Below are 144,179 nucleotides of genomic sequence, written 5' to 3'. Positions count from 1 at the left end.
TCGTGGCTTTGGGAGTCACATACTATTTCAGTGTTTGCAGATCTCTCCCTGGTTACCATCAGGAAAAGAATGGACTTCAGGGAAATAACTGCAGCATTGCATAAGGAGGGGATTCGTTATTGCTGGTTATTGCCCTTTGGTTTAGCGATGACTATCCGGGACACAACTTCTAAAGTGAAGGCCATTGACAAAGTGGAGGCCATTTTGCACGATGCAGGCATAGTGGTCAAGAATGCAGCTGCCCAGAAAAATACAACAGCCATGCCGAGAGAGAACACCCCGTAATGGGAAAGAGTGGGGAAAGGAGGTCAGAGCCTGAAAAGGCATTTGAGAGACTCCTTTTCCTCCAAAGACAGTAGCAAATGATGAACTGGGTTACTCATAATTCCTTACAGTCCTATTTTATGGTTTCTTGGATGTTAATGGAGCCTGGAAAGACCCCCATGGAGCTGCTCTTTGGCATACAAAACTTGATTGTGTGGTCGATTTTTACTAATTATGTGTGGGGGGGGGGTGTTTTAATTTGTTCATCTCGGAGGAGATCAGATTGCATTCTGAGATCCAGGATGTGGGGGTTTCCATTGTGCTTCTGCAAGAAACTCGTCTTAAACAATACTGTGAACACCTTTTAGCATGGCCTACTTTCCCTAATCGTTTCTTTGCAGCAACCTCTAAATCTGAGAAATATGTGGGAGTGGGAATCCTATTTCATCTATATAAATAAAAATGTTAAATAGTTTGGACAAAATCACTAATCTCAGAAACCACTGAACCGATTGCTTTCAAATTTGGACACAATTTGGACACAACCTTCATTACAGATATGTCACACCTGTGACAGGTAAAATAGGTTTAAAAATTTTTTTGAGAAAACAGCGACAGCTGCTGGACGTAAGCACCATCTGTTACACCTTGCACTAACACACGCTACACTAATCATTTCGCCAGTCCAGGTCCACGTTTCACTTCCATTTTAACACATTCGCGCACTTTTTTCCCTGGAAGATAACTATTTCCTTTACAGATAAAATACACCCACCACCCTCCTCACACCCCCCACACACATGCCAAATTGATTTACTTCCCACAGCCTCCCAACACACACAAAACCACCCTCCTCACACCCCCCACACACATGCCAAATTTATTTACTTCCCAGGCCCTCACAACACACACAAAACCACCCTCCTCACACCCCCCACACACATGCCAAATTTATTTACTTCCCACAGCCTCCCAACACACACAAAACCACCCTCCTCACCCCCCCCCCCACACACATGCCAAATTTATTTACTTCCCAGGCCCTCACAACACACACAAAACCTGACAGAAGTCCGGGAGGCTCCAATGGGAGCCCAGGACTGGTCCGGGACACATCTCCTGCACTACGGCCGTCGGCTGCCAGCAATCAACATGGCGCCGACGGCCCTTTCCCTTACTATGCCACTCGGGGACATCAATGGCGGCAGTAGCCCATGTGACATAGTAAGGGCGAGGGCCCCTTGGCGCCATTTTCAGGACTGGCAGCCGGCAGACCTTTGCCCTTACTATGTCAGAGGACCTGCGCTGCCATTGCTCCACCCCACTGACATAGTAAGGGCAAAGGGCTGTCGGAACCCGTTTCAGTGCTTGCAGCCGACGGACCAACACCAATACATCGCTCCCGGACCGCTCCTGAACGCCCGCTCCACCGACTGACATTTTTATCAGGTCTCGGGGGGGTCTGGAGGGTAGGGGGTAGTAACGAATTTATTGCGAACATCTTGGGGAGGGGTCACGAGGGGGGGGACAGGTTTCATTCATTCAGCAACTCTGGGGGGGGCGGGGGGGCTACTGTTTTTCGCAGGGCTGGGGAAGGGGGGACAGGAGAGTGTGGGGTGGTTAGTTTAAGAGAACGTTTCTCATAGGGTTGTTTTTTGGGGGAAGGGGGAGGTTCACACACAAATACATATACTAAACTTGCACGATCTCGGGAACGCACCAAAATAGCCCTCCCCAGACCACAAAACAAATTTGGAAGTGCAAATTTGATAGGGCACTCCCCTATTTGGCTACAAAACGCGCACAGACGCCCAGGGACAGACCACATGTAGCACCAACAATTTTAATTTCCCAGGTCTTGGGAGGGGGCAGGAGGGTGGGGGGTTCCCACAGAAATAGAAAGACAAAGGTTTTCTGATCTGAAGGGTAGGCAATAGGCGGGGGGAGGTGACAGTGAGGGGAGGGAGAATGAGGGGGGAGGTGAGTGTCAGGGGAGGGAGAATGAGGGGAGAAGTGAGTGTGAGGGGAGAGAGTTGGAGTGGGGACAGGGGAGGGAAGGGGGGGTGAGTGACTAAGGGGGAGGAGGATGAGTGACTGAGGTAAATGAGCAAGGGGGAGGGAGGGTAAAGAACCTGACTCTGCCACTGCAACGCGTGGCCGGGTACCGCTAGTAAGATTTATGAATGTTGAATTAAGATAAGTCATGCAGACCCACATGGTAGATTTCTTTTGGTAAAATTTGAAGCTGGGGGTGAAGTGTATTCTTTGCTACATGTGTACGACCCTAATACATGCAGAGCACCTTTTTTTGATGCTATTGGTGCGCTTTTGAATTCGGAAAGGGAGGGTCATCTGATTGTTGTTGGGGATTTCAATGTAACTCTGATACTACAGTTAGACAACTTGGGAGGGAGGGTGCGGCTTAGATACCAATAAGCAAAGGGCCCATCTTAAACGCTTAATGAAGCGATGGGTTATTATTTATGGTTGGAGACATCGTTCCCCTCATGCACAGAATAATTCATTTTATTCAAGCCCTACTCCTGGATTGATTTTTTTTTATAGTGGACAAGGTAATGCTTAATCAGATTTCTAATGCTGAGATCGGATTAATCACATCATCAGACCATGCCCCTATTTGATTAGATTTGCAGTGTCGGATACCGGAAAAAGGTATTGGAAACTCAATGATACTTTAGTGGCAGATGAGGCCTTTTGCTCACAACTTGCCAATGACGTTAGAGAATATGTGAACAATAATGATCTGGGGGACACTAATCCTTCTCTTATTTATTTATTTAAGTGTTTTATATACAGTCATTCCATATGAAAATCACTAGTTCATAACGGTGTACATGATTGACACATAAATAAATGATGATATACAGTGGAAGCCATACATCCATATAGGAAGTAAACTAGGTAAGCATTTAGAGGCAAAGACAGATCAAATAAAGGACAACATAATTGGGTTATAGGGGGGTTACGATAAGGGGGGGTATTGTTCAGATCAAATAAAACTAGGTAAGCATTTAGAGGCAAAGACAGATCAAATAAAGGACAACATAATTGGGTTATAGGGGGGTTACGATAAGGGGGGGTATTGTTCAGAGCATATTTGAATATCTGGCTCATGGTGAACTGGAGGATTCTGATATTCCATAGGCGTTTTTTGAAAAGCCAAGTTTTCAACTTGCTCTTAAATTTTTTATTGTCCATTATAGTTCGCATGTAAGGGCAAATCTTTTCCCAACTTCATCCCCCACTAATGCTTCCATTCAGTCCAGGTAAACTTACAAGTGATATGCTTTCCCACATATTAGTCAGGCAATTTCGTTAAAAAAAAAAAAAAAGCCATTTCGTCACATAAAACACTGTTTTACTTGTGGAAATGCTTTTGAAATGTACCCTTCCTAAAAACTATCATGCTAATTTTAAAATGAGTGTGTGTGCCCATACATGCACGTATCAGCACGCGAGCAGAAATATGCTGGAATTTTAAATCATCTGTGCACGTGTGCATATGATTTAAAATATACCTCCTGCACATAAGTATCCTCCTAATTTTTAGAGGTTATTTGAGCAAACCGGCTTTGTGTATCTTCCATGGGACTTTTCCGGCTTTAACGCGCGTACATAAGTGGATTTTAAAACATGCTTGCATGAGGGACATTCCCAGTTTTTCCAATCAGCCCACCAGTTTGCCCAGTCAATCTTGAGGTCATCCAGATCCCTCTGGTTCTTCATCCTGCACGCCCCCCAGACTTTCTCCTCATCAAGAGCAGCAGTAAAGTTACATGGCTAACAATCTGCCTCACACTGCAGCCTCCAGTTTTAAAATACAGAGTTACAAACGTAAGTGTTGGTCCCATCCCAGTACGCCCATGCCCTGTCCCTTTCTGACACCCCCTCTCCCTTTTTTGCTCGTGCATGTGCTTATATGCACATAAATTGCAGCTTTTAAAATCTACATTGCTCGCATGCAACCCACATACATTCTTATATTGGCATTTTAGTGCCAGCATTGCTTTTAGAATCGACCTCCTATATGTATTCTAACATTAAACACAAACAATTCTCATCATTCTACATAAACATGCTCACCTAACTATCACTGCTTACATAATAATTACACATTCGCTTCAAAATACTGTGTACATTTTTTAATAAAATGACGGCACCCAATCTCAAGTTTCAAAAAAGTGCAGTCTATCGCATACCATTGTTATTACATGAACGATGTCACAAAAAAAAGTGACAACAGCTTATTCCATGATGACGACCATCATCATCATCATCATTGTTTATTTATTACTCTTCCAGCATATAAGCGTTCATAGCATGTTACAGAAAGTGACGGTAAAGCTTTAAGGTTTGACCTGATATGTGACACCGGCTCAGTAACCAGTGCCAGTTACCCGCCTCGTATTATATCCCACTTAATTCTTGGCAGTCGGCACCGATCACGTCTCCTCCTCTTTTTAGCTAAGATCAAAAGTAGGATCTGAATCTCAAGCTGACAGCAGTCCAACTTTGGGGGAGGAGGGGGATTAATGCCCCGTTGGGGCACAAAAAAATGTTACAGCCATAGTCAAAGCAAGGAAGATTAAACCTCCTGCTTCAAAAATAAGACCTGTCCCCCGTCTCATCCTGAACTTTGTTCCAATAAAGCCATATGCTACAGTTCTAATTGTTAGGCTTATTTTCAGAAATGCTATGAATAGAAAAAGCCTGGTTCCTGGGGGGGAGATTTCTCAGTATTACACTGTACTGTACTTCATCGCATGGGCCAAATTCAAGCAGTTGTGGTCAATATTTACATCTCCTTGATATGCACTGGGAAAAGCCAAAGAGGTTAATCGGATTAACTGCTTCAGCTTTCTCCAGAGCATAGGTCTCATATGGCTATCACAGGTTGAAACAGAGCCAGGAAGTCATTCTGTGATGCAACAAATTCCAAATAAAGAAATGTAGTTGTTGAAATAGCCCGAGGTCTTCTTTTTTTTGTTTATTTGTTCTGATCCAGCAGTTTCCTCCTGCTCCAGCTCAGTTAGAGCCAAGGCTGGGATCCTGGTACAATGAGCCTTCATTTGCAACTACCTAGGGATTTTTTTTTTTTCCTATTTTAGATCCCCTCCCAATTTATTGTAGTCCAGACATTGCAGCGCCAATACTCAGCCAGGGGCCGTGCACGAGGCCTCCTTCCAGAACCCTGAGATCATGGGCCCTGAATCCCACCAGCAGGTGCCGCCTGATGACTGACTTCCTCTCCCTGGGGGCTTCCAATGTTGCCTCTGCTGTGTCTTCAGCCCAGAGGCAGCTCATGGCAATCTGCTGCCTGAGGCGAGTGATGAGATGGTGACACCCCCCTCCCTTTTCCACACACATCCATACATGCATAAACACATATGCACTCATTCACTTCTCTCCCTCCTTCATACACACATGCACTCATTGTCTCTTCTCACCTCAATTCTCATTAGCCACAGGAGCTTCCTCTTTCCCCAGGCTCGTGGGACATGCGCGCCACTTCCTTCTCCTCCAGTAGTGTCGGCCCGCTCTGCTCTTGTTTTATTTTTGGCACGCAGCCCGACACTGTTGCTCCTCCTCCGCCTGTGTCTTCGGTTTTCTTGTTTCCAGCGGAGTAGGGCGACGCTCCCGCTCGTCTTTCTTGCTGCGCAGCACTGGGCTTCACGTTTTCTTCCAGGGGCTCGGGTGCTGATGCTCCTCCTCCTTTGAGCGTGCACTGCTCCAGGCCCTTTCTCTTCCGGCTTTCTGCAACAGGGCACCCGAAGATTTTGGGTGTTGGCCCAGAAACCCGGCAATTCATTCAGAATTCCGGAGTCTCCGAGCCAGATCCAGAGAGCTCCCAGGTATGAGTGTGAGGCAACCGCGGCAGGGGCAGGTAGTGTGAGGCAGACGCCACAGCAGCGTTCTGAGAGGGGCATTTTTGCTGCCTCAAAATTCTGCCACCTGAAGTGGCCACCTCACCCTACCGCATTATAGAACAGCCCCTGCTTCAGCCCAGGTAGCAGAGGACAAAACGGTCAAACCCAGAAGAATTTCTAATCCAATTGTGCTAATATAGGGGGTCATTTTCAAAGGAGTTACGCATGTAAATGTGACATACTATCGTAACAATTTTCAAAAGCTATTTACTCGAGTAAAGTGCACTTACTTGAGTAAATCCTATGGACAATTCAATGGCATATATTGTAGCAATTTTGAAAAGCCCACTTACTTGAGTAAAGTGTATTTACTCGAGCAAAAACCAGTTTTGCTCGAGTAAATGCTTTTTAAAATCTACCCCAAACTGAATAGTGCCAAGGCATCTACTTAGAGTTTCTGAGACACATCATGAATATCACATGCAGCTTTTCTTATATTGCACAGGAAATATCTGGCCTATTCTCAGCTCTGTCCCACAGCGATTTACTCCCACACAGTGTTTTGCACATCTCTGAATTTTGAACAACAGGGTTTAGGAGTACAAAAGTTTTATTATTAAGACTGATCAGAGGGTTGAACAATGCATGGTGGGTGCTGAACTCAAACTCAAAGTGAGAACATTGAAAATGCATGTTCAGTGGTATGAAGACAGTTAAATACTGTTTTGATTTTCTATTCATCTATTTTGCAATTTCAGTGTGATACTTCATGGACTATGCCTCTTTAATTATGAGTTTAATGTCTGTACTGTAAGTGTTCATAATTATACCACAACCCTTATCGTTCAATATAAGAATACTTGGAAACAGAGCACCATCATGCAGTTAAAGTGTGGTTTGGCACATGTTCACCTCAGATCTTGCAGCACTCTCTGGGTGGGGTGTGGCAACAATACTACCACTTAGCATTTCTGTAGCTCTATTTGAGGTATGCAGCATTTTACAAATACACACAAGGGACAGTCCCTGCTAAGTGGAATCAAAACACACAAGGCACCACAAATAAGAGGCTTTGGGAAATGTATTTATTGTAATAAAAATAATTCAAAGCAACAGGGCTATGATCAGAGGAGAGCCAGTATTTCATAGAAACATAGAAATGATGGCAAAAAAAGACCACTGGTCCGTTCAGTCTACCCACCAAACTTCCCATGGTAGTATCTGCCATGCCATGCAGGTTACCCCCATGTATCAGTCAGTTTTTCTTGATGTGCTTTGCTTATGGCCTTGGCTGTAGAAGCAGTTCTGAGTTTTTTTTCTTAATGTCTGCATCAGTACCCCGGCTGTAAAAAAAAAGTCATGACTGGTATTAGTTGTGTCCGAATACAAATTCTTCTTTCCTTCCATCCCCATCCTTCAAAGCACAGAGCGATATTGCAGTTGTATCAAAAGCATGAAGGCTTATTGGTTAAGGGTTGTAATCTCATGCCTTCTGTTAAGGGTAGTAACTGCTGCTCTGTTCAGGTTACCCTCATGCTTATCAGTTGGAGCCTTCTTTGGTTGCTTTCTGAATCCAATTCCCCTTTTTCCCTGCCATTGAAGCAGAGAGCAATGTTGGAATTGCGTCAAAAGTATCAAGGCTTATTGGTTAAGGGTAATAACCGCTGCACCAGCAAGTTACCCCCATGCACGCTTTCTTCGTTTCCTTTAGGACTTGGCTGTAGAAGCAGTCCTGTGCTTTTTCCCTTATGTCTGCATAACAGTATCCCAGACCATGAAAGTCAGAGCCCTCTGTATTCATTTGAATCCATTTCCTCTTTTCTCCCTGCCATTTAAGCATGGAACAATGTTGCAGATGCATTAAAAGCATCAAAGCATATTAGTCAAGGATAGTAATCTCCATGCCTTCTGCTAAGTGTAGTAACTGCCGTACTAGCAAGTTACTCCCTGCATGCTTATCTCATTTTTTATTAGAGATGAGCTTCATTTTTCTGGGTAGGGTCGGGTTTCAGTTCAGGCGCTTCGTGGGAAAACTTGTTTTCTGGCAAAAATGAAGCTGGAACCCGAAACCGGAAAAATGAATTAAAAAAAAAAAAAAAAAATCTGAATCGGAAAAAAACCCACCCCAATCCTTCAAATTTACTGTATTACAACCCCCCACCATCCCGATCCCTCCCCAAGACTTACTAAAAGCCCTGGTATTCCAGCGGGGTCCCGCGAGCGATCTCTCCCTCTGGGCTGTCGGGCCTGCTATGAATAAAAATGGCGCCGATGGTCCTTTGCCCTTACGATGTCACAGGGGCTACCGGTGCCATTGGTCAGCCCCTGTCACATGGTAGGAGCACAAGATGGCCCCCCCCCCCCCAAGACTTGCCAAAAGTCCCTGGTGGTTCAGCGGGGGTCCTGGAGCGATCTCCTTCACTCAGGCTATCGGCTGCCAGTATTCAAAATGGCGCTGATAGCCTTTGCCCTTACTATGTCACAGGGGCTACCGGTGCCATTGGTCAGCCCCTGTCACATGGTAGGAGCACAAGATGGCGCCGGCCATCCATTGCTCCTACCATGTGACAGGGGCCGACCAATGGCACTGGTAGCCCCTGTGACATCGTAAGGGCAAAGGGCCATCAGCGCCATTTTGATTCGTAGCAGACCCAACAGCCTGCCGGCCCAGAGGGAGAGATCACTCGCAGGACCCCGCTGGACCACCAGGGCTTTTAGTAAGTCTTGGGGAGGGATCGGGATGGTGGGGGGGGGGGTGTTGTAATACAGTAAATTTGAAGGGTTGGGGTGGTTGGTTTTTTTTTAAATAAATGTGCCCCTCCCCCCACGTTAACCCGAAAAACAAATTTTCTCTGAAGTTCGGGGAAAATCCGTTTTGTGGTTCGTGTCCCCCAAACCACGACAAATTAGGCAATTTCGTTGAAATTGCCTAATTCGTGATAAACGAATGCACATCTCTGGTATTTATCCCATGCCCCTTTGAATTTTTTGACTGTTTTCTTCTTCACGATCTCCTCCAGAAGGGCATTCCAGGCATCCACCACCCTCTCCGTGAAGAAATATTTTCTGATATTGGTTCTGAGTCATCCCCCCTGGAGTTTCATTTCATGACTCCTAGTTCTATTGTTTTCTTTCCAACAGAAAATGTTCGAAGTCAATACATCATTGAAACCTTTCAGGTATCTGAAGGTCTGTATCATTTCTCCCTTGCACCTCCTTTCTTCCAGGGTGTACATATTCAGATCCTTCAGCTTCTCCTCATAGGTCTTCTGATACAGACCCCACACCATTTTTGCCACCCTTCTCTGGACCACCTCCATTCTGCCTCTATCCTTTTTGAGATATGGGCTCCAGCCATGAACACAATACTCCAGGTGAGGCTTCACCAAGGACCTGTACAAGGTCATCATCACCTCCTTTTTCTTACTGGTTATTCCTCTCTCTATGTAGTCCCGCATTCTTCTGGCTTTAGCTATTGAATTGTCACATTGCTTCACCATGTTCAAATCCCCAGACACTATCACCCCAAGCTCCCTCGCTTAGTCCATGCACATTAGTCTTTCACCCCCCCCCCCCCCCCAATCACATTCAGATTTTAAAGCATGTGTGCAAGTCTCATCACACACCAAAATTTAAGCACTCACTTTAAAATTACATTTTTTTTTTTAAAATCCAGCAGCTTCCTCCAGCTGAAGTGGAACCAGGGCTGGAATTTGGTACCATGTGCCTTAATTTACAACTACCTGGGGAGTTTTTTCCCCAGTGTATAATTTTCTTCCTCCATTACATACGTAGTCTGGGCAGTGCAGTGATCATCAGTCAGCTGGGGGCCATGCACCATGATGCCTTCCGCAACTTGGCAATCATGGATCCTGAATTTAGCCACTAGGTGCCACCCTTGAGCAATAACCACAACTTTTTCTAAACCTGAGGGTTGTGAATGTTGCCTCCACAGCCTTCCCAGTCCTGGCCAACCTGGGGCAACCCTGTCAATGAAGTCAACCATTGGGGAAGGGAAAGGAGGGATATGAGGGAAGGGAGTAGAACCTCTGGAGGAAGATGCAGGGGAAGGGGAAAGCAGAAGACAGAGTTGTCAACTTCCAAGAAATCTAGAAATAGTATTACTGGCATTCTATCTGTCACACATCTGGTTACCCTGCCCCTGCCTTTCCCAGCATTTGAAATCATCCAAAGGGGCCAGACATACTGATGTGACCCTTACCACCAACTCAGTAAACTCTGAGGCCCACCTCCTGGCCCTCTTTGTGATTTAACATTCCTTATGTGGTTCTTTCCATGAAAAGTTTTGGATCTCCTGACTTAGCTGCTCTGCTAATGCATTCTGCTCCTCCTAGGGGTACATCTACAAACACCCATACATCATGTACACCTTTCATATGCTCTCAGAGTCAACTGAATTTACTCCTGCTTGAGGCTTATATAAATCTAGGTTGTAGTTGGACTGGAGCTGGGAGGACTTCATCCTGGTTCAAGTTTGCTTAGAAAATCAGTAGAAGTTTTCCCAGTGGATCTGAAAAAAATTTGTATTTGTTTATTTTAAAAAGTATTTCTAATTTGCACCATCTAAAAAAACCTAGGTGGCTTACAATAATGTTGCATCCATCAGTCGCAGATCGCTGCGACCGCTCTGCCTTACCTCTTTTCTTCCCTTTTCCTCCTCCTTGGTCAAGATGGCTGCTTCCGGGGCTAAGGTCCAAGGACCTCGGCGTCTCCAGCTCAGCATGGACGAAACCAGTCTGCCATGCTCATTCCCGTGGCCTCCTAGGGCGTGCGCATATCTCCTACGCTCAAATACACGTCATGGCGGGAACCTCAGGGGCGTCCCCACCGCATGACATAAATTCCTCCGCATATTTAAAGCCTCCACTACGCTTCCACCTTTGAATTAGCAAAGACTCCAGTTTAACTACTCTGACCGCTCTAAGCTGCGCGCTTAGACCCTGCTCTAAATTCCAGGGCCTCGCTCCATTAAGAAGCTCTAGGCACCCGCTCCTCGAGGGTCTCTCACTTCCATCCACCCTTCGGGGGCCTCTACTAATTAAACAACCGCTCCTCGAGGGTCTCTCTCTCTTTATTCATTTCAGGATCTCCTCGAGGGCCTACCGAGTGAGATAATCAAATTTGCAAATGACACAAAATTGTTCAGAATAGTTAAATCACAAGCAGATTGTGATAAATTGCAGGAAGACCTTGTGAGACTGGAAAATTGGGCATCCAAATGGCAGATGAAATTTAATGTGGATAAGTGCAAGGTGATGCATATAGGGAAAAATAACCCATGCTATAATTACACAATGTTGGGTTCCATATTAGGTGCTACAACCCAAGAAAGAGATCTAGGTGTCATAGTGGATAACACATTGAAATCGTCGGTACAGTGTGCTGCGGCAGTCAAAAAAGCAAACAGAATGTTGGGAATTATTAGAAAGGGAATGGTGAATAAAACGGAAAATGTCATAATGCCTCTGTATCGCTCCATGGTGAGACCGCACCTTGAATATTGTGTACAATTCTGGTCGCCGCATCTCAAAAAAGATATAATTGTGATGGAGAAGGTACAGAGAAGGGTTACCAAAATGATAAGGGGAATGGAACAACTCCCCTATGAGGAAAGACTAAAGAGGTTAGGACGTTTCAGCTTGGAGAAGAGATGACTGAGGGGGGATATGATAGAGGTGTTTAAAATCATGAGAGGTCTAGAACGGGTAGATGTGAATCGGTTATTTACTCTTTCGGATAGTAGAAAGACTAGGGGGCACTCCATGAAGTTAGCATGGGGCACATTTAAAACTAATCGGAGAAAGTTCTTTTTTACTCAACGCACAATTAAACTCTGGAATTTGTTGCCAGAGGATGTGGTTAGTGCAGTTAGTATAGCTGTGTTTAAAAAAGGATTGGATAGGTTCTTGGAGGAGAAGTCCATTACCTGCTATTAAGTTCACTTAGAGAATAGCCACTGCCATTAGCAATGGTTACATGGAATAGACTTAGTTTTTGGGTACTTGCCAGGTTCTTATGGCCTGGATTGGCCACTGTTGGAAACAGGATGCTGGGCTTGATGGACCCTTGGTCTGACCCAGTATGGCATTTTCTTATGTTCTTATCCTGCACCACGGACCTTTGGTCTCACCATCTTCATTGCCAGGAAGACGCTTGTACTACGCTCCAGTGAGTACCTCTATGATCCGGTTCTCCAACTCCACCCACCAGGCTCGGCTTATCCTGCACCGCAGGTTCCTATCTACCTTGAACATCTGGGTGAGACGTCTACATCTGAGACTGTCAGAACGTATCAGAACCTTCCCGGACTCCAGTGCCTTTCCTTCCTGCCTCATACCATCTATCTACAGCAGTACAAAAAAGCTTTCCACCTACAAGTGTCCGCTCTCTGCGTTTAGCCTATCGCTGTGGTTCCCCACGGGGCCCCTCCCTGTGGGAGGAGTCATCTCCAGTGTGACTAAGGGTCCACACAATGCCACAAACACAACAAATAACATACACAATGGCGAAAACATAGCAAGAAAAACAATCCTTTGGTTCATAAAACATAAGAATTGAAATTCCCCAGTTATCTACCAGGATCACAGATTACAAAACAATTAGGCTTTGAAATATCAGTCACCAAAAGCTTGAGCAAACAATTTCCTGAACATTTTTACACCTGTCTGCCCTCAAGTTCTCAAGCAGCTGGTTGTTCCACATTACAGGGCCTGCAACTGTGAAAGCTTCTCTCTAGACTCAATACAGATACATTAGATACAAAGTCCCAGGAATCCACTCAAATACACTAGCTAATTTTAAAATCTGAAAATTTGTAGATATTTCTTACTTTGTGGGAAATTCACAGATATTCTGCAGAATTTATTTTGGAAGGAAGTGGCTCTTCAAACTAGCCTACCCCTAAGGACCCCCTATCCCCCCTCGGCACCCGCCCCCCCCCCCCCCCATACATGCTCTCCCTCTCCCCCACACTCTTCCTCCTTTACACTGATCTCATCCCCTGCCATCCATCGCTTCCTCTCTCCTTAACTCTTCTTGATCTATTTGTACTCTGCCCTCAATCCCCCTCATGTTAACTGCTAATTGTTCTGCACTGGAAACTTCGATGTCTTACACGCTAATTTAGCACTATGTCCAGAGTTATTAGTTAAGAGTTATTAGTTAATACTATGTTTATAGTTTCTACTATACCAATTCTGATGTACCTTTTTTTCTTATTATGTTATGCAACCAAATTGTTCTATGTAACTGTTACTCGTTATTATTTAACTAAATTGTTCCATGTAAACCGATACAATGTGTTATCGGTATAGAAAAACCTTTAAATAAAATAAATAAATCTGCAACAAGGTGTTGTTCATTTTGAAGACTTCTTGTACAAGCTAGCACTACTACATAGTTATTTACTACTGCTACTATTTATCTCTTCTATAGCACTATTTGATGTATGCAGCACTGTATACAAACACCATGACAGTGGAGTTTACAATCTAACCAAGAGAAACACATGAGGCAAAAGATATTTTGGAAATTTTGTTTATTAAGAAAATGATTAAAACCAAAAAGGCTATTTATGAGATAATCAGGCGTTAAGATTTAAAAGCAGCTTCAAAACGTGGTTTTTTACATAGGCTGGATTTGAATAAGGCCAGAGAAGTAGCATGATGCAACAACTCAAGAAGTCTATTCCAGTGCAACTAGATGGAAAGCACAGAGTTGTAAGTTGGCAGTGGAGGAGAAGGACATAGATAAGAGTGACTTGGCAGGTGAGCAGGGTTCATAAGAAAGGGTACAGGGAGAGGAGAGGTAGTGATGAGCTACAGAGTGAAGATTCTTGTAGATGAGCAAGTAGAGCTTGAATTGTATGTGGAAACAAATGGAGATTCAATGAAGTGACTTGAGAAGAAGGGTTATGTGAGTGTAGCAACTTTGGTGAAAGATAAATCAGGCTGCTGAAGTATGGATTGTAGTAGGGAGAGAGGGTTCACTGGGAGACCTGTAAGTAGTTTGGTTGCAGTAATCTAAGCAGGAGGTGAAGAGACAATGGATAAGAGTTCTGGTGGTATATTCAGAAAGGAAGGGCTGGATTTTAGTTTACAGAGAAAGAAATAACACATTTTAATGGTATTTTGGATCTGTGTGTGGAGGAGAGAGAGCAGTCAACGATGACCCCAAGGTTAAAGACTGAGGGGACTGGGAATATGACAGTTTTATCCACAGAATGAGAAAAAGGAAAAGAAGGGAAATGTTTTTTTTGGGGGAAAGATAAGGAGTTCTATTTTGGCCATGTTGAGTTTAACGTAGCAGTAGGACATTCAGGCAGCAATGTTAGACAAGCAGGCTAAGATTTGGGACTGGCGTCATGATGAAGTTTCTGGTGCAGAGAGGTAGATCTGGGAGTCATCAGTATAAAGATGGTACTAAAAGCCATGGAAGGGGATTAGAACACCAAGGGAATTAGTATAGAGAAGAGAAGAGAGCCCAGGACAGAGACATGAGGCTCACCAATTGATAGGGAATGGCAGTAGAAGAGGATCCACCAGAAGACATACTAAAGTGCAGTGGAGAAGTAAGACCAGAAGAGGAGAGAATCCCAAAATCCAAGTGAGGACAGAGAATCAAGTAGTAGACAGTGATGAACAGTATCAGAAGTCACAGATAGATCAAGGAGGCTAAGGATCAAGTAAAGGCCTTTGATTTTATCATTGGAGACTTTGGCAAGGGCTGTTTCTCTGGAATATAGGGGGCAAAAACCAGACTAGATTGGAGTGGATTGAGATTGACTTGAGGTGAAAGAAAGCAGACAGAGCTCGCAGAACACAGAAACAGTCTAAATTCTATAGAATTGTATTTTGTCATGTGTGGATTTGTATCGTTTTAAATTTGACGTTTTTATGAATGTTTTAACTATAAATCAGAATGATCAATGAAGAATGCACTTGAGTAGTTTGGATGCGAAAGGGAGGAAGAGGATGAGACGATAGTTAGGGCAGATGGAGCCAAGTGAGGGTTTTTTGGGGTGGTTTTTTTTGAGGAGTAATGGGATCACATCGTGTTTGAAGGCAGCATGAACAGTAACAGCGGAGAGTGATAGACTGAGGATGTGACAGCTGGAAGGGATGACTGCAGGAGAAACAGAGCTGAGGAACTGGGTGGGGATGGGGGTCAGAGGAGCAAGTAATGAATTTGGAGAAGGAGAGGTGATGGGCAGTTTCCTTCATTGTGATTTCAGAAAAGGAGAAGAGGGTGGGCAGGAGCCAGAGGAGGGAGAGAGGAATGAAGCGAGGGAGAGGCAGGTAGAGATGCTGTTCGGCACGTTGTGTATATATATATATATATATATATATATATATATAACATTTATCATCATTTTTTGGTAATGAATTAAAGTTTTGAGCTTTTCTTTCATGTATCCCAGTGATTTCCTCATTGCTCTCTGTGGAAGTTGGCCACATGGTTCCAAACATATTTAAGTGAGAAAATGTGGTGAAATAGGGATAAGCGTTTCTGGCTTTATGCCTTAGTTGGAGATGATGTCATGCCAAGAATACATTTTAGGCTGCCTCCATCGTTTCAGATGTGGGGAGTCATTAGGAGTTGACACTGTATATCAAAAAAGGGATAATGAGGGTGTAATGAAGCTGATAATTTATTATGGAGTGGGGGCCAGTCTAAAAAGGCAATTCAAGGGGATTAATTTGATTTTCCTTACGTATCCAAGGATTTCAGGATACTTTTTTTTTTCATTATAGAAGACAATTGTTTTATTTGACCTGGTCAACAGATATCTCAGTTGTTGAAGTGGGGTTATTCGCCTGCTGTGATCGCCACCTTTCTTCGGGCCAGTACATTTTCTACTTCTCTAGCCTGTGTTCGAGTTTGGAGAGTTTTCAAGGCCTGGTGTTCTGAGTGAGGTGGATACTCCTTTGATTTTGGAATTCTTGCAGGATGGCTTGCCCCTTAACACCTTGAACGTTCAAGTTGTAGCTCTTGCTCGTTATAGGGGGAGAGTCAAAGGGAGAGCCTTTCTCTTCCCATCCTGCTGTGTCCCTTTTCTTGAAGGGAGTTAAGCATCTTCACCTCCATTTATGGCTTCCAGTGCCTCTGTGGGACCTTAATTTGGTTCTGGAGTTCTTGGCAGATCCGACCTTTCGGCCGCTGTGTGCTCTTTCCTTGAAGACAGTTTTTCTGGTAGCAATCTGTTCGGCACGTTGTATCTGTACCACTCCCAGGCTCATATGCAGAAAGAGTCAGACTTTTCCTTTATTGGACCTGATAGGAGGGAGTAATTGGGAGAAGTGAGGGATGATGGGGGCATGCAGGGAGAGTGATGGAGTGCAAGAGCCATAATATGTCAGTTTGGGGAATGTATATTTTTTCTATCTTTGTTTTTTGCTTAATGTAGGGGGAAATGCATTTCTGTTTCTAGTTCTCCAAATTTGCACTGCATTCGGTGTGGCTTATTGGAGATTGCATTCCAGTTTGTCTCGCAACATTTGTAACCTGTAGTCTTTTATTCTTTATTTGGTGATGGTATTTTACTAGCATGTAGATATTTGTATCAGCCTTATTTGTTGTATCTCACTAGGATATGCATTGGTGGTGCACTGCTGCCTTTTCATAGGTAGGGCTATTGCTTTTTGAATCCTTGGAGTTAGTGCTGCTGTAGTATGGCAGGTTTGCTACAGGTGCTGACTGTGGGTTGGTTTTTTTTTTTCAGATTTTGTATTTTACAATGTACCTGGTAATAGAGGAGTTTGTGTTGCTACTACTGAGATGATATCAGAATAGGAATTTCTCTTTTGTATGGCGACTTCTATAAGGAAATATACTAGCTTGCTCTGAACACATTGTTGGGGATCAGGGGGTTCATATGGATGCTATGTGTTTACATTTAGGCCAGTGATGGTCATGTTTTCAGTGTGTCACATATGTATTTGTCAGGTGTGTCCTGACAGAAAAAAGGTTGAGAATCGCTGCACTAATACATCAAAGCTTGTTTCCCTTCACACTACCATTATAATGTATTTTATGATTATAAAATATGTATATATATATATAGTATGATCTATATATTATATGATATATATAATAAGTATATTGAAAAGCACCGGTCCAAATACAGATCCCTCAGGCACTCCACTGTTTAAAATTTACCATTTAATCCTACGCAGTGAAATGCCTCAGATCTGTACTTGGACCGGTGCTTTTCAATATATTTATAAATGATCTGGAAAGGAATATGAATGAGGTTATCAAATTTGCAGATGATACAAAATTATTCAGAGTAGTTAAATCACAAGTGGATTATGATAAATTGCAGGAGGACCTTGTGAGACTAGAAGACTGGGCATCAAATGACAGATGTAATTTAATATGGACAAGTGCAAGATGATACATTTAGGGAAAAATAACCCATGCTGTAGTTACATGATGTTAGGTTCCAGATTAAGAGCCAACCCTCAGGAAAAAGATCTAGGCGTCATAGTGGATAATACATTGAAATCATCAGCTTGGTGTGCTGCGGCAGCCAAAAAAGCAAACAATGTTAGGAATTAATAGGAAGGGAATGGTGAATAAAACAGAAAATGTCATAATGCCTCTATATCGCTCCATGGTGAGACCACACCTTGAGAACTGTGTACAGTTCTAGCCGCTGCATCTCAAAAAAGATAGAGTTGCAATGGAGAAGGGACAGAGAAGGGCGACCAAAATGATAAAGGGGATGGAACAGCTCCCCTATGAGGAAAGGCTAAAGAGGTTAGGGGTGTTCAGCTTGAAGAAGAGACGGCTGAGAGGGGATATGATACAGGTCCATAAAATCATGAGAGGTCTAGAATGGGTAAATGTGAATCGGTTATTTACTCTTTCGGATAAATATTAGAAGGACTAGGGGGCACTCCATGAAGTTAGCAAGTAGCACATTTAAAACTAATTGGAAAAAATTATTTTTCACTCAACGCACAATTAAGCTCTGGAATTTGTAGCCAGAGGATGCGGTTAGGGCAGTTAGTGTAGCTGGATTTAAAAAAGGTTTGAATAAGTTCTTGGAGGAGAAGACTATTAACTGCTATTAATCAAGTTGACTTGGGGAATAGCCACTGCTATTACTGGCATCAGTAACATGGAATAGACTTAGTTTTGGGTACTTGCCAGGTTCTTATGGCCTGGATTGGCCTCTGTTGGAAACAAGATGCTGGGCTTGATGGACGCTTGGTCTGACTCAGTATGGCATATTCTTATGTTCTAACCCACTGCCAACATGTGTTACAAGAGGTCTAATACCATATGGCAACTTCCTATGTTCTTATCTTTCAACTGGAAATTGTTAGAAGTGCTGACTTTGGGCCAATCGAGTCCCGTGTGATTAACTTCACCAGACTATCTTCAAGGCATGGACCATCAGAGTACCAGATGTCACAGTTTCCATCTGCAGATTCCTCAACTTCCACTGTGAGGTCCCAGTAGTAACAGATAATGGCTGTGCCTTTAATTAGCTCTTATTTTTCATGCACTTACTCCTACACAAACTACTTAAAACAATAATTTTGGGGGTTGTCTTTTTCAAAGGTGTCCAGCACAGACATTTCTTCCTGGCTACTCCTTCCTTTAATTTTTTGCATTACATACCCCAGAAATGAGCCTTGCAAAGCAGATTAGACCCAGTCCAGCTCCTACCGTGAAAGGAAAAAAATGTTTTGAAGAACAGTTTTTCCTAAATAAGTTCCGCAGTCCTTGGGTGAACATCAGGAAGAACCTGATATCAGTCCAAACACTATTCTGGTAAATGCAGGATCTGTCACACACATGCATGCACAGGTTTTGTGTAAGACAAGTTTTTACAAAATGTTTTCAGATGCCACAGAAAGATATTGATTAGAACAAAAAAAAATATTAAGAGCCAGAAAATATTCAGCATCTTAAGAATGTAAGCAATGCTAGAGCCAAGTTAAAATTTCAAAAGCCATAGAAGTAAACATTTAGCTTTGTCAGATCCTTTTCCTCTTCACTAGTGGATGTTAATTAACTTAATGTTTTAGATGGTTACCATTTTTAACCATGGAAATTTGTGAAACATTCCAAAACCAAAACAAATCTTTTCAAGCTATTCTGTTGCAGCTTCAGGGTGCGCAGCAACCAAGAGACAGAGTTCTTGCTGTGACAGCAAAGTGCCTGACTCTGGCTCAGAATGACCCTGAAGGCAGAGTTGTGCTAGCTGCGTCGGTTCTGGAGCCAGATGAATGCTTGCCAGGCTGTAATATCGTGTTGGACCACCATAAGAATAATACAAAGTGTTTACGGTGCATGACTTTTTTTTTCAGATCCCATAAAGCCACTTCACATCTGAAGCAGGGACCCGAAGCTCATGCACAACTTCAGCTTTAAATTCTTATTTGTTCAGAATTAAAACTAGACTTCCATGGAATTCAGGGAGCTTGCTTTCCACAATAAAATACCCACATCTCCTCTTGGTCCCTCTGACATCTGGAAATTTGGTGTGGTTTGAATGCAAACCCAAAAAACTTATTAGGTGGCATAATTACACATGCATATTGATGGATACATGAAGTCCCCCCCCAAAATAGCTCTCTTGGGGGGATCCAGCATGACATTCAGCTGGTAACAATGAATGAAAGGAGCTCTGGGATTTTAAACTTCACTTCTCTTTTTCCTTATTTGGGTGTGGGCAAACGCAAGGCTAGAATCTGGGTATACCCCCTGCCTGTTCATTCTCTAGCATTGAGCCACACATCCATTGATGGCTTCTTGGCCCATTCTGCAGAGGCAGTTTCAGAACCTGTGTGCGTTAGCAGAGCTTCAGCTGACAGCGGGTCTCTGGTCTCACTAAGGCCCGAGTTATACATAAGCCTGGATGAGATATGCGTACAGTGCAGATGTATGCTGGGGAGAACTATGAAAGCACAGCAGTGCAGCCTTCAGTGTATGATGGGGGATCAAGTGGAGCATCTTCCCCTGAGGCCCCATCACTGGTAAATACTGAGAGGCAGCCGCTGGCCTCTGTGTCCATTGGAGAGAGAAGAGTGGAATCGCTGTCTGCAGACCAGAGAGAGGAAGCATCTAAATCATTGGAGTTGTACATGGAAGTATTTTATCTTGAGCTAGAAAACTTGAAAAGGAGGCAAGAACAGAGGTTGCTTCTTAAACCACAGGAGGCCATATCCTTGACTCTATCTGGATTTGCCATAGTACCCATGAGGCAGTCTTTGTCCGGGAGAACTGACAAGGTCCTTGAAGTTACTATGGAAGTGCAAGCTCAGGTTCAACACTATGAGCAGGCCTTGATAGCTCAGGGGGGATAATAAGGTGGTTGAGTTACAACACAAACTTGTTGGAATTCAGACCTGCAGTATCACCCTGAATAAAGACAAGATCTTAGTATATCAGAAATTGGAGACCTTGGAAGGTCCCTGAAGTTGAGATTATTATTATTATTATTATTATTTTTTTAACGTCCCAAAAGCCTCATTGGTACCCAAGGAACTGCTCAGAAGGTATTGCATAGAGGTTTTTTTAAGGTCCTGGCAGAAACTTGCCCCTTCCCATCCAATTAACTAAGGCTTATGATTAACCCATCTGGAAGAAAAAGCAATGGGGAATAGAAGAGATGGGCCAGCCTTTAGCAGACAGTTTAAATCACACAGATATCCTGGGCGGATCTAGAAAGATGGAGGAGATGCAAGCTACGCCTAGTCACCTTCATTCTGCAGTTTGATTGAAATGGGACCCTAAAGCTGTTTTGTTTTTTTTAATATATAAAGACATTTCCTTTCTCAGCCACAGAACACGGTTCTTGCCAGATTTAAGATAACACAGAGACATAAGGAAGTTTTGTCTCTGCAGAATGAAGGGACTTCTGTCAGGGCTCACTTATTACACTTCCCTTGTCAATGTAGATTAAAATTTGAAGGTAATATTTACATTTTCGAAGAGTCAGAACAGTTAAAATATTTCTTAGCTGCTAAAGTAAAGCCTAGGTAGATGATAGTAAAGATGGATTGGGTGCAATCACTCAGGAAAATTGTCCCAACACATTGAACAGTCTCTGCCCTCTCCAAATAATGAAATATGTGAAGGAACAAACCTCCATACAGGTTTATTTTTAATTATTCCTCATGTATGATTACATCAACACTATTTTACCCATCTGGACCTCCGAATAATGATTGGTCTAATGTCTGTGACAATTATATTTTCGTGTTTGGTAAATAAGTTATAAGTTTGCTTTATTGTCACACACTATTTTCTCTCTCACATTCTTCTTGAATGCATATTTTGGAAATTTCAATAAATACATTTTTTTAAAGCCTTCTCATGATCTTCATAGACCTCCTGATCTATCCAGAAGATTCAGTGTGTATTGGATGCAAAACCAAAAAGTTATTAGGAGGGGGAAAAAAAAAAAAAAAAAAAAGCTGCCATTATGATCCTTGTCCATCACCAGAAATCTCCTGAAAATTTGTTACAGAGCAGTTGCAAAACCAAAAACTTCGGTGGCACAATTCCATGCAAGTATTCATGAAATATGCAGATTCCCCACAAAAATAATACCCTCTTATGAGCCTCAGACTCCCCCCGATATTTCCTGAAAATGTAAAGATAAATTTTAAAGACTGGGTGTGCACCAGAATCAGGAGATGTACCCACATGTAGGACCTGCATGCGTCTACCTGATTTTAAAAGCCACCCACACGTCCCAATGTGCAAATATCTCACATCAGACAGAAAAGGGGTGGAATGTGGGCATAGTGTGGGCGTTCTGTGGCGGGGCCAAGAGACGTGCAACGCAAGTACCTCTGCGCCTGGGCGCATGCCCAGGTATATTTGAGTGCAAATTTACTTCTGCTATGGAGGAGGTGGAAGTCTTACTAAAACTATTTCCACGACTCTATGAAGTGTTTGAGAGGTCTGGGTTAACTGGAAGAAGGGGGTGCAGGCTAAAGAACCAGGGTGCTTTGGAGGACCAATTTTATACTGGGCATACTGGGGGACAAACTGGTGAAACTGAGTGTGACGTAGACACGCTCCTGTTATAAAATTCCCTCGCTTCTGAGGCTCAAACCCAACTCTATGCGGCTGCACATACACACTTGTAAAATTAGGAGCTCGCATAACACGCACCAGGGCTATTTTATGGCATTCGTGGGTTATGTGCTCGTAGGATATAAAACTGATGCATCTCTGGCTGCACGCCCACAGTTATGCACATAAGCGTGCCCACACGCCTGTTTGAAAGTTACCATCCCTATCTTCATTAGAGACAAAACCAAAATGTTTTTAGGTGGCAAAATCGTGCACACATATTTGTGGAATAAATCTAAAAAGAAAAAAGTTTACCTCCATCAGAGTCCTCATTTCCCTTCTGACAAGCCCTGTGATTTTGGTGTGGACCAGATGGCAAGCCACAATATTATTTGGGGATGTAATTGCACACCTGTATTCATGGAATACCTGGAGGCCCCCTCCAAAATAATACCTCTGTCATGATTCTTGTGCATCCCCTGATGGTGGTAAACATTTGGTGTGGATCAGATACCAAACACTACTACTCTCCCTCTCAGACACAATCCTCAAAGGACTCGACTGTAACACCTCCTACTTATTCATCCTCCTCGACATATCAGCCGCATTTGATACTGTCAACCACAAAACGTTAATACACAGACTACAGGAAATCGGACTACAAGACAACGCTCAACTTGTTTAAATCCTATCTATCCAACAGGTCATAACAAGGTCAAAGTCAATGACACCGAATCCAACCAAATCCCCCTCCTCCACAGAGTTCCACAAGGCTCTTCTCTATCCTCCACTTTATTCAACATCTATATGACCCCACTATGCAAACTCCTCAATGAAGCAGGTCTGTTGCATTACGTATACGCCGATGATGTACATATCTTACTCCCAATCAAAGACTCCAAACACACCTTAGAGTGATGGAACACACCTTTCATCAATAAAGCACCTACTATCACAACTATTCCTTACTCTCAATCACACAAAAACTGAAATCTTATACATATCCAGCAAAACCCCCCCCCCCCTATCATCTTCCACCGACCCCTCCACACAACATCTCACAAACCAAACACTCTACAGTCAAAAACCTTGGCATCATGCTTGACAATCAACTGAACTTCAAGAAACACATCAACAACCTACTAAAAGACTGATTTTACAAACTCCAAATCCCAAGAACGCTCAAGCCACTGCTATACCCTCAAGACTTCCGAACAGTTCTACAGGCTCTTCTCTAAACTTGACTACTGCAATGTCCTAACTACTACGTCTCCCAGCCTCCTCCCTCAAACTCATTCAACTACTCCAAAACGCTGCAGCCAGAACCCTCACCAACAGCAAGAGATCAGACCACATCACACCCACCCTCAAAGACCTTCACTGACTTCCAATCCCTCAGAGAATCCAGTACAAGACTCTAACCATCATATACAAAATCCTCTACAACAACAAAACTAACTGGTTGCCCACCCCCCTTCTCCTCCATACCCCCCACATGGAATCTTTGCTCCTCAAACTCTGGCCTCCTACAAACACCGCCCCCTAAAGCCACTCAATAGATATCTACAAGGGAACGAACATTTTCTTTTGCCGGCCCCATCCTATGGAACAAACTCCCCACAGAACTAAGAACAGATCCATCCACCCAATCATTCAAGAAAAATCTTAAAACATGCTTATTCCGCAAAGCTTTCCCAACATCACACACGAAACAACCCTAAACCAGACCCTAACCCTGCACTAAGAGCAATCACCGCCCCCCATCACCACACCAATAAATTCATCCCTCCACTCAATAAGACACCTACCCCCCTTAATACATTTATCCTCCCCATCAAGCTCCATTCAAGATAAGTGCCTATTACTGTCATTGATACAACATATACCTAATGCTAATTATTGCTCCTGTTACTCTAATGCTAATTATTATATTATTATTTATGCTATCTGTTCCTCCATTGATGCTGATGGTTTCCATGATTGACACTGTTTTACCCATGCTACTGCGATAACATCTTATTACATTTCCCTAATCATTTTCTGTACCTGTCAAAAGGAAAGGACCTCCTTCCTGCACCTTCAAATTATTTGTAAACTGAAATCGAACACCGGTATATAAAATACAAACAAACAAATAAATGTAAAAGTTCTTACGGAACACACATTCATGGAATACATGAATCTGGAAAAAAAAAATACCCATATCCAATCCTCTTGGGCCTCAACATGCCCTGAATATTTGGGGGCAATAGCACACTGAATAGAAAAGTTATTTGTGAGAAACAGACACACACATAGATAGGGTGAGTGCATAAGCCTGTCTCCTTTTGGGGAAAAAAAGACAAAGCACCTGTTGTGACAGAAATAGTGAGGAACAGATGCAGTAACGCTCCTGCTTTCTAGACAAAACATGATTTTGTAGAACTGATCATTTAGGACGCATGAGGTGGCAGAAAAACAAGGGCTTTGTTATCAAAGCCCAAGGCACTGATCCAGTCATATGAATACTATAAACTTGGGCGTTTGGAGTATAGCAGTTCTCATACTAAAGGAATGTTACAGCCTTTAATTCTTCCAACATTCATTTCAACCGCTGGAGCAAACAGACTGTTGATGGTTTCTTTTCAAAACAGTCCAAAAACTGTTGTGTGTTAGGTTAATTTCAGTCTCTCTCCCAGAGACGGATGGAGCGGAGCTGAGGACAGGCCTGAATGCTTCAGGAGGGTGTGGAATCTCTTTGCACAAAGTTCAATCGATGCCGGTTCTCATCCCACTATCTATTTTGTATGGACTGTGGTACAAAAAGGCCAGAATGAATGTAGAGACGATGAATGCCTGCAAAAGATCCTTGCTCTAACCCTGCTTTTTCAATGTGATGAGAAACCTTATGTAATATGCAGAGGTAACAGCAGTGGTTGAGGGAAATGGGCAGGTTGTGTGGCCCTTGTTTCTAGATATAAACCCCTCCCCCCCCCCCAGTGATCTGACAATGTGTCTGTGCTTCCAATCAAAACTGGGGCAGTAATGTTAGGTTTTGGAGTTAAAAAGTACTGGAGCTTATCCTTTTTTTTTTTATTTTAAGGCTAAATGTTGGACTCAGGTCCCACTTGCCTGTAGTTCCTGGGCAAGGTCAGGAAGCTGCCTTGCAGTCTACTCCTTGGCTGTGTGGTAGCTCTTTGTTGTTTTTTTTCTTGGTAAAAAGTCTGCAAGACCCCTGGGTCTTGCAGACCCAGGGGTCTTGCAGACCATGAGCTCCTCCAGGGTTTGCCTGGAGGAGCTCATGAAGAAACTTCTCCGTGGGGAGGGGGGGGGGGGGGAGGCAGATTAGGAAGACCTGCCCCCTCTGCAGCCTCCTGGAGGGCAGAGGGATGGTGGTGACCTGCTGCATGAACCTTCTGGCGATCTGGCTAAGTGCTTTGGGAAAGAGACAGTGTGGTTAAAAGATCTGGGAGAAAGGATTTCTGCCCTGCCTGAGGAGCAGCAAGAGCTGCAGGTTCCAAGTGGATCCCTTTCATCGTGGGATTCGCTACATTGAGAGAGATCTTGGAGAACTGTGAGTAAGACCAATATTGAATAACATTTGAGTACCCCCACTTGGAGCCTTCAGCCCTGGGAGAGAGAAATTTGGGAGTCTGTGTTTAGATGGTGTGGTTACCAGTTTTTCAGTCCAGATGGAAGGGGGGTTTTCCACCCATACAGGTATACCTCTACCCATTTGGGATCCTCATTTATCCAAGCCCTGGATGGTGAGGGTGTCCCTTCCCCTGGAAGGAGACAGAGAGAGATCCTCGCACAGATACAGAGAGTGGATCAGCTGCCTGTAGGATAAGAACTGATGTGAACTATGCCAATTACCATTCAGAGAACACCTTCAGTAAATGTTATTTTTGGACACTCTCCCAGAGTCTCCTGTGTCATTTGTTTGGCACTCTCGCTCATCAGAGGGAGAGAAAAGGCATACCTCTCCCAGGGAAAAGAAACAGTGTCACTCCTGCCACCTAGAGCCCTAGAAGAGCAGCCTTCCCTCCCATCAGTTGAAGAATCCAACCCTGAGGCGAGAGAGTCTGTGTGAGGGAAATAAAAATCCAAGCCAGCCCCAGGAGAAAGGAAAATTAGTTCTTACCTGATAATTTTCGTTCCTGTAGTACCAAGGATCAGTCCAGACTGCTGGGTTATGCCTCCCTTCCATCTGCTGGAAGGGAGGCATAACCCAGCAGTCTGGACTGATCCTGGTACGTACAGGGAACTATAAATACCTTTATGGGCCCATCGGTATTGAGTAATTGCCAGAAGATGGAGCCAGGGTAACATCCCTGAATTTTGTGTTAAATAGTCTGGCATCTTCTTCAGAGGGAGGGATCTGGTAAAACAGTAAAATAGTAGTTTATGGCAGATAAAGATAATTAGCATAGAGGACCAGAAAATCTGGGCAGACTGGATGGGCCAAGGATATATATACCAGCCAGGGCTGGTTTTGGGGTAGGGTGAACCGCGTGGTCACCAGAGCGCTACGAGTTAAGAGCCACCCTGGGCGTCACTGGCATCACCTGTTGGCCTGGGTCAGGTCTGCCTCCACCCCACCCTCAACCACATACAGGAAGAGTGGCAGCTGCCTCTGCTGCTCAAGGCCAGATTTATGAGTTGCAGCTTACACTGCAAGACTGCTTCCATATGCTAGAGGAAACTGACTATTAAGTGCTACTCCTATCGGCCATGGGGGGTAGAGGAGGAAAGGGAGACCTAGATGAAGTGTGGGAAAGTGTGGAGGATAGAGGACTTGGAATGGGGGCGAGAAGCAGGAAAGGTGGATCCAGGATGGAGAGAGTGGAAGGGAAGTAGAAGGAAAGCCAGGACCCTAGAGGTAGAGACAGTGGAGCTGATGGTATGGATAAAGGAATTTTTAAAAATACACATTTGTTTTAATTATTGCTTAGTGTTTCATGTGGCTGCTGTTTTGAAATATTTTATTGGTGTTTGGGAAATTTTGGATATTCTAATCATTAACTGGTTTGAAATATTTATTCTTTTTATGAATATAGTTTTACTATTATGCTTGTTTTATATTTCTTGATTTTTTTTTTTTTTTTTTATTATGAAGAATGGTACTGTTTCCCATGACGCAGAGGAGAATATAAGTTTTCCAGTGCCTCTGAATTAAAAAGATGGCTAGTGCACAAGCTCTCCAAGGTCCCTGAAGCAGATTAATGTTGTCGATACACGGCCGACATCGGGCAGGCAGCTTCCAATAAAAGCTGGGCAGGCTTTGACCCACATCACAGAGATAGATAAGTACTGATGTGAAGAAGCACATGCGCCATATGGGAGTCGAGGTGACTGCCAGGGGGAGTGGAAATGAAGGATCAGATAAAATTTAATAATTAAAAATAAAAAATTGTTAAAGTATATTGAAAATAAAGACAGCAGCCATACAAAGGGATAAGCGCATGGTGGCTATCCCATGTATATGGCTTCCACACATCAAGAAGTTCCCTACATACAGTCATTTACTGCACTGACAGGTCAACTGTAGAAGTAAGTAGAGTTTTAGAACCAACTTGAAATATCATTACCAGGGAATCTCCATGCTTCTCTTCACACAAGAACTCTTTGCCTTGTGGCAGCAGCATGATTGCTGATGTGCTGGAATCCATGCTGTAAAGGCCAGTTCTACAGAAGCCTAAGTTTTGAGGAAATCTATATATGGCCTTACAACCCCCTATAGCAGGTGGGGGGGGGGGGGGGGGGGGAGGTCATACAACTAGGATCACATCTCACTGCCTCCCCCCCTCCCCATAAGTGGAATGCACACCTGTGGTTTGTATGTTGCAGCATATCCAAACCCTAGAGCATACCAGCTGCCACACGTTTTTATCTGTTCAGACACTCCTAGCTATGAGAAGGAGGAGCAACAAGAGAAAGTTCTGGACTTGGCCCCTCTTGCTGGAGCAGCAGCTGTCACCATCGCCATAGTCTGCAGTGACACAGCCCCAGACTGCAGCCACCCCCCCATCAATGCAGAGTTGTGCATCTGGGATGCAGTTATCCAAAAGAACTGTATCTGATGAGGAGGAAGGCTGATATACATGGACCAAGAGTGGGATCTTATCCACCAATCTGAAGATGGCAAAGCAATATGACAAGGTGATAGCTAAAGCCAGAAGAACGCTGGGCTGCATAGAGAGAGGAATAAACAGTAAGAAAAAGGAAGTGATAGTCCCCTTGTGCAGGTCCTTGGTGAGGCCTCACCTGGAGTAATGTTTTGAGTTCTGGAGCCCATATCTCAAAAGGGATAGAGTCAGGCTGGAAGCGGTCCAGAGAAGGGCTACCAAAATGGTGTGGGGTTAGTATCAGAAAACCTATGAAGAGAGAATGAAGGATCTGAATATGTATACCCTGGCTGAGAGGAGGCACAGAGCTGATATGATGCAGACCTTCAGATACCTGACAGGTTTTAATGATGTACAAACATCAAACCTTTTCCATCGGAAAGAAATCAGTAGAACTAGGGGTCATGAAAGGAAACGCTAGGGAGGACATCTCTGAACCAACGTCAGAAAATATTTCTTCATGGAGAGGGTAGTGGATGCCTGGAAAGTCTTTCTGGAGGAGGTGGTGAAAACCAAAACTGAAAAAATTCAAAGGGGCATGGGATAAACACTGTGGATCCTTAAAGGATGGAAATGAAGAAGAGAGTGCATGGAGATAACTTGCTGGTATAGCGGTTACTACCCTTAAACAATAAGCCTCAATACTGTTGATGCAACTCCATCATGGCTCCCTGCTTCAACGGCAGGGGGAAAAGGGGAAATAGATTTGTACAGCAACAAATGAGGGTCCTGACTTTTACAGTCTGGGAAACTGATAAGCATAGGGGTAGCCTGGCACAGCATGGCAGATACTATCATGAGCTTAGGATTCAGGTCCTGATATTGGCCAGCCATTGCTGGAAGAGGGAAATGAGCCTGTTGGGCAGTCTTCCCTTGAATCTGGTCATCACCCCATGGCTGCAGAGGCAGGTGCTGCAGCTACAAGCCCAGAGGCCCAAGATCTTGCAGCTGTGGTGGCAGCTATCCCCATGATAGGGGAATATGCCCACAAGATGTATGATGACTGCAGCAGGGTGGTGGATGTGGTGGAGCATCTCCATCAAGACAAGTTCTCTTAAGATTTATGTATATAGTGATTTCACTAGTTTTCCCACCCTTACCTCTGTTTAAAAATAAATGAAACTTTTTTTTATTTTTAGATGAAGTTATTTAATTTTCTTTGGTGCGAGTCATCTTATGCACACTATGTACCATATAATCCCTATGTGTAGACCCTTTAAGGATATCTTACTGTACTTGCACTCACACCCACATACTGGCTTGCATTTAGCTAGGCCTACAGACCTTTTCTCTAACCTCTATCCTCCACTTATCTACTCTTACAGCTAAGTTAAGCGCCAGTTGATTAAGGTCTGCATCCTAGACCTAGCCCACTTGAATGTCCTTCCTGTAATGGGCACAGTACTATAGAGATAGCAGTCACCAGTTAAATCTTCTCAAAGTGCCAGAGATAGGAGAGTAACCAAGCCTCAACTAGTGGTATAGCCTAAAGAGGGATACTTCCAATCTGCTAACCACCAAAACCATCACACAATGGGGAGACAAGGTGATGACATTTAGTGGCCCTTTCACCAACAGGAAACCTTCCAGCAGAGAACAGGTGTGTTATAGATATGCAAATAGAAGCTCTTTTCTACAGAAGCATCTGTAGCAAGATCTAATTTACTTCTCTCCCAGAAGCTGGTTGTCAATCAGGCCAATTCTGTAAGGTCTGCGGGGAAAAAGGTCTCCCAACGTGCTCAGCCACCTCTCCGGGGCGCGCAAACCTGTATTTAAATGAGGGGGTTGCACTAAAAAAAAAAGTGCTAGGGCCAATATCTACCCTACACACTCCAAATGGAGTGTGTAGGGTAGATACAGCAAAGGAGACCCTCTAGAAAAATCCAGATGTCTCTTAATGCACAATAACAGAAGTTTTGTTATAGCTGAAGGGCCTCACCATCTATGATTTAAATACCAGCTAGAGAGGTGAAGAGCTAAGGGCAATAAATGATAAGAAAAAGATACAGGTAATTAGTAAAATCAACCACACGGGCCTTGGATGCTTTACACCCAATATTTAGCTTATTGGCCAACTCTACCAGCATATATTAGAAAATACATATATACCACTTCTAAAAAGGCACTGTATGTATATATTTAATATAAATGTGTGTTCAGCATCCCTGCTAAAAAAAAAAATTATAAAAGCATGCACATTTTCAGGCTGATGCAATACCGCACGCTGCAGCCTGCGTAAGGCTTAACACACAGTTGGATGCGCGTCCATAACCCCCACTGCAAAACGGGGATTAGCATGTTCAAAACACATGTCCAGTCGAGCGCATAGCTAATAGCACTCATCACATGTAAATTCCAAGTAGATGAGGCTATTAAACTAATCCCTGCGATTCCAAATATTTCCCCTGATGGTGTATAACTGACAAGTGAGTTACCTAGAGTTCTTTTTTTTTTTTTTTAACCTGCTAGTACAGTTGCTTTAAATTGAAAAGTAACAGTCCAGTTGCAGATTCCTTACATGTGTACGTATTGTTTTGGCAGATGCTGGGATTTTAACCCCCCTACAACTATAAGTGAATAAAGCAGATTATCATATTGCCAGTGAAAGGAAAAACACATTCTACCAAAGTTACTGCTACATTGCCAATTTAAAAGCAGAAAAGTTAAAATGTTACCTTTTGAAAACCAAAATCAATTTCTATATCTTTAAAAAAAAACAAAAGAAAAACCCAACATACACAGATGTTGTGAGGCTATGAGAGGAGTCATTCGTTCACATTTTCCTTTACCAGCCTGGAAGTTTCAAATTGATTCCTGCCATTGTTACGGGATTGTGTTCACTTCTGAGGATTTATTCTTGAGCAGCAAAACAAAACGTAAGATGCTTGAGAGGGCGATTTTCAGAACAAATGTATTCTGAGGGTTTTGTTCTGCTTTCAAGCACCTCCCTGCCTGCCTACATATGGACAGAAGATTGCAGTGCAAACGCTCCGCTAAGAGCATGTCTAGCATGCAATAAATTGTGGCCATCAGCTATGACAGCCGCCAGGGATGGTTTTCTCATAAAGCTACTCAGTCATGGACCATTCCCAGCAGTGATTCCAGGACCACAGATCAATCTACTTGGTAGCGAGCGCAATAAAAAAAATAAAATAAAATAAAGGGGGAGAGGGGCTGGATTCATCTGTTTGGAAAAATATTCACAACGTATCTGAAAAAGTGCACATTTGTTCACTATAAGAAAGTCTTTTAGAATGAAATTATTTCTTTGAATTTTTGGGGGGAGGGGTGGAGATCTACAATTAGTTTCTCCTTCACATTTAAAAAAAAAAAAAAAAAAAGGGACTTCATTGCAGCACCCCTTATTTGCATTCACAGTACTTCTGCTGGTGCACTAAAGTTTACAATACAAGACAGACAATTTGATTATCCAAAGAGGCAGTGCAGTTTATTTTGTTCATTTATATTGATTTTTTTTTTTTTTTTAACTTTACTTACTCAAATCCCATTTACATTTGCCTTTTTTTTTGCAACATGAATGTTTGTGTTGACAGGGCACCGGGATAATGCACATCATACAGACTGAATTCTAATCTGTCCCCTTTCCTCAGGACCACTCCAGGAATGTTTCAACACTCTGGTTTCCATTAACAAAGCTCTCTCGTTACGAAAGCCAAATTACAGTAACAAGTGCACTCTTCTTGCAGTCTTACAGCAGGCTTCATATGACCACCAGGCTACACCGTCATGCATGCAGCCTCCCAGGCACACCCACGTGTGTGCTTACAGACACATCGTACAGCGACTAGTTGTCACAAGAGACAAAAACATTTGCTTAAGGAAAAAAAAAAAAAAAAAGTGGTCAACATGAAAAACTGATCTTTGATCAAAAAATAAAAACTATTGCTCCTCTTCTCTTTGCATTTTGATGGGGATATCTGTACCACCATCACTGAAAGCAGGAAGGCCCAGAGCCTTCCCTGCCATCTTGTGCTACTGCACTGAAGATAGAAAACCGGACTCCGCTTCTGAAGACCAATGTTTTCTAGACAGGCCAGCTGCCCCCTTCTTTAGCTACTTGCTTAAGGACTGTCTCACAGGGAAAAAAGGTGTTTTAACAACAGCAGGTTTTCTGTTTCCACATATCCTTCCTGCTAGAAACTAGCTCAACACATTCACTGTAACATTTTTCTTCCCTCACACCACCCTTTATAAAAATCGATAAAATCAGAGACCAGCTCCCTTATTTGTCGTTAAGAGGCGAGTAATTAGAGCTGGTCTCGGGGAAGTCTTCATCCGCTTCCAGAACCTGCACCTCTTTCAGTGGGACACGTGGTACATGCCATCATCGTTCTCGTTTCCTTCTCAGCGTGTTAACATTTTGCCATACAAAGCAGGTTTCATAAGAAAAACAAAAAACAAACCCCAGTCCATCACCAAAATAATCATTACAAAAGCTTCATTTTAAAGTGACAATTTAGCCAAAAGCACTATTAGCAAAATAGGAGGAATACAATTCAGTCTCCTTCCCTGCACTTTGGGACAGCATTCCCAATGTTAAACCTGAAAAATAAAACCTACTGAAATATAAGTGATTAAGGCTAAAACAGCCATTTTCATAAAGTCACAGCTGAATCTTCTCTCCCCCTGATCTGAACCCGGTTTATCTGGGGGTTACCCATTACTGTGCGGATTTGGAGAGTCTTGTTCATTTATTGTGTTCAACAGCAGACAACCTTGCTGCTGCAGGGGCAAATGGTGGTGGCTGTGCTCATGCTGCTCTTCTGACGGATTAAAATGCCCTTCCTCCTCATCTCCGTGGCCACGAGCATCAAACGAGGTGCAGCTCTCACAGAACTCCATGGGGTCGTCGATGAGTCCGTCAAACTCCTTGAAGTCCTCGTCGTCGTCATGGTGGCCCCTGCTGCACACGCACACTTCGATGCCAGAGTCACCAGTGAAACGGCGGTGCCTGCCGATACTTTTATCCTTCATATCGGTGAAGGCACTGTGCTCTAAGCTCTCCGAGCTGTAATCCTTAAGCAGTTCTTTTTTACACTCTGAATCTTGACCCAGGGCAGGCCCTTGGTCGGCAGTCTCTTCCAATCCAGCCCCAGCAATGGAGCCTCCTGGCTCAACATTTGGCGCTTTGATGACGGCTCTCTCGATAAACACCAGGGAGGCCTCAGTATCCACAAGACTTGGAGGCCGGGTGTCACTGCTGCCCACTGCTGCTGCTGGAGGAGAGCAAGTCTGTGCTGGCTGCATGTTCCTTGCAGGATCAGAGACCACTGTAATACTGCCGGTTGCAACACATTGCTGATGTAAGGCACTGTATGGTGGAGGAGGGTTTGCAGGCCGGTTCACTACTTCCTCATAGGGAGGTAGTAAATAATTTGGCAAAAATCCTAAAAATGAGAACACAGAGAAAATTACTTGCTTATATATATAAAAAAAAAAAACCAAAAACATCTCATGCATGGTTATTTAGATTTCACCTGTCTTAACTAGTGTTTACCTTTAAGTATTCATGTCATTTTTGATATTTCAATTACAAAAAAGCATTCAAGCTTTCAATTAACCTGGATAACTGTAGCCTCCAACAGACACTGGGCACTATTTCAAAAGCACACATGTCTTGCAGTAAGACTAATGCCATGATAAATTCATTTTCAATTACTTTTAAGCTGGTCCTTCTGATTTCCTTGCTCCTCTGGAAGTTGACAGGTTCGTGTGAAAATTCTCTCATCCACTCTGGATCTGATTAGGGCACATTGGTCATGATCTCGTAAATGACAACTACAGGCGGGTGGACTATTCCAAGCAGCTAGACAGGGAGGGAGGGTCCAGGCAGCATGGCTCTCTCACCGGAATCAATCATCTTGGGGTTTGAATGGTTATCTACTATTTCTCCCACAACTGATGGAGGAAAGGCTTTTGGGAAGGAGAGAAAGTACAAAAGGGACTTTCTCCTTTTAACACCTGTGGTACGAGAAGAGTCTCTCTGCATGCCATCTTGTAGCTTTGTATGGCATTATTGCTTCTGCTATTTCGTACATTGTTACTCGTCAACCTTTTTAATAAAAAGCGAGTTTGCAAGAAAGCAGGGAGGGAGGAAAAAAAAATGAAAATATGGAAAAGCAAACTGAACAAAGAGGAAAGATAACACCAAGAAAATGCTTCTGGAAAGGGTCACAAAAATTGGAAAAGAAAAATGGAGACTGAGAAAAAGATGGAGTGGGAGAGTTCAGAGGAGGTTACATAGAGCAGGAAGAGAAGAGGACTGGGAAACTTCACACATGGAAGAAAAGGGTCACGTGAACACACACACAAAAAAAAAACAGAATAGGAACTGGTGCAAAGACAGGGAACAATTAGAAACAGAGGAGGATTACCAATGAAGCAAAACAGAACAAGCTAAAAGGTTTAATGCTGGTTTTCATTTAGATTAATATTAAACCGTCCTGAAATGCAATGCTCAATGCTGCTGACTTCCTACTCCATTTGTACAGCACTCTACCATGAAGCTGTAAGCTCATGCAGTCAGTAGTACATGCACCTTAAAAAACAAAAAAGTACCTCACTATCAGGCCACGGGACGCGCGTTCTCTCTTACCCCTTATTCAGTAAGGGGCGGAAAACGAGCGTCCAACCCGCCGAACCTAATAGCGCCCTCTGCAAATGCATGTCGATGGCCCTATTAGGTATTCACGCACGATTCAGAAAGTAAAATGTGCAGCCAAGCCGCACATTTTACTTTCAGAAATTAGCGCCTACCCAAAGGTAGGCGCTAATTTCTTCCGGCACAGATATTAAGTCGGAGAAAAAATAAATAAATTTAAAAAAATTTGAAAGTCGGCCGGCAGCTGTCTGGTCGAAAACCGGACGCTCAATTTTGCTGGTGTCCGGTTTCCGAGTCCGTGGCTATCAGCGGGCTCGAGAACAGACGCCGGCAAAATTGAGCGTCGGCTGTCAAACCCGCTGACAGCCACCGCTCCTGTCAAAAAGGAGGCGCTAGGGACGCGCTAGTGTCCCTAGCATCTCCTTTTGCCCCTTTCTACCGCCAGGCCTCATTTGAATACTGCATCGCGCGCGCAGGCGAGTGGCCTGGGTGTTCGCCCACTCTCCCGCGGACTTTACTGAATTGGCCTGTATGGGAATATTTTTATTTATTAAACACTGCACAAAGAAATACTTTTTTTTTTTATCCCAGTGTATTTATTTATTCCAACTATGTTAAAAGGCTCAAACAATATGAACTTAATTTTTTGGGGAAGTTACCATATATTAAAGTAGTTATCAGAATTGTTTTTGGGAGGTGCTCTCGGATTTAGTCAGACACAGTGCAGACATGTGAGGTGTTTAGGGATTGTCTTCTATGCAGGGATGCATCTGGAGGAATGGCAAGGACGCTGCTTAAAAAGGAGACACTCAAAATGTAACAGCTTAAAAGCAAATTTCTTTGACTTGAGAAAGGCCAAATATTCTTACTAGTCCTCTGCACTTCTGAACGTTTATCCAGCACTTGCTTGGCTGTTTATTAACATCTTCTAGTTTAGTGGTTTGCTAAACTTCTCTGCACATACAACCGTAGTTCTTACATGTAACACCATTCTTCCACAGCAAAGAATCACCCCGTCTCGTCGGGCCTAAAATGCCTTAGTTCTCCCTCATTTCCATTCACGTACCCTTTTAGGCCAGGGGTTGGCAAACCTTTTTTTTTCCATTTATTTTAAGAGACAGCCACATTACTCTTATCGGAGCCAAAGTCCCCTGTGGGGGGGGGGGGGGGGGAATGGGTGAAAGGGGAGGTACACTGGCAATTATACCCCACAGAGGCACCCAATCATTCACACGTGCACAGACCCCCCCCCCCCCAGGCAGGCAGGCACCCAATCATTCACACATGCACAGACACCTCCCCTCCCCCCCCAGGCAGGCACCCAATCATTCTTACACACAGAACCCCAAGCAGCAGCCTTTTATTCTCACTCTCTCTCACACACACACACACACACACACACACATCCACAAACACACACGGCAGCTTCAGAGCCTCTCTTGCTTCTCCGTTGCTGCTGTCACTGCCGCTGGGTGCCGGGGAGGAGCAGATCCATTGTCCAAGCCTGCTGGCTCCTCTCTGCGGTATTGAAAATTTGCGGGTGTAGTACTTCCTCCATGCTGACTTCGTGTATCGCGAGATCAGCATACAGAAAGTGCCGCCCTCATGAGCTTTTAATACCGCGAGGCCTGCACAGACTATGAGATAGGCTCGGTTTGCTTGGCGATGCAAATGCACAGCTTCTGTGTTGCTGGGCGAACTTGTAGCGATGAGCCTCTCTCTGTCACCAGTGGGGATGGGGTCCACCAACGTCGTCTTCCTTTCTTCGCCACCGGTAAGATGAGGGTCCACCGGCAGCTGCATGAGCCTCTCTACGGCTGGGCCAGGCTCCTCTTCCTGCCGCCTCCCCCCCCCTCCGATGAGGGACGTTACCGCCGGCTGCGAACATCCAGGTCAAAGTCATCAAGAAAGGCCTGCAATGTCAGGCCATTATTGATGGCACCCAATAGATTTTGAGGGATTTATACACAAATTCAATAAACAAATCTCAAACCCCTCTTGAGAAAACTTTTTAATTTATATAATATTAATTACCCCAATACCAGGTGAAACATTAAAGCTGGCATCAAAACTTTTTATAATCACAGAAATAATTTTTTTGATGAGAAGAGGAACGTTTCATATATTGGTATCATAAACCCCCACCGGGTGATACAGTTATATTATAATCATAAATGGACTTCCTCCATCCTTTTTTTAACGTATCATGTGTAAACACCAAGTGATCCAATCCTTCGATTTTTTAAAAAAAAATTTTTTTGCTTGTCTGTAAATTCCATATCATTAAGAACTGAAGCAATTAATGTTACAGTCCTGGTAATGTGTAAAGTCAACCAAACGTTTATGGTACTTAGGCAAGCTATATCGACCTCTCAGGCATTACAAATGTGAAAAAAGGCTTGAACACAAGCTCAATCAACATCCCGACTTATCTGATGTCATAAACCAATGACCGACGCAGCCACGTTTCAAGTTCATCCAGGGACCTTTCATCAGGGAATTCGTCCTCGTTGAATCCTCTGTCGGTGAGTGTTGAAATCTTGCCTGATAAATTTTATATGCTGTCTTCAATGTGAGTCGAAACGACTCTACCAAATTGGTAGAGTCGTTTTCGACTCACATTGAAGACAGCATATAAAATTTGGAAGTACCAATGTGAGTCGAAAACGACTCTACCAATTTGGTAGAGTCGTTTCGACTCACATTGAAGACAGCATATAAAATTAATTGGTAGAGTCGTTTTCGACTCACATTGAAGACAGCATATAAAATTTATCAGGCAAGATTTCAACACTCACCGACTCTACCAAATTGGTAGAGTCGTTTTCGACTCACATTGAAGACAGCATATAAAATTTATCAGGCAAGATTTCAACACTCACCGACTCTACCAAATTGGTAGAGTCGTTTTCGACTCACATTGAAGACAGCATATAAAATTTATCAGGCAAGATTTCAACACTCACCGACAGAGGATTCAACGAGGACGAATTCCCTGATGAAAGGTCCCTGGATGAACTTGAAACGTGGCTGCGTCGGTCATTGGTTTATGACATCAGATAAGTCGGGATGTTGATTGAGCTTGTGTTCAAGCCTTTTTTCACATTTGTAATGCCTGAGAGGTCGATATAGCTTGCCTAAGTACCATAAACGTTTGGTTGACTTTACACATTACCTGGACTGTAACATTAATTGCTTTAGTTCTTAATGATATGGAATTTACAGACAAGCAAAAAATTAAAAAAAAAAAAAAATCGAAGGATTGGATCACTTGGTGTTTACACATGATACGTTAAAAAAAGGATGGAGGAAGTCCGTTTATGATTATAATATAACTATCACCCGGTGGGGGTTTACGATACCAATATATGAAGCGTTCCTCTTCTCATCAAAAAAAATTTTTCTGTGATTATAAAACTTTTTGATGCCAGCTTTAATGTTTCACCCAGTATTAGGCCATTATTGACGACACTGAAATTGCCAGTGGGCTGGATCTAATGGGGCAAAATTGGGGAGGAGGAGAGCTGGAAAAAAATCTGTCCATCAGGCTGGATTTGGCCTGTGGGCCATAGTTTGCCTACCCGCCTTAGGCCCTACTGGTAGATTCATGCTGTGGATCTTCCTATATTTTTTGCTCTTCCCCAACAGCTTCCTAAACTCTTCACCTTTCTGACTTTTTCCCCGGGAGATGTGTTAAGCTACCATTTGTAGAAGATATTTATGGAATACATACTAAAATAAAATGGTAGAGCTGAATAATTATGGGCCTCTCGGTACGCGATCAAGTTAATCTCATGCTGACGCTGCTGTGCCTTGAGACGATGCTTCGCACGTCGATGGTGACAAACACAACAGCAGCTAAGTATGATGATAATGGTCCAAACGAGCCAGAACCCTGAAAAACAAAAAAGGGAGGAGAGATGTTGGTAAATTCACTTTTAAAAACAAGACACAAGACAAGTTGCTTGCTTTAAAGAAGATCTGCTGTAGCATTTGACTGCTCTACAGGAGTTTCTTTGGAGACTGAGACCATAAATCCATCTATTATAGTTCAGATTTGTTACAAAGGGTTTACAAAGAATTGTATTTATTATGTTTTACACCCACACACCCAGATATGGCATTCAGCCAGCCCTGGACACTGAAAGGGTAATTATCTGCTACTCTTCTCTGAAGATAGAATCTCAATAGTCATTCTGATAGATCCCATGACCTGTCACATGCCAAGCCAGAAAGGATTTATTTTATTTTTAAAGTTTATGAGCCATGACATTAGATAAACACCATCCCCAATTCCTTTGTGATGACTGCTCCCAAAAGGGGAGGTGGATGAGTTGTGAGACTATTTGTATGTTATCCTTCAGGGAACAGTTACAGGTAAGAAATTGCCCTCTCTCTAAAAGATAAGGATCCACCCTAACAGTGTGACATCAGCTAGCTAAGGCATTTCTGTTACAACAAAACTCCACCTAGAAACCTGCACTCTCACTTACAGCAGTAGTACAACTGCATCACACTTCCAAATTAGCTGGGGTAACTTGCACAGAGCAACCACCATGGTTAAAACCCAAATCAGTAAGCAGGGGGAGGGTTGGATTTTTTTTGGACAAGAGCCTCACATTTTGGTGGCTGTGGGGTTTATTACAAAAACAAAAACTTGGTGGTAAGATACGGAAGGGGGATTGGGTTTTGTACTAAATTTGTCTTCTAGGAATCAAAAAGGAAGACAAAGCCTAAAAAAGCCTATTAACAGAAGCAGTTGAAGCCAGCACTGTTAAAGAATTTGGAAATGCTTGGGAGAACAGGGGAACAGGGTAGAGAACAGGGGAACAGGGTAGAGAAGCTGAATAAAAGATGTGGGCAGAGCAGCAAGTGCAAGTTTAGAAATGTATATTCTCATCTACCCAGATAAGAAGAATCAACTGGGCAGACTGGATGGCCAGATGGTCTCTCTCTGCCATCATTTACTATGTTAGACACATACAGCACTGGGGTGCAAGAGAACTCTAAACATTAAATGAAAACTTGTGGACCAAACTCCTTAGATCATAAAATATTTATTTTTAAAACAAGAAAACAGTACTGCAGAGAAAATCAATGAAATGGGCCCCAGATGAGTGAGTCTGGAACACACTAGAGAGAAGCTGGGGGATGCAGGTGACATGCATTAGCACTAATGAACCAGGAGAATGCTATAAAAATTGTGTAAAAAAAAAAAAAAAAAAAAAGTATTTTTACTATATAATAAAAACCAAAATCAGACACAAAAGCATGAAAACCATCCAACACAAAATTAGGAACCACAAGGAACGTTGGCAGTCCCAGAAGAGAGCTCCTCCTAGTTAGGTGATCCAAACGATTACAGTGGCTCCACCACTCTCTGGTATTGTGTAAATGAATGACTGGTTTTCAAGAGCCACAAAAGTCTGGTTTTGAGTGTAGCTAAGCTAAGTGAATTAATCTGTTTCTCAAACCCAATATATGCAAAATTTATCTCATGAACATTCAACTGGGATTACCCCTGCAAACCAGACTTGTTTGCAGTCCTTGAGAACTGGAGTTGTTGTTATGGTTCTAGAGCAGTTTGTGTCAGCAGGTTAGATCACACAACCCAGAAAGGATGCTCATCTTTGGAGAATGGAAGAATTTCACTTATACTACATTTGAAATTGCATAATAAATAGATTAGTGGAGTAATAATAATGAGAAAAGCATCTCATTCATTTTGTTGAAATACTTAAAAGTCTCCATGACAGTTTCCTATTCAAACCTATGTTTTTGACACTAATCTTGAAGGGCATTTTATCTTCTCTACTAGTAATCAGTAGAAGCACAGCATATAAAATAAATTAATGGCACATAAGGCCCATCTGGTCTGGTAAATTTCCTCTGTTGCAATACCACAGACCCCACGTCATCTCAGGCTTTACCTTCACTTCCTCACACCTAAAGGATAATCTGTGCCTATCTGATTCTTTCCTTCCTTCCTCCCTCATGGCTACTGTACACTTCAAACCATCTAAATGGAAACCAATACATCATTAACATTTCATCTAATAAACATGATCTACTTCCCACTGTTCAATACAGCTCTTGAGTATACTGGCCATTTCTCCTCCAGCTCTTCTTTCTAGATGAATTCACTTAGTGCTCCGATTTCACAGAGCAGGATGCCACTGTGAAAGCTTATGATTCACCTAGTCACCCTTTTATAAAAACAGGCATTCTCAGAGAACAAGCAGTATGCAAAGTCCTTACACACGGGGGTGATGTCATCCCACAGAGCCCAGAGTGGAAGATTTACTCAAAAGCTGCTAGAAGCTTGTGTCATGCTCCATTGGGCATGTGCCATAAGACCCACATCACTACCTCAGTTTGCTTTGCCATGAAGCCCTATGGTCACAGATTTCTTCTCTCTGGGAGGAAAAGTTCATCTCTCTCATGCAGGACCTTGCAGTTCTTTTCATTCCATTCCTCTTGGCATCACTAGTGTAGCTTTTATTGTGCATTTTTCAAGTTTACTTTATTTTTTTTTTGTCTGCCAGTTGCATAATCATCAGAGCACTGGGAGACGTCAAGCGGTTTGATTTGACCTTTTTTGTTTTTTTTTGGCTGATGTTCCAGAAGGTGAAGAAAGCCAGTGGCTTTGATAAGTGCCCCTGGGGTTACCACATCATTTCTATCGCTTTCCTGGGGGAAGACCATGCCGCCTCCGGATGTTGTGTGTGTAAAGATGACCCCCGTTTGGGAGAGTAAAGTCTGGCCCACCGACAGGAAGGCATCAATCCCCCTCGATGCTGAGCATTGACAGGGGAGGGGGCTTCTTCAGTTCCGGCACTGAGGAAAGGCCAAGAATCCTCTGCTGGAGACAAGAGTACCCGGTGTCAGTTCTCAGAGGGGCTTTTAGCATCGTATGTTACCCCATCAACGTTAACTTCAAGTGCATCAGGTAAGGAAGTCCATCGGGGATCTTGACCAGGCAAAGACACTTTTACAAATCCTCAAAGCATAAGGTGGCGTAACATTCAGCATATATATTATTCAGAGAAGACAAGATAACCATAACCTGGAAGTGACTGAGGAGAAGGTCACTGACACTTTTTGTAGGAAGAATGAGGTTGCTCTGGGAATAGTGTACCCGATTTAGTAAGACATTTTCAAAGTTTTTACAAAACAGGCTACATTTTATTTATTAAATTTATAAACCAAATATGCAACAAAAGCTTAATGCAATGTACAAAAAAAAAAAAAAAAATCAAACATGTATTCTGAATCCTGGAAGGTTTTATAACAGCTACACCATAATAAATTAAACACAGAATATAAAAAAGCACATCAGCAAAAAAAAAAAATAAAAAAATTTACAAAGAAATTCTAAGATGCTTATGAAAGGTACAAAGATCCGTTATAGCTCTAAACTGGACAGAGAACAAACTCCAGAGTTCAGGAGCAGCAGCAGAGAAAATTCTACTCCGCTCTCTCTAACTTCGACATCCTGGGACAGGGAAATATTGGGCAATTTTAGGAGCCATACCATGGCGGATATTAAACAATCAAACCGTCATTTTAAACTGCAGGTGGCAGTGAACAGGGAGCCAATGAAACTTCTGTAATATTGGTGAAACAGAATCTCACATTTAAAATGCTCTATTAGTCTTGCCACAGTGTTCAGGTAACCCTCGAGTCATATCACAAGCCTGCAATGCTGTTCTCAAACCCTCTGAGGAGGAAAAAAAACCCAAAAGGCGCACAAATGATGAATAACCCGTAACTGAACATTTCTTTTAACTTGCAGACACTGAAAGGTCGGATTCAAGCAGCACACCAAGATTACACATCTTACTAAAAGCAACCAACCTTTGTCCATCAAGATGGAGAAAAATTGAGGTGCAGTTCAGAACAGCCTATCCACATCACCTGACTTCGTAGGGTTAAGTTTAATGCAATTTCACTGACACCATACAGAAATTTCAGAATGACAATGATCAATTCTTAATTGCTTTAAACCACAAGACTCAATAGGAAACAAAAGTTGATCATGAGCACAGACATAATAATGAACTTCAAGCATTTTAGTTTAATTGTCTGATCGCAAATCTTATGGTAAACCAAAACAATGTACAATAAAAATATATGAACTAAATAATAAATAGCTAAAATTATATATTAAAACAAATATAAAATAAAAATGATATGCAGAGTGACGATAAAGACTTTGAACAGAAAAGGATAAATAAACCCTCGAGATAGCCCAAAGGGAAATGCCCAAGGGTCAGAAAATTTCCCAAAGCTGCTACCCGAGATCATCTGGCCAGATATGCTAAAAGCCACTATAAACCTTATCACCTATTCCTATATTCACAGCTGCAAAGAATAGGATTAGGTACAGAAACATATGAGCAGCAGAGTAAGTTTCTAAAGTTGTCAGAAAACCAAAAATAAGCCAGTTCGACATTTTGTCCAAAGACCCTGGACTCAAAATAGCAGTGAAACATTCATTCGGGGTATTCCTATTCTGCTCTAACATTCACAAGAGACCACATTCGCTCTTTAAAACAAGAACGCCAAGATGATGAAATATGAGCTAGAAATAGTTTCCAAAATTTGGAAGGAGCAGGTGGTGAGAATCACGAGACCTTTCCAAAGTTAAAATTAACAAAACGAATCTTGCACCGAAGCTTTCAGCCCTTGATTCTTGACAGCGTGCCCAAAGGTTATCAAGAGACCTAAAGGTTTGTTGACCTACAGGAACATACTTATCGAGATTTCTCTAAGATTTCCTGCAAGATAATCTGCCAAGCAACACATTTTGCTGACTGACTTGGAGCTAGCCTCTCATTATATCCCGGAGGATACATTAACAGCACCTCTGGGGAAGGATACGTCCAGCCTTTGAGCTAGACAAGCTGAATTGCTTGATTAAGAAGTTATGTTTACTTCCCACAGTTGTTGTACAACATTACATGATAGTGTTGTATGCATGCCTAGCCATCCATTGGGATCAAGCCAGGGTGCAGCTTAAATTGTTCCTTCTTTTAAGGTGATTAAGTACGTGTTTTTGTGGTCTAGAACTTTTTCCAGTGGTGAACCCCTGTTCTGGAACCAGTTACCTTCAGAGTTCAGATTGGAATGAAACTTTTGTAGATTTCAAAAACTAGTGAAAACCTGGTTCTTTTCTCAGTTAGGCTAGTGCAATTGCACTACTTCAAGCAGTTTGGCAGGAACTTCATTTTGCAGTTAGGTAGGCAGGTTTTTTGACTTTTGTTTAGAAGGCGGGGACTGCTGGTTAGGGGAACCATTTTTAGAAGCACAGAGAGAGGCACAGCTCCTAGGGCTATTTTGTTTTTTTATTTTTGGTCTATTTTTTTTGTTTAAATTCTGTACATTGCTTCGGGCACTCTTGAGTGGGGAGATGATTAATACATATTTTAATTAACTAAATCTCAGAAGTGAATTACTCTAAATTGCATTCCAACAGAAATAAAAAAAAACACAACTTTGGAGAATGCTTTCAACAGTCCTGAAGTTCTGCATCTGAATTTCAAGAATTTTTCATCACTATTTGAAGTCTGTACTATGCTCAGACCTCCCTTCTCTGTTCACCAAGAACCTATAATCCAATCAGGAAACAAAAGGGAGTCAAAGAAAGAAAAGACTACTCTAGAAATGCACAGCCTGCTCTGCTTCTCATTATTCTTGAGCCTTTGGTCACATTTGGAAAGCTTTCCGCAACTCTTAATACAGCCTCCGGAATGATCCGTTTTTTTCCCCCAAGGGCCATTATGGTTTACATTCGGAATACTAAAACAGCAGATTTCTTGACAACATGTTTCCATGAGATGAAAAGTAGTTCCAAACTGAGTCCCTGCTATACATAGCCTGCCCACCTGTTTAGTGTATCATATTCTCTAATCCTTCACACTAGCTCTTGTAAATGTAATTTTGCTTCCACTTTCAGCTTCCTGCTGACAATATTAGATTATATCAGACAGCATGAAATGGTTTATAATTAGCTCAGTCCAGGATCTTTAACCTGAGTCTATTCTAGAACTTTCACTGCTCTACGTTACCAAAACAAAGCCTCCTATTACACGCCTGAATAAATCCTTCTTACAGGAACTACTCCCGAATTTTAAGATGGGAACTCAACTTTCAGTCAAGTTCCTAATTTTTGTTTTGTTTTAAAATCCTTCCCTCTACCTTCACCCTTTGATAAATAAATCCTAGATCACACTCAGCAGACTTGTTTCTAACCAAAGGCCAAACAAGATGCTTTAAAAGGTCAAAATGAGTCCTGTTCTTCTTACATCTATGTAAAACATGTACAATGCATTCAGTATGGTGCCCAATACCTATTTTTATCATAGTGTAAGTCATGTATCCAGAAATCCATGGTCACTGAAATACTTATAACAGTGTACCAATAACTTTGGGACCCTTCCATCAAGCTTGCCAATTCTAAGACCAGCAAAGATGGCGTGTAAAAGTTGTTCCATCTTTAGTCTATTCTTAAGCGGAATCTTAAGTCTCCAAAATCCATAACAGAAGTATGTCTGGGAGCTCACACAATGCAGCTCATGACTAGCAAAGTCAGTAAATATGCCAACTTTTAATGCAAAACGCAAGATTAATGCAGAATACAGCTTGTACCATGGACTTGGAGTCTGCAAAGAGCTCAGAAGCTAGACAGGATTGGGCCTTGAATGAAGGAAGATCACGAGAAAGAGTGCTTCAGAAAGTGACTTGGGTCCATATTAAACATTCTTCAGCATGATGTGAATGAGCATTACGTTACTGAGGGTATCTCTCCAATGACAAATTAACCCAAGATCCTGTATATTCTGAGGATGTTAAAAAAAATAAATCCCCAGGTCACTTTTTACAATAGCAGGAATGTTACTTCAGGTGGTATGGCTAAAGTCCAACAAATTTAACTAGCCATAATTCCCCTTTGTAAAAAACCACATCTACAATACGAATTTAATCGTACTGCACTTCAAAAGGTACACCACCAATGAAACAAAAAATGAATACCTTCCATTTATCCTTCAATCCTCTACTTCTGTCACAGTCACAAATAAGCCCTTTTTCCTCCCGCTTAATAAAAATAAAATATTAGCAAGTTTAACTGACTGCATCCAAGCAAAAACACTTGTTTAGAACATGTAGAGAGAACAGATTAAAAAAAAAAAGTTACAGGAAAATAAACGCTGATCTCAAATTTTACGTCAGTCCACAAATAGAGAGGGAAGCCAATGTAATAAGGCAGGGAAATTAATTTAAAGAATTACCACTGCCAAAAACTGAAAGAAACCCTCAAACTATTTAATACTTCAAGTGACAAGAAAGGATAGGGGACCAGGATCCTCAACATGAGGAAGCTATCTGTGGGTGCTTCGCACTAAGAAAAGTAGTCAGTTGAGAAGAGTCAAAAAAAGACATTTCACCCCCTTGAGTTTTACGACACATTTAGAAGGAAAATAAAGCCAGAATAATGCACCCAAACTAATCTCAGCTGGTCTTAATATTAGAAATTGATTCCTTTTTTTTTTTTGAATTGCTTTATCAATATCAGGAAAAACACGAATTAAGCCAAAAAAAGAGTAACTTCTCTACTACGAAAAACCAATTTCATAATAAAATCTCTATCACAGTCAACAGCAAGAGTAACAATAAGGGTAGATGGCATAACCCCATTCTCTGAAGACTTTTCCAGAAATGACAAGAATCATCTGTTGAGGTTTGAGAGTCACTATTTTCTTGCGTAGACTTGAGAAAACAAATAATAAACCTTTGAAACAGGTGGTAAAAGTTTCTTGAATGTTCAAGACTTCAAGAAGGTATTTATGAAACATTTCCATTGGAGACACGAGTCTCTTCTTAGGACAGTTTATAATACAAATGTTATGCCAATATTTTCTAAATTCTCAAGTTTGCTTAGAGAAACTAAGTGACTTTTAGAAACATCAGCTAACGTTCCTTGGGTGACAGTTTCACGAGAGTCCAACACTTCCATCTTCTGAGATGAAACAGAAACTTGCTCTTGTGTAGGCTGCAGGGCCTTGGATAGACCCTGTTGGAATACAAACTGACCCAACTGTGAAGATAAATTGGTAATAGCATCCCAAATGGCATTCAAAGTAATATTAGGGGGCGCGGGAAGGCAAAACGACTGTACCTCAAACTACTGAACTCCCTCCTTCCTGCTAATATTTAATTCCTACACCTCATTTACAGAAAGGCAGGCTGGATTCTCCATTTTCATCCTGGAACCAACATCCTTAGATTGAAAGACTAAAGCAATGAGTTTAACAAAGAATTATTCAAAATTAGCCTTCTTTTCTGCACCATTTAAAATGATCTCTTCCTGAAACATCGAAAGGACTCTGTTCCAATAAAGTGTTCAGAAGAAGGGTACTTTTTCATAAGGCACAGCCCCAGTTAATCTCTTCCTAATCAGAGCAACCTTATTCCTTTTTATTTAGCTGCAATGTTCAAGCAAAGTCCAGAAAGCTGGACCATCACATGTATCTGCACGTCCACTAAAACAAGTGATTGTGTGTACAGAAAATATGATTTAAAATATGAAAGGATTTTTTCAGAATGTTCTAGTATCATGTTTAGGGAAAAGGATTCCAAAAGCCCAGTGCAGGAGAATAACTACTGCATTTGAAAAAATGATCAAATACACCCTTTTTAAATTATGCAAACCCTAATATAGATCTTATAAACACTTTCATGCAGACGCTCATTAAACATCGCAACCTAAGGCAAAGAGATGGCAGAGTTGAAATGCTTCATGAGCTTTCTTAAACAAGTTTTCTGTTCTATTTTTTTAGGCCACCTTTGGGATGCTACAAACCCAGTTGTCTTCCAGCTTCTTGCCATATCTTTAGCTAACTGATAGAATATGCATGAGGGAAAAAAATCACTAGTAAACAGGTTTTCTTGGCAACTGGAAAGTACAAACTACAAGGCAAGCATCATCCAGTAGAAAGTATGATATCCTAGATAGCCTCAGTTCTACCGCTCAAGCATTCCTTTTCAAAAGGTGCCAACTTTGCCCCATTCCTATGCCCACTTACCATCAAATCACTCAACTTTGAGTAGTAGAGAAGTTGATGTCCGCTCCCCTCCCTCCTCAGGGACCTAACTCCACACAAAGTTTGGAGGAGCTAAGTTTAGCTGTTTCAAAGCTATAAGCATGGGACATACATAAAAATGCACAAACTTTGCTCCGCCCCCTGTATCCCACCCCTTCCCAAATCATTCAAATTTGAAAATTACAAAGTCTGATGCGTTCCCCAACCCCAGCACAGCAGGCTAAATTAGCCACATGTGAGTGATGTCATCTGACAAAGCCAATATCAACCTAGTCCTCAGAATTCAGTAAAGACTCAATGACCATGCGTGGGATTTCTTGCACATGTACATTGCCTCAAAAACCCTTCAGTCTTTTCTGGAGCTTAAGCTTTAGTGAGGTAGCTGGCTCTCCAGGGAGGCGGGCAGATATCAAGAATGGCTAATTCATCCTTTTGTCTATGGAAAACCCTGATTACAGGCAGCAAACTTGCTTCCTCTGTCAACAAGCAGGCATGAATTAACTATTGTGTACAGCGTTCCAAGCGGAGGGTTGCACTGTAGAACCAATTAAAGACAACCCAGCTCCACCAGGTGGAATGTGGACTATTGAGTGAAGAGGATGCACAGAACTGCTTGTTCAAAAGTTGTTGCCGCCTTGGGACATGTTGGCCAGCAATTGGGATGTGAAGGTGTACAAAGATGACCAAGTAGCAGCTTTGCATATGTTTTCCATAGACATAATCCTGAGATGGGTCAATGAAGTCACCATGGTTCACACTTAAGCCTCGACAGTCTAATCTGTACACCAAGAGGCGCATAACAGTGTGCGATACAGTCAACTAGCTGATTGGACAGAGTTCACGTGGCAATTGCCTTTCCCAATCTGTGGAGAATCAAAGGACACAACAACTGAGAAGCTGGATAGCAAGGCTGAATCCTCTTTAGGTAATATGCCAGGTCTCTCTTACAGTTCAAGGAGTGAAGAGCCTGTTCTCCTTTGTGCGCATGAGGTATTGGAAAGAATATAGGAAGCACAATAGTTTAACATGGAATGCAGATACCATTTTCAGAAGGAACTTGTGAAAAAGTTGTAGGTATGGTGAATATGAAACCAGAGCCTGTAGTTCACTTACTCTTTGTGCCAAAGTGAGACAAGAGAAACACATTCCAGATTAGAAACTTCAAGTCCACTGACTCGAGAGGTTTCAAAGTAGTTTCATGAGCTGAGCTAGAACTATAGTGAGATCCCAAGGCACTAGAAGTTTACTGATCAAAAGGTCTAGAATGCCATAGTCCTTTCATGAACTTGGATACCAAAGGATGGAGAGAGATCAGAACTCCTACTTATTGGTGGCATGCTGCGGAGAACTTTACTGGAGATATGCTAAGTCCTGAGGACAAGGGGAAGAATAAAATTTAAAAAATACTGCAGCAGGTCCCTTGGGCCTCGGGAGAAGGTATCGAGACGGCTGACACCACACCAAGTCAAGAATCTCTTCCACTTGAAACTATAGATCTTCTGGTCGCAGGCTTTATAACTGAAATCAATACAGGCTCTACATCTCTCAGAAGGCATTGACAGACTATTGTGCATTCAACTATTTTTTATTTTATTTAAATTTTTTTCTATACCGACATTCGTTGGCACATTATATCTGTTTACATGGAACAAGAAAAACAACATGTAAGATTTACAATGAACTACATCATGAGGGCCAATGATAGAAGGGTCAGATGCCAGTGTGGGGCCTTTCACCTGAGTGATAAACATCAAAGATATTACCAATAGGACCACATAATGAATTCACAGACAGATGAGATATGAATATCACACTTGGCAAGGTCAGGCTGGTGCTATAAGGATTATCCTTACCTTGTACCAAAGGACCTTCTGGTATTGGCGATTAGAGGAATTGGTGAGTATGCATAGAGTAGACAGTCATTCCAACAGCAGAAAAGCATTGGGGACTGATCTGTAACTGCTCGGATGCATGGAGCAGACCTTTGACCTTCCTGTTGACTCTTGTGGTAAACAGGTCAATCACTGGCTTTCCCCAATAACTGAACAAGTCTATTTTTTGGCTCAAGGACCACTCATGCAGTAGCAAAAAACTCTGCTAAGTTGGTCTGTCAATAGTCTGGATTCCCAAAGGTAGATTGCCTAGAGAAGGTGTTATGGTGCCCTGCTCATGACCAGATTTGGATGGCCTCCTGGCAGAGGATGTAAAAGCCCATACCTCCATGTTTATGTAGAACATAGCCACTTTACTGTCCATCTGAATTAAGATTCTCTTTCCTGAGAGGTGATAGAAAGCCTTCAGAGCACAGCAAATGTCTCCCAGTAGAGTCATCCGCAAATCAACCACTTCCAGTTCCAGCTGCAACTGAGTCAGACTAGAGGGAAAGACTGAAATCCATTGGTAAGGAGGAGAAGCACAAGTGGTAGCCTTATTCCACAATTGTCAGGACCTACTGTCCTTTGTGATCTGTAACCATTCCAGGAAAAAAAAAAAGACCCCCCCCCCCCCCCCCTGGAAGTAGTAGGAAGACAGGTCTCAAGTCATCAAAAACAGTCTCTGTTGAGCCTTAGCTGATTCCTTTTCCTCTGCTTACCTCAAATGGGTAGCTGCTGTTGCTAACATGTAGGACACTAAAGAGCGGAAAGGGACATTTTTGGAAGAATGGGCTTTTGTAAGAGAAGTACTGGCATCAAGAAATGGCCGGTTAGTCCCTTGTCATAGCTGATAATTGTAATGTTGACCGATGCTCCTTAGAGCTATTCTCTCTTCAGCCCTGTTGTGCCCTGTACAGGGGACCACCTTTTTGACATTAGCTAGACAATCATGTACGTCCTCTCGGATGCCACTTGCCGACAACAATGCAAGCCTTCAGGTATCTCTAGAAGCAGCTGAAGTCCTGGCTGCAGTATCAAAAGCTTTGTTATAGGGAACGGATAAAATGTTTCTCTTGATCCTCCATTGCTCAATGGCAGGCCGCCTGCCCAGGGTCCTAAAATGCTATTAGAGGTTTCAGCTTCTGGAAACCATTTGTGCAAATACTGCACCATGTACAGTGGGTGAGCTGCAATCCTGGCATGCACCATGAAACCTTGGAAGACCTCCCCACATACATCTTATGCTTTCAGGTTCTTCCCTGCAGGTATGTTGGGAGTGATTACGAGTGTGCTTAACATACCTCAGCACTGATTCTACCATCATGGAGTGGTGTGACAACTGGACTACCCCAAAACCCAAGGTGGCCTGCAATCAATATTTCAAGTGCAGTTTCCAAGCTACCGAAAAGAACAGTGTAGGAGTCTACCACATCTTCATCTGCAGATCCTGGAGAAGTTTGTGAATCAGGATAGCCACAGAATCCATCAGGTCTTTTTCTTTCCCAACACTAATAGAAAGAGTCTTTGCCTGATTATCCCAAAAACCTGAAGTAGCAGAGATCCTCTGGAGGGGAGGTACTCTATGGTAAGTCCAGAAAGAATAGAATCCTCCTCATCTCCTGATCAGGGACGAACACTAAGCCATGACCCCAATGATGGTGGCAGCAACTGAGGTAGAAACCTCTGCTGATTTGGCAGGGAAAAGTCCAGTTTGAGCTCTTTCTGGAGCCTCTGTCATCCTCTGATTCTTGAAGGGACTCTCCTGGAGGAGGCTTTGCTTAGCCCCTAACACTGGAAGTTCTTGTGGTGTAGGTCTTGAAACAGCCCCATAATGTGAGAAAACGTCCTTCATCTTAGAAAGGAGAGGTTCTAATTTCCTTGGTCAGTCTTCAGGACTTAAGAAGCAAGCATGTTCTTCACTAGCTCTGATAACTGGTCTCTCACTGGTTGAGGGACCCACTGTGCCAGAACTGGAGGAGATACAAATGAAGATCGGCTCAGGGCTGCAAGTAAACCTGAAGAGGAACCCAGTTGCATGCAGTCAACTAGCACCCTGCTCCATAAATGGCACTAGTAGCTCCTTACACTCCATGACAGTCATTGCAGGACTCTTGGACATACAAGCTGAAGTGTTTCACTCAGACAGATTTGCCACGCTGAGTGTGTTGACTGCCTTAAAATGTGAGCTCCACACCAAGGATATGGATAGTGCCCTGGTCAACGCTGGTCCAGATAAAGCAAATGGCTCGGTGCCATGGGAATCCCAACACCATGAACAAAGATAGTACCTGTGCCCATGAGACTAAATACTCCCAAGGTATCAAGGAGAGCCTTGCTCTGGAAGTGCCCTGTACCCATCTCTTCTTTGGCTCTCGGGAAAGGGGGGGGGGGGGGGGGGAGAAGAGGAGGGATTTTGGAACAACTCTAAAGGGAGTCCTCTGTGCTGCTTCAATGCTCTACCCTGCCTCCTCTGATACCACAGACGTCTGTACCTCAATTCAACACCCAACTTGAGATGGATCCGGAGGCTGGCAGGAGGGGAAGCCTTCCTCTGCTTGCTGGATTAAGCTTAAAGGGAGAAATTCATGCCTTAACTTGTTGTACCAGGAGCCTAAACTATGCTCCACTTCATGTCAAGGCTTGGGGCTCTTACTTGTACCCGCCTTAGTGCCTCCATCTTCCATGAGTGGTACTGGTGAACCCTAGGGGACATCCAGCCTCAGCCTTAGCAGTTGGAGGAGTTTTGGCCAGGCCCAAAAACAGCTGGTGCCCACAGATTCAGGCCTTAAAGTTACTTACTGCAGGCACCTTGGCCTGGGGGTTTCATCATGCTCTGACATCTTACTTCTTAGATTTTGTCTCCATTACCCCCTTTTATTTAAGAATTTAAAAGTTCTGTTTGAGGGACTGCCAAGGAAGTGACAGAAAGAATTTAAAGTAACGAGGCAGATAGAGGCACTAAGCCTCAAAAACAGACTGGGGGCTCATGAAGCAGCAAAGCTCGCATGATCTCTTGCATATATTTAGTAAAGTCTTTATGGACCTACGAGCTGGGTCTGCATTGATACTGTCAGATGTCACCCATGCATAATGACTAATTCATGCCGGCTTGTCGATTGAGAAAGTTGCTTATTTGTAACAGGTGTTGTCTGAGGACAATAGGATGCAAGTCCTCACACGAGGCGACTTCATCCAAAGGAGCCCAGTGGAGGAAGATTACTTACAAGCTTCTAGATCCTTTTTGCATGATCATCTGAGCATATGTGACTCAACCTGAGTCACTGAGGGGCCCCTTCAGTCCATACAATAGCTAAAAGAACTTGGAGAAAATCATACTCCAAGAGGAGGCAGGTGGGTTTCATGAGGACTTACATCTCGCTGTCCTCGGAGAACACTTGCTAAAGTTAAGCAACTTTGCTTTTTCCAAGGACAAGCAGAATGCCAAGGAGTGTTCCCCTTGGAACTCACTGAGCTGGAAGTGAGGAGGGCATGAGGAGGAGTGCTAGTTCATTTCACCCAGCAGGTGAACCACACCAAAAATAGATAAATAAATTCTCCCTTTCCTCCTGGTCCAGCCTAAGCATCAACATCCTGAGTCTGTCTTCTTTCACTCCTTCACCCCAACATCCACTGTTCCAACATGCTTTCCTTCCTCTCCACTCATGTTGCAATGCTCGCCCCTCCATTTCTTCTCCACAAATATCCCCTTTACTGCCATCCTCAAAAGCCTCTCCTCACTGTTGCTGCTGTTTTCTTCCCTATTCTCATGATTCAGGCTGCTACTACTGGGGGGGGGGGGGGGGGGGGGGTGGGGAAGCACTGTAGATGCCAATATAGGCCCAAGGGGGTGCAGTGTTAATCACAAGAATCTGCACAAGATACTGAGGAACCCCTGGAGGGTACTACGGCGACTCAGCATAAAGCAGCGCTGACATTGAGTATCTCCTCCCCGGGTGGGAGCGCAGCAACTGCCATTGACTACTTTCACAGGTCTGAGCTGCTAGAGAAGCGAGGAGCCAGCGCATGACAGAAAGTGGTGCATGCAGATGGCTGAGCCCTTTTTGCCCACTGGCAGGGCATTTGGTCCTTCTCATCTTGTTGTGTCCATCGGTGCCTGACGCCCTCTCTCCGCCCTCCTTACCTCTCTGGCGCCTCCCTCTCCAACTGTGAGAAGATTGGCTGCTGCGGAGTTCTTCTGCCGCAAGCCTTCAGGCATTCCCGGACCGGCTCGACGCTGCAATCCGCCATGTTCCTGGAGGCCTAGGGGCGCGCACACGACTGAAATACTGGCTGGGGCGCCCCCAAAGATGATGTCACCCACGCCGGATATTTAAGGTCTCAGTATTTGCTAACACATCGAGTTAGCAAGTGTTTTGCTACCTAAGCTACTCTGCCTCCTCGGACTTACCAGAGGTACCCGCTCCTCAGGGGCCTCGCTCTCTCCTTGTTTTTTCAGGTGACAGTCTGGAACCGGTACTCGCTCCTCGAGGGCCTATACATTCCAGCTCCTGGGCTTCTTTTGGGACATTGTGTGAGTGTTACCATCAGGTTTGGTACATGAACTCTGCATACCCTGCCTACTCACTATATCTCAGTTTCTCTACAGCTCAGCCTCCAGGGATCGCTGTTCCAGTTTCTGATGGACTACAGCCCAGCCGGGCTTTCCAGCTCACTACTGATATCTCTGGTAGTTCAATATATTGTTTAATAAAAGAACTGGTGTGTGTCTGTCTCCAAACTCTGAGCCTGACCGGTGGTCCCTCTTGGGATCTTCCCCTGGGGGCGTGGTCATCTGCCACCTGCCCAAGGATCCACCCACAACTATTAACAGGGACTGCTAACTCCCTAGCAGATTCTTAACACATCTGAAGCAGGACACTTGTTCAACTTTTAAGATGTGCTGAATAGTCATGCCTCTGATTTATCATCTTTGAGAGATACGGAGCTTTAAACCAAGACTGAGAATACAGGTGGATGGTGTGAATCTTGATTAGGAAATAAAATAGTCCCTTCCATAATCAATAGTACATTCCATGATACTGTGTATTTTTATTTGACTGTTATGACTTCCCACAATACTCCAGTCCTGCTAAGCTAAAATATGGTTTTTCAGAATAATTTACAACCAAAATACCAATGCTAATGTCTTAGACTGCTCGTTATTGACATCATTTCTGCGTTTAAATCTCCATGGGATTTTCACAATCTTAATTTTCCATATATGCATTCTTAGAAAGAAGTTAAGATGACAGACATTACAGATTCTATAACTTTGCAGTCACATGATTTTAAATCCTTGCCCACTGAAACAGTTGAACATAGCTGCGATTTATTCACCGGTGAATGCTTCTAGTGTTCAGAGAAAGATCATAGGGCAGATACCAGGTATCACTGCACCGTGCTGAATAGCTGCAAAGAACCTGAGTCAGTTTATCATGAATGCCCACTTGCCTAGTGGTCAAACAGATATTCTCTTGCTCGTTAAGCATGCTAGTACCACACAGTTTTTGGATGATTTCTGTCACCTGGACACAAGACTATACATTTTGGGCCTGATACTCAAATGGGAGATAAATAAATACTTATCTGGCTATTTAAAACTTTTATATACCGGCATTAGTATGCAAACATCAGCATAAAACGTGCAGATTACACAAGAGAAAAGTAGAGCAGGAGGAGGTATAGCGTAACTTTAAATGAGATATTAGGAGGTGTAACAAGAGGGCAAGAAGGTAAATATATACAGGGTACAAAATTGAGGTATTTACAAGAGCTATGATAAAAACATTATTCACATGTCAAACATGATTTATGTAAATAAAGTAGTACTTACCTGGCTATCTTTTAGATGGAGAAAACATGGGTAGGCAATGGGCGGATTGGGTTGGCACTACTTAGCCAAATAAGTTAACTGGCTAAGTCCAGATCTGCTATTGAGCATGTCTAGACTCAGCCGGCTAAGACGCGTTTTGTGCATGGATATTCAGCGGCATAGCCGTGCCGCTGAATATGCGGCTAATTTACTTAGCTGGCTGCCCGTTGAATACCTACCCCCTTAACTTTAGCAAATGCCATTTAATTGAAGACTTGCTCTAAGCTTTCAGGTTCAAGTCTGGCATGAGGTGGTAATGATAAATGACACCAAGTGACATCATAATCACTGCAAAACTGTTTGAGGGCCATATTCTGCCACTGTGTGGCTTGCCTAACTTAGCTGGATAAACCTATATTCAGTGGAGCGGGTACACTGCTGAATATACTCGGCTATCCTAAAGTCTATCCAGCTAACTTTAAGAAAGGTCTAATTCAATTCCTCCCCAGAACACTCTCAGCCACCACTTAGCTGGCTAACTATCCCAGGCAGATATTCCAGTCGCCGCACTTAGCCAGATAAGCCTCACTATTTAAAGAAGGGCTTTGACTTGGCCAAATCAAAAAAATTAGACAAGTTGAACTGCTTAATCTTTTTCTCCCATCTGTGTACAGCAGTAAAATACATGGCTATACATTCCCAAGTAAAAAATAAATTACACAGTTATTTTCAGCATAAGTTCAGAGTTGAATTGAATGCATCACTTTGCTGCCCTCTGAACTGCTGAGCAGTCTCCACAGGCTGAATTGGAGCTTACAGTGATCCAAAAGGGTTAAATAAGGTGTTCCCTGTATTACTAAGAAATGAAAAGAGATTTCTTGATGCCCATTAAGCCTCAATGTGTGGAGAAAGAGGGATGAGGAGATTAGTTTAGTTTGGAAGCTTTTTCAGTTTTAGGGGGAAAAAAAAATGGAGATAAAGCTCTCTAAGGCAGTGTTTCTCAAGCAGTGTGCCATGGCACCCTGGGGTGCCTTCAGATCTGATCAGGTGTGCTACAGAAATGTCACTGCTGCCTGATGCTCAGGATCCAGGCAAGTACCTGAGCTTTGCTGTCAGCACCTCAGAAGAGACGTCAGCACCTCAGAAGAGACACCAGCAGCAGCACAAAGATATAGGAGATCCTTTCTGAGAACACGAGCATGAGCCCTGGAGTGTGGTAATTAATGGGCAGCACGCAGAGCATGGATAACTGGGCCTCACTTTTTGTGGTACACTGCATCCTCATCTTCCTCCTCCTCCTGAGCTTCTTTCTTTGAGTCCTTCCTGTCTCTGTCATATCTCCAGGCTGGGTGAGAAAGGGACAGCATACACGGAGCACTGGATGTGACTCAATCACTACTGCTGCTTCCGGCACGCGGGAGGAGCTCTGACAACCATATGTGACCACCAAGTTATTAATCGAACCGGCTGTCTGCATCACACAGACTTCTTCCTTCTCCTGCACTTGCGTACAGAGAAAGCTGACTCTCTTTGATGAGTCTGTGCGCCTCCACTTCCTCTCCCCCGTTGTTTTAAAAATTGGAAGAGAGACTATTGGAGCTTTCTGTACTTCCTTAGCTCTTCTCTTGACCACATGAGTCCTCTCCATGTCTGCATTGCCTGCCCCATGGAGGCTGGGGTACCACAAAGTTTGTTAATGCAGGCATGCCTTGGATTTGAAAAGCTTGGGAAATGCTGCTCTAAAGAACTATCATTCAGGAAACGTTAATGGCTCGGTCCGGTATTGGTAGGGTTGCCAGCTTTTCCATAGACCAGGACTGGACACTTGAGGACCAGGGGTGGGGTGGGGGAATGGTACCTCCTCATTTGCATACATTTTAGATCCTGCCAGTGAACTGCCTAAACAGTGTATCTGTGTGTCTGCAGAACCACTGGTAACTGAGGGAAAGGAGGCAGGGATATGGCACAGCTCTCCTCCAATAGGCTCCGACCTGCTTTTCTCTTCCTCTAAACTAAGAGGCTGTGGGAAAAAGGAGGATCCACCTGCAAAACTGGACATTTAGGGGTAGATTTTCAAAGGGTTGCATGCGTAAGATATGCGCGTAACCTCCGAAAACCCACCCCTGAACATACCGACCCTATTTTACATAGGCTCGGCGGCATGCGCAAGCCCCGGGACGCACGTATGTCCCGGGGCTTCGAAAAAGGGGCGGTCCAGAGGTGTTCCCAAGTCCTCCGGCACAGTTTGTGCACCGGCAGCCGGCTGGATACTGTTCAGAATGTCTGAAAACCTGGCTGTCCGGTCCAGAACTGGACAGTTGGCAACCCTAGGTACTGGATGTAAATAATCACTCTTTACATGAGAAGGTATTACCGCAACTGTACAAGGCCAAAGTAATTCATTAAACTGCATATAAAAACAACAAGTCAGTAAATTCATTAACAAAGAATATCGACGGCTATGCAGATTAAGAAATATTTTTAAAAAAAAATAGAACTTACACCAGAGTTCATAGTAATAATTACAGCACTGGGACTGCTCACAGCAGTGTCCTGTTTCACATATATAGCTTTGATTGTTGACGCCAATGCAGATTTCCTTATCCTAGAAAAGGAAACAAAATCTTATAAGAATTCCATATAATTAGAAACACAAACAAAATATGAAGTCAGATAAGCACTGTAAGACTTCTAGTGCGCCCAATTTCATAGACCAGCGGGTAAGCCAACTCCAGTCCTCAAGAGCCACAAAAAGAGGCCTGGTTTTCAGGATAACCACAATGAATAAGCATGAGGGAGATTTGCATACAACGGAGGCAGTGCCTGTAAATCTAATCTGTAAATCTAAGCCTGTTTGACGGAGGCCTGGGGACCGAACTGGCCACCCCTGCCATAGGCCCCAGTTGAGCTGACTTTCCCTTCACTTCTTTGCAATCCAAGATCACCGATTTACCCCAGACTTTTCTGAATACTGGTTCATCTTCACCTCCCCCTCAGGGGGCATCCCATTCTCTTCCTGGGAAGAAATTACTAGAAATAGTTAGAGACATAGACAGATATTTCTTTTAAATGAATGTTATGCACCCCAAAAAAAATGGACAACTTTAAAAAAAAAAAAAAAAAGGCTTCAGAAAAAGCAATGAAATCTTTCAAATCATTAAACTTCCTCCCAGATTACCCTTCCCCTTCTCCCCCATTCTTAACTGAATTTGATGAGTCAGATTCAAACAGTAAATATCAGCTAGGAAATTTCTACAGCCTGAGCAAGAGAGGTCTCTAGGAATCTCTGCCTGGTCCCATATTTTCCATGCCTTTGATATTCTATATCTAAGTTTAGCCTTTGACATTTCCATTTCTAATAATCCACTAACGTTTGAAACATTTGCTGTCTTTGTAGGGGCTATTCTTCCAGTTGGCTAAAACTCACACTCTGACCTACCATAACTAATTTTCCAACGAATTCTGAAGGGGGCATCCCCTTCCAAATAGCATCCCCATCCAAATAGTAATGCATAAATGAAGAGAGCTCAATGTGGCATCACTGCCAACAATGCCACTATACAATCCTTAAATTTGTATTTGTAACAGATATTACATACATAGAAACATTAAATCCCAACTAAAAACCTACAACCCAACCCCCATTAAAAATAAACTGATACAGAATCCGACTAGGACCCTAGTTTCAACGACCAATTGCCATCTTCATTAGGGGGAAGTGCACAACTTAAAAAAAAAAAAAAAAAAAAAAATCACACTCTTCTATAGATACAGCTTCAGTAGTTTGGACAGTTTACATTTGTTAACATAACATTATAATAAAAATAATCCATAATTATGTTCAAATCTAGAGCTTCCTAAATTGCCAATATTCCTGGCTGTTAAAAAAAAAAAAAAAAAAAGGGGGGGGGGAGAAAAAATAAAGATAAAATAATTACATAGTAATTATTCCAAAATTACTGTCACTGTCAGGAATCACATACTCATGCTTACAACCTACCAAATAACTTCAATAAATATATACTACTTTAGTTATGAAGTTAACTCAATTCCCTGTGACTCCAAAAATTATACCTGGAAAATTATAATCTAAAACAGTATATACATGAATACCTACTCCTCTGAACCGTTCACAGTTACACCTTTATTCATTTCAATACGTCTTGACTATTAACACTATAACAAACCAACATTCTGTAAATATATATTCTTGTACTGCTCCATTACAACCAAAGAACTCAAATCATTAGGATAAATATAATTACCTTACAATAAAAGGGGAACCTGTTTATCCTCTTCACAACTTTAGGACCACAGATTTAATATCGCTTAACAAACCGATCTACTTTCACAGGAACCCTCTGGGAACACCCGATACTTATAATTTCAAATCAACAAACTGAACAGGACCTACAACAGACCTGGCAAGTCACAAGTTTCACGATTTATTTATGCAATTCCATATTCCCTGTATACAAATCGCGTTAAAGATATCATTCGCCATCACTGGGCAAATTTTGAGCCATGATGCTCTATTTGAAGAATTACCAGGTTTTGCCATAAAAAAAAAGAATCTGTCTTTGTGGGATTATCTAACCTCCCTCCTGTCTCTCTCCACAAGATATCAACATGTTATTGACAACTAGACAGGTCTGTTTGTAGGTCCTGTTCAGTTTGGCCTAATGTACTTGAAATAACACCATTCTCCGTACAAGCGCAACAGGTGTATAGACTCCCAGGTAAATACGACTGTCAATCTGCTCAAGTTGTTTATGCAGTGATGTGTCCATGTAAATATATATATATATATATATATATATATATATATATATATATATATATATATATATATATTTGGTCAAACACAAAGAAAAGTAAGAACAAGAATTCTGGGAAACAAGTTGTATCCATATAGAAAAACAAAGGGCTCCTTCAGTAAATCATTGGAAGTTGAAATACATTATTGATGATTTGAAATTTATAACACCCAAGGGTCAGCACAAAGGGGAGGCAACATTTCTAAGATTCTAAACCACAAGGAACAGATTCATTTTTGAATAGCAAACATCAGAACCGGTAGGGCTAAACCAAGATATTGAATGGAACATTTTTCTTCAAAAATTAACCTATGAGATGATGAATTTCATGTGGAATTGTTTGTGGAGTTCGTGGTCTAAATCCTCCCTATAATTTTAGTTTCCATATTCATTCATGGTGGGCTGTGTATGGATAATTGAGATATGTTTAGCTGTCTTTAATTGATGGCAGGCTCTTTAATGGATCACGTATCTACGTTACGTAGAAAATACCCTTTTCGGTCTGCTGTTGTAACTGTGCTGAGCAGTTGGTCCGCATGCGTGGCATCTTTGGAAGTCTCTGGTAGAGCAGATCCGTTAAAAGCAAGATTATATGTGAGTTCCTTAGTATGAAGTTAGGTTTGTGTTAGCTCAGTATAATTAATCGCTGTGGGTGTTGTAACATCAAGCTTTTTGCTGGCAGATTATTTTGCAGGGGAGGCGACAGGCAAGATTTAAATGACATATGGCATCGAAGTGCTTGGAGATCAGCAATATTAACAGTTTTTGCATGTATGGTGTAAGTTGTGGATTCTTTGCACATTATTTAAGTTTAATGTACTTGAGTAGCTTTTTTGTAAAATAGAGTGAGTAAGTAGAATTCTTATAAGTATCAGGTGTTCCCAGAGTGTTCCTGTGAAGGTGGATAGGTTTGTTAAGCGATATTAAATCTGTGGTCTAAGTTGTGAAGCAGATAAATAGGTTCCCCTTTTATTGTAAGGTAATTATATTTATCCTATCGATTGAGTTCTTTAATTGTAATGGAGCAGTACAAGAATATATATTTACAGAATTTGTTGGTTTGTTATAGTGTTAATCATCAAGATGTTCTGAAATGAATAAAGGTGCAACTGTGGACAGTTCAGAGGAGTAGGTATTCATGTATATACTGTTTAGTAATTTTCTTGGTATAATTTTTGGAGTCACAGGGAATTGAGTTAAGTTCAATAAATATATACTACTTTAATTATGAAGTTATTATTTGGTAAGTTGTAAGCATTGGTATGTGATTACTGACATTAATTTTGCAATAATTACTATGTAATTATTTTAATCTTTATTTTTTCTCCCTGTTTTTACATCCAGGAATATTGGCAGTTTAGGAAGCTTCACATTTGCACACAATTATGGATTCTTTTTTATTGTATTACTAGCCGTTAAGCACGTAACAATGGGCCACATTAACATTTTTTTTTCAGTCCATTTCCTTACCCCTCATTTTACCCTCCCTCCCCTCATTCTCCCTCCCCCCTCCCCATAGCCTCTCCTCCCCCCCCACTCCTCTCCCTCCCCACTCCTCCCCCTCCCCTCAGTCACTCCCCCTCTGGATGGCGCAGACGGAAGATCTCCGGGGGAGGTCCCTCCCTCCCTCCCACGTGCTCGTTGCCGCCACTACTGCTCCTTGCTGCCGCTGCTGCTCCTTGCCATGCCATTTTTGTTACTGGCAAGTTCTGACCGACGTGCTGCCTGTGCTTGTGCGGTAGAGTTGCTCTCTACTGCGCATTTGCGGCACGTCGGTCAAGCTTCATTTATCTAGTAGATGTTAACCAATGTAAACTGTCCAAACTATTGAAGCTGTATCTATAGGAGTGTGAGATTTTTGAAAGTTGTGCCCTTATCACCTGATAAAGATGGCAATTGATCGTTGAAACTAGGGGCCTAATGGGGTTGGGTTGTAGGTTTTTAGTTAGGGTTTAATATGTTTCTATATAAGTAATATTTGGTTACTAATAAAAATTTAAAGGACTGGATAGTAGCACCGTTGGCATTAATAGTCTCCCCATTCAAAGCAGGGAGGGGAAACAAGAATACTGTATATAGATCTTCAGACCCTCATTCAATTTAAATCCCATTATCTCTCAGATATACTCTTTGACCATATTCAAAAAACAATCACTGGTCATGTATATATAAAAAAAAAAAAAGTTATAGGCATCCTTGCTGTCCACTTGCCTCCAGCAAGCATCTCAAACAGCCTGTTTATTGCTTTTAGCCTTGTACAGGTCAAATACACGCGTTAAGATTTTGTACTGCTGTTCCATTATGGTTGCTGCGATGTAACGTTTCCAAATGTTATTCAAATCTGCTCCCAGTCTTTAATTTAATATTCTGCCTTTCCTAGCTCTCTATCTCATCCACTTTGAACTATCATTTGAACAGATGCAAAAAGCTTAACATTAAAAGTGTGCATGGAAATTCAGCGCACAGTTTAACGCACAAGCTAATTTTATTTTAACTCCTGATGCAGTAAGCTGTCAAATTTGCACATAAACGAGAAAACATGCACAGAGATAAATAAATTTATGCGGACAAATCACATTTTCCATGCATAAATTAAGGTTTATGCGCACAAAAATATTTTATGTAAAACACAAGAACTCCAGGGTTTGCCTGTAGACAGATGATAGTGCTGAAGACATTTCTCCACCTCTGACTAGGAGTTACGTCTCCAGTGCTAAGAAAACAAGTGGTAATCTAGCGCACCTCTCTGCATTACGGAATAATACCTAAAGCCATTGACTTTCTATGTGAGGACGTTAACATAAATGCATAATACTGTACATGCATTTTTTGTGTGTGCAAGACTCCTTGCTGCATTGGCAGTTTGCACATAAAGTATACACAACTGAGGTTAAACCAGCATCGGCCCTATTGAATGTGCTGCATCTGAGGCACAGATTTATATATTTTGCTTATCTGCCCTTTTGTACTTTTGCTCTGGAATGCCAGAGTTTTGTTTAAAAAAAACAAAAAAAGAAAACATTTAGAGATCCTGCAAATAATCATCTGCTTTGTTTCAGCACATGCAGTAAATGCCCTCACTTGTAAAGAAAGCCAATACTGGAAAATCAATGGGATCTCTACGAAGGCGTGGCCTTGGAGAAAGATTATGCAGTCAGAAAAGAAAGAGAAACTTACAGCTCGATACAGTAACATTCATTTGAAGATTTCTCGTCTGTAACGAGCTCGCTGTGCACAATTCGGACGCGTAAGGCAAACCAGCGATACAGTCTCCAGTTTTGCGCGTCCGTAGCGCTTCTTAAAACAGACGCGTAACCCTTCCCCACCCGGCATGTAAATGAACGAATTAGCTGTATAATGAAGGAATTAGCTATTCCCCTCCGATACCGTAACGCGCGCTCAGGTTCTCTCATTAGTAACGCACTGTTTTGCCGCGGCCGTAACATCTTAGTTTACCGCCTCCCCCTAGTAGGAGTTAGGACTGTGAGTCTAGTAACAAATCCATCGACACCACTTAAGATACTCAAAAACAATAAAACACAATAAAAAAAAAAAGCGATACAGAGATGATCGAGAAAATGTAATGATGTGGGACACACAAAACCTGTCAGAAAAAAAAATAAAAATTTTTAAATACCTGTCGGAGGGCCGCGTGGGTCCAGGCGGCGGCGGCGGGAGCCGGGTGGTCGCGTGTTAAATCTAGGCCACGGGCGGGTGGGCGCCTGTTCCAGGCGGCAGCGGCAGCGGGGGGACACGCGTTAGTTCGAGACGGTCGGTGGGCGGCGGGTGGTCGCGTGTTAAATCTAGGCCGGGTCCGCACAGGCGCGCATTCATTCATCCAGGCGGAGGAGCCGGCGGAGAAAGCAGCCGGCTCCGCCTGAATGAATGCGCGCCTGTGCGACCCCTGCGATTCGGCGCTCAAGGCCTTGAGCGCCGAATCGCAGGGGTCGCATTCATTCACTGCCGGTGGGGGCTGCCCCTGTGCGCGCCTGTGCGACCCCTGCGATTCGGCGCTCAAGGCCTTGAGCGCCGAATCGCAGGGGTCGCATTCATTCACTGCCGGTGGGGGCTGCCCCCGGCAGCCCCCACCGGCAGTGAATGAATGCTGTGACTGCCTTGAGCGCCGAATCGCAGGGGTCGCACAGGCGCGCATTCATTCAGGCGGAGCCGGCGGCTTTTGCCGCCGGCTCCTCCGCCTGGATGAATGAATGCGCGCCTGTGCGACCCGGCCTAGATTTAACACGTGACCACCCGCCGCCCACCGACCGTCTCGAACTAACGCGTGTCCCCCCGCCGCCGCTGCCGCCTGGAACAGGCGCCCACCCGCCCGCGGCCTAGATTTAACACGCGACCACCCGGCTCCCGCCGCCACCGCCTGGACCCACGCGGCCCTCCGACAGGTATTTAAATTTTTTTTTTTTGAACACTCAGGTTTTTACATATTTTGGTATTTTTTTTTTTTCACTTCATGGTGCCTGTCATTTCAAATGTCATTTGAAATGACAGGTACCAGCGCACCCTGGTTACTGTATAGGCGCTGTATTAAGCGCCTATACAGTAAAATGGGTTACGCGGGCATAACCCTTCCCTACCGCTTTAAAGCCGCGGCATGCATTTGCATGCGATTAGAGGAGAGTATCGGGGAGTTAGTGAAGAGAACTGTGCGTGGGGGGAGGAAGGGTGCGCCTGACACTACCGCACTGTTTCTACCGCGGCCTTACTGGATCGACCTGATTGTGAGGCAGCTGCAGTGGTGGCTTCCTGCGCAGGTTGCCCTCGTGCTTATCAGTTCACTCAGCTCAAAAGAGTTAGTGCCCACATACAAAATTCTCAGAGAAGGTGAGACTACTCATCCACTACCCAGAGGAAGCAGGCGAGAGTAGTGGCACCCACAGCTTGTCCCAATCCAGAAAATAAAAAAAAAAACAGGGGAGTGGAAGTGAAGAAAAGGATCTAACCAGAGCTACAGCATCACTCAGGCAACATTTATGTATAGAGTCCCAATAGTCCCTAAATTCCAAAAAGAAATAAGGGGGATCCCAGCAGCAGAAGAGAGATCACAGTTGCTGATTCAAGTATTTGTGGATTTACAAAAGGAAAAAAAGTGCATTCTTTGTCAGATCGCTTTTATTGCACAAGTGTTTTCAAGCAAGACTGTGTTTGAACCCTAATCAAGTGTCCCTTTAGTTCTTCTAAATGCACTTGATAATCACTTAACCCCTGAAGGCCTGGGTGATATCCTCCCCTGCCCCCTCAAACTCCCAAGAATCCACTGAATGGGGCTTGAAGAGTGTGGATTGTGACTGTGTATGTGACTTGGCCCCTATATAGAAACATAGAAACATAGAAATGACGGCAGAAGACGACCAAATGGCCCATCCAGTCTGCCCAGCAAGCTTCCCTCATTTCTTCTCCCATACTTATCTGTTTCTCTTAGCTCTTGGTTCTAATTCCCTTCCACCCCCGCCATTAATGTAGAGAGCGGTGGAGGAGCTGCATCCAAGTGAAATATCTAGCTTGATTAGTTAGAGGTAGTAGGAGTAGTAACCGCCGCAATAAGCAAGCTACACCCATGCTTATTTGTTTTTACCCAGATTATGTTATACACCCTTATTGGTTGTTTATCTTCTCCCCTGCCGTTGAAGCAGAGAGCTATGCTGGATATGCATCGAAAGTGAAGTATCAGGCACATTTGGTTTGGGGTAGTAACCGCCGTGACAAGCCAGCTACTCCCCGCTTTGTGAGTGTGAATCCTTTTTTCTTCTCCCCTGCCGTTGAAGTTATGCTGGATATGCGTGAAGTACCAGTTTTTCTTTTCCCCTGCCGTTGAAGCAGAGAGCTATGCTGGAAATTCGTGATGTATCAGTCTTTCTCCGATGCCGTTGAAGTAGAGAGCCATGCTGGATATGCGTCGAGAGTGAAGTATCAGGTACATTTGGTTTGGGGTAGTAACCGCCGTAACAAGCCAGCTACTCCCCGCTTTGTGAGTGCGAACCCTTTTTTCTTCTCCCCTGCCGTTTAAGCAGAGAGCTCTGCTGGATGTGTGAAGTAACAGTTTTTCTTTTCCCCTGCTGTTGAAGCAGAGAACTATGCTGGATATGCATTGAAAGTGAAGTATAAGAATGGAGTGATCAAGCTAGTTGAAAGGCATCAGGAATAGAGGAAGGTGGAGGTAGTAATTTGGATATTTGGTTTGGGGTAGTAACCGCCGTAACAAGCCAGCTACTCCCGTCTTTGTGAGTGCAAATCCTTTTTTCCACATTTCCTCTTGCTGTTGAATCTTAGAGTGATGTTGGAGTCACAGTAACCATGTGTATGTTTATTGACTAAGGGTATTGTCTCCAGGCAGTAGCCATCATTCTGGCGAGTCACCCACTCTTCATTGGCGGCCTCTTGACTTTATGGATCCACAGTGTTTATCCCACGCCCCTTTGAAGTCCTTCACAGTTCTGGTCTTCACCACTTCCTCCGGAAGGGCATTCCAGGCATCCACCACCCTCTCCGTGAAGAAATACTTCCTGACATTGGTTCTGAATCTTCCTCCCTGGAGCTTCAAATCGTGACCCCTGGTTCTGCTGATTTTTTTCTTATGGTAAAGGTTTGTCGTTGCCTTTGGATCATTAAAACCTTTCAAGTATCTGAAAGTCTGTATCATATCACCTCTGCTCCTCCTTTCCTCCAGGGTGTACATATTTAGATTCTTCAATCTCTCCTCGTACGTCATGCGATGAAGATCCTCCACCTTCCTGGTCGCCCTTCTCTGTACCGCTTCCATCTTGTCTTTGTCTTTTTGTAGATACGGTCTCCAGAACTGAACACAGTACTCCAGGTGAGGCCTCACCAAGGACCTGTACAAGGGAATAATCACTTCCCTTTTCTTACTCGATATTCCTCTCTCTATGCAGCCCAGCATTCTTCTGGCTTTTGCTATCGCCTTGTCGCATTGTTTCGCAGACTTCATATCATTAGACACTATCACCCCAAGGTCCCTCTCCTGCTCCGTGCACGTCAGCCTTTCCCCCCACATCGAATACAGTTCATTCGGATTTCCGCTCCCCATATGCATGACTTTGCACTTCTTGGCATTGAATCTGAGCTGCCATATCGTCGACCACTCTTCCAGTTTCCTTAGATCCCGTCTCATTCTCTCCACTCCTTCCGGCGTGTCCACTCTGTTGCAGATCTTAGTGTCATCCGCAAAAAGACAAACCTTACCTTCTATCCCGTCCGCAATGTCGCTCACAAAGATATTGAACAGGACCGGTCCCAACACCGATCCTTGCGGTACACCACTTAAAACCGCTCTCTCTTCAGAGAAGGTTCCGTTTACCATCACACATTGTCTTCTGTCCGTCAACCAATTTGCAATCCAGGTCACCACCTTGTCACTCACTCCCAAGCTTCTCGTTTTATTCACCAGTCTCCTGTGCAGAACCGTATCAAAAGCTTTGCTGAAATCCAAGTATATGACATCGAGCGCTCTTCCTTGGTCCAATTCCTTGGTTACCCAGTCAAAAAAGTCAATCAGATTTGTCTGACAGGATCTTCCCCTGGTGAATCCATGTTGCCTCTGGTCCATCAATTCTCCGGACTGTAGATAGTTCACTATTCTCTCTTTCAGCAGAGACTCCATTACTTTTCCCACCACCGAAGTGAGGCTAACCGGCCTGTAGTTGCCAGCCTCCTCCCTGTTCCCACTCTTGTGAAGCGGGACCACCACCGCTCTTCTCCAGTCTCTCGGCACCACTCCCGTTTCTAGGGATCTATTGAACAGGTCACACAGCGGACCCGCCAGAACATCTCTGAGCTCCCTCAATATCCTTGGATGAATCCCATCAGGCCCCATGGCTTTGTCCACTTTCAGGTTCTTTAGCTCTTCCCACACATTTTCTACTGTAAAAGGATTTTCATCTATTCCACTTCCCTCCAGTTTCTTGTTGTGTAGAGATGGTCCTTCTCCAGGGTCTTCTTTAGTGAACACAGAGCTGAAGTATTCGTTTAATATTTCTGCCATTTCTTCGTCTGTCTCCACACATTGATCATTACCACCTTTCAATTTCACTATACCACTTTGGACCTTTCTCTTTTCGCTGATGTATCTGAAAAATGTTTTGTCACCATTTTTTATCTCCTTGGCAATCCTCTCTTCTGCTTGATTTTTTGCCAACTTGATTGTTTTCTTAGTCTCCCTCAGTTGATACAAATATTCTTCTTTGTGCTCCTCCCTTTGGGATCCTTTATATTTCTTGAATGCTGTTCTTTTAGCTTTAATTTTGTCAGCCACCTCCTTTGAGAACCAGATAGGTTTCAATTTTCTTTTGCTTTTCTTTATGTTTCTAACATATAGAGCAGTTGCCTTGGTGATTGCTCCTTTTAGATTGGTCCACTGCTGATCCACATCTCTCTCGTTCTCCCATCCTTTAAGTTCTTCCTCTAGGTACTTTCCCATTTCCTCAAAGTCTGTGTTTTTGAACTGTAAAACTCGGGTCTTTGTGGTTCTTTTCCCTATTCTATTAGTGATATTAAACCATACCGTTCGATGATCACTGCTGCTGAGGTGGGCGCCCACCTGGACATCTGAGACATTATCTGCATTATTGAGCAATAAGTCGAGTATAGCACCTTCTCTCGTGGGTTCCAACACCATTTGTTTGAACAAAGATACTTGCATGGCATCCATTATTGCTCTACTATTTTTAGTTTCTGCAGAGGGGATTTTCCAGTCTACATCTGGCATATTAAAGTCACCCACGATCACCACTTCTCCCTTCTTACCTATCTTATGGATGTCTTCAATCAGATCTCTGTCCAGCTCTTCCTTTTGGTTTGGAGGCCTGTAAACCACTCCAATATAAATGGACACTCCGTCATCTTTTTTTAGGTCGACTCATAGAGCTTCTTCTTTACCCCAACTTCCTTGTAGCTCAGATGCTTGGATGTTGTTTCTGACATAAAGAGCCACACCTCCCCCTTTTCTATCCTCTCTGTCCTTCCTTAACAAGTTGTAGCCTGGTATTGTTGTATCCCATTCATGAGATTCTGTGAACCATGTTTCTGTGATAGCAACAATGTCCAATTCTGCCTCAGCCATTAGGGCCTGCAGATCTGGGATTTTATTTCCCAAACTATGAGCATTTGTGGTCATAGCCTTCCAGGTACTCTCTTTAAGGTTATTGCTTTTCCTGGACTCCTTATGAGATATTAGTTGAGATTTGTTATTCACTTTACTCTTTCTGTTTGTAGTTGTGCCACTGTTGACAGAGTTATCCATCTCAATTAGATTTTTCTTTTGGTTATGGATCTTGAAATACTGCATGCATTGTGTTTTTTCTCTCTTTTCTGGTAATACTGCAATGTTTTTTTCAAGAACTTCCTCAGTTTTTAATATAGAGAGGGCTTGTTCTTTTTGCATTTGGTACATTGTGTGTCTCCTTATCACAGGTCTAATTCTACCAGAGCCCACTGTAATCCTGGATTGTAAAGAATTTCTTAATGACCTGTTTGAGTGGGAGGGTGTACCTGTTGGCTGCTCATCTGTCAAGAATGGATGACTTTGGGTCCTACCTGAGCGTAATGGATCTCCTTTTCTTGACTCCTGGTTTTTCCGTGATATTGGGGAATTATTATCAGTGTAATGCAATGTGGGTGTAATACTTTTAATTGAAGCTAATTGAGCTTCTATCTCAGTCAGCTCCATTTTCAAGGAAGAGAGTTGTGCACAAATTGGGCAAGCTCTAAGTTTCCAGATGCTTTCCCTCAGAATAAAGGCTCTACAGCAGTTACATTGGATAGTCCTCATCTTGGTAGTTTGTGATTTGTATTTCCTTGACTGTTACCAATGTACTAATTTATCTCGCTGCCAATGGGAAGTTAGGCAGTCTTTATTAGAAAACAAGCCCCAGGGGTGGGCGGGTAGAGGGGTAGGGAGGGAGGGAGTCAAACAGTTTAGCCTGGGACAAGCTGGGTAAAGTAGGGCACTTCTGGACTGTTGCCTTTGCTTTTGGTCAATTGTTTTAAAAAACAGTCTTTATGCCCCAATTTTTAGTTTGAACCGATTTTTTGTGCCAACTAACTCCAAGGGAGAGTTTAAAAGGTGTTTTAAAAGCTGGAGAGCTGTCTACTTGGAGGTTTCTTTTTTTGGTTTTTTTTTTTTTTCCTTCTAGCTTTATTCAAACAGCAAATCAACTTACTAGATTAAAAACTTACTATAAAGAAATGAAACACAAACTATAAAGAAAATTAAAAACAGACAGGAATAATCACAGAACCTTTCTACAGTAATAGTAATTACTTTCTACAGTAATAGTAATAACTATAAAGAAATGATTTGTGGATGACCCTGGGAAGTATTCCCAGAGTTCAAAGTTAATTTTCAATTTAAATTGTTCTCTAAATTCATCCCAATGTGCCCTCCTTGAATAACTGAGAAATATTTTAGTGTAGTTTTGAATCATTTGCTGGATCAGTATAGGATGCCAGATTTTAAGGATCTCGGGACAGGTTAAAATTGGGTTAAAAAGGAGAGGATGGTTTCCAGTTGAATTTCCTTCTGAATATGCTTAAAGTTGAACTCAGTTTTGTTCTTTTACTATTTATTTAGATCAAGTGTTCTGATTTGTTCCAAGATTTGTTCCATGTAAACTGCCCCCGGCAGCTTTGTTCTTTTACTATTTATTTAGATCACGTGTTCTGATTTGTTCCTAAGATTTGTTCCATGTAAACTGCCCCGGCAGTAGTTCTTACTAGGGATGTGAATCGTTTTAGGACGATTAAAATTATCGTCCGATAATTTTAATATCGTCTTAAACCGTTATGGAACACAATACAATACAGATTCTAACGATTTATCGTTATAAATCGTTAGAATCGTGAGCCGGCACACTAAAACCCCCTAAAACCCACCCCCGACCCTTTAAATTAAATCCCCCACCCTCCCGAACCCCCCCCCCAATAACTTAAATAACCTGCGGGTCCAGCGGCGGTCCGGAACGGCAGCGGTCCGGAACGGGCTCCTGCTCCTGAATCTTGTCGTCTTCAGCCGGCGCCATTTTCCAAAATGGCGCCGAAAAATGGCGGCAGCCATAGACGAAAAAGATTGGACGGCAGGAGGTCCTTCCGGACCCCCGCTGGACTTTTGGCAAGTCTCGTGGGGGTCAGGAGGCCCCCCACAAGCTGGCCAAAAGTTCCTGGAGGTCCAGCGGGGGTCAGGGAGCGATTTCCCGCCGCGAATCGTTTTCGTACGGAAAATGGCGCCGGCAGGAGATCGACTGCAGGAGGTCGTTCAGCGAGGGTTCCGGCGCCTCGCTGAACGACCTCCTGCAGTCGATCTCCTGCCGGCGCCATTTTCCGTACGAAAACGATTCGCGGCGGGAAATCGCTCCCTGACCCCCGCTGGACCTCCAGGAACTTTTGGCCAGCTTGTGGGGGGCCTCCTGACCCCCACGAGACTTGCCAAAAGTCCAGCGGGGGGCCGGCAGGACCTCCTGCCGTCCAATCTTTTTCGTCTATGGCTGCCGCCATTTTTCGGCGCCATTTTGGAAAATGGCGCCGGCTGAAGACGACAAGATTCAGGAGCAGGAGCCCGTTCCGGACCGCTGCCGTTCCGGACCGCCGCTGGACCCGCAGGTTATTTAAGTTATTTGGGGGGGGGGTCGGGAGGGTGGGGGATTTAATTTAAAGGGTCGGGGGTGGGTTTTAGGGGGTTTTAATGTGCCGGTTTTTCGATTTTTAACGATTTTTCACGATATTTTACCCCCCCAAACGGCAACAATACGATTCCCTCCCCCTCCCAGCCGAAATCGATCGTTAAGACGATCGAGGACACGATTCACATCCCTAGTTCTTACTGTTATTTGTAAACCGGAGTGATATGTATTGTATACAGGAACTCCCGGTATATAAAAACTATAAATAAATAAATGCCACTTGGCCACTGTGATTTCTTACCCATACAAGAAATATATATTTGTTTGTTATTCTCGAGCCTACTCATTTTGAACTCATGATCTGTTTTGGAACATTCTATCCACCTGGTTCATACAATCTTCTGAAATCCAAACATTTATGTACTTGAATATTTCTGTAAAATTCTGCCCTAAACACAAATCTAGCTATATGTCTTCGCTTCTCAACAGCACCTTCCTACAAATGCCACCTCAAAATTCTTCCTTGCCTCGTATATTCCTGTTCTGATCAGTTAAGTTCTGTATTGTATTTTAGTGTTTTTTAATGCATATTATATCACTGGAAAGTATATCCTGGGATATTTTTGCTAGAAGATACAATATGGAATTATATTGCACTGAAATATTATCTAGATACCCTCAAAAGCAATTTATGTGAGCTGAAATTTTTGCCAATCAGGATGAATTTAGAGCTATATAAATATGGTATAAGAATTGAATCACTACACATCTTTTTGAGAGGGGAAACAAATATTGGTACAAATACACAAAAATTAAAGATTTTAATTATAAAAAAAATTGTATGAAAGTCTCAAAGTGCTGGCAGGCGGTTACTTTATTATGAATTGAACATTCTTTTAATTAGTGAATACACCTATACATTTCAAGTACTCTAATACCAACTCCCTTAACAACCTAAACTTAACTAGGAACTCAACAAAATTAAGATGAAGGCAGCAGTCCAGCAGCAAGAGGTAGGCTTTCCAGTCTTTTGCATAGTGTCACATGTATGATTTTTTTACCCACCAATTAGAGATTGTATTGTGTACCTGGTGGAAAGAGCTTCTTGCTCTCAGATAATGAGTCTGATCTCTGGAGGCTAGAGTGGCAGACCTAGAGGAGCTTAGGCAGACAGAAAGGTGCATTGATGAGCCCTTCAGGGACATAGTAGCCAAGTCCCAAATCAAGTTTGGCAGCCCCGGCGCTACCTTGGATCAGAAAGGTCTCCTGGTTGGAGAGCATCACCCTGGTGTAGCAGGAAGTGATTCTATATCAAGGACCTGCTCTCCAGGTGATGCACTGTCCTCTCACACTGAGGACAAGTCTCCCAGGGCTAGTGCCCAGGATGGAAGGGTTAGGTCAGCCATTATAGTTGGTGATTTGATTAGAAATGTAAATAGCTAAATGGCTGGTGGACGTGAGGATTGCCTGATAACTTGCTTGCCTGGTGTGTAGGTGGTGGACCTCATGCATCGCCTAGATAGGATTATAGACAGTGCTGGGGAGGAGCCAGTTGTCATGGTACATATAGGAAAATGTGGGAAGGACATTCTGGAAGCCAAATTTAGGATTTTAGGTAGAAAGCTGAAACCCAGAACCTTCAGAGTAACATTTTCTGAAATGCTTCCTGTTCCACGTGCAGGTCCTCCAGAGGCAGGCAGAGCTCTGGAGTCTCAATGCGTGGATGAGACGATGGTGCAAGGAAGAGGGATTCAGTTTCTAAGGAACTGGAGAACCTTTTGGGGAAGGGGGGAGACTTTTCCCGAAAGGTCGAGTTCCACCTTATCCAGAGTGGAACCCGGCTGCTGGCACTAACTTTTAAAAAGGAGATACAGCAGCTTTTAAATGAGAACAAGAGGAAAAGCTGACAATCACTGAGTAGTGCATGGTTTGGAGGAAGGTATCTTTGAAGGATACTAATGAAACAGGAGAGTTAGGGTATCCTGATAGAGAGGTTCCAATAAAAGCAAAAGCAGTCCATGTGCCTATAAGAATCACCTGAGCTAAAGAACTAATTTATCCCCATCAACTGAAAAACAGGTTGTTAATACAAACAAAAAACGCACAGAAATAGCTGTATGCCAATGCCAGAAGTCTAAGAAGTAAGATGGGAGAGTTAGAGTGTATAGCAGTAAATGAGATAGACATAATTGGTATCTCAGAGACCTGGTGGAAGGAGGATAACCAATGGGACAGTGCTATATCAGTGTACAAATTATATCGCAATGATAGGGAGGATCAACTTGGTGGGGGTGTGGCACTTTATGTCCAGGAGGGTATAGAGTCCAACAGGATAAAGATCATACAAGAGTCTAAATGTTCAGTAGAATCTATATCAGGGGTCGGGAACCCATGGCTCGCGAGCCAGATATGGCTCTTTTGAGGGCTGCATCTGGCTCGCAGACAAGTGTCGCCATACTTCGCGGTTCCCCGCTGACCCAGCTGCTCCCCGGTCCTCCGCCGCCCGGGCTTAAAATGCTGTCAGCCCGGGCGGAACGCGGCAGGACAGCTGGAGTCAGCGGCACTGGCGTGCTCTCTTTCTCCTCCCCCCCCCCCCCCCGCGGCCCGGAAGAGGAAGTGGAGAGCATCGGGTGCCTGCGCGGGAAGAAGAGACCACACTAGCGTGGTCTCTTCCGCGCAGGCACCCGATGCTCACCACTTCCTCTTCCGGGCCGCGGGGGGGAGGAGAAGAGAGCACGCCGACTGGAGTCATCCGGGTGCCTGCGCGGGAGTCATCGGGTGTCAGCCGGGTGCCAGCGCTGGAGTCATCGGGTGCCTGCGCGGGTCTTCCCGCGCAGGCACCCGATGCTCTCCACGTTCTCTTCCGGGCCGCGGGAAGAGGACGTGGAGAGCATCGGGTGCCTGCACGGGTGACACTAGCGTGCCTGCACGGGTGCCTTCCCGCGCAGGCACGCTAGTGTCCGACGGGAAGAAGACTGCAGCGCGGCTCGGAGGAAAATGAAAATCTTCAACCGCGGCCGTTGGGACTCCGCCTTCGCCTCCGCGAGGGCTGAAAATGAAGGAGGTTAGCGTTGGGAGGTGGCTGCTGCTGCCGCGAGTTCCCGGGGAGGGGGAGAGAGAGAGTGAATGAGCGAGCAAGCATGTGTGTTTGAGATCCTGTGTGTGTGAGTGAGAGATTGCATGTATGTGAATGATTGAGAGCCTGTATATGTGAAAGAGAGTATGTCTGTGATTGAGATCCTGCCTGTGAGAGAGAGAGCATGAATGTAAGTTTACCATTGGGAACCTGTATGTGTAAGTTTGTAATTGAAAACCTGTTTGTTTGAAAGAGTATGTGTGTATGATTGAGATCCTTTGTGTGTGAGAGAGATCATGTGTATGTATGATTAAGAGCCTGTGTGTATAAGTAAGAGAGAGATCATGTGTGTCTGTGTCTGACAGCTGGTTTAGGTGATGGAGCATGTGAGTATGTGATTGAGAGCCTGTGTTTAAATGAGAGAGAGAGACCATGTGTGTCTGTGTGTGATTGAGAGCTGATTTAGGTGAGGGAGCATGTGAGTATGTGATTGAGAACCTGTGTGTAAATGAGAGAAAGAGAGGACATGTTTGTAAGCATATGAATGAGAGTCTGTGTGTGAGAGAAAAAGACAGCATGTATTTATGTGATTGAAAGCCTGTGTGTGTGTAAGCGTGAAAAGATAGACAGCATGTGTGTAAATGTGTAATTAAGAGCCTATATAAGTGAGAGAGAAAAAACATTTGTATATGTGAGTGACTGAGAGCATGTGTGTATAGGTGTGTCATTGAGAGCCAGTGTGAGAGGGAGAGCGCTGGTATGTGACTGAGAGAGGAGAAAGTTCCAAGCAAACCACCCCACCTCCTGCTAATTCAGAACAATCTCAGGACACCTGGATATCAAACGTTCCCAGGTATGCAGAGCAAAAAATTTTTGTATCCTTATTATTTTTCATTACTGGATCTTTGTGTCTGCTATTTTGAAATATTTTGTTGGTATCTGGAAATGTTTTATATGAGTTTTTAATTATTGGATATTCCACTCATCAGCTGTTTCGAAATATGTTCTTTTTGTTAGTACAGTTTTACTGCTGATGATTTTATATTTCTTGATTTGTTTTATAAGGATGTGTGATGTTTCTTTTTTCCTTTGTTACACTGCATACAGAGACTCTGGCTTGTTGCAGTTTCCAATTCAGTTTTTGTCTGCATGCTTCTTGTTATGCGTTTTGGTCTCTTTATTCTATGTTAGGTGAGGGACAGCACGTGATTCAGGTGAGGTTTTCTGCTGGCGTGTAGTTTCTGTGTAGGACTCTATAGCAGCCTGACTTGGTCCGTTTTCCTAATAGGAGATGTATTGGTGTCTTAAGGCCTGGTGTAATATTTTCAGAGACTTATTGTACTTTAAAAGTGTGATCTTACATAAAATGCACACATTTACTTGTATTTAGTTTTAAACATATTGTATGGCTCTCATGGAATTACATTTTAAAATATGTGGCGTTTATGGCTCTCAGCCAAAAAGGTTCCTGACCCCTGATCTATATGGATAGAAATCCCATGTGCATTAGGTAAGATTATAGAGATAGGAGTAAACTACCATCCATCTGGTTAGAGTAGTTAGTGTAGCTGGGTTTAAAAAAGCTTTGGATAAATTCTTGGAGGAGAAGTCCATTAACTGCTATTAATCAAGTTGACTTAGAGAATAGCCACTGCTATTACTGGCATCAGCAGCATGAGATCTACTTAGTGTCTTGGGCACTTGTAGCCTGGATTGTCCACTGTTGGAAACAGGATGCTGGGCTTGATGGACCCTTGGTCTGACCCAGTATGGCAATTTCTTATATTCTTAACTGATTGTGGGCCTAATGTAATAAAACGTGAGTAGAAAATGTAAGTAAATTTTAGCTCCCATTTTCTTTATTCATGCAATAAAAATGTAGTCAGTTTCCAATGCAGTAATGCTTAAAAAGCACACTAACTTGAAAATGTGCGAAGACACACTTAGGGGCAGATTTTCAAAGGGTTACGCGCATAACCCCAGAAAAACTGCCCCTTCCATCCCCTGCGCGCGCTGACCTTATCTTGCATAGGCTCGGCGGCGTGCGCAAGCCCCGGGACGCGCATAAGTCCCAGGGATTTCCTGGGGGGCGTGTCGGGGGCGTGTCGCGGCTGGCACATCATTGGGGGTGTTCTGGGGGCGGGGTCACGGCTTCCGGACCAGAACATGGCCTGGGGGCAGGCGTAACTTGTAAAATAAAGGTAGGGGGGAATTAGTTAAGGCTGGGGGGTGGGAACGGAGGATGGCTGTGCGGCTCTGTGTGTGCAGGCTGCTGATTTTGCGCAGCCTTGCGCGTGCCGATCCTGTATTTTATAACATGCGCGCGGCAGCGCGTGCATGTTATAAAATCGGGAGTAGATTTGTTTGCGCCGGGTTGAGCGAACAAATCTACTCCCGTGCGCACCTTTTAAAATCTACCCCTTAGTGTACATAAAAAAAAAAAAAAAGTATTTATGTACCTAAAACATGTTTTCTGCACACAAGGAGGAAGTCGCTGTCAATCCATGCAGATGCCAGCTAGGATAGGCTGGTTAAAAAAAATTACTCAAACACACACACACACATATACACGCTTTATCTCGATTGGTCCTGCTTCCTAGAATGTAGTAGTAGCCTAGTGGTTAGAGAAGTAGTCTGCAAACCAAGGAAGTCAGGGGGTTCAAAATCCCACAGACAATCCTTGTGACCTTGGACAAGTGACTTCACCTTTCATTGTCTCAGGTACAAATTTAGGGCTTAATTTACTAAGCATTTTTCCCATAGACACAGAATAGAAGCAAACCTTTAGTAAACAGACCCCTTTGGTTGTAAGCTCTCTATGGATAGAGAAATATCTATAATACCTGAATGTAATTATTGGGGCACTAGCCATCTCTATTCGTTTTTTTTATGAGCCAAAACAAATCCACCTGATTTGGTTCAGTTTCCTTGTTCATTTTAAACTAATGCACAGCTCTAATATGCAGTGTTTTATGCTGGTTTCTTACTTTTGTCTGCAAAAGGTCTTGCAGCATTACTAGTATAACTGTGCACATAACACATGGAGCACCTTATTACATCGGGGCCTGTATTTACTTGCACAGTACTGTACGACAACTTGAGTTTTATTCGGTTTCCTGACCCACAGCAGGGCCAGTGAGAGAACAGCTGATAAGGCAGTGAAAAAAAAAATTAACTCAGTAGTAAGTTTTAGTGGAGAAGACTTTTTTTTTTTTGGCAGATTTGTAAGAAAAGAAAACTATTTTGCTGCATTAGAAAATGTAACATTACTTTCCCAAATTTGTGTGAAAACTGAATGCAGTGAACTACTGTTGCAAAATGATTAGATATATCTTCATAATAAAATCAATTCCATAAAAAAGTTTTATTCTGGGACGAGAGACAAAACAAAGTCAGCTAGCCTGTAGGTCAACCCTCTGAAATCCATCCCTGTGGGACATTTCCATGGAGACACAAATCTGCTTTTATTGCAGTCCTGGGTCACCCTAGCTAGCAATAAAAGAAAGTGGAGATTCAATGCAGTGAACTAATAGTTTCTGAGTTACGAACTTCTGTTTTGTTTTTCATGCCTTTTGTTGGCTGCACTACTCAACTCCCCAGCTTCCATACAATATCCGCCATTAAGCAGCTTTTCTTTCTTGTTTTTTTCCCCCAACAATTCAATACAATTAAAACATTTTTAAAAGTCTGTTCTGGCTTACTATATATTTTTTTTATATGCATTTACAAATACAGAAATTCCTCAAATTTAGACACAGTTGTTTCCTGAAAGCTGTGTCAAGTCGAAAGATAAATTGAAACTAATTGTCCCAAAAGAATAATGTTATAAATGGAGGATTTTTTTCCAGCACCAGGGCCCAGTACCCTAAATTTGTTTTTTTTATATTCTTAGGATTCATAAATTAGCTCCTTCTTAGGTAAATCAGACTTAGTAATGTTATCTTGTGCTTTTGTTTTATCATGATTAGACTATTGTAAACCAGTTAGTGTAGCTGGGTTCAAAAAAGGTTTGGATAAGTTCTTGGAGGAGAAGTCCATTAACGGCTATTAATCAAGTTGACTTAGGGAACAGCCACTGCTATTAATTGCATCAGTAGCATGGGATCTCCTTAGTGTTTGGTTAATTGCCAGGTTCTTGTGGCCTGGATTGGCCTCAGTTGGAAACAGGATGCTGGGCTTGCTGGACCCTTGGTCTGACCCAGCACGGCAATTTCTTATGATCTTAATCATTGCATTTAGGCATTCTAGAAATTAATCTGAAACAAATCCAGTTGCTCCAAAACAGCAAGAATTGTGTTTGGGGCCTCTAAGTTTGATCATGTTTCTCCATCACTGCAAGATTTACATTGGCTACCTGCTCCCTGTAGGATTATTTTTAAGTTACTCTGTGTGACTTGAGAACTTATCTAAAGAAGGGGGAGTGGATGCATGGAACAGTCTCAGTGTGGAGATGGAAGAGGTAAAAATGGAATCTGAATTAAAAAGTGTATGGGATAAATAAGTGCAGTACTCTGTGCTGGCACTGTACAGGAAAGAATTAGGCATTCCTGCTGTGTTCCATGGGTTTATCATTCTCTGCAGGAGCCGAAGTGCTCCGTTTGTAAATTAGAAACTTGATGGCATAGATCACCCTGTCCAGCCAACCAGCTAGCCCAGTGGTTCTCAACCAGTGTGTCGGGAGACACTGGTGCGTCACCAAGCGGTGGAAGGGGCGTCACCAAAACTTTGAGCTAGCAAGCCTCTGCTTTCTATAACAGCCACATGTGCTTGCTGCTTCAGGAGAGTGCAGAGTAAGGAGCCTGGTACTTAAAATTCCTCATCACTGCTCCCTGTTCCTGCTTTTCCCTCAACCCTGGCAATCACTGCCACCACCAGAAATGTTGCAGGCATGCTGTATCCTGACCCTGGCTTCTTGGAGTTTCAGGTTTTCTCTGTATGCTTGTTTTAAATTTATGGTCTTTTAAGGGTCAGTCTGCATTCTGCATGTTTGGTACTTAAAATTCCTCTGTCCTTCAGAAAGAAACTGAAAACCTGGCTGTTCTCTCAAGCCTACCCATAAAGGGTCACTCCCCCAATGAGCTCGTTCTCTCTTACCTTCCCTCCCCCCCCCCACCCCTTCCCTGCCATCCTTAGCCTGGCTCGAAAGCCTCCTTCGGTTTGGCTCAAATTGCTCATCTAAATCAGCTGCTAAATCAGCACCCTATGCAGATCAACTGTTCTTTGCTATTGTACATTACCTCTTTAGTTAAGTTACGTTAAACTAATCCTTCTTTTAAAGATCCTGAATTTATAATCCCTGTTTTATTGTAACTTTCTTTCTACTAGTTAAATGGTTTCCCCTGGTTCTGCTGTAAACCGGTACGATAAGACTTAGTCTTGAGCATCGGTATATTAAAAGAAGTTAAATAAATAAATAAATGTTTGACAGAGATGAGGGATTCTGCTAACTAGGATGTAGATTCTCTGTAGGGATCTAGAGAAGTCTGGCTTTCTTTGTTTTCCCAATAGTAAGGGTACTGGGTTCTATATCTGCAGTCTTGCTTTTTCATAGGTAAGCTCGTTGCTGCTCAAGTCCTGGGTGTTAGTGCTCTTATGGTGTGGCTGGTATGCTCTATAATTTCTAAATGTCTTTTTAGCAGGTTTTCATGTTATTTCACAAAGTGGCAGGCAGGGAAGGGATTTTAAAGTACTTTTACTGAGGGGATATCAGAAATTGAATATATTTTTTTTATTTGAAAGGGGAAATTTCTTAACTCTGCTCTGTATAAACTCCAGAAGAGGTCAGAACTGAGACTGACAGTTTGTCTGTATCGAAAAACTGTGTGCTGCATATGCATATCAGTCCCAGATTTCTCACTTACAGTAAACAAAGATTAAAATTTGTGAAAAAAAATATTTTATAAGCAGTTATTAAAATTGAAGAATGTTATCTTTGTCCTGCATCACTTTCAACAAGAAAATATCTAGGAACTTTTTTTTTTCTTTTAGCATAGCTGTTAAATGTGATGTGCAATGTGTCACCTACGTGAGCATCATCTATCAGGTGTGTCATGATGGGGGGGGGGAAGGATTGAGAACCACTGATCTAGCCTATAAAAATCAACTCTCCAGCTACCAAGCAGCCATCAATTCTGCCAAGAAGGCATATCATCATATCTCTCTTCTTTCCCTCAATAATCCTCATGAGCTCTTCTATGCTGTTTGTCACCTGATAGACTCCCCACCGTGCTCTCAAACCTGTCCACAACCACTCCCTAACCATACTCTACTGCAGTCTTTTGCCTCCTCTTTCTCCAAGTTTCATTGCTCCGGGTCAATTTCCTGACCAGGTCATTTTCCCCATTGACAATGTTCTGTATGCCTCTGTATCGCTCCATGGTGAGACCGCACCTTGAATACTGTGTACAATTCTGGTTGCCGCATCTCAAAAAAGATATAGTTGCGATGGAGAAAGTACAGAGAAGAGCAACCAAAATGATAAAGGGGATGGATCAGCTCCCCTATTAGGAAAGGCTGAAGAGGTTAGGGCTGTTCAGTTTGGAGAAGAGATGACTGAGGGGGGATATAAGGGATGTACAAAATCATGAAAGGTCTTGAATGGGTAAACATGAATCAGTTATTTATTCTTTCAGATAATAGGAGGACAAGGGGGCACTCGAAGTTAGGTAGAAGCACATTTAAAACAAATCTGAAAAAATATTTTTCACTCAATGCACAATTAAGCTCTGGAATTTGTTGCCAAAGGATGTGGTTAGTGCAGTTAGTGTAGCTGGGTTTAAAAAAGGATTGGATAAGTTCTTGGAGGAGAAGTCCATTACCTGCTATTAATTAAAGTTGACTTAGAAAATAGCCACTGCTATTACTAGCAACGGTAACATGAAATAGACTTAGTTTTTGGGTACTTGCCAGGTTCTTATGGCCTGGATTGGCCACTGTTGGAAAAAGGATGCTGGGCTTGATGGACCCTTGGTCTGACCCAGTATGGCATTTTCTTATGAGGCTGTTTTAGATACCATTGTCACCTTGGTATCATTTTGACATTGGTTTTGCTTGTTTTGTTTTTTTTATTTTACATTAATTTATTTGCTGTGGTTTTATTACTGATCATATGAGATTGTAATCCGCCCCCATTTGGAAGGTAAGGGATATACATTTTTAAATAAAAATAAATTCAGGGGATCTCTAAGGGGATTGATGAGAATTGTAAAGGCTAGGTAAATTGGATGCACAGGCAGACTAGATGGGCCATATGGTCTTTTTCTACTGTTGTGTTTCTATGAAAAGCCTATTTGGCTAATCTTTTACTGTTTTATAAACCCACATGAACTTTAAGATCCTCTCAAATGGAACTACTGAGAATTTACTTTGGAAGGAATGAGGCAGTGTACCTTTCAATACCAAGCTCTTTTAGTCTGGAACACTTTACCACTTGATCTCCAAACTGAATGTCATGGGTTCGCCCTGGTCTTGCCTGCTAGGACTCCTCGCCTGCAGAGGTTTTCAGTGAGCCTCACCACCAGCCTTGCTAAGCTCCTTCTCACTGCTCTTACCACGTCCAAGTCTCAGCCCTATGTAACCCAGCCTTGCCAGAGCCACCTTGCCTCTCTGATCTGATTGCTATTGTATCTTGCCTTGTGGCCTCTGGCCCTTATGCTTTCTTGTAGCCTATCTAGGCCATTTCTCACTGAGGCCTCCAGGCCTTTTGTTTCCTTGCTCCAGTCTGCCCAGCAAGCTTTCACACTTATTTTTCTCATACTTATCTGATACTCTTGGCCCTTATTAGTAACTTTTTTGTTCTAGTTACCTTCCACCCCCACCATTGATGTAGAGAGCAGTGCTGGAGCTGCATCTAAGTGAAGTTTCTAGCTTAATTGGTTAGGGGTAGTAACTGCTGCAATAAGCAAGCTACTCCCACGCATATCTGTTTACCCAGCCTGTGCCATTCAGTCCTTGTTGGGCTGTTGTCTGAATATAATTCCTCTTTTCTTTATCCCCCCCTGCTGTTGAAGCAGTGAGTTGCGCTGGATATGTATTCCGTGAAGTATCATATTTAATTGATTCAGGGTAGTAACCGCCGTAACAAGCAAGCTATACCCATAATTATTTGTTTACCCAGACTATGTAATTCAGTCCTTGTTGGTTATTGCTTGAATATAAATCCTCTTTTCCTCTTTCTCCCCTGCCGTTGAAGCAGAGAGCTATGCTGGATATGCATTGAAAGTGAAGTATCAGACTTATTTGCAGGCTGATACAGTAAAGCGTGGCTGTGGTTACCCTGCTTCTAACTCACAATTTGGCCGCGTAAGTCCAACCCGCAATTCACTATCCCTTTTAACTCATCCTTACCGCTTCTTTAAATCAACCGGTAACCCTTTCCGCCCGCAGCATGTATATGAGATGTAAACGATCGGATTAGCTATTCCCTCCCATACAGTAATGTGCGCCCCGACTATCGCCTTTTTAACCTGCAGTTTTGCCGCGTGTTTAACCTGCTAACTTACTGCCTACCCTTACCCTTGCGTTAGTGTGGAGCGTCAGGTCAGAGAGACGAAATTGCATGGGCAAACGACCCCCTCACCCCCCGGGACCCATACCCTGGCGTTAGTGTGGTGTGACAGCAATAGGCAGGCTCCGGTCAAAATCCCCCCCTTCCGAAGCAAGGCGCAGGGCGAAAATCGGCTCGACATGTCATTAAAACAAAAGTAAATAAAGTGTAATAAAAGTAAATTTACTGCATGTGAATTTTCTTTGAACAGTCCTCTCTCCCCTCCTCCCGAGGTGCGCACTGCGGCTCCCCTGCCTCCCGGGGGCAGCCGGCGGCGAAAGCGGCTTCCAGCAGCCCCCGCCGGCGAAGGTGGATGAATGGACGCCCGTACGCCTGGATAAATGCACGCCCGCCAGCGAAGGTGAGTGAATGAATGCACGCCCGTCGGCGCGTATGGGCGTGCATTCACTCACCTTCGCCGGCAGGCATGCATTCATCCAAGGGAAGGGAGCCAGTGGGCGTGCATTCATCCAGGCGGAGGGAGCCGGCAGCGAAAGCAGCTTCCAGCAGCCCCCGCCGGCGGTGAATGAATGCACGCCTGTGCGTTCAATTTGGGCGCTCAAGGAGTGACGTCACGACGTTTGACGTCACGGCGTGTGACGTCTGCGTTCGCTAATACACTGCCTTGAGCGCCCAAATTGCACGCATAGGCGTACACAGGCGTGCACTCATTCACCTTCGCCAGCGGGGGCAGGGGAGCCAAAGCGGCTTCCAGCAGCCCCCGCCGGCGAAGGTGAATGAATGCAATTTGGGTGCTCAAGGCAGTGCATTAGCGATCGCCGACATCACACGCCGTGACGCCAAACGTCGTGACGTCACGCCTTGAGCGCCCAAATTGCACGCACAGGCGCACATTCATTCACCTTCGCCGGCGGGGGCTGCTGGAAGCCGCTTTCGCCGCCAGCTGCCCCCGGGAGGCAGGGGAGCCGCGGTGCGTGCCTCGGGAGGAGGAGAGAGAGAGAGAGAGGACTGTTCAAAGAAAATTCACATCAGTAAGTTTACTTTTATTACACTTTATTCACTTTATCACTTTTGTTTTAATTTTCACCCTGCGCCTTGTTTCGGGAGGGGGGGGGGAGAGAGAGAGAGGACTCGCAATCCCCCCTGGTACCTGTCATTTCAAACGTCATTTGAAATGACAGGTACCAGCGCACCCAGGATACTGTATAGGCGCTGTATAGCGCTCTATACAGTAAAATGGATTGCGCGGGCCTAACGCTTCATGGACGCTTCTTGGACACGGCTTGCATTTGCATGCTATTTAAATACAGTATCGAGCAGTAAGTGATCCAAACTGTGCGTGCGGCAAACGCAGGTGCGCCCAGCACTAACGCACCTCTTCCTACCGCTCCTTACTGTATCGGCCTGATGGTTTGGGGTAGTAACCGCCGCAACAAGCAAGCTACTCCCCGGTTTTTTGTGAATGCAAATCCTTTTTACCACATTTCCTCTTGCCGTTGAATCATAGAGCAATGCTGGAGTCGCATTGACAGTGAGAATGTTTATTGAATAAGGATATTATTCTCCAGGTAGTAGCTGTCATTCCCGCAAGCTACCCCCATGCCTCTTCTCTTCATTCACATCCTCTAGACTTTATGGATCCACAGTATTTATCCCACGCCCCTTTGAAGTCCTTCACAGTTTTGGTCTTCACCACTTCCTCCGGAAGGGTGTTACATGCATCCACCACCCTCTTCGTGAAGAAATATTTCCCGACATTGGTTCTGAGTCTTCCATTCCAAAGGCATGATAATCACTGGTAGGTTATTCCAAACAAGAGGCGGCAAAAATCATCATGAGAAATCATTCAAGAAAGTTAATATCCACATAAGTAGGATCATGAGTCTCCAGATCCAAAAAAATGCAATCCCATAATGCTTTTATAAATCCATGTTCACTGAATCCCAATGCTAGCGTTTCGGCACTGCATGCCTGCTTCAGGGGACAATTTTTTTTTTTTTTTAAATAATTATAAATATTTATTGGATAAGTGCAAATAAGTAAAACACTGAAGTACTCTAGAAAATGAATCATCCAAAATTCACAGATATTATCCTAACCCACCCTCCCACTAGTACACCAATTGTAAATATACACTTAGACACATACTGCACATAGGTAGAGAATCAAAAGTAGTACAAATATACACTACCCAGAACAGCTTACAAGGAGAACACCCAGAGAGTTTCCAACCACATGAATATTAGTAATAGCTCTCAACAAGTAGAAACGCCATCAGAGCCATCTGCCAGGGATGTATAAGTTATAAACTCAAGCCCTGAGATCTGCACCAGTTATCTAAAGGGTCCCATTTCTTAAGTTTCAAGTGATTGTGAGTAAAAGCAAGTTAGCTTACTGTAAACGGTGTTTCAGTAGATAGCAGGATAAATTAGCCATGCTGTCATGAGAACTGTCAATCAGGCCCGGGAGGCGGAGCTTCAAAGTACATTTCAGAAGTTTGTCTCTGAGGCTGCACGTGAGTTCACGTGCAGGAAGACAGAATCTCCTCAGTCTGTACAAAAGCAAGCGTAAGCAAGGTACGGAGTAATGTCGACTGCTCAGGGAAGTGGGTGGGTCATCATGGCTAATTCATCCTATCTTCGGAAACACCATTTGTGGTAAGCAAACTGCTTTTTCCCGTTGATAGCAGGGCTGAATTAGCCATGCTGTCATGGGAGTCCTAAGCTCCCGATCACGCTGTATTATGTAGTTAAATTGTCTTGTAAGCGTGATCCCATACATGTGGCAATCGACTATGTGAATTAATGTTTTAGCGAATGTAGAATTGCATGCCCCAGCTTAGGGTCTTTGGCTGTGTGCTGGTCTAAGCAGTAGTGGGACGTAAATGTGTGCAGGGATGACCAGGTAGCTGCTTTGCATATGTTTATTGGTTGGACATGCCTGAGGTTCGCCACCGAAGCGGCCACCGCCCTGACTTCATGTATCTTAGGATGAACAGAGAGATGAGAGCCCTGTTTGTGGTGGCAGTAATGGCTACACTGAGCAATCCAGCTGGAATTTGTTCGTTTAACCACCGGTAATCCTGGGCCAACCGGACTGAAGGAAACAACTGAGATGCTCTTGACATTGAAGTGGTCCGTTGCTTGTAATAGGCTAGTGCTCTTTTACAGTCTAATGTGTGTAAAAGTCATTCTCTGTCATTCTGATGCGGTTTCAGACAGACGGTGGGTAGCTCTATTGTCTGATTCAGATGAAATTGAGAAACTACTTTTGGTAAAAATGAAGGATTAGTCCTGAGGATTACCTTCTGATGGTAAAACTGAAGGTAGGGACTATAGTGAACTAGAGCCTGCAACTCACTGACTCTACGAGCTGACGTGACCGCCACCAGAAACACGTCTTTCCAGGTATGGTATCTGATGTGAGCAGAGTCCATTGGTTTGAATGGAAATAGCATGAGCTGCTCCAAAACGACGTTGAGATCCCATGCTACTGGCGGCTTGGAGATCGAAGGCCTTAAATGTGTCAGACCTCTGACGAAACGAGATATAGTCGGGTGTGGTCTAAGGAAAGCTGCAATCTCGCTGAGGTAGACTCTGACCGATGCCGTGGCTAGACCCCCCATGTATAACTGGTAAAGGTAGTCCAATAATAGTTCAGGGGATAAAAGTAGTGGATCTATGTGTTTGGAAGCACACCAATCGGTATCTCTCTTCCACTTGAAGGAATAACTTCTTCTGGTTGAAGGCTTTCGGGATGCTGATGACAATCCCTGTTCGGTTAGGAGGACCCGCTCAATCTCCATGCTGTTAGATGGAGGGAGGCATGCATCGGATATAGAAGAGTTCCCTCTTCCTGAGATAGATGTTCTCGGTTGGGTAAGCGAAGTGGGTCTTGTATGGAGAGTTGTAGAAGATGAGTGTATCATGGTTGCCTTGGCCATGCTGGCGCAATGAGGATAAGTTGCGCTCCGTCTCGCATGCATTTCTGAATTGTTCTGGTGAGCAATGGAATTGGGGGAAAAGCGTATAGAAGTCCTTTCTTCCAAAGGATGAGGAAAGCATCTTGTGCTATTCTTAGATTGCTCGGCCATATGGAACAGAAGTGTGGTCCTTTCCTGTAGAACTCTGTGGCGAAGAGGTCCAGGGTTGGAAGTCCCCATTTTGCAAAAATCTGTTGCGCCACTTGTGGGTGAAGTGATCATTTGTGTGGATGAAAAATCCAACTTAACCTGTCTGCCCAGGTGTTGGCTATACCGGGAAAGTAGGAATGAATGGAATGGAATGGCGGGCTTCCCATTCTAGAATGATGATAGTTTCTCTGCAAAGGTTCCACGAACCGGACCCTCCTTGTTTGTTTATGTAAAACATGGCCACTTGATTGTCCGTGTAGACCATGACTCAACGACCTCGCAAGTGAAGGACAAATGCTTGTAAGGCATATCTGATCGCCCTGACTTCCAGGAGATTGATTTGGAAATTTTGTTCGTTCAGGGACCAAAGGCTTTGTGTCTCTAGATGGTCGAGATGTGCTCCCCATCCCTTGCGGGAGGCATCCATGGTCAGGACTGTGTTGTGCGGGAGTAGGGTGAATGGGGCCCCTTTTGTAAGTGCGGTTCTGTTCAGCCACCATTGTATGTCCATTATCATGTCTGGGGTTAAGGATAACTTCCATGTTAACAGCTGAGAATGTGGTCGCCATTGCCACTTGAGCCCCATTGGAGAGCACATGTGCAGTCTGGTGTTTGGCACTGTGTGAATGGCGGCCATGTGACCCAAGACCATTAGTACCTGACGGCGAGTGAGTGGCTTGGAAGGATTGTAGGAGCTGTCGAACAACAATTCTCCTTTCATCCGGGAGAAAAATTCTGTTCCTGGTCGTGTCCAATCGAGCTCCTATGAAGTGTAGTATTTGAGAGGGCTGAAGGGGTGACTTTTTGTAATTGATCTCGAGCCCCAATCTGTGTAGACAGTGGAATATGTCCTGCAGATGAAGTTTGAGTGTCTCTGGGCTGGAGGCCACTATGAGCCAATCGTCCAGATAAGGAAATATCTTGATGCCCTTCTGGCGAAGAAACGCCACCACCACCGCCATGCACTTTGTAAACACTCTGGGCGCTGCCGAGAAGCCAAATGGCAGGACCTTGTATTGGTAGTGTTGAGCTTTGAACTGGAAGGATAGGTAAAGCGAGGAACCCTGGTGCTCAGGAATGTGCGTATACGCATCCTTCAGATCGATTGAACACATCCAATCTTTGTGTTGCAGCAAAGGAAGAATGGTTTTCAGGAAGACCATTTTGAATTTCTCTGAGTAAATACTTGTTGAGTTCTCAGAGATCTAGAATGGGGCGTAGAGGTCCCGACTTCTTGGGAATTAGGAAGTATGGGGAGTAGAACCCCGTAGAGTAGGAGGAGGGAGAAATGCGATATAAGAACATAAGAACATAAGAAAATGCCATACTGGGTCAGACCAAGGGTCCATCAAGCCCAGCATCCTGTTTCCAACAGTGGCCAATCCAGGCCATAAGAACCTGGCAAGTACCCAAAAACTAAGTCTATTCCATGTAACCATTGCTAATGGCAGTGGCTATTCTCTAAGTGAACCTAATAGCAGGTAATGGACTTCTCCTCCAAGAACTTATCCAATCCTTTTTTAAACACAGCTATACTACCTGCACGAACCACATTCTCTGGCAACAAATTCCAGAGTTTAATTGTGCGTTGAGTAAAAAAGAACTTTCTCCGATTAGTTTTAAATGTGCCCCATGCTAACTTCATGGAGTGTCCCCTAGTCCTTCTACTATCTGAAAGAGTAAATAACCGATTCACATCTACCCGTTCTAGACCTCTCATGATTTTAAACACCTCTATCATATCCCCCCTCAGTCGTCTCTTCTCCAAGCTGAAAAGTCCTAATCTCTTTAGTCTTTCCTCATAGGGGAGTTGTTCCATTCCCCTTATCATTTTGGTAGCCCTTCTCTGTACCTTCTCCATCGCAATTATATCTTTTTTGAGATGCGGCGACCAGAATTGTACACAGTATTCAAGGTGCGGTCTCACCATGGAGCGATACAGAGGCATTATGACATTTTCCGTTTTATTCATCATTCCTTTTCTAATAATTCCCAACATTCTGTTTGCTTTTTTGACTGCCGCAGCACACTGAACCGACGATTTCAATGTGTTATCCACTATGACACCTAGATGTTGTTGTAAGAGCGAAGCTATTTCTATTCCTAACTAATGTTGATTCGATGTTCTCCCTTTGGTAACATTCGATGGAAGTGGAGGATACGTTGTAAATTGGAGGTTGTAACCGTGTCGAATTATATCCAGTACCCATCAATCTGTGGTTATCATCTCCCACTCTTGGATGTGCGCTTTTACTCTTCCCGGTGTGAAATGAGGGAATGGAGGTGGGTGAGCAACTCCTAAAAAGAGGAAGGAGCCTTGTGAGTCAGGGCAGGTTGTTGTCCCGGAGGTCTTTGAGCACGAGGACGACCCCTTCGGTTATGCAGCTGCTTTTGTGGTGCTGCTCGCAGTGATGGTGGTATGGTAGTGGCCGGTAAGCAGTGTTGGATGATATGGTCGAACGACTGTCTACGAGACGGTGCGTAGAACCACCTGGACGAAGCCGCATAGGATTGAGGATGCATTAGACTCTCTACCGCCACTGACTGCTCTTAATTGGGCCACAGTCTCTTGAAACCAGGTTCCAAAAAGGTTGTCACCTTTACATAGCAAATTTGCAAGTTTATCGTGCATGTCATCACGAATGGCGCTAGACCTCAGCCATGCTATGCGACATGCTGCAATTGTGGAAGCCGACGCTCGCGATGACGTTTCGAACGCCTCATAAACCGTTTGTAATAAATGCCTAATTCCCTCCTCCATATCCTTGATGGGCTGTGGAAGCGGGTTAGATGGGTCAGGTAAGTTGATGTTTTAACATCTGCAGGCACTCATGCTAATACTGAACGATATAGAATTGATGGTGATTAATTCTTGCTGTCAACATGGCTGCTTGGAATGAACATTTTGCAAACTCATCTAAGCATCGATACTTCTTACTGGGGTGGGGGTGGCGGAATGTAACCGTGTTCTCTTTGCCCGGTGTAACGCTGACTCCACCACAATGGAAGCATGCAGTAACTGTGGTACTGAATAGTAGGGGGAGGGTTTCATCTTGTACTTGAGATTTGTCTTTCGGGAGACTGCCTGGATCACAAATGGAATGTCCCATGACTTTTCCAGTATGCCATCAAGAACCTTATGAGATGGGAGTGAGGTAGACTCCTATGGAAGATCAAAAAACTTTAAGAGATCTAATGTCTCCGCCCTGGGATCCGGAACATTCTGCACCTCAAGATGAAGCAGAGATCCAAGTTTTTCTAGAAATTTGGGGTATGTCAGGTCTTCCGGCGGGGAGTAAGGCTCCGCTGGTTCATCCGGGGGGGGGGGGGGGGGGGGGGCAGAAGGATATCCCGTGGAAGTATCTGGAGATGATGGTGGAGAAGCTGGTGTAGGTGTTTGAGAAGCAGGTGCTTTCCTTTGTTGCCGAGGTTGCAGCGACGATATATCTGATACCGGAGACTTGGGCCTTGCAGGAGACAGAACTGCGGTAGGCTCCGGTGATAGAGGTATCGTGCTTGATGCAGAGGGGGGGTAGTGTGAATGTAGCTTGCATACTTTCGAAAAATCCTGAGAGAGCTTCAGAAAGTTGTGTGAACGCTTGGCAGGTCTGAGGCATTGCTCTTTTTTGGGGTGGATCTTCACCTCGTGGTGGAAGTGCCGCCACCAGGATATTTGAGTCCGGTGGTGGACAAGAGTGTTTTTTTAGCATGCAATTCCCGCCATCTTGTGCTCCTACCATGTGACAAGGGCTGACCAATGGCACCAGGAGCCCCTGTGACATAGTAAGAGCAAAGGCTATCGGCGCCATTTTGAATACTGGCAGTAGACGGCCCAAGTGCAGGAGATTGCTCCCGGAACCCCGCTGGACCACCAGGGACTTTTGGCAAGTCTTGAGGGGGGGGGGGGGGGTTTGTAGTTAATTAAATTTAAAGGGTTGGGATGGGGAATGGGGACAAAAAAACTCCACACATTTTATGCCCTCCCCTAATTTGCTCCATAAGACGCACAAACGCCTGGGAACAGAGCCGTTTTAGCACACCATTTTTTTTTCTTTTAATTTTCCCGTTCTGAATCCTAGGTGCGTCTTATGGTCAGGTGTGTCTTATGGAGCGAAAAATACGGTAATTGTCCATAGCAGAAAGATTGCAAGTTGCAAGATATTAGTTCACTGGATGCCCCAGATCTGTTCTAGTTTTGCACGTTTAAATAAATGTATGCCACCTATTTCAGCAATGGAGCTTTACAAAAATTAAAAAAAAAACAAAACCCAAAAACCCCATACACCCCCTTTTCATCTCTAAAAGTCTTCTCATCTAGGTTCAGGATATTGAAGGCTGTCTGCCTAAACCTAGCTGGCTAGCACTAAAAATCAGTCAGTTATGTACTCTTCCTGCCTGCCTCCTCTTCAGACACAATAAAAACCCTAGAAGCATCTCAGCTCACACTACTTTTGCTATTTAAAATTTAAAAAAATCCTTCTGCAGCACCCCATTTCCCTCCCCATATTTTTATTTATTTATTTATTTATTTTTAAATCAAAAGTAAGGTCCTCCCATGAAATCCCCATCTAAGTGCTGTGATAAAAATAGCCTTGCAAGGGTCCCCCGCTGCCCCAGTGCAATAAGGTGTGCTACGCTGTGCTTACGTGGCAGCATGTGGTTCTACTCACATTTTTGTATGTGCAACTTTACTCGATGTAGTAAGGAATATCAAGCACCAAAAAAAAAAAAAAAAGGTTTCACACAAACCAGTGTAAAAATGTGTGCATAGCTTAGCATATCTCCATGCAACTCCCAAATTAATCAAGCCATTAGCTATTACTTCCCAGTGCAGAGAGATGCGTAGTCTTAACTCACGTTTGCTTAGTACTGGAAACTTAACTCCTGGTCAGAGGTGGAGTGAAGTTTCTGGGGCTGAAGCTCATGGTTCCTGTACTTTAGATTTATGCACATAAAACATGATTTATGCAGGTTTCTATGCATAACCTATAACCATATTCCTGTTCAATATCTTTGTGAGTGACAACGTGGATGGGATAGAAGGTAAGGTTTGTCTATTTGCGGATGACACTAAGATCTGCAACAGAGTGGACACACCGGAAGGCATGGAGAGAATGAGACTGGATTTAAGGAAGCTGGAAGACTGGTCAAAGATATGGCAGCTGAGATTCAATGTCACGAAGTGCAGAGTCATGCATATGGGGTGTGGAAATCTCCTGTATTTGATGGGGGTGAAGGGCTGATGTGCACAGAGCAGGAGAGAGAGACCTTGGGGTGGGTGATAGTGTTACGATCTGAAGTCGGCAAAACAATGTGACAAGGCAATAGCTAAAGCCAGAAGAATGCTGGGCTGCATAGAGAGGAATATCGAGTAAGAAAAGGGAAGAGATGATCCCCTTGTACAGGTCCTTGTTGAGGCCTCACCTGGAGTACTGTGCTCAGTTCTGGAGACCGTATCTCCAAAGAGATAGAGACAGGATGGAGGCGGTCCAGAGAAGGGCGACCAAAAAGGTGGAGGGTCTTCATCGAATGACTTATGAGGAGAGATTGAAGAATCTAAATATGTATAACCTGGAGGAAAGGAGGAGCAGAGGTGATATGATACAGACTTTCAGATACTTGAAAGGTTTTAATGATCCAAGTTCAATGGCAAACCATTTCCACTGGGAAAAAAAAAAAATCAGCAGAACCAGGGGTCACGATTTAAAACTCCAGGAGGAAGACTCAGAACCAATGTCAGGAAGTATTTCTTCACGGAGAGGGTGGTGGATGCCTGGAATGCCCTTCCAGAGGAAGTGGTGAAGATCAAAACTGTGAAGGATTTCAAAGGGGCATGGGATAAACACCATGGATCCATAAAGTCTAGAGGATGTGAATGAAGAGAAGTGGCATGGGGTGGATTGCGGGAATGACAGCTACTACCTGGTAATTAATACCCTTATTCAATAAACATACACACGGTTAATGCGACTCCAACATTGCTCTATGCTTCAATGGCAAGAGGAAATGTAGAAAAAAAGGATTTGCATTCACAAATAAGTGGGGGGGAGTAGCTTGCTTCTTGCAGCTATTACTACCCTGAATCAATTAAGCCTGATACTTCACTTGGAATACATATCCAGCGCAGCTCTCTGCTTCAAAGGCAGGGGGAATGGAGAAAAGGGGATTTATATTCAGACAACAACCAGCAAGGACTGAATTGCACTGGCTGGGTAAACAAATAAGCATGGAGTAGCTTGCTTATTGCGGCGGTTACTATCCCTAACCAATTAAGCTTAATACTTCACTTTGATGCAGCCCCAGCACTGCTCTCTACATCAATGGCGGGGGTGGAAGGAAATTAGAACCAAAAGGTTACTAATAAGGGCCAAGAGTAACAGATATTTTTCTCATACTTAAGTGTGAAAATTTGCCGGGTAGACTGGATGGGCCATTTGGTCTTCTTCTGCAGTCATTTCTATGTTTCTATATAAGCACAAATTTTATGCTCTTAATTCATGTTTTGTGCACACAACTTTTAGGAGTCCAACCTTTGTGCATGCACAAAACAGTTTATGCTCTTAACTATTTAGTCCCCCTTAACCATGGTTTATGCAGATAATGTGTGCTATATTTCAGTGCAGGCTCTCAACATGCTGGTTAAAAAAAAAAAGTGAACTCTCAATGCAGTAAGCTAATGCAGGTAAAGAAAAGCACTTAAATCTAAAAAATGTGCAAAACAAATAGCACACAAACCATAGTTTCTGATTAGAAAACATGATTTATGGATATAAACCTTTTTTTTCATTCGGCCTCAAAGGGAGAAATGGCAGCAGGTGAGCCCTCCTTTCTGAAGAAGGACTTGGGGGAGGAGGGAGAAGAGGGTGAATTCCCAGCCAGCAATTAACCCTCATTTAAAAAAAAGAGTGCCATGTTGGGTTAGACCAAAGGTCAATTGCGCACAGCATCCTGTGGTTAATCTGGGTTAATTCCTTGTTGGTCACTCCCACAGATAAGTGTTGGCATTGCTAAATTTACCACTTACCTAATAACTGTTTATGGACTTTTCCTCTGGGAACTTGTTCAGACTAACTGTGTTAGTTAGATGCCTTGACCAACCCTCCAGCAACAAATTCCACAGCCTGATTGTGCACCAAGTGTCTGTGTGTGTGTGTGTGTGTGTGTGTGTGGGGGGGGGGGGGGGGGGGGGAACCTTCTCCAAGGTCTCATGAGGTCCTTCTGCAGTTCTTCACAGTCCACTTGTGTTTTGACGATGTTGAATAATTGGGTCATCTGCAAATCTGACTACCTGGCTCATAGCTCCCTTTTCCAGATCATACATGTAAGAGTTCGCAGGGATCTCTCGAGCAGGATTCACCTCTCTCCTTTGGGAAAGCTGATTAGTCCAACTTTCATCTTCTAAGTAGTTATTAACCCACCACATAGCTATCCCGTGACTTTTTCATTTCCTGAAGTCTCCTAGGAGGGACTTTGTCAACTGCCATCCAAAAACCCAGATACCTTATAAAATCAACCCACTCAACCTTATTTATATATTTACAGCTTCAAATATTCTAATTGCTTGGTAATGTAAGAATTCCCTTTGCTGAACCCATGTTGGTCTTCCTCATTAAGCCCCGTTTACCCATACGACTGGTCACCCTGTTCTTAATATCGTATACGGCTTTTCCCTGCACCAATCCTAGAGCCCTTTTTAAAACCTGGCATTCCATTGGCCACCTTCCAGGCTTCAGGCACAGTGAATGGCTGATTTTAAATGACAAGTTACAGATTGCTACCAAGAGGTCGATAATTTCATATTTGAGTTTATAGAACTCTGGTGTGAAAACAGCAGGGAGAGGACCCCTGCAGGGCTTTGTCTCTTTTCTTCAGGTAGAGGGTGGGAGGGTGTTTTTCTCTCTCGAAATGGTGCCTGCACAAATGTAGGCCTGCTGGTACAGTGCCCAGATTTAGCTAGCACTGAAATAAAATAAAATCAGTGCTAGCCACCTAACTTTCTCCCTCCCATTCCCCTCAAACTTAACCCAGCCCCAAATCTGACCAGCTTAAAACAAAACAAACTTAGCTCAATCTATTTCCAATGGTTTTGATCTAACTGGTTAAGGCCTTACTTAGCTGTCAAGATAACTGAAAGCTGACCTCAGAGCTAACTATGTAAAGAATGCTTTTAGATAGCTTTTTATTTTAATCCTCCTGCTTTGGCAGTAGTTGTTGTTACATCATACACTCAAAGAGCATACCTGGGAACTTTCAATTTACAGTCACCCTGAGATTTTCATCTATTAGTGGAGGCGGAGAGGGGAGGAGGGCACAAGGGGGCAGGGTCTGACAGTATGCACACACTTTTAATACACTTGTATGTTTACTCACACATACATGCTCATTTCAGACACATGCTCACTCACATTCCTCTCATTCACACACACGCCTCATCACATATATGCCCTCCTCCCCATAATCACTCACTCTCTCTTCCCCCACCCCCAAACCCACCAGTAGCAGCAACCTCCTCCTAAAGGCCTCTGGGGCCGATGGGAGGACTCCTCCTTCCAGCCAATAGCATCATCAGAATCGTCATCTTCTGCTGCTGCTATTGCTTCTGCAATCGGCCTCCTGCCTTCTTGCCAACAGGAACCAATCAGAGGCCTCCTCCCCTTATTCCTGCCAGCCCAGTCAGGAAAAACGGAGGCATCATACCACTGGTCACAAGGCAGGGAAAAGGAAGGACTTCTAGCCCAGCTGCTTCACTAGCGCAGCAGCAGGCGCCCAGAGATGATAGGTGCTGGCCTGGAAACCCAGCAATTCTATTAGAAGGGTGGAGTCTCTAGGTCAAATCTGGAAAGTTCTCAGAGATGCCAATGAGGTCAGGCGGAAAAGCGTTAACCTTCCATATTATACATGTTCTCAATCTCAGCCAAAAGGCCAAGAAGAATAAAGAGGCCATCCTCAGCTTATAATTCGGTCCTTGCATTTGGATTGCAGCAAAAACTGAAGAATGCCTTTGAAGAAAAAGCAGAGCATCCCATGAAAAGATTTCCCAAACTGTGGGTCATAAAAAACCTTCATATAAAGTGCCTCAAATGACAGCACTCTTCAGGAGGTGGAAGCAACAGTATTAGTAGTGGAAGGCTGCATGGGGCCTGCGAGCCAGCATACACTTGTAGGGCCCCACCTTCAGAGCTTCTGTGGTAACAGGAAGTCCTGTGTGAGGGACTGGGGCCTCTGCAGGGCCTTTGAGCTTGCACTGCCTCACAGGCCCCTCATTGCTGCTGCTGCTGCTTGCAGATCCCCGTCAGGCTCAGGATCAGCCATGAGGGGAGGGGAGAATGCGCATGGGCCTGTGGAGATTACCACTGCTCCTCTATCCTCATCCACCACTAAACCTACACACAAGAAAAATGTTGCCCATGTCAGCAGCCTTCTTACCAGCTGTCATCCACCTTTGGCCTAAGGCCCAAAGGAAAATGTTGCCACTGGCCCTGACCATGTTTAGAGATGGGGCTGTTTGAAGAAGGGATAAGATGCAGGAAGGGTTTGAGGGTTGAAACAGCTGAAGAGTGATTAGCTGGGGGTGAGAGGCAGACTGGGAATAAGAGGAGAGGAAATTATGGATAGTGTGAGAGGGAGGGGATGACAGAGCTATAAGAAGAGTTGGGGGGGGGGGGAGATGAATAAAGGGCTGAAGGGGATGCTGGGAGATGTAAGAGGATTGGATGGAGGTTGAGAGAGTGGATCAACTGGAGTGTGGTAAGGGTGAGTGGAGTGATGGTTGGAGGAAGAGCACACCCCTGCTAATTTGTTTTGATCATCTTTTGGAGTCACGTGAATTCAAGTGCTATAACAGGGTCACATTGGCTAATATTTTTGGAAACCCTGTTATACCATACAATGGGACCAACATGAACAAGGCATACCCCTGTCTAAAGGGTTTTCAGAGAATCTTAATCTGCTCTCCAATGAGGGTAAGTATGTTAATGTTAAAATATGTTCTTCCATGTCAAAAGTAAAATTTTCTTGGTGGATAGCTGCATTTGTATTATCTGTAGGAGCTATCTGTAGGAGCTATCTGAATAAGCAAAATATGCAGAGAAGATGTTAAGATGCAAATGAAAATCTGCAGCATCCACCTCAAACAGTAGAGGCCATGAAAAGGTAGAGCAGATGAGTCCTGTGTACACAAATACTATATATTTATTCAGTGTTTGTAGACATTTTGCCCAAGAGCCATGCACTCATGATGGGTTTCAGTTTAAGGATTTTTGTCAAATATAAATGGTAGAATCACCATAGTACATGATTCCAAACCTCTATAGCTCAGCATAAACAGGTGTGCCCTGCTGAAATATCAATAATTTACTGTATTGTAAAATTCAACAGGGCTCTGAAGAGCCAGTAGGTGGCATGTCTCATGGTAAGTCTATGCTGTCCTCTGCCACAATTAAAAATCAGATTTAAAAAAATTTTTTTTTTTTAATTTACCATGCCCTTACTTTCCATCATAAACTAATCATTTCCAGAGCTGCATTCAAAACTCCAGACTCAGGATGAACTGGAAATTCTTTGACCTTACTAGAAAACCTACTTAGCAACCTCATGGGAAGTATATGTTTGAGGAGTTCACATCACCTCAACAGTACACATAAATCCACATGAATATGTCTGCCATACGAGAATACACTATTCCATGCAGTTCAACATGTGGTTCCTCTAGTCAGATTTTTATTTTGTAATGGCCAACATACATGTATGCACCATGAAAAAGATTAATGTAATAACATTTTGCAGTGCTCTGTCACAATATAAGAGTCACCACTGTCAGGCCGATACTGAATAAGGGGTAAAGAACGCGCTGTACTGTAAGGGGCGGAAAACGCGCGTCCAACCTGCCGAAACTAATAGCACCCTCAACATGCAAATGCATGTTGATGGCCCTATTAGGTATGCCCGCGCGATTCAGTAAGTAAAATGTGCAGCCAAGCCGCACATTTTACTTTCAGAAATTAGCGCCTACCCAAAGGTAGGCGCTAATTTCTTCGGGCACCGGGAAAGTGCACAGAAAAGCAGTAAAAACTGCTTTTCTGTGCACCCTCCGACTTAATATCATGGTGATATTAAGTCTGAGGTCCCGAAGGGTAAAAAAAATAAAAACAAAATTTGAAGTCGGCAGGCGGCTGTCGGGCCGAAGACTGGATGCTCAATTTTGCCGGTGTCTGGTTTCCGAGCCCGTGGCTGTCAGCGGGCTCAAGAACAGACGCTGGCAAAATTGAGCGTTGCCTGTCAAACCCGCTGACAGCTGCCGCTCCGGGCGCGCTAGTGTCCCTAGCGCCTCCTTTTACCCGTTTCTACAGCCTGACCTAATTTAAATACTGCATCGCGCGCAGAGGCGAGTGGCCTGTGCGCGCGCCGGGAGAGCGGGCATTTGCCCGCTCTCCTGCGGGCTTTACTGAATCGGCCTGATAGTTGTAAGAGGAATTTGAACTCTGGTCCTTTGTTGAGTTCACATGCTGGACATGCCATCAGCATATGGGAAAACAGAGCAACTGTTCTTGCTCTGCCAGAACGTCAGATGGATCAATTGTGAAGAGCCAGCTGTATAAAGTCATTGAATATTTGTCTGCACTTCCTCCTTACATAAAAATCTCTGTAGTTCTAGAACACACTGGCAAGAGGTTCCAGAGGCAGACATTTTTTGGCTGAAGAAAAAAAAAAAAAAAAAAAAAAAAAAAAGACTACTGATCAGCCTGATGTGAGATACCATCCCATGGCCTAATAGAGACTGGCTCCGACTGAGCTGAAAGTCCAAATGCAGCAGGAAGAAAATGCAGTATCAACAAGAAAAAGCTTTAAAAATGCAAAATTAATTTACATTAGACGGTATAGCCATATTGTGGGGTGCCGACATTCAGCAGAGGCTAGAAATTGCCTCTAAAAACTTCATTATTAAAGCACCACACATCAAACCCTAGTCAAGCTCCTTACTTCAGCTCGATTCCTGGTGACTGCCCACATTTCCTGGCAGATAAACTCCAAGAAATCAGCTGGCTCTAAACGAACCCGTGTGCTAACAGAAGAAAATATAGTGGCGCTTAACTGGAGAAGCATGAAGGATACTTAGGTCAGTTCTTGCTCAAAACAGGGTTTTGAACTCGTGAGAAAAATAGATGCCAAGGCTACACAAACTAATTTAAATACGTAATTGCTCATCAAGGGGACTGTTTAAATATTTTCTCCCATTTTGAGTCTCTACAAAAGCTCTTGGTAAACAGAGCCCTAATATCTTGTTCTCCAGTACAGATTAATGAGTCTAACAGATGTAAGAACACACAAAACCATGACCCATCCTTCTCTCCTATGAAACGGCTCTACTGCTTGTTGATCAGTGGCAGGTTTGCAATTTAAAACAAGCTATGCACACGAAATGTGCTCCCGTGACAAAAACATGTAACTGAAAGCAGCTATGGGGCAAACAGCTGGCAGCACCGCCTGCTCCCAGACAAGGCAAGTGGCTGCTCCTGCAGTCCAAGCTATGCCATGGACATTTAACTTGCTCATTTAAAGAGCAAGAGCTGAACTAATGTCACCACAATGAACACGCACAAGATCAACTTCTTTCAACTGGTATAATTTACCCTCACAGGTCCTTCTCCCAAGTTTACGCCTTCCCTTTTCTGTTCTGTCAAATTTGAGGGTTCACAAGGAACACATTTTACAAAAAAAAGTCATATGAATAGTACAACATAGCCCGGTTTCAGACATCTGGACTGCATGTTAAGCTTACTCTAAATGCACATCACTTTACTATTAGCAAATGTGCAGCATAGTATGAAAACCATTCTTTGTTTAAAACAAACCTCAATTTTTCTTACACTAGCCAAACCAGTTATGTAAAACATTTTCAAGAACCGAAATTAGTTTGTTTTAACTCTGAAAATCTTTTTTTTTTTAAATTTGCTAGGAACTACACTTGACAAAATGCTTGTACACACATTCACACTTCTGCAAAAGCAGTAGCATTTCTCTCTACGCCACCCACTATTACAAAGATTAAAAAATACAAACCGATTACCTGTCTGAGGCCCAAGAGGAAAGGCATCCTGCATTATCATCCTCCATGCAAAGATTTAAAATAAGAGATTAAGTCTTTCAACAAACATCTCCCCTCATCTGTTTGGGCAGTCAGTCTCCGTTCTATTTAAAATAAGACTTCCTGGGCAGGGAATGTTCAGTAAACAGCGTACTGGGTCACAGTATGCCCACTCCCTGCCTGCTCCTCCTCCATTCCACTCCCTGGGTACTCTCAGGCAGGCAAAAATCTGCAGTGCAAGCTCCAAACAGCTGCTGTGAATGCACGCAACGTGCTAAAAACAAGATCATGTCTAGCAAAAAGCCCTTAAGTGTAATGCTGATGAGCAGATGAATGGTTAGAAAAAAAAAAGAAAAGAAAAGAATTATATACCCTCCTTCCCATTATGTATCAAACATGTCCTCCCACAACAGATACCTCCCTTCCCTGGTTTCGCCCTCCTAAGTATTCTGCAAAAGGACAAGGATTCACTTGGTGCCATCCATCAGAGGGTAGCCACTTCCTCAATTGGCCCACACTATCAGGCCAATACAATATCAGGTGCTCCGGCCATCGCGAGATTCAATGTGGTCTGGACGCACATTTTAGAAACGCTAGATGGGCGTCCTATACAATACATGCATTAGCATGTCCATAACGTGCATGCTAAATTACATGTTAATGACAAGATTAGTAAGTACCCCCAAATCCAGTAAAGTGTGCCCAAAAGTAGTGCACCCATAACAAGCTTTATGTGTAAAATTTAGCGCCTGCCCTGTCCCAGGCATTAGTGTGGTGGTGCTATTGGTAGCGGGCGAATCAGAAAAGCTTTGTGCGATTCCTACAATATAGAATGGATTTTCTGCCCATTTGTGTCCTACTGCCCTCTCCCTTGCATATGAAAGCATGAATACGGAATGCCAGGCGAAGGAGAGCAACTGCTCAGACAAACGAAAGAGCAGAGAACCCAGTGCCAGTAGAAGAACAGGTAAGCAAGAATTGGGAGTCCATGTGTCCATTCTGAAGGTCTTAAGGACCCAGAAATGGACACTGAAGGGTACGTCTTAAGGCCGGGAAGACTATGAAGGGAGGCAACGGGCCTATACATGGACGTTCAATTGGTTTATGCTAAGGCCAGTCCCTTTATCCTTCCTTGTAGTAGTGGGCAGTAGCTATTCCTATATTAAGCTATCTTAAGTCATAAGTATTTTGCAATTCGATATGCTAAGACTATACTTTATGGACCCTTGGTCGAACTCAGTATGGTACGTCTTATGTTCTTTTGTTTGGATACAGGCCAGAGCCATCTATACACCATGCCGGCGACTTATCTTTCACCCATGGATAACTCTCCTTGGGTTACCTGAGCACAATGTAGTGTGAAAATACCGGCTCAGCTTGTGGGCAATTTTAGCCCTTTATGAAGACCTGCATAGTGACCTTGACCCCATGGCCTATCGCAACCATGTCGTGCCTGGGTTGATGAAACTTCTGCGTACTTTACATGTTTTCGTCACAGGAAGTTTTCAAAATCCGGTTCATATCGTTGCGGAGATAACTCAGGCCTCGATTTTGTGGCATTTTGCACAGGTCTTGAAGGTGATGAAGCGGATGAAGCACATTGAGCTTCCTGAGGACCCAGTGCAACTTCAGGAGATCCGCCATGGGTTCATGGCAATTGCTGGGATGCTGAATGTGTTGGGTGCCATAGACTGCACCCATATTGCACAGACCCCGAAGCTGGAAGAGGAGAGTTCCTTCCGTAACCACAAGCAATTCCATTCAATGAATGTGCAAGTTGTATTTTATGCGCACCTTTGAATCCTTAATGTAGTGGCAAGGTTTTCTGGGAGCTGCCATTATTTCTACATTCTTGCATATTCATTGCTTGGGACCCATTTCCTGCAGGAGAGATATGGTGATGGCTGGCTGCTCAGTAAGTAACATTTGCTATGGGCCAGGGTCCTAGAAAGCCAGATGGGACGATGGCATGCAATGTGTTGCGTTAATTTATGAAAGTATTTCTTTAACAACTGTAGAGTTAGGGTGGTGGGTATAAAATGAGTATATGTATATTTATATGCGATCTGGATCTGTGTATGTGCTTAGTGTTGTCTATCTAGTGTTTTTTGATGCAATCTTGGTTACACCTTTATATAGGTGATGGCTGTAAGCCTTGGTTGCTAACTCCGCTCCAGTCCCCACACACTGTGGCTGAAATACGCTACAAAACGAGGATCATGCCAGTACAAGAAACATGATAGATCGGACCTTCGGCATACTCAAAGGCAGATTCAGATGTTTGGATCGCTCCGGTGGAGCCCTGCAGTACAGTGCAGAAAAGATGGTGAGCGTTATTATAACCTGCTGCATGCTATATAACATTTACTTGTGCTCTGGCTTGGACGCTGAGGTTGCAGAAAACTTGCCACCAGATCCATCTCTCGAACCAGCAGCCGAGGTGGACAACACACAGCAAGGGGCTCCGACATTCGCCGAAGGATCATTGCCAATTATTTCTCGTGTAAGTTGCTATCAAGCATACCTATAACCCTTGACCCCTTGTCAGGATACTGATGCAGTCTTGATTCAACAAAATACCTAAGCAAAATCTTTTTACATTTTTCTTATTATAACAGTAGATTTGTTGCATATTGTGATTGGAGTCTGTCCTGTCACCTCAGCCTCGCAACTGTAGGCATCCATCACATACACAATCTCCCACCTACTCTTAACGCTTGCACCACTCCCTTGGCCTCTCAAATCCCATTGCTGGGGAGCAAAATCTAAATCCTGTTTTGTGTTTTATTTCAGGAGCTGTAATTTGAGAACGCCCAATACCCTTGCACCTGCCCTGAATACAGATCACTAGAAAGTACTGGCAGATCCTAAAAAGTAGATCTATTCCTTGTTGCACACATTCAGGATTTCATGGCAAAAAAGCATTTGGTGGGCCTTGAACAGAAGTCTGCAGGGTCAAAGGTTGGGGGACCTGCTAGTCAAGCTACAGAATGATAAACTGAGGCAGTCTCAGGACTTTTAGTCTAGGACACTGCCTTGGAGTGTTTCAAAGAAGGGGTTGCTGGGAAAGGCGCAGTGTTCGGACAAGTGAACAGCTGAGGGCTGGATAGTGGAATGGGAAAGCAAAGCTCCATGGCTTCAGGGTAAGCCTGGACTCTGAATGGGAAATACCAGTGGAGTAACACGAGATGACCAGATCCAGACAAAACACTTACTGTAACAGACTGCTGAACCAGATTCTATACAATCTGTAAAGGGAAATAAAACCCTGGCACCGACTATGAAGGAGAACTGTGTGTTCCTTGTAGGACGGTTTGCCCAAACCCCTTTACTCTGCTTTCAGGCTCACACTGGTCAGAGTCGCTGCAGAAAGCAGCCAAAAGAGGTAAAAAAAAAAAAAAACAAAAAAAAAACAACAACTTGTGCATTAGGGTTTTTTGTTGTTTTTTATTTGGGGGGGGGGGGGGGGAGGGAAGGGAGGTTGGTTGAGTCTAAAAGGCTTAGCACTGCCTCTGCTAGACAGATTTTGCTTTCAGTTAGCCAGCACTCCAAAAAGGAATTAAATTTCCTTTGGTTGTTTTCTTTTGGAAAGGAGAGAGTTCTCCAGATGCTAAAAGCAAGCAGCAGGTTTGGCTACAACCCTTTGTACTAGTAGCGTGCCGCACCCTGCGACTTGTTTTCACTCTGAACTCGCACTGCAATCCTGGTGTAACCAGGTCCTGAGTCCCAGTTTTGCAACCTGCCAGGGAGGACAAGGTGAATAGCACCTTTTCTGCCCAGGAAACTACATGGAGTCAGCATATACAGATAAGGCTATCCTTAAGGGATTGTGCGCGCCTATACATAGGACCCCTACAAGGGCCATGCTGGAAGGGCTGCAGGAGCAAACTCAAGAGCTGCTGCAACAGAATCAGCTCCTGCATACCCAGCAGAGGCAAAGGGACCAAACCCAGGCACAGACAACTGGAAACCCATTCCAGAGATGTCTGTAGCTGAAGGCCATGGTTCGGAGGAACTATCCAGGCCCCGGCTCACTGCCACAAGAATGCGTCAATGGAAGCGGGGAACATTGCCAAGGGTTCCTACATCAATGGGAATCTCATTTCAGGTTATTCCCAGAGTACTTCCAGGAAGAAAATAAAGATGTACTGGGTAGTAATCTTATTCACAGGAGATACCCTGAAATGGGCTACTGTCCTCACAGAACAAAAATCAGGATTTGACCTGGGAGAGATTTCAGGATGAATTTTAGTGCATATGTTCAGATCCACACCATATCTGTTTCTGCAGAGTGGAGCTTTCTACAGCTGAAACAAAACAGAGGTTCAGTTCTTACCTATGCAACCAAATCGTGTCAGCCTCAAGGGGACACCAAATGGAATGGCAGGCCCTGTGGTATCAATTATGCCTGGGATCATGTGAGGAAATAAAAGATGAGTTGGCCTGGGTAGAGCTGCCCACATCCCTGGAGGAACTGGTCAATACCAGTACCACACAGACTTGCAACAGAAGTATTTCATGACGGCCATGCCTTTCCACATGGAATTCCTCACCCTATAAACACCCCTGAGAATATCCAAGTCAATGCAAGTAGATGTGACTCACTCCTGGCAGCTGGGCTTATGGAAAAAAAAAACAAAAAACCAGGACAGCTATGACCCCAGTGTCTGAGGTGTAGGGCACTTCATGGCAGGGTGTCCCCATGGGGAGTGGTGTCTGAGTACCATGTTTCTTGAAACAGGAGGATCCTGGACTCCCAGTGGTAGAGCTGGGCCACCCCAGGGGAATATAAACAAAAATAAGAGGTTAGAAAAAATTGACTTAGAAAATAGCCACTGCTATTACTAGCAATGGTTACATGGAATAGACTTTGTTTTTGGGTACTTGCCAGGTTCTTATGGCCTGGATTGGCCACTGTTGGAAACAGGATGCTGGGCTTGATGGACCCTTAGTCTGACCCAGTATGGCATGTTCTTATGTTCTTAAAGGACACTGATATGGTTCTCCAAAGAGATAGCATTTTTAGAACACTTCTTGTATATACTTGAGAGTAGCTAGACAAGAGATAACTATCAAAGATAACTATCAAAAGATATATCAAAATATCAAAATATATTTTGATATCAAAAGATATCAAAATATCTATCAAAAGATAACTATCAAAGATAACTATCAAAGATAACTATCAAAGATAACTATCAAAGATAACTATCAAAGATAACTATCAAAGATAACTATCAAAGATAACTATCAAAGATAACTATCAAAGATAACTATCAAAGATAACTATCAAAGATAACTATCAAAGATAACTATCAAAGATAACTATCAAAGATAACTATCAAAGATAACTATCAAAGATAACTTCGAACCAGGGGTCACGATTTGAAGCTCCAGGGAGGAAGATTCAGAACCAATGTCAGGAAGTATTTCTTCACGGAGAGGGTGGTGGATGCCTGGAATGCCCTTCCAGAGGAAGTGGTGAAGACCAGAACTGTGAAGGACTTCAAAGGGGCGTGGGATAAACACTGTGGATCCATAAAATCAAGAGGCCGTCAATAAAGAGTGGGTGGCTAGCCAGAATGATGGCTACTGCCTGGAGACAATACCCTTATTCAATAAACATACACATGGTTACTGTGACTCCAACATCGCTCTAAGCTACAACAGCAAGAGGAAATGTGGAAAAAAGGATTTGCACTCACAAAGTGGGGAGTAGCTGGCTTGTTACGGCGGTTACTACCCCAAACCAAATAAGCCTGATACTTCACTTTCAATGCATATCCAGCATAGCTCTCTGCTTCAACGGCAGGGGAGAAGAAAAACTGATACTTCACGCATATCCAGCATAGCTCCCTGCTTCAACGGCAGGGGAGAAGAAAACCTGATACTTCACGCATATCCAGCATAGCTCTCTGCTTCAACGGCAGGGGAGAAGAAAAACTGATACTTCACGCATATCCAGCATAGCTCTCTGCTTCAACGGCAGGGGAGAAGAAAAACTGATACTTCACGCATATCCAGCATAGCTCTCTGCTTCAACGGCAGGGGAGAAGAAAAACTGATACTACAAGCATATCCAGCATAGCTCCCTGCTTCAACAGCAGGGGAGAAGAAAAACAACCAATAAGGGCTGAACAACACAGTCTGGGTAAAACAAATAAGCATGGGTGTAGCTTGCTTATTGCGGCGGTTACTTCCCCTACTACCCATAACTAATCAAGCTTGATATTTCACTTGGTTGCAGCTCCATCACTGCTCTCTACATTAATGGTGGGGGTGGAAGGGAAATAGAACCAAAGAGCTAAGAGAAACAGATAAGTATGAGAAAAAAATGTGAAGCTTGCTGGGCAGACTGGATGGGCCGTTTGGTCTTCTTCTGCCGTCATTTCTATGTTTCTATGTTTCAAAGGGCTCATCTAGCTTTCCCATTTTTCCTACCTAGTACAATACCATAGATCCTACTTGATCCTCTGCTCTACCCTCATTCCCAACAGGATTGCCCATTTGCCCCATGCCTTCTTGAACCATTTTTGATCCTGCCACTTCTATTTGGTGACTGTCTACTCTACACATAGTTCAGCCATGAACAAATGCTTCTTTATGTTAATCTTGAGTTTACCTCTTGTACTCATATTAGTCCTTGTTCTAGAACTTCCTTGGGCATGGAAAACAAATACCCGAGATATTCTGCAAATAATTTTTTTTGGTTAGGAAGCTTCTTCTGCCCTCTCTCCCTCGGATGACGGCATCAAGTTCACCTGGCCTGGCTTCATGGAGATTAGCTATAACTTCCTTCAAGATAGAAGTGCCTTACGATGGCTTCCAGGAAGTATTGAAAGCACAGTTTTTCCTAGATAAGGTCATCTACAGCGAGAAATCGGAAATTAAGTACAGAAGCTTAGGTCTTCTGCACAGCCCACAATTAATGCTGAGCCATTGGGTCACCCTAATCTCTCAAGTACACACTAGCATTTCTTAAGAGTCTCCCAACTGAGTGGCCACTCTGCTTCTAACTTACCACCTGATTCACTAAGGTTTTTCTCCCATTCTGTGTCTATGGGAAAATACCTTCATTAATCAGGCCGTTAAGTTTTTTGTTTTTTTTTATCATTACTGTTGATGAAAACTAAAGTAGTTTAACTGGTAGCAAATATGCTTCTGTTGCTAGGAAGTGACACGAACTCCAGCTGCAGATAAACCAGTTTCAGAAAGGGGAGGGGGTGGGGGTGTTAAAATTCTGCCTGCTGGCACTTGCTGCATCAGAAATGCCTCGTTAAACATTCACTATGATTGCTTCATAAGGATAGGCTTTCTTCAAAAAAGCAGGGCTTTCGGCATTTCCTTACACATTGAACCTGCACACAATTGGGTAACCATTCGCATTCAGCTACTTCAGATGTTAAAGCATCCTGAATAGGGGCTGAAAAAAAAAATATCCTAAGCCATTCCCTTCCCTTCTGCAAGCCAATAATGATAGAGGGGTACAAAAAACATACATCAGCAGTTTAAGTAATTTGGATATGCAGATTTAGCTGTTCCAGTTACGTGGCTACAACATGGCATGCCTATGTTTAATATAGTCCTACGCACTATCGTCACAGTGCAAATTTTGCTTTTCCTCTCTTTCATAGCTCATATCCTACAATAATATTAGCAGGTAAAGGTGGTCTGGGCTCACCCAGTCTGCCCAGTTGTACCTACCTACTGCATCACCCCAGATCCTGTTTTAACTCTGGTAATGACCCTACTCTGCCCTCATCACCACCTTCTATATTTGTCCCAAGCATGTTGACGTGAGAAAAAATAAATATACTGATTAATGTAGAATCAACAAGACTAACTGCAATATTTATCTCACAGAAGAGGGGAAGAGTGGAGGGTAGGGTGAGTGTAATTAGGCAAGCAGAGTTGCTTACCTGTAACAGATATTTGCTGAGGACAGCAAAATGACAATCCTCTCACATGAGCGACATCTGATGGCCCAGAAAAATGTCAAATTTTCTAGAACTTTGAGAGTGCCTCCTTGAGCATGCCCATATATTCCATTATGCCATGTATCCACATGGGGACCCCTCAGTCTTGTGTTTTAGCAGAAAAAGGGGAGGTGGGTGAGTTTTGTGAGGACAGACATCCTACTGTCCTCAGAATATTTCTGTATTTACGCATTTTATATACTGTCGTTCCAAAAGTAGATTACAACGGTTTACAAGATCCGCATATATATTCATGGTTAATCATCACATATTGTGGGTTAGCTCTCACCTTTTAGTTCAACACCTCAAAGTTACTGTGTACTCTAGTTAATATTTGTGCATTTACTATTCTATTTCATATTTGTGCATATTCATGGTCTATATAAAAGGAATACAAGATCTAATCCTACTAACAGTATACATCATTCATAATTATTGCTCGCTCCATTAACATTATCTCTGGTAATAATCTAACGACATCAGTACCTGTTACAGGTACGCAACTTAAGGACAAGCAGAATGACAGTCCTCACATGTTGGGAATCCCTAGCTACAGGCTCTCCCATTGAAAAAATGGGGGGAGGGGGGGAGAGAGAGAACGACAAAAAGTGCCAATGGGCACAATATTTTTTGTTGGTAAACTTTTTTCCATTTTATATTTAAGCTAACAGGGGCAGCCTAGAACAAACTGGCCCTAGGAGAGAATGGACTGTGCAAACTGTAAAGTGCTTGCTCTCTTTGGTGGGCATGTGGCCTGGGAAAGTATGTCAGAGGGACGACAGATTGGTTAAGATGGAATTCTGACACTACTTTAGGCAAGAATTTCTGATACGTGTGTAAGACCACAGGAAATACCTGAACCATTGTGGGAGAGTCACCTCCAGTATTGTTTGTTGCCTTTTGGCCTAGCATCAGCCCCATGTCTTCACTAAATAACTTGCTGTGGTGATGGTGCACCTGCACAAACTGCATAAGAACATGGTAGTGCATGTGCATTCCTATCTGGATGACTGGCTGATCAGAGAGCTGATCTTAAAAAGTAGTAAGAGAAATCTATACATATGACCATCCGCATGTTGAGTTAATGAACCCTAGTTTCAACTACCTCAACTGGAGTTATCTGAGTTCTAATAGATATGACTTGGGCAACAATCACCTTTCTGCAACAAAGGGCTATCAACCTGATGTCTGCTGTGGAAAGGATCCAGATGAGTCAAATGTCAGCATGGGATATTGTTGAAGCTGTTGGGCCTCATGGCAACATCAACTGTACATGTTATTCCCATGGCACACCTCCATATGAGGAGAACCCAATGGACTGTCTGGTCACAGTGGCTGGAGGCCACCTGGGACTTACAGGACACCATCCATGTCACATAAATGCTCAAAGACTCCCTGCCCTGGTGGCAGGACAATTCCAATCTAGTCAGGGGCCATCCACTTCCAAAATTCTATGATCCAAATTGTCTTTACAGAAAGCGCATACAACCTGGGCTGGGGAGCTCATGTGAAGGGGCTCTACACCCTGGGTCTTTGGTCCTCTCAGGAGAAGTTCTAGTCAGTATTGATCCTGTGCCCACTTCAGGAATTTATCAGTGCTGTGCCTCGTCACCAGGCAGCCAAAGGAAATCAAGTAGCAGCTAGAAGCTAGACTGTACTCTCGATGTCACAACACAAATGCCCTGCAGCACCTTCTCCAAGGCCTGCTGGATCTTTTCCAGCTCCTCCTCAAAGACAGCCTATGCCAACACTGAATGGGAGACAGAAGGGATGGTCATGTGCTCCTTGGAGCTGAAAGGGGTATCAGTGACTGACACCAGGACCGCATGAAGCTGTTCTGAGTCCCAACATTTCTGGGAGGATTAGTTCTCCTTATCATAGGACTGCTTCATGGAGGTTCTTTGCAAATGCTGGACCATTCCTGCTCCCAGCATTGGAGACAGATGTCAATGCTTCTTCGGCTTATCTCAATACTTAGCATTGGACCTCCTCAATCCAAGTATCTAAGAAGTGGAACCCCACGCCTTCAAGTGGGAAGAGCTAGATGAGGACCTGTATCTGGGTTCCCTAATGGCCTCCAGCATAGAGGTAACTGATGGCTCCCCTCCTTCCGATGCAGATGATTGTCCCTCATTATTGATGCCTTCAATGCCAATACCGGTGGATTGATCTTCCAGTGCCCAAAGTTTCTCCATCAATTCCAAACAGGACCAGCAGTTCTTTTGGGTCAAAGTTGCACGTTTGCGACACACATGGACATCATGCACTGTCCCCAGGCACAAGATACATCTCTCATGGGGATTAGCGAGACATAGTCCTTCTAGCATGAGGGCATCGCTGGAACCCAATAGACATTTATCGTTGACAACCTTAAACCCGATAGCCCAGCCATTATACTTGGCGACTTCAATCTCCACGTAGACGCCAGCCCGATCACTTCCTCATGTGAAACCTTATTGATCACTCTCAAAGCCCTAGGTTACAGACAGCTCATCACTACACCCACACACAGAGCTGGTCATACCCTTGACCTCCTTTTCGTTAACTCCTACATCTCAGCATCCAACACCCCCTCCACCACCCCCATCCCTTGGTCAGACCACTTCATTGTCAATGCCTCCCTCTCTACCAGCATCACTACCAACACATCACAATCACAGAACAAAACCATATCCTTTCGCAAAACATGCCCCTCAGACGAGCTCGCCCTTGCACTTGAAAAAACAACCAAGAACCTTGACCTCTCAAATCCAGATACAGCCCTGCAATCATGGAATAACATCACATCCACTATAGCTGACGAACTCTGTCCAATTGTACACAAAGAAATCCCCCTGTCAACAAGAGAAAAACAACCCTGGTATACCAACCAGTTAAAGAAGGCAAAGCAGGATCTCAGATCCAAGGAACGCATCTGGCGCAGACAACCCTCTCCTACCCATAAAGCTATATACAAACAGACCCTGCACAACTACCGCCAAGCCACCCTCCAAGCCAAACGTGACTTCTATTCCTCCAAAATTCATTGCTACCAATTCAACCCCAAAGCCCTTTTCTCCTATGTTGCTGATCTTACTAAATCCCCCACTCCCATCTGCCACGAAGGAAACACCGACACAAAATGTGAAGAAATCGCAAGGTATTTCCAGACCAAAATCAACAGCATTCTTCAGCGCCTCCCCTCCAATCCCTCCCCCATTCCTCCCCCCACCAGTAATACCAAGCACCTCCTCGAATCCCTTGAACACACCTCCACCCTAGAGATAGAATCCATCCTAAAAAAGATGAGACCGGCCTCTCACATAGCAGACTCAATCCCCTCTAAATTCCTCCTCTCCATACCCACTACCATTGCTAAACCCATAGCAAACATAATTAACTGCTCACTAACCTCCGGCAAAGTTCCAGACCCCCTTAAACTAGCTGTAGTCGGAGGGTGAGAGAGAGGAGAGCAGAGACGCTGTTTGGAGTTTTTTTACCATCTTTGCTGGGCTTGATTGAGCTTTCTCAGGCCAGCTGCTTGCTCTGAGACGTCTCCTGTGGAGGGGGCGGACCCGACAGACCCGGAAGCGGCAATAAAATCTGACGTGCTGCGGCGCGTAGCAGAGCCGGCGCGCAGCTTGAGCCGCACGTGCTTGAGGGGCACGCTTCAACTACGGACTTTGCCGGACTTCGCCGGAATCGCCCAAAGTAAGACCATCTTATTCTCTCCTCTCTCTTGGGGTCAACTATTCCAAAGTTAAATTAAATTGCATTAGTGAAGTTGGTCAGTATCTTGAGCAGATTGTTGTATGTTTTTTCAAAATGCCTCCTAAACGAAAAGGCAGAGTGAGAGTTTTTCCCTCTCTCCCAATGCCATCTTTGCTGCAACAAGAAATTCCCAGCTTCATGGCTTCTCCTATTCCAAGAGATGGAGAGACCAGGGACTTTGGTGTGCCAGGGGGTCAGGGAGGGCCCCCTGTGCCTACAGAAGAGGCCTCTCTCAGCCCCAACATCGGGCTACCGCCAGCGCAAAGGGAAAAGGAAATAGTGCCTGGAATGACTGCGGAGAACCTAGAACACCTTGGACTAAGTGTGGGAAATGAATGCTCCCACATTAATAGCCCTAATGGAAAAAAAGACAACTTAATTTCCCCCTTTAAGGTAGTAGGGGGAAACGGAAGCTTGTCTTTGGCAACCCCAGAGGGGGTGGGGAAAACTAATGTGCCAAATGTTCAGTCCCCAGGCACATTATCCCGCCCTGCACTAGTGACACTAGAAATGCTATGGGACTTGATGGCAGGCATGTCAAGTAATATCAAGGATCTGGAAAGAAAAATGGATTTGTTAAATGGGAAAAATGAACAAGAACATTTTGAGACTCAAAAGCAAATAAAAGATACAAGTGAAAGAGTTAAGCTGTTGGAAGATCAGGGGAAAAAGACATTGGAATTTAATGTCGCTGTGGTGAAAGATAGGGCTGCTATTGACAGAAGATTAGAAATGTTGGAAAACAATACAAAAAGATTTAACTTAAGATTCTTAAACTTCCCCAGAATTGTAGGGGAAGATCCAATAATATCTTTAAAGACATTTTTTATTGATCAATTAGGATTTCCCTCCGATAGATCTCCTACTGTTAATAGCTGTTATTTTCTCCCTATAAGAAATGGTTTGCCTAGAGATGAGAATTTTCAGGGAGATCTAACCAACTTTTTGGAAGACTCCGCAGCTAATGTAATAAATAGGGGAACTTTGTTAGTCACCTTCTATGCCACCACAGATATAAATACTGTAATGAAAAAATATTTTAGTAAGTTTCCAATTACCTATTATGAAAAATCAATAAAAATTTTCCCGGATCTAGCTCCCCCTACCCAACTGAGGCGTAAAGCCTTTTTGGGGCTTCGGCAGGAAGTAATTTCGTTAGGATATTCTTATACATTACGCTATCCATGTAAATGCATAATACAGAAACAAGATAACACATATATTTTTTGCCCCAGATCAATTAAAGAAATTCGTGGAACAAGTTAGAGTGCCGACATCTACCCCAATTTCTAGTTAACAAGGCAAAAAAGAGAAAGAAAAAGATATAGGGAATGCAATAGTTTGAATGATTTGTTTCTCTTGTTAAGCTCCCATTTTTTCAGGAATAATGACCCTCCAATATGATTGATAATTAAATGCAGTGGTTTAATTTTGTTATTTTTTTTTGTCAATATTTGTTTTCTTTCTTTTTTCCTCATTGTAGGAAATAAGTATACAATGCATTTTATAAACCACTCATTGTTATTACTACAACTATGTAATGTATTAATATATGAATTATATAGTGAAAATTGATAAATAAAGATTTAAAAAAAAAAAAAAAAAACAAAAAAAAAAAAACTAGCTGTAGTCAAACCCCTCCTAAAAAAAACCCACCCTTGATCCTACGAACCCAGCAAACTACAGACCCATCTCCAACCTCCCCCTTATATCCAAGATCCTCGAGAAGGTAGTCAACATCCAACTCACTGACTTCCTTGAGGACCACAATATCCTACACCCTTCGCAATTCGGCTTCCGTAAAGGTCGTAACACTGAAAATCTCCTTTTAGCTATCACTGACACTCTCCTCATCGGCATGGACCAGGGGAAAGCATACCTCCTGGCCATCCTTGATATCTCTGCGGCCTTTGACACTTAACCACCAAATCCTACTTTCCAGGTTGGCAGAAATAGGCGTCACTGGCACTGCTCTATCTTGGTTCTCCTCCTATCTCAACCACAGAGAATACGCTGTACAAATCAATCAAAGTACCTCTTCACATATCCCACTCACACAAGGCGTCCCCCAAGGATCCTCCCTCTCTTCCACACTTTTCAACATCTATCTTCTCCCCCTCTGCCAACTTCTCTCTGACCTAGGGCTGACTTTCTTCCTCTATGCTGATGATGTCCAAATCATCATCCCCATTCAAACTACACTCAAGGCATCCCTTCAATACTGGGAATCCTGCCTCTCCACCATCAACTCCCTTTTGGCCAATCTCCACCTTGCACTTAATGCAGATAAAACTGAAATCCTCGTCATCAATCAACCAGAGCACACTTCCTGCCCCACTGCTCCCACCCCCACCATAACCCATTCACCTACATCTAATGTAAGAGACCTAGGAATCCTACTTGATCAACACCTCAATTTCAAGCCACACATCAAGTCCCTAATAAAAGGAGGCTTCTACAAACTTCACATTCTTAAAAAACTGAAACCACTCCTTCATGCACATGATTTCTGTCTAGTTCTGCAGTCCACTATACTTTCCAAACTAGATTACTGCAATTCCCTCCTGTTAGGCCTCCCTACTTCTGCAATCAAACCCCTACAAATCCTTCAAAATGCGATGGCAAGAATCACCACCAATACCCGTAAGACTGAACACATAACCCCCATACTAAAGGACCTGCACTGGCTTCCCATACCATACCGTATTAAATATAAAACCCTCACCATACTGCACAACGCCCTTCATAAAAACAACCCCGCCTGGCTTAAAAACATGCCACACTTCCGTACCTCTAATCGACCCACTAGAAATGCCCTCGCAGGCACCCTACACACTCCACCCCTCAAAACCGCACACCTCTCCAACACCAGAGAAAGAGCGTTTACCATAGCTGGCCCCACCCTTTGGAACTCACTTCCCCATTACCTTCGACTTGAGCCCTCCTTACAGTCCTTCAAAAAAGGCATTAAGACCTGGCTATTCAGGCAAGCCTACCCAGAAGCCAATCAAACCTAGCCCACCCCCTATCCCCTCCTTTGCCGTCTCCCTCCCTTCCACCCCCCAACCACCCCTTATCCCCTTAGCCCACTCCCCCTACCCCTTAATCTCCCCCCCCCACCTCTTCCCCCACACCCGCCTCCCTCTCCCCCCCCTCAAACAATTAATCATACAACTGATCTATTGTAAATGAGTACTTCGCCTTAACTTATAATCTTAAAAACAGTTACAACTATGTTCCTCTTATTATATTTATCAAGTTGATTGTTCCTCTCTCTCCTTCTGCCCTATTCTTTCTTGCTGCTCTTCCCCTGCCCACCTCTCACCTTTTTCTTGCCTGCTCCCCTTCTCCCCCACCCTTGTTCATTGTATTTTCTACCTGCTTCAGTTATTTGTAAACCGGCATGATGTGCCCTATGAATGTCGGTATATTAAAAGTTTTATAAATAAATAAATAAATAACTGGGAAAGAACCAAAGCAAAACCAAAAATTTGATGGCAATGGTGGAATTTATCCCCAGGCACAGATGGCACACTGCCACATAACTAGGATGAAACAAAACTTACAGAAACACTAAAAAAAAACTATTTAGGGAACTACCGGGTAGATGACTGCAAGACTCGATGATGAACAACTCGGCTGCCAGAAAAAACCCTGAAGCGGAGGAATGAGGCAAAAAGCTATAACCTGTGGGCTATATGAAAAAAAGACCAAGGGCCTCCCACAAGGATGAGTGACATGTATGGTCATAATCAGTAAGGCACAGTCAAAGTTCTAGAAACTGACATAAGTTTTCCGGACCGTGTTCCATAAAATGTCACCACCCACATGTAAAATCTTCCATCCTGCTTGTCCTCTGAGGAAATGTCTAGTAATTGTAAGGGGAAGAGATCAAGCAGAGCAGCTTGAAAGCAGTAAAACTAATGCCCTGTAAATTCAACAACTGAATATTTTGAAAGCTGCAAATCCAGATTGCTTTATTTTTACTATTATGTTAAAATGTCCCTGGCACTGGATGACAGTACCATACACCTTACACTGGAGGAAATCTTACTGTGGAAGATAACAGAGAGTTTGAAGATTTTTGCGAGTGATACTAGAGCTCAAAAAACTGGTCCTTGACCATAAATAGGCCCAGTTTTCAGCATATTCACAATGAGTAGGCATCAGATTTCTCTACATATATTTTGGGCTAATTTGCGTATCGAATGGCCATTATTTTTCAGGGTATTGTTTGTCCTACTTTCTGCCATGAAACACCTAAAGGAGGAGGTCCCCAAGGTCCACAACCCTGTTAGGCTTTCAGGATTGCCACAATGAATATGCATGAAATCCATTTGCATGCACTGCCTGCACTGTAGTCAGATAGATCTCATACATATCCATTGTGGAAATCCTGAAAACCTGACTGGCTTGTGGCACTATAGGTAGAGTTTGGGGACCCTTGACTTAAAGGAATAATCACTCAGCTATGCAAGATGAGCTGCAGTGCGGCTGTGTTTGAGTATGCAAGGAATTCTTCCTAGGTGCATTTTAAGTATACCCCCTTTACTAGATTTCTCTCTGCTTTTTGTTTTGGTCTTTCCAGCCAAATATGAAAAAGTACACAATACAAGAGTAAAATCTGAGATCTTTGCCTTCTGTTCCCCTTTTCTGCTTTTATGGATAGAGATATAAAATATATATTGTTTGAGTTGAAAAGCTAAGGTGCTGAAAAACTGTTCATCTTAGAAAAAAAGCGTATAAAAACGTACTTGAATATTGATGAGGGAGGTGAGGGAATGAAATTGTTTTATGACAAGCACTAGTATTTCCCCAAATGGGATTAAGCAGAATGCATTCTTGTGCCTTTCAGAGCTAGCCTCTTACGTGTTTTTCTATCTGTGCGTTGCAGCACTCCAGGGATAGGTTGGGGGGAGAGAAGATGGGGAGTAGTGTCAATTTGTGAAGACCCCAAGAAATGAAGACAAAGAGCTAGGAGCAGATGAGAGATGAAAAGGAAAGAGGGAGATGGAAGGTAAAAAAAACGTGAAGGGGTGAGATGGAGATGAAAGATGTAGCGCAAGGACAGAGGTAAACTGAGATGGAGGATATGAGAAATGGAGAGAAGAGATAAAAATATCAGTTATTTGTGGAAGAAGGGATAGGTCAGAGACAAACAAATGAAGAACCAAGCAAAGGAGTAACGACAGACCAAATAAAGAGGAACATGAGAGCAGTACCAGGTGAAAACTATTTTACTTGCCTTCCCATATAAAATGCCAAAGGCATGTTATGACCTCAAATTATAATACATTAACAAGAAAGATTGAGAGAAGCAGCATTTTTCAGTTTTAAATTTTAGTTTACAAAACAAGCAGAGCAATAATGAATTGTGACTTTGAATGTTTATTTTAAGTAGCATACTGGTTTGCAATAAACATACTGTCCGGAACAACCTGTATGTCATTTGTAATCCAAACAAATCTGCTGACTTTTTAGGGGTTTGAATACTTTTGCACCTCACTGCATATATACACAGCCAGGCAGCACCGAATGTTTACATATTCTAAAACACCTTCCTTAATATCTATCCCGCCCATTGCCCCAAAATACTCCCCCACATTGAGTTTTCCTCTTATTAAGGAAAGAGATACAGTGCCTCAAAGGCACTCACACCTTTACTCCTGGGGGAATTCTGCATAAAAAAAACTGAAAATTCTGCAAACTTTATATTGGTCAAAATAACACAATTTACATGACAGTCTTTAAGTAATTACTTATTTTAAATTATTACAGAAAAAAGTTGTTAGAGATGCAGAATTTTAAATATTTTGAGCAGAATTTCCCTAGAAACTCACTGTAAGAGTGTCCCTTCACTCGCTCTCTCTACTCCCCTGGCCACTTTGCCTTCTCAGGCCCCCCAACTCCTCCACCTGCCAGGATCTCTCCCCTCCACCTCTAGGCCCAACCCCTTCCACTCTATTGCCAGTCCCAGACTTTGACCCCGTTCTCAGTACTGCCCCTCACACAGGCTCCCTCTGTCCCTCCCTTTCTAATACATATACACACACCCTCACACAGGCTCTGCCTCACTCATACACAATCCCTTCACAAGGCTAGCACCCTCACATACACACAATCCTTTTTTCATACACACGAGCTCCCAATCTCTCACACATACACACACTCCTTCACATTCTCCTCATATAGGCTCCTTCTCTCTGAAACCCACACTCGAGCATCCCCCCCCCAGCCCCCCTTTCCTCCCATGCTCTCTCTCACCCTCCCCCATACCCCTCCCCTCATATAGGCTCCCTCTCTGAAACCCACAAGCATCCCCCCCACTCCCCCCTCTTACCAACCAAGCTGTCTCTCACCCTCCCCCACACACATTCTCTCTCACCGGCAACCCCTTCCCCTCATACAGGCTCCCTCTCTCTGAAACCCACACAAGCATCCCCCCACCCATCCTCTCTCTCACCAACCATGCTCTCTGTCACCCTCCCCTCTCGCGCACACACATTCTCTCATGCCGCGGGACGTGCTCCATTTGCGGTGAAGATGAAGGCCCGGGCATGCTGTTTGTGGCACACAGGGGCCTTCCCTTTTTGCTGCGAACACCGCACCTTCATCTTCGCATTCTGCTGTCACATTGCATTAAAGAAGGAGTTTGTTTCACTGATCTACCCAACCTGCTTTATATGTTCAATGTGAAAGAACAATTATAGAAATATTCCAAAAGTAATTAAGAATAAAATAAAAAATATTTAATTCACAAGTCTTCCCCAAGCATAATATTATCTACTGTGTTTAATCTTTTAGTTTTAGATCATATGTCTTGAATTATGTGTGTTCTCAATATGTAGGGTGCGGGATATAAATACTTTAAAATAAATAAATACGCAACATATTACATTAATCCCACACTAAAAGCAAATGTCTAAGCAGGCATCCTACAAATTACAAATGAACATGACTGTGAAAACTATTTAGGGAAAATAATGAGCAAGAGAAATCAACTAACCATTGCTCTATTTTTTAAAATGTGTTATATATTCTTCCTTTTCTTTTGTACCCAGTAATGATTAAAACAAACCCAAACAAGCTGCTGCCATACTGGGTCAGACTGCGGGCCCATCAAGCCCAGCATCCTGTTTTCAACAGTCACTGATCCAGGTTACAAGTACCCGGCAAGTACCTAAACATTAAATAGATCCCTGTATGTCCCCTGTAGCTGTAAATTATGCCTTCAGGTCCTCACCTCTCTGCTAAGGCATCTCCTTTTTTCCCCACACTCCCAATCATTTTTCAGCTTTAAATACATAGACCGCCACACCCAGGGGCAGATGCAATAAGGCTCCCATTTTGCTAATGTGCACTCAGTCACATAATGCAGTATTTAAATGAGGGGCTGTGTAAAAAAAGAGAATACGCTAAAGGGAGAACTTTGCGTCCCTAGTACTGAAATGCACTGGGTGCCCACAATTGCAATGGGCCATTCTTATCCCGCTCCTTCTGGCTAATTTTGCTGAGGATGCTGAAGATGTCCATAGCTAAGCGCAACTTGCTATGGTTGTCCAAATTATGCATCTAAAAGGATTTTTTTTTCTTTCAAGTCAACATTATTATATTTTTATTTTATCTTATTTATTTAATGCTTGTATTTGTATCTTTATTTATTAATGCTTCAGATCTATTTTAGGCCCATTTAAACCTACATCTATTTTAGTTGATATTAACCTATTTTATGTATTTTTATTATGTTATTATATTTCTATTTTTTTTACCAATTGTACACCGTTGTGATGGTTTTATTACTGATGTGACGTTTATAAAAACCTAATAAACCATAACATACATTTTTCAACACTGTAAGCAGTAAATTTCAGTGTCACAATGATACTAAGTAGAAGGAATCACAGAGATCATATTTAATTTCTCATGAGCCCTTGACTTGCAGATTGACTTTACCACCTCCAGGGCTGGAGTTAAATTTGCCACATTAAAAAGTGTGTTGGATGCCAGTGATTTTCTGCATCGGGGGTAGTAGCTAATAGCCTCATCTACATGAAATTTACATGTGATAGGTGCTATAGGCTATGTATTTGTTTCAGTGCATATTTTGAACACGCTAATCTCCTCAATGTAACAGGTGCTAGTCTAGCATGTCCAAAACATGCATCCAACCACATGTAAACCTGTGTGCTAGGCTGGTGCACTTTAGTACATTGGCCCCACAGTCAGGCCAAGAGCTGGAAAAGTCTCAGAAACCTAGTCACTAAAATTTAGAAAAGCAAAATTTAGATAAGAAAAGCAGCAGAAAAAAAAAGAAGCAAAATAATTACAAAAGCTAAATTTTTAAAGGCCAACAAATAAAAATTAAAAAAAAAAAAAAAGCAGCCAGAAAAGAAAAAAAAAATAAATTTCCAGTGGTTCCTAAAAATTCTTGACCGGTATAATCGCCGAGGTTCAGTCTGTGTTCTGCATCTGTAACCAAAGTGAAGTATTCTGCTAGCATGTAGCTCCTGTACAGGGGTGGATAGGTAACAGCCTGCTCTGTTTTCCTAATAGGAGGTGCATTGGTGTTTTAGAGCCTGTTGCAATATTTGCAGTGTTGCCTTTTCCTAGATAGGGTTATTACTGTTTGAGTGCTGGCATTTAAGTGCTTTACTATAGTGTAACTAGTTCATTTGACTCATGGCTTTCTAAGGGTCAAGCACACATCCAATAGGTCTAATTCCATATGGGGTCCAAGTGACTTTTTTTGCAGGGTTTTCTAGTTGGCATCACAACAGTGGATGTAAATATAATATACATGTTGTAAGTAATATTTTTACTTCACAAGACTGTACTTTGCCCTTTATGTAAAATCTATTATAAATGCATAGGTTTTTAGTTGGGTGTGAGGGAAGGATAGGAAAGGCTGTAAAATTCGTCTAAGGCACCTAGCGCCATTGTACCAGCCTCAGAGGGACATTTTCCCCTTCTCCTCCCTACCTCTCAGTTCCCTCCCCCACATTCTTGATGTTGTGTAAATTCTCTGTTGAATTTTGCTCCTTTGTGTTTTCCCAACATACAGAATGTTAGAAAGAATTATATAAAAAAGGGATTGATGTCCATCAACCTAAAAAACTCTCCAAATAAAGAATGGAAACTTACCATATTTGATCCACAAGATGAGTTTGAATACCAGAAACACAGGATCATTATTTTCAGAGAAGCGAGCATCACAAAAAAAAAAAGAAGATTCCCATTGCTTTCTAGGACACTGTTAGAATGCCGACCACACTATTCCGAAAGCAACTTCCCAAACCACAACCATCTTTTACCTTTCTAGCACTTTGGTGCACGGTAGCACTGGCAGAGATCGGGAAAAATAAGTGAAGTACCAAAAGCCACCTCCCTATCAATTCCAAAGGAAAACCCATCACTAGTCTAGTTTTACTACCACCCCCCCAACACTTTTGCCTTTGTTCTGCCTCCAGCTTCTCAGCCACAGATTAGCAGGTGCAGCCACCTTTCTTCCTGAGCTGGCAGTGGCTTTATCTATTACAGGGGTGGCCACCTCCAGTCCTCCAAACAGGCCAGGGTTTTCAGGACAGTCACAATGAATATGCATGCAATAGATGTGCAAACTCTGGAGACTGCGAATGCAAAACCTCTCTCATGTATATTCATTGTGGATATCCTGAAAACCTGGTGGCTCTCAAGGATCGGAGTTGGCCACCCCGATCTATTGCCAGGCTCAGGCCAGTGATGGTGACAACTCTCATTGGGCTCAGGATGGTGCCGGGTCTCAAATTTTAGGTGACCAAGCACCCGAGATTTTTTTTTTACTGCATTGTTTAGTAAACCCTATTTTCTTTACTATTTTGGACAAACTTGGCATCTGGATTTCTCAGCACCTACAGATCAATTTCTTTCCTCAATTAAAGAAGAAAAGGATTCATCGTTCTTAACCCCCCTCCCCACCACACACACACACACACCTGTTTCTCTATTAGATTTTTTTAGTCATGAAAGGGAAAAGTTTTAAAGTCTTACTAACTTGTTTGATAAGCTATAACACCTGGAAGAAATAAGCTGTTGGTTAGTATTAGAGATAGCAAGTTTGCTTAGCATAAATCAGGGTTCCCCATAGACAGCAGGATAAGTTAGCCATGACATGTGGCTGGCAACAAATGGACCCAGCTTTCTTGCTCAGTAGCATTTTCGGGAGGTCCCATGCAAGTGCTGCTTCGTGAGCCCCTCAGGTCGATTGCAGTGCTTAATATCTGCCCATCTGGAGCTGACTAGCTGAAATTAAGTATAATCAACTCATCCTGCTGCCTATAGAGAACCCCGATTACAGTAAGAAAACGCTTTGTCTACAAGCAGGGGACACATGGGGAGTCCTAAACTGAGGGCTGCAGCAGAAAACCTACCGAAAAACAACCTGCAACAAGCCCCCCCAGCTGACTACCCGGGGGAGGGAACAGGCTGCGCAAAACCTCTTGTCCAATAGCTCTTAGGGGAGCAACTGGAGTAGCTCTGTCTATTACTTGATGAGCCTTGAAAGAGTGGAATTTGGAGGCCAGCCAGAGCAAAGCCAGCTGAAAATGTGCACTTGGCAATAGCTATTCCCAGTTTGGAGTCATAAGATGAAAAGTCGAAAAGCTAAACAATGTGGTTGAGTTCTCTTTGGATACTAGGCCAAGGCCCTTTTACAGTCCAGTGAATGGAGGGCCTTCTCCCCTTTATGTGCATAAGATTTTGTAAAGAAAATGTGCAAAACATGGCTCAATTCAAACACAATGCCAAAACCACTTTTGGTAGAAACTTAGGGTGAGTGCAGAGCACCACTCTTTTGTGATAAAAACAGAGATTAACAAACCACCATGAGCTGGAAAACATCTGGTAAACTGAGCTGTGCCTCATGACTGAATACAAATTTTGTCAAGGACACAAGCTCAGTAAGACTGGATCCAGTGGTACCAGCTAAAATTAAAACGTGAAGACAAATTGCTTGATATGGAGAACAGCAACTTCTCCTCAGGACAGTTCTCACTAGCATTCACATTAAAACGTCAGGGGCCATCACATGGCTTGACTTCCACTGGAGAAATTACTTACCTGATAATTTTGTTTTCCCTAGTGTAGGCAGATGGACTCAGGACCAATGGGTTTATGCACCCCTGCCAGCAGATGCGAGATGAAGCAAGCTGATGTCATAGTATATAGGCCCTGCAGTGACCCCAGCCTGCCAGTATTCTCTTCAAAAGCAACGGTGGACAGACTAGCAAAAAACATGATTAAAAACAGATAACCAGAACTGTACTCAACCAACCATAAACACTGAACGCATGTACCCCAAGCTAGGGACTGGATGAACACTTACGAGTAATCCCTTGGGACCCAGAGCCCCACAGGACAACTACTGACACTCATGCAACAGCCGAGGCCATCTATCTACACTAAGGAAAACGATATTATCAGGCAAGTAATTTCTCCCATTTCCAAGCGTGTAGAGAGATGGACTCAGAACCAGTGGGATGTACCAAAACTACTCCCAAACAGGGTAGGAGGCTGCCCACGGTCCAGTCAACACCGCACATGCAAAGGATGCATCCTCCTGGGCTTCCACATCCAGACAATAAAACCTGGAAACGATGTGTAAGGAGAACCACATCGCTCCTCACACCAGGCCTCAAAAAATCTCCCAACCCCCACATAAGCCAAGGAAGTGGAGAACTTGCGAGAGCGGAGTAAAGTGGCAAACACTGCAGAGGAATAACCATGCTTTAAAACAGTGGTTCTCAACTTTTTTCCCATCGTGACACACCGGACAGGCCACGCTCACATGTGTGACACACTGCTCATTACAATTCACGGCGGAAATAAAAAGTAAAGGTCCGGTAATTATTTTTATTTTAAAATGACACAAGGAAAAGATACGTATTCTGTCTGAACAGAAATTGCATAAATAGTAAACATCCCACACCAAAACAGCACCAATTTCCAGCACTTAAACAGTAACCACCTTACCTAAGAAAAGGCAACACTGAAAATATTACACCAGGCCTTAAGACACCAATACACCTCCTATTAGGGAAACGGACCAAGTCAGGCTGCTACAGAGCCCTATACAAAAACTACAGACCAGCAGAAAACCTCACCTGAGTCACATGTGCTGACCCTCACCTAACAAAGAATAAAGAGACCAAAACGCATAACTAGAAGCATGCAGAAAAAACTGAACTGGAAACTGCAACAAGCCAGAGTCTCTGTATGCAGTGTAATAAAGGCAAAAAAACATCACCCATCCTTATAAAACAAATCAAGAAATATAAAATAATCAACAGTAAAACCATACTAACAAAAAGAACAGATTATTTCGAAATAGCTGATGAGTGGAATATCCAATAATTAAAAACTCATATAAAAAATTTCTAAATACCAATAAAATATTTCAAAATAGCAGACACAAAGACCCAGTAATGAAAAATAAGGATACAAAAATGTTTTTGCTCTGCATACCTGGAAACGTTTGATATCCAGGTGTCCTGAGATTATTTGAATTAGCAGGAGGAGGGGTGGTTTGCTTGGAACTTTCTCCTCTCTCAGTCACATACCAGCGCTCTCTCTCACACTGGCTCTCAATTACACACCTATACACACATGCTCTCAGTCACTCACATATACACATGCTTTTTCTCTCACTTATATAGGTTCTTAATTACACATTTACACACATGCTGTCTATCTTTTCACGCTTACACACAAAGGCTTTCAATCACACACAAACATGCTGTCTTTCTCTCACACAGACTCTCATTCATATGTTTACAAACATGCTCTCTCTCATTTACCCACAGGCTCTCAATCACATACTCACGTGCTCCCTCACCAAACCAGCTCTCAATCACACACAGACACACATGCTCTCTCTCTTACTTATACACACAGGCTCTTAATCATACATACACATGATCTCTCTCACACACAAAGGATCTCAATCATATACACATACTCTTTCACCCAAACAGGTTTTCAATCACAAACTTACACATACAGGTTCCCAATCGTAAACTTACATTCATGCTCTCTCTCACAGGCAGGCTCTCAATCACAGACATACTCTCTTTCACATATACAGGCTCTCAATCATTCACATACATGCTATTTCACTCACACACACAGGATCTCAAACACACATGCTTGCTTGCTCATTCACTCTCTCTCCCTCCCTCCCTGGAACTAGCGGCAGCAGCAGCCTCCTCCCAACCCTAACCTCCTTCATTTTCAGCCCTCGCGAAGGAGGAGTCCCATCGGCCACGGGGGTTGACGTTCTTCTTCATTTTTCTCCGAGCCGCGCTGCTCATTCCTCCGGCCGTGTCTCTCTTCTGTTCTTCGAGCTGACGCTGACCACACTAGCATGGTCTCTTCTTCCCGCGCACGCACCCGCTGCTCACCACTTCCTCTTCCGGGCCGCGGGGCGGCAGGAAGAAGAGACCATGCCGGTGCCGCTGATTCCAGCTGTCCTGCCGCGTTCTGCCTGGGCTGACAGCATTTTAAGCCTGGGCAGAGGAGGACCAGGGAGCAGCTGGGTCAGTGGGGGACCGGGAAGTGTGGCAACACACCTGCGTGTTCTTGGCGACACAGCGGTTGAGAACCACTTCTTTAAAACAGGCAAGCCCTATCAAGGTTGCAGGGGTCTTGGTGTAACAGGAGATGGTATCGCTGCTAACAATATGTCGGCATCTGGGGCCGCCGGTTTATGTTTTTGTGGACGTAGTTCCTCTGTGAACTTACGTTTTTCAACCAAGGGTTCCTGCACGTCGGGAGCTAGAAGATAGGTCTGAGAAAATTTGGAGTGATGACGACTATGAGGAATGTGATGACACATTTACCCATTCCTCCTCAGATCTCAAGATGGAATCCGGTGTTCCCTGGTCGTGGGAGGATATGGAGTGTCTGGAGGTGTACAGATGGATCTGATGCTTTTTGAGTCGATTGCTTCGAAGGCAGTGGTCTGTGCATCGAAGGTGAGGTTTCGTGCATCGGAGTCGGCGCGGACTACATTGTCGACGGTAGTCTGTGCGCCGGGATCGACGCTCCATGCTTTGCAGATGGCGTTCTATGCATCGTGGCCAGCGCAGCATGCGTCGGCATGCCGTGCTTCATGGTGTCGAAGACGGCACCTTAAGCGTCTTGGTCGATGCATTGTGTGTCCGGGATTCATGCGTCGAGCGCTCAGCCGCTTCGACGCACCTGTGGGGCTTGTCGCCATGCTTGGCTTTAGAGTCTCGACCCCCGGAATGTTTCCTTTTATGTCCCGATGGTTTTAAACCTCCAGGCCTGGAGGTAGTTGGCCCTACTGAGGAAGCTCTCCTGGGCTGAGGAGCCTGTGATGTAGTTGGGCCTGGGGGACGAATGTGCTTCCGATGGGGGGGGCATAAGTTGCCGCTGCCCTTTTTAAGCTATTAATTTTTCCGGCCCGCTGTCTCTGGGCTCTCGGTGACATCCAGCCACAATGTTTACAGGTTTCCTGTGGGTGGTCCGGACCGAGGCACCGATAACACCGGTCATGTCCATCCATGATGGACACGACTTTTCCGCATGGGCAGGGTTTGAACCCTGACGGTTGCGGCATGATGTCGAAATTATGTGAAGAAATTTTACCTCAGCTGAGGAGGATCTGAGCTCAGACAGACTAAGAGGATTCTGCGTTCCTGCGCGGGAACACACGCGCAGCTGCAGAGGATACAAAACTTTAACCTCTGCTTAGAAAGCTCCACCTCCTGGGCCCTGATGGACAGTTCCCCATGACAGCATGGCTAATTCAGCCCTATCATCAATGGGAAATAGTTTTTACTTATAAGCTAGTAGAGGGTGAATGCTTGGTAGATAGTCATAAAAAAATGGACAGCAAAGAGAAAATGTGATATTTCAAAAGAACAAATAAAGACGGCAAACACTAAGAAAGCCATCTGATTTTCCCTGAGCTAGTGGCCCACCGAGATTTATTACAGTAACAACATGGATGGCCTGAGATTGGCAAATCAATCAGGAAATGCATGCACCGAGTAGTGGGAGGCTGAAGGAACACAAATACTTTTGGTCCTTGGGGTGACTGGTTCCCTTCTCCATCAAGAAAAAAAAAGAGTGTCTGTTCTTTGCTGCATTCATTTCAGGCAGCACGTAGAAAGAGAGGACTTGCCTATTGACAGGGGAATTTAGACGTATTAGTTCTTTTTAAAAATAAAACTATGAGTGATGGCTCAGCAGCAGTGCTGTGCACTTCCATAAGGAGGACTTGGGCTCAGTTCCATCCATGGGTTAACCAGGGCTGGAGCAGCATTCACACTCCTTGTGAAGAAAGAGTGTTGATGGTGACAGGATCCATGTTAGCTGGGCTCCGGTGGGGGCCGCAGTTTGTGGTTCCTGGTTAAGGATTGTTGCTATGATGGTTGGGCTTAGTAAGGGAGGGGAATACGGGGTCAATGTTCAAACTGTCTTTATTGGGCCAAAGACTAAGCATGCTGTTTATCCTCGGGCATTGCACCAATTCTCAAAGTGAAAGTACGTGTGAACTTGCACTTTGATACTTGCCAGGGCTACAAAGTATGCAGTCACGTGCACCTGCTTTCACTGCAGGTAGACATTTTTTTTGTAGAGGAAAAAGTATGTGAGAAGATTTCAAAATGTAATTTCTGTGTGCACCTTTCCTCCCTAATCTAAACAATCCCCTGGAAATGCCTCCTTTCACAGTGTGGCTCAAAGTACGCATGCTGTGAAAAAGCATACAATTTTCAGGCAGCCAATTAACACGGCTAAAATGCTAGACTTTACCCATATAAGTCACTCTGAAAACGGTCGCTATAAAAATAGGGAAAAACACCTATGCAGTTGTAAATTTATTTATATTTATTTATAGAGTTTTATATACCATCGTTCAGTATTGTCATCACAACGGTTTACAATTTTATCATTTGGTTAACATGATTAACGATTTTTCATAGGCAGAGTGTTCAACTAGTAGTATGTGTTAGTTCGTGTGATACAATTGGGGAGGTGTTAACTAGAGTAAGAGGAGAGGATCAAACAACAAAATTAGTAGGAAGTACAGTATAACGTTGAATTTTTTTCAAGGGTAACAAAGGTATAAATATAGAACATTGAATCTATTATAGGTTTAGTCATGTAACATGAATATTTGTGATCTTTCAGAGTGGTGTGAGGGAGGGAGAAGTTAGTGGCAGTGTGAGTCTTGGTAGGCCATGTTTTCAGTTCTTTCTTGAAGGTTTTATGGCTGGGTTGTATTCTTAGTTCAGTCGGTAGTGTATTCCAGAGTTGGGGACTTGTGATGGAGATTGCACGGTCACATACTGAGGTCAGTTGTGTGGCTCGACGGGGGGGGGGGGGGGGGGATTGCCAGGAGTCCGTTGTTGGCAGAACAAAGGTTTCTGTGTGGTTCATGTGGTTTATCACTTCGCTTAACCAGTCGTTCGTTTCTCATGTATGTGTTTGTGTACAATGGTTAATATTTTGTAGTCAATTCAGTATTTTATTGGAAGCCAGTGTAGGGATGTAAGAATTGGGGTTATGTGTTCATGTTTTTTGGTTCCAGTGAGCAGTATGGCTGCTGAATTTTGTAGAACTTGGAGGGGACGAATAGTGGAGAGAGGTAGACAGAGTAGTAGAGAATTGAAGTAGTCGAGAATGGAGAGAATGAGTAGTTGTAATACTGTTCTGAAGTCCTCTTGGGTTAGGAAGAGTTTTATGCATCCTTCTTTTATTTTTTGTTGTGATGTGATTTTTAAAGGAATGAAGACTTATAGCAACATATCACTTCTGTAGTGCTACTTGAGATACCTAGTACTGTACCATAACATTAAGACGTCAATATTCAGAAACAGACGGCTAAGTAAGTTAGCCAGGATATTCAGTGATGTGGCCATGCAACCGAATATACCCAGATAAGTTAAAAATCAGCTGGATAAGATAACCATCTAACTACAGATCTGCTCATTAGCAAGTTTAAAGTTAACCTGATACATTAGCCAGATAAGTTAGCCAGAGAAGTAGCTTCTCCCAGTTACACCCATGCAACATCTTTTTTTTATCCAGCTAGATTTTAGCCAGATAATGACTTATATTCAGCCTCTTATCTGGCTATAACAAAACTTGCCATTTAGATGGATAATTTTAAGTTATCTGTCGAAATGTCTTTTGAATATCTCATATACTGACAGTTCCTGCTCAGTAAAACTTACAACCTATGAGACTTGTGAGGCATTCTATCATCCTATAGTTCATTCCAAGTCAGTGATCTATTATGCAACTTTTCACTTGCAGAGTCAGTTAATCCCCAAAAGACAGACATCTAATTCCCAGTACAACACTGTTCTGTCCCCAGCAGTGGGTACATGTTTGTATCTATATATACTGTAGTTTAACTGTGTTTGGTGCAGTCCTCCCTTCTGAGGATTCTTGATACTGAAACATTATTTGTAACCCATGATAAAAGTCTGTGAGCCTTTGCCCTTAAGAGAAGCTCCCTCCCTCCCTCCACTTTCTCTCACTATCGGAAGAGCTTGAATCTAACTTGAGTCTTCCTAGGTGCCTTATAGGCTCAAGGGTTCTTCGTGCTCTTAGGCTCACTGCCATTGGACCTTGCCCCCCTGCCCCCAGCTTGTGGAGGTATTTCCTTTAGCAGCTCTTGACAAGAGCTCAATCTTGCCCATGCTTGCTTCTGAGCCAGCAGCACTTAAACCCTGTGAAAAGATCGGGTTTTTTTACCTTCTTTCTTACTGCCTTCTTCTGAAGACTAAATCAGCCTCATATCCTTCATGCTTCCTACCTCTACCATAAACTAACTCCTGCAACACAAGAGACCTCATTCTCCCTCTTGCTAACCTGCCTTGGGGCTTGCGTTTGAGATGCAACAATTGTAAGTAGACTTTACCTGTACAATAAATAATTTCAAACTTAAAGAATCTTTGTCTTGAGGACTGATTGGAAAGAAAGTTTAGCTGCCTGGATGGCAAACTCGGATGTCTGCCTGCCCCAGAACAAACATTTTAAACACAAGCACAAAGTTAAGCAATCACCCTTTGATAGATTTCAGTCACCCTCACTACTCCCAAGACCAGCCCTATTGCTGCCTATGGATAGGTCACTAGGAAACGTGGTCCTGAGAAGACAAGAAATAAATGGAGTATAGAATCGTGATAGAAAAGCCAATATGAAATAGCTGTGACTTAAGAACTGACAGATACAATATATTGTTCTAATGCAACACATGCTAGTTTCCTTCTAATTCCCTCAAATCCCTTATCTTTCACTCTTATGTACCATAGAAATATACATATGAACATGTGATAATACTTGTGCTAAATCAACATTTTGACTGTGTACTTATCAAGAATTTGCCATGACTTGCTTAAGATTTCTACATATAAAAAAAATTATGCAAGATACATTCAGGCCAAGATTCAATTTCAGAATCATGCAAAATACTATAACAAGCCTATTCAAAGAAGCACTTCCCATTAAGTCCATGCACGAATAAGGCTTAGGGCTATGCAAGTTCAGTCTGGAAGCTCTGGAAAAATCCCTCTAGCAGAATTATCTCCTAGACACATCATTACCTAAAGCTGTCTCCAATGGAAAATGAAATAATGGTAAATTATACCGGAAAACTCATGTATGGGGCAAAGCTTCCAAAGTGTTTTTGATATCTTTATTTCTACTGGCAAGGCAAGGCAAGCAGTGCGCTGGACTGGATATCGTATTCTTTGAAATCTGAGAAGTGTGTAATTAATATTCTCACATCTGATTTCCAGAACTTGCTTATGGAATCTCAGATTCCAGCAGGTCTACAACGCTCCGCTGCATCTCTGCCCTTAGACATTTGTCTTTTTCAGGAGGCTAGAGAGGGCTTCCGCCGCCGAGGAGGGGGGGGGGGGTTTACAAAATGTTTGCATCTCTCCGCCCCATCACTGCAATATTCACATTTATTCCTCCCTCATCCTGTAAAAGATTCGGCTGAGCCTCAGCCACTCAAATATCAAGATTAACCACCAGCCATCTCCCATCACCACCATCAACAAAACGTTCTACCAACCGGCCATCTCCGCTGCGGAACCGCACAAACCAGCTGAAGAACCCCAAACTGGACGTGGACGCTCCGCCCCGAGCACTGTAGCCCACCAGACCCGGAAGCCCTACCACCCTTGCAGAGGCTTCGGGGCCCACCGGAAAGTACCGATCAGCGTTAACCGAAAGGAAAATACCGCACTACTCACCATCCTCTCCGCGACTCCGCGCTACCATGGGCAATTACGTCACTAGAACCTATAGAACGCGTGGCGTCACGGCGTAAGGTCGTAACGCGCAGTGACACCAGAGATGTTGAAATTAGGAAGACGCATGCGCACATCCTCCCTTTGAAAGCCACGCTAGATAAGTGGGCGGAGAATAGTTCTGCACGCGCACGCTCTGATTCGTCCGCCCAGAGCGCGCACGTTCCCAGACATCTTTTTGAACCGGGAAATATTGTGACGTTCCCAGAATCCGACCTCGCTCTTGATTGGCTTATAGGGTAGCACTTGGTTGAATATGTTGGCTGGTCCGCGCGCTGAATGGGTAATGTGGGGGTAGTGGTGGTGGAGGGGCTGGAGATCGCATTGTATATTCGTGCTGCAGATACAGTGCCACTCGCACTCTGCACTTTTTTTACGTTTGCGCATTACTACTTGTATGTAGAGATCGATGTTTAGCTATAAATAATGTAATTGAGGGTCCCTGTGATTCGGTGCACATGGTGTAGCTTGGGCAACGTGTTCCACTTCTCCAGCTTGATAGCCCTCATCGGGTAAAAGCAGTTTGTAGTTCTCACTGGTTTTATGCACTAGAAAGAACAAACAGCTGAACTGTAAAAGACATGTCTTTTACAGGAAGCGGCAGAGCACTGCACGGAGCCGCAGTAGCCACAGAGGCATTCACGGAGCGGGATGCCAGTGGCCAGTGTTCCACCTTCACGGAGCAGAAGGATGGAGTGGCATTCACGGAGCGGGATGACAATGGTATACCACCTTCACGGAGCGGAAGGATGGAGAGCTGCCATCTCCAAAAAACAAAACAAAACAGGGGTGGGTAAGAGTATGTAAAATTACCGGTGAGGTCATAGGCTATAGGTATTGCCAATTATTAGGCTTGTTCAATATTTGTTGATTGTTAATGTGGCTCGTGGAAATGGGGGCTACTACCTGGAGATAGTGCCCTTGTTCAGTGTACATACACACGGTTGATGAGACTCCATCATGGCTCTGGGCTTCAACTGCAAGAGGTAATGTGGAAGAAAAAAAAATTGTATTCACAGGGAAGTGAAGTGTAGCTGGGCCGATACTTTACTTTCAATGCATGTCCAACGGGTGGCTCTCTGCTTCAATGCAGGGGAAATGGGGAAGGGAGGATCTATATGTGGATTGCATGGTCTGGGTGGACAGGGGCAGGGTTGTGGCCTGCTTGTTGCGGCGGTTACTACCCCTAATTGAGCTGGATATTCACTTGGATCCAGTTCCGGCGCTGCTCTCTGCATTGATGGAGGGGAAATAGAACTAGAGGGTACTGGAAGCCAGGCGTAACAAGTATGGGAGAGAGAGAGAAAAGAAAAAAAAAAAGAGGAGTACATAGCTTGCTGGGCAGACTGGATGGGCCGTTTGGTCTTCTTCTGCCATCATTTCTATGTTTCTATGTGTATAGGGAAAGCGGGGACTGTCATCCATAAATGTGGCAAAAAAGATCTTTTTATTTGTTAAAGTAAATGTACGTGAATGGTTTATGGCTGTAGCAAGGTGTGTGGTGCTCCATTATTTATTTATATATCTAACCCGCCCTGTCAACATTTCTATTACTATCTTTACTTGTCAGTTGATTATTTCAGAATATCTTTCCAGTCATGTCTGGCATGTCTAGTCCACGTGAACTTTTTTGTACTTCTAATGTGCAACCTTCATTTTATAGATTATTTTATTTGCTAAACATGGAATAGGTTTAGATGCAGGCTGATTGCAAGCACCGAGATTTCTGGTGAACACACTCAAACTCAGCCTCATTTAGGGAACATTTTTCCCATACACACAGAATGGGAGAAAAGCCTTAGTAAATCAGGCCCCCCAGATTGCACAGACATTTATAAAATTTGAAATGCCAGTAGACTAGTTGTTATAGCATACTTACATATATATATTATGTTGCAACACCCCCCCCTCCAGTGGGGAAGCAGTTCTGTTGTATGACTCACTTGCCTTACATCATCATCATCATCATGCTGCTGCTTCATTGGGGGGGGGGGGGTGTTATAAATCAACTGCTGCATATATGGTCTGCAACAGTTTCACAAGCCCCAAAATTGGAGCAGCTTGTATCTCTGTTTTCTGTATAATCCAAAAACTACACTGGGCCTAATTTCTCAAGACACCCCCCCCCCCTTCTTATTTAGTATTTGTAAGCAAAATAATTGAGAAATCAGGCTCCTTTCCTTATTTTTAGTCTAACTGGAATTATATTTTACTTTTATTTATATTTTTATATTCCACTTTTCAGCACTTCACAGTGTACATCAAAACAGATTACATTCAGATACTATTGGTACACTAGAAGACTGACCTGCCTTGATGTAATGACAACATAAAAAAAAAAAAGCACAGAAATCTATTTTAACAAAATATCACTTTTTTTTTTTTTTGTAGGTGCAGATCTGAATTAAAATGGCAAGCTCATCAGTGGATTTAACAAAATTTAACATTGATACCCCTCGATGGGATCAGACCACATTTGTGGGGCGCCTGAAACACTTTTTGAACATCACAGATCCACGGACAGTAGTGGTGTCTGAACAGGAACTCAACAGGGCCAAAGTACTAGTGGACAGCTGCAGGTAAAGTGCCCATGCTCCTGCTGCTAGGAGTGAAAGAAAAAGATAAAAGAAGGAAGCTGCATATAACTGGCAAAAGTGCGGCAAAAGCGCAATGCTCTGGAAGAGGCAGATTTTGGGCTTGACTTATCAAGAACAGTTCACCCATTTTCAGGCCAATATAGTAAACCACACTCGGCCGAGCGCACCGTTTAACCTGCAATTTGCCGCGCCTTTTCGAAGCGCGTCTATTACCCCTTATACAGCAAGGGGTTTAGTGTGTCAAAAATGCGCGGCCTCCACCCCCCCCAAAAAAAAAACTAATAGCGCTCATCACATGCAAATGCATTTTGATGAGGCTATTAGTCCCTGGGATACTGAAAGGGCAGGCGTTAATTTCTGAGAACCCGGTAAAGTGTACAGAAATGCAGAAAATACTGCTTTTTTGTACACCCTCCGACTTAATATCCTAGCGAGTCAATGGAACCAAAAAGTAAAAAAAAATCTGCCCGCCGGTCAGTTTTTTGCTAAAATCTGACCGGCGGGCAGTTTTACCGGTGTCCGTTTTCCTAACCTGTGGCTGTCAGCGGGTTCGAAAGCCAACGCTGTTAAAATTAAGCGTCTGTTGTCAGACCTGCTGACAACCACCTCTATTGCTAATGAGGCGCTATTGTCCCTGACGCCTCCTTATTAGCGCACCGCCTCATTTAAATACAGAATCGCGTGCCCAGGAGAAGTGTGTGGGGGTGGTGAGGTGGCTTGGGGTTGAGTGTTTTGAATTAAACTGCATTAGCATGTAAGATTTAGTTTTGTTTATAGGCATCACAGCACGGATATAAAAAGACAAATAGAAATAGCATACAAATTTGTGATCCTTTCCAAACATGCCCACAATCAGATAAAGATGATTGGATAATACGAAATCACGACAAAGTGAATACTAGAAATAGGCCCAGGCTATGAGATGGGAGAGGTGCTAGTGGAGATTTTGCTTTTTTAGGAAAAGTGTTTGTATACTGAGAAATCTCTCCATCCAGGGACACTTGCCTTTGTATCTATTAGGTAACAGAATTATTATTCCTTATAGGTTTCTTAATAGATGTCCTACCCCGGCTCCCCCTGGTCCTTCTCAGACCCAGGGTCCTTCTCATGGCTGGAATTCTTCCAGGGACTTCAAGCCTTCGTGCAGGCACAATCAGCCCTGGCAGTATCCCAGACGCAACCAACGCCGGGAACTTCTAATCCTCCTGTTTCCAACTCTGGGGTCTCGGGACACGGCGCACCTCTCCAGGAATGTCCCGGACGGGGACCCAGATACCATGGATGACGATGGTAACACCCCTGAGGAAGGAGAAATTCCTCCAGGTCTGGAGCCATACAGAACCATGCTCCGCTTCTTCCACAGGGACAAATTGCCAACCCTGGTATCCCTGGCCATGAAAACCTTGGGGATCCAGGGTCCGGACCCGGCCGCGGAACCAAAGAAGAATCTTATCTTGGTGTCACTCCGCAAGGCTTCCTGCCACTTCCCTCTGATGAAAGCTATCCAGGAACTGATCGACCTAGAATGGGAAGCCCCAGAGGCAAACTAAAGGAGGTCGGGCATTGGAAACCCTGTATCCTCTAGAACCCGCAACCAAGGAACGCTTCCGCTTCCCGAAAGTGGACGCCATCTCGAAGAGAAAAACCACCTCGTTGAGGGAGGGGTGGCATTGAAGGATGCGCAGGACAGGCGATTAGAATCCATCCTTAAGCACGCCTTCGATGCGACAGCAATGACACTGCAGCTCACTTCCTGCTGCGCGTTGATAGCCCGCACCTGCCTACTCCTCTCGAGAGAGGCAGATAGTTCCGGGACACAGGCCGGAGGAACAATGGAACCAGCTGCAGCCTTCCTGATGGACGCTAGCTCAGACCTAGTACGTACCTCAGCCAGAGGTGTAGCCTCGATAGGTGGCAGCAAGAAGACAGCTATGGTTGCGGAACTGGTCATCTGATGCGACTTCCAAGGCCAACCTCACGAGAAAGCCCTTTTAAAGACTCTCTCCTATTCAGAAGCGAGCTAGAGAAACTAGCCAGCAAATGAGGCAAGTCGTCAATACCTCGACTGCCGGAAGACAGGGCAAAGAGGCCCCAGTGCCCTTCCCTCAGGAGATCCAGGGGCAGAGGCTTACAATGCTTCCGACCATATAGAAGCCCATCATTTCAGGCATCTCAACCTTCGGGGAGAACCCAATCCTTTCGAGGCTGACAATCCAGGAGAGGATCGGGTCCGGGAACAGGCTCAGCCCGAGCTACACAATGAGGATGGGCCGACCCATCCACAGGAAGAGGAAACAGGGGGTCGACTCTCCCTCTTCTATCAAAGATGGGTCGAGATCATGTCAGACAAATGGGTACTGAACATTATTCGAGAAGGTTACTCATTGGAGTTCCACGGCATTCCTCCAGACAAGTTCATGGTATCGCCCTGCCACTCTCTCCTCAAGAGGTGAGCAGTGAAAGCCACACTGAGAAGACTACTCAGTCTAAAAGCAATAACCCCGGTACCGGCACCGCAACAAAATACAGTGCGTTATTCCATCTATTTTATCGTGTCCAAGAAAGAAGGGTCCTTCCGTCCTATACTGGATCTCAAGGGCGCCAACTGCCGTCTGTGGATCTTGCACTTCCACATGGAAACTACCCGGTCCGTCATAATGGCAGTTCAACCGGAGCAGTTCCTAATCTCCCTGGACTTGTCAGAGGCCTACTTCCACATTCCAGTGCACCAGGAACGTCAGTGCTTCCTACGATTCGCAGTACTGGGTCGCCATTACTAGTTCAGGGCTCTACCATTCAGCCTGGCAACTGCCCCCAGGACATTCTCCAAAATCATGGTGATGGTGGCAGCAACCCTGAGAAAGGAAGGGATCCTGGTACACCCTTACCTGGATGATTGGCTGATCCAGGCGAAGTCTCAAGAGGAGAGCCTTCAGGCGACCAGCAGAGTCCAGGCCCTCTTTCAGAGACTAGGTTGGGTCGTGAACACGAACAAGAGCTGTCTACAGCCCTCTCAGTCCCTGGAATATCTGGGGACTCGATTCGACACCAAATGAAACAGAATCTTCCTTCCTCCTAGGTTATAGGGCCTGGAACATTTCACGTCCCACTGTCTAAATGTGAGGGCGAGCATGAATGAATCTGGGAGGTCAGGCGACAAGGGAAGTGCTTTCAGTAAATACATAAAAATCACATTTCTTTGTACACACAGGGCAGATACAGTGCCTCCAGGTACCAGCGCGGAACAGCTACATTATGCCAAGAAGCTGTATGATTCTGCCTTTCACCCCGACACGGGAGAGAATGAACCTGATTGGGAGAATGTCCTTCCAAGTGCCTGGCAGGATGGCTATCACAGGTTACATGCTGCAGTTTTACAGGTATTGTGCATGAACACCAGGACGTAATATGCCCACAGGGCTGTGGCCAAACTGAAGTCCATGAAGAGAGCAGCTGCGCTGTGGACTGGCAACCTCCATCTTAATTTAAAGTTGCTGTGAAGGGAGGAGGAAGTGACGTCGCCCCTCATGTGAGCAGCCTGAATTTGCTGCTCCTCGCGCACCTTGGGCTAAAGCGGGCCAAACCGCGTGGTTTTCATCTAAACCCGGTGCTCCAGCAAACTCATCGAGTCCTGCAGCTCTGGGCATGGCAACAAAGTGCAAGGTGAACGATTTGCGCAAGTTCTACACTCGGGGCAGTGACGATCCCGGCGGCGAAAAATCTAAAATGGCGCTGGAGGCCCCGCTCTCGGAGAATGAGGAGGGAGCACCCGACCCGACAGCCCCCACCAGCAAATTCCCTTTGCGTACAGAATTGCGAGGCTGGTTCACAGAGATACGGCAGGACATCAAAACCTATAAGGCTGAGATCAGCAGCCTTCTAGCTGGAATGAGGGAAGAGACAGCTGACCTGGGCCGGCGCATAGATGAAGCGGACACCCAAGGGGAAGGATGGATCCAGATGCAGGCTGTGCAAACCACCTGTCAAGCACTGGCTGACAAGGTGGAAGATATGGAAAATCGAAGCAGGAGAAGCAATCTCCGGATAAGGGGGGTGCCTGAGTCAGAGGACTTTGGGGATTGCTTCGCTGTAGTTGAAAAAATGTCTACTTTCCTTCTGGAATCCGAGGAAAATTCAGTAGAGGCTGCCATGCCCACCATCCTCATTGAAAGGGTGCATAGAACATTGGGACCTAGGATTGCCAACAGACCCAGAGACATAGTAGCGGGCTTTCACTCTTTCGCTCTTAAAGAAAAGCTTTTCAATATATCCCGGCGTCAGCGCACATGGCTCTGGGAGGGCCCCGACATAGCCATCTTTGCTGATCTCTCTTCTGCTACCTTAAAAAGGCACCAGGTCTATCGGTGTGTTACCATCAAGCTTATAGAGGCCAACATTCGGTACCGGTGGCTTTTTTCAGGGGGCCTATCCTTTATGATACAGGGAGTTACACACAGAGCCAAGACGGTGCTGGAAGCTATCATGATCCTGAAGGAGGCCGGCATTAACATTGATGTTCCTCTCGCTGCAAAGGGAGAAGGCCCTAATCTGGCCCACCTTGCGACTACAATCAACGATCAGCCTCGCTGGCAGCGGGTCCCTAAGGGACTGAGAAGGCTTCAGAGGAACCCAGAGAATGGCAGCCAGAATGAAGCCCCGGAGTGCCTGAGTATTTGATCAGGACCTGTACTGTGGTTTATTATTGCTGCAGAGCAGAAAAACTGGCGGTTCATTCATGTTTACTTTATCACCCGTTACAGGTGCCATGAGGAGAGACTTCTTCCATGTCTCTTTGGAGCACAGGGTTTGTGCTTCTGGGTATGGAGGGGGGGAAGGGGATGGGAATTTTGCTTGCTAAAATGATGGTGAATTTTTCAGATACGCAAAGAGGTTTGATCCTGGGTGGCGGCCCAGTATGTAGCGGATGTGGGAGAGAGGGGGTTTTCTTTGATGGGCACTTTTAAATTTTTTTCTCTTAATACTAAAGGGTTCAATAGCCCGGGTAAGCGTCGTTTACTTTTTAAGGAACTAGACCACATGCAGACAGACGTGGTCTTTCTCCAAGAAACCCACTTGAGGAAGCGTTACCTGGGCCTCCTGAAACATCCCGAATTTCCTTATCAATACTGGGCGGCCGCCACTCCCTCTTCGAAATATTCGGGAGTGGGAATCTTACTGCATAAAGATATCCACTTTGAATGTAAGGATCTTTATACAGATCCCATGGGTAGAATGTTGTTGTTGAAAATCTCACTAGGGGGGGAAATCTTTTCACTGATTTCTTTATATGGGCCTAATGCACATAAAGCAGACTTTTTTCGGTCTATGAACCACACTTTGCCCTCCAGGATAGAAGGATTTCTAATAATTGGAGGGGACTTTAATCTAACACTTGATCCAGGAAGGGACACCTCCATAGGGGCTAGCTCTGATCCTAAGGTGGCTAGACGGGAACTCAAACGCCTGATGACTGATACGAGTGTTTTGGATATCTGGCGCACGCGTTTCCCAAAATCCAGGAATTACACGTTCTACTCTTCCCCACATGGCAGCTATTCAAGGATTGATATGTTTTTGGGTAGCAGAAGCTTGTTGCCTCGGGTAAAGGAAGCGGATATAGAAGCCATTTTATGGTCCAATCACGCCCCCATTTGGTTTACCTTACAGCTTCAGGACTATGACGGGGGGTGAGATATTGGAAGTTAAATGATTCCCTTCTCGACGACCTGGGTTTTATTTCTCAAATGGAACAAGCTATTCAGGATTACTTATTCATCAATGACACTGGGGAGATGAATTCTGTGACTATTTGGGAAAGCTTAAAAGCGGTCTTAAGGCGTAAATTCATAGCGCGTGCCTCGTATGTCAAACGCCAAAGGGAGGAAGAACGTGCACACCTGGTGCTTAAACTTAAAGCTTTAGAGAGAGTCCATAAAATGGACCAGACACATAGGGGCTCTTTTGTGTCCCTTGAGGCTGTCCGCATGAGGATAGCTTCTCTTGATGCGGCCGCTATCGCTTATCAGCTTGAACGGACAGAACAAAAATATTTTGAGGGAGGTAACAAAGCTGGGAAACTCCTGGCTCGAAGACTAAAGCGTAGACAGGATCAGGCCGCTATTGTCAAAATTAAAAGTCAGGAGGGAACCATGTTATCCGATAACAAGGCCATTAGACAGCGCTTCCAACAATTCTACTCTGAGCTTTACTCCGCCGATGGCCATATTTCTCAGAGTGCCATAGAGGAATACCTGGAGAACTCCTATCTGACAGCCCTTGAGCCCTCGCAGCAGTTTATATTAAATAAGGATATTTTGGAATTTGAAATCCGAATGGCCATCAAAGACCTAAAACCCAGGAAATCGCCAGGCTTAGATGGATATACGGGGCGATTTTATAAACAATTCGTTTCCCTTCTCGCCCTAATCATGATAAAATTCTTTAAGTCATTAAAAGAAGGGCAGTCGCTTTCCCCATTAGCCAACACAGCTGGCATTATGATCTTGGCTAAACCTGAAAGGGACCCTGCAGTGTGCGGGTCATATAGACCGATTTCCTTCATTAATATTGATTTGAAGATCCTTGCCAAAATTTTAGCTAATCGGTTGAATGGGTTTCTTGCCCAAATTATCCACCCGGATCAGGCAGGCTTTATTCCGGGATGCCAGGCCAGTGATAATGTACATAAAGTCCTGGATATGATCTGGTGGGTTAAACAACATAAGATACCAACGGTGGCTCTCTTGGTCGACGCCAAGAAAGCCTTCAATATGGTTCACTTGCCTCATTTATTTGCCTTATTAAAACGACTGAACTTTGGGGAAAATTTCATTCCTGGCTTCATCAGCTCTTTATAACCCCTTGGCGTATATTAAGATTAATGGGGGATACTCTCCTACTTTTCAGGTACAGAGGGGCACTAGGCAGGGGTGTCCTTTGTCACCTCTGTTATTTGCTATTTTTCTTGAGCCACTTGCAAACCAAATTCGGAGAAATTCAGAGATCCATGGAGTTCATGTGGGCACATTCTCTACAAAATTATCGCTCTTTGCGGACGATATTTTGCTTTTGGTCACTGATCCAGAGCAGTCCCTCACACCAGTATCCCAAACACTTGAGGCATTTGGCAAGGTATTGGGATTTCGCATACATTGGGAGAAATCGGAGATTCTTAATGTGAATGTTTCTCCCGATATGGAGACGTCCCTGCGGGAGAAATTTCGATTTCGCTGGGCCCAAAATCATATCAAATATTTAGGAGTTTACATTAGTGCTACTCAAGACTTGATCAAACTCAATTATGATGCACTGTGGGCCCGTATTACTAGAGACCTCGAGGAGTGGAATCGTTATCGGATATCATGGTTTGGGAGGATTGCTGCTGTATAAATGACGATACCCAAATTTCTTTACTTATTTCAAACCCTTCTACTTGCTATTTCTAAGCAGAATCTTCTTTCCTGGCAGAAGCGACTCTTATTCTATATATATGGGGGGGGGGGGGGAGCAGCCGACCGACCGACCGGCGACCTAGAATTGCCCGCAAGGTTCTTTATAAATCCAAAACTCAGGGGGGTCTGGGAGTACCCAATTTAGAGCGGTATTATCTGGCGGCCAGATTTAAGACGCTGGTGGAATGGCACAGGAGTTCTCTACAGAAACCTTGGGTATTGTTTAGCCAACAACTGGTAAATCCAGTCCCATTGTCTAGCTTTCTCTGGATTATACAGCCCCGAGAAGTCCTGCCGCCCTCTATGCTATTACCCTTGCAGATATGGGAATCGAGGAAATCCTTGTTAGTGGGAGCTCAAGAATATCACCACAGCACATATTTGTATGCCGACTCCTTCTTTACACCGGGGTTTGAGAGCTCTGCCTTCCAGGGATGGGCTAGGAAGGGGATACAACTTTGGGGTCAGATTTGGGGGTTACATGGTTTGTTAGGTTTTCCTGAACTACAACAGAAATATGATCTTGCGTACTCCGACTTGTTTTTGTATCTACAGCTCCGCCACTTTGCACAGTCCAGTCATCTTCAGGGGAACTTCGCACAGGGGAAATCTGATTTTGAGCTCTTATACTTAACTACGCAACAGACATCTAAACTACTTTCGAATGTCTACGCATTCTTGGGTAAAGAGAACTTTCTGAAACCCAACTATGTAAAGGCATGGGAAGTGGACTTGAATATAACCTTGTCTCAAAGCGTAGGGGAGGAGATCTTTTCTAATACTGGTAGGGGTCTCAAAGCCACCCATATAATTGAAAACTCGTGGAAAATGGTGCTGGGATGGTACTACTCTCCAGAACAATTAAACCGCATGTCCCCATTGATTTCCAAACAGTGTTGGAGGGGCTGTCCTACAATTGGAAGCTTTTTTTCATATGTGGTGGGATTGTGCAGTGCTACGGCCGTTGTGGATTGAGTTGGAAATGTGGATGACCCAGTTGTATCACACCGCCATTTGTATTCTCCCCCAGCAGGCCCTGTTGGGCTTTCCCTTATCCCAGGGGATAAGGGAAAGCCCAACAGGGCTCCGTCTAACGCCATGGCTAATTTTATCTTCTAGCGAGAAGATGGAAATCCCCTTCCTTAGCGGAGGTGCAAAGTAAAGTGGAGCAAATCTACCGGTTAGCAGAAATTACAGCCCATCTCCGGAAATATCTGAGAGGATTTCGGGTTACCTGGCGCAAATATTGTGTTTGGAAGGAGGGTTTGGGTAGCTCCTGAATGCTTAACGGATGGCTACAAGGTCTGCAGGGAGGTCTTTGATACTCTTGATCAATTCCCAGTATATAATTCACTCAGGAGTCCATGAATACTGTGGTCTGATATATGCATATGTGTATTTCATGATCCTGTCGGAAGCAGTCTGATATCACCTTCATATTATTTGAAAGGGGGGGAGGGAGGGAGGGAGGGGGGAAAACTGATTTCTATACATGTATTGAGTTTACTAATGTTATCAGGCATTGAAACACAGTAAAGACACAAGACTATTGAAGTTTTATAATGCTTTTAATTTCATAATTTTTCAGAGCATTTATAATGGCGCTTTCTGTTGTACACTAGATAATGCATTGTTATGTGGTTTGATTTTTGTACTGTTGCAAAATTGAGCAATAAAAATTTAAAAAAAAAAATTGCTGTGAAGGTGGAATGTTTTCAATTCTGTGCCTTGCCTGGACTTTGTCCCTTTCTTTTTGTTTGTGCTCTGCTGTGTTTGCATAGTCGAGCAGACAAGCTCGTTCGTTTAATCCTGTATATGGTTAAGCTTTGCTTTCCTGGAAACTACAGCCTTCCTCTGTTTCAGTCTGCCTATTTGTCTATTTCACATTTGTAGCCTGCTGTTCACAATGGCTTACATCAGCAAAATTAACAAATTACAATAAATAAACAATGTTATACATGTAGGCCTGATATTTAAAGCGCATTCAGCGTTTGATAGCCGAATAAGTAGTGGGCTATTTAGTGGGCTGCTGAATATCCGGTTTATTTAAACGCCACTAGATAGCCGGATAAGTCATGTCTTAGC

At 43.7% G+C, this 144,179-nt stretch overlaps 1 protein-coding gene and 1 long non-coding RNA gene across 3 annotated transcripts in view; both read right to left on the bottom strand.

Annotated features, from left to right (window-relative positions):
• Positions 1-5,840, bottom strand: part of LOC115096085 — a 10,743-nt gene extending 4,903 nt beyond the window's left edge. Inside the window, exon 1 of the long non-coding RNA XR_003857954.1 lies at positions 5,733-5,840. This is a non-coding gene — a long non-coding RNA (uncharacterized LOC115096085). The remainder of the gene's footprint in view (positions 1-5,732) is intronic.
• A 25,922-nt stretch (positions 5,841-31,762) lies between these two features.
• WBP1L (WW domain binding protein 1 like) lies at positions 31,763-132,136 on the bottom strand. 2 transcript variants are annotated; one of them, XM_029610280.1, is made up of 4 exons: positions 131,990-132,136; positions 58,235-58,337; positions 38,677-38,838; positions 31,763-33,729 (listed from the first exon to the last, which is right to left on the bottom strand). In XM_029610280.1, the coding sequence occupies exons 1-4, from the start codon at positions 131,990-131,992 to the stop codon at positions 32,996-32,998; spliced, it is 1,002 nt and encodes a 333-aa protein (XP_029466140.1). In that variant the 5' UTR covers positions 131,993-132,136; the 3' UTR covers positions 31,763-32,995. The 2 variants fall into 2 exon arrangements, with proteins under 2 accessions (XP_029466140.1, XP_029466139.1); XM_029610279.1 differs by lacking the exon at positions 131,990-132,136 and adding an exon at positions 100,975-101,121.
• Between the last annotated feature and the right edge of the window lie 12,043 nt (positions 132,137-144,179).

This window comes from Rhinatrema bivittatum, chromosome 7, assembly GCF_901001135.1.
Source record: "Rhinatrema bivittatum chromosome 7, aRhiBiv1.1, whole genome shotgun sequence".
Classification (NCBI taxonomy): domain Eukaryota; kingdom Metazoa; phylum Chordata; class Amphibia; order Gymnophiona; family Rhinatrematidae; genus Rhinatrema; species Rhinatrema bivittatum.
This window is presented reverse-complemented; position numbering and strand designations above follow the sequence as displayed.

Excerpts from the sequence above, each read along its gene's own strand:
- WBP1L (XM_029610279.1), bottom strand. The coding sequence starts at position 101,001 with ATGCCTTTCCTCTTGGGCCTCAGACAG. Across the intron at positions 38,839-58,234 it reads TTATTACTATGAACTCTGGT|GGTTCTGGCTCGTTTGGACC; the intron begins GTAAGTTCTATT and ends TTTGTTTTTCAG. Across the intron at positions 33,730-38,676 it reads AGCTCTACCATTTTATTTTA|GATTTTTGCCAAATTATTTA; the intron begins GTATGTATTCCA and ends TCTCATTTTTAG.